The sequence below is a fragment of the Quercus lobata genome, chromosome 12 (assembly GCF_001633185.2).
Source record: "Quercus lobata isolate SW786 chromosome 12, ValleyOak3.0 Primary Assembly, whole genome shotgun sequence".
Taxonomy (NCBI): domain Eukaryota; kingdom Viridiplantae; phylum Streptophyta; class Magnoliopsida; order Fagales; family Fagaceae; genus Quercus; species Quercus lobata.
In genome coordinates this window covers 40,170,163-40,314,341 of record NC_044915.1, presented here as the reverse complement: position 1 = coordinate 40,314,341, position 144,179 = coordinate 40,170,163, and the positions used below count along the sequence as shown (strand labels likewise).

The 144,179-nt window shown below is 35.9% G+C and overlaps 9 protein-coding genes and 1 non-coding gene across 12 annotated transcripts; 5 read left to right on the top strand and 5 right to left on the bottom strand.

Moving 5' to 3' along the window:
* The first annotated feature begins 5,957 nt into the window (after window positions 1-5,957).
* LOC115969901 (sucrose transport protein SUC4) lies at window positions 5,958-23,634 on the top strand. The gene is made up of 5 exons (XM_031089536.1): window positions 5,958-6,885; window positions 7,255-8,000; window positions 8,339-8,402; window positions 8,498-8,541; window positions 23,355-23,634. The coding sequence occupies exons 1-5, from the start codon at window positions 6,357-6,359 to the stop codon at window positions 23,511-23,513; spliced, it is 1,542 nt and encodes a 513-aa protein (XP_030945396.1). The 5' UTR covers window positions 5,958-6,356; the 3' UTR covers window positions 23,514-23,634.
* A 3,951-nt stretch (window positions 23,635-27,585) lies between these two features.
* On the top strand, window positions 27,586-30,044 carry LOC115970717 (protein DETOXIFICATION 48). Its single transcript, XM_031090306.1, has 2 exons — window positions 27,586-28,151; window positions 28,364-30,044. The coding sequence occupies exons 1-2, from the start codon at window positions 28,020-28,022 to the stop codon at window positions 29,876-29,878; spliced, it is 1,647 nt and encodes a 548-aa protein (XP_030946166.1). The 5' UTR covers window positions 27,586-28,019; the 3' UTR covers window positions 29,879-30,044.
* A 15,955-nt stretch (window positions 30,045-45,999) lies between these two features.
* LOC115972181 (probable beta-1,4-xylosyltransferase IRX9H) lies at window positions 46,000-50,018 on the bottom strand. The gene is made up of 4 exons (XM_031092363.1): window positions 48,788-50,018; window positions 47,047-47,296; window positions 46,717-46,926; window positions 46,000-46,490 (listed from the first exon to the last, which is right to left on the bottom strand). Exons 1-3 carry the CDS (start codon window positions 49,597-49,599, stop codon window positions 46,756-46,758), a joined length of 1,233 nt encoding a protein of 410 aa, XP_030948223.1. The 5' UTR covers window positions 49,600-50,018; the 3' UTR covers window positions 46,000-46,490; window positions 46,717-46,755.
* A 7,810-nt stretch (window positions 50,019-57,828) lies between these two features.
* On the bottom strand, window positions 57,829-90,827 carry LOC115971962 (symplekin). 2 transcript variants are annotated; one of them, XM_031092089.1, is made up of 27 exons: window positions 90,390-90,827; window positions 89,639-89,798; window positions 89,217-89,309; window positions 88,332-88,434; window positions 87,860-88,022; window positions 78,554-78,728; window positions 77,652-77,780; window positions 76,976-77,569; window positions 76,229-76,849; window positions 75,085-75,153; window positions 71,080-71,193; window positions 70,732-70,977; window positions 68,742-68,789; window positions 68,470-68,616; window positions 67,551-67,712; window positions 67,389-67,451; window positions 64,866-64,976; window positions 64,672-64,755; window positions 64,539-64,586; window positions 63,347-63,421; window positions 62,614-62,709; window positions 61,306-61,386; window positions 61,158-61,229; window positions 60,455-60,499; window positions 60,232-60,315; window positions 60,043-60,146; window positions 57,829-58,495 (listed from the first exon to the last, which is right to left on the bottom strand). In XM_031092089.1, the coding sequence occupies exons 1-27, from the start codon at window positions 90,593-90,595 to the stop codon at window positions 58,378-58,380; spliced, it is 4,011 nt and encodes a 1,336-aa protein (XP_030947949.1). In that variant the 5' UTR covers window positions 90,596-90,827; the 3' UTR covers window positions 57,829-58,377. The 2 variants fall into 2 exon arrangements, with proteins under 2 accessions (XP_030947949.1, XP_030947950.1); XM_031092090.1 differs by lacking the exon at window positions 71,080-71,193.
* A 236-nt stretch (window positions 90,828-91,063) lies between these two features.
* On the top strand, window positions 91,064-91,135 carry TRNAE-UUC. The gene has a single exon. It is a non-coding gene; the product is annotated as a tRNA-Glu (tRNA).
* A 970-nt stretch (window positions 91,136-92,105) lies between these two features.
* LOC115970842 (putative disease resistance protein RGA3) lies at window positions 92,106-95,895 on the bottom strand. Its single transcript, XM_031090461.1, has one exon. The coding sequence runs from the start codon at window positions 95,727-95,729 to the stop codon at window positions 92,895-92,897; it is 2,835 nt and encodes a 944-aa protein (XP_030946321.1). The 5' UTR covers window positions 95,730-95,895; the 3' UTR covers window positions 92,106-92,894.
* A 9,215-nt stretch (window positions 95,896-105,110) lies between these two features.
* On the top strand, window positions 105,111-109,108 carry LOC115969767 (putative disease resistance protein RGA4). Of its 2 annotated transcripts, XM_031089378.1 has the most exons (2): window positions 105,111-107,804; window positions 107,887-108,010. In XM_031089378.1, exons 1-2 carry the CDS (start codon window positions 105,341-105,343, stop codon window positions 107,919-107,921), a joined length of 2,499 nt encoding a protein of 832 aa, XP_030945238.1. In that variant the 5' UTR covers window positions 105,111-105,340; the 3' UTR covers window positions 107,922-108,010. The 2 variants fall into 2 exon arrangements, with proteins under 2 accessions (XP_030945238.1, XP_030945237.1); XM_031089377.1 differs by having other exon boundaries at window positions 105,111-109,108.
* Window positions 109,109-113,451: 4,343 nt separating this feature from the next.
* LOC115970649 (uncharacterized mitochondrial protein AtMg00310-like) lies at window positions 113,452-113,901 on the bottom strand. Its single transcript, XM_031090245.1, has one exon. The coding sequence runs from the start codon at window positions 113,899-113,901 to the stop codon at window positions 113,452-113,454; it is 450 nt and encodes a 149-aa protein (XP_030946105.1).
* Window positions 113,902-121,194: 7,293 nt separating this feature from the next.
* Window positions 121,195-123,412, top strand: LOC115970065 (ubiquitin-fold modifier-conjugating enzyme 1). Its single transcript, XM_031089732.1, has 3 exons — window positions 121,195-121,685; window positions 121,779-121,840; window positions 123,086-123,412. The coding sequence occupies exons 1-3, from the start codon at window positions 121,353-121,355 to the stop codon at window positions 123,213-123,215; spliced, it is 525 nt and encodes a 174-aa protein (XP_030945592.1). The 5' UTR covers window positions 121,195-121,352; the 3' UTR covers window positions 123,216-123,412.
* A 1,627-nt stretch (window positions 123,413-125,039) lies between these two features.
* Window positions 125,040-132,577, bottom strand: LOC115971486 (phosphoenolpyruvate carboxykinase (ATP)-like). The gene is made up of 12 exons (XM_031091438.1): window positions 132,187-132,577; window positions 131,343-131,518; window positions 130,286-130,439; window positions 129,954-130,038; window positions 127,693-127,793; window positions 127,192-127,490; window positions 126,774-126,947; window positions 126,569-126,634; window positions 126,061-126,239; window positions 125,751-125,920; window positions 125,499-125,667; window positions 125,040-125,402 (listed from the first exon to the last, which is right to left on the bottom strand). The coding sequence occupies exons 1-12, from the start codon at window positions 132,468-132,470 to the stop codon at window positions 125,259-125,261; spliced, it is 2,001 nt and encodes a 666-aa protein (XP_030947298.1). The 5' UTR covers window positions 132,471-132,577; the 3' UTR covers window positions 125,040-125,258.
* Window positions 132,578-144,179: the final 11,602 nt, after the last annotated feature.

The window sequence follows — 144,179 nt, the reverse complement described above, 5'->3', positions numbered from 1 at the left end:
TAATAACTTTTGAGTGAAGTTTGTAATATGCCTTTATGTTAAAATAATTCTCTCTCCCTTGTCTCTCTTGTCTATGTATGTTTGTTTCTTAAAAAAAATCTGTCATTTCAAACAATCCCTCCCTTTCTTAAAAAAAACAAAGAAGAAATAGCAAGAAAGAAAGAGAAGGAAGAGGACAATAAAAGCAGGAAGGTATGGAAGAAAAACACTAAAACATAATTACCCATTGAACTTGTAAGGACTAGATTTGGCTCCCTAGCCCAAAAGATGGATGGACTCAGGCCCAAAAAGCCCAAAATAATGAATTTGTAGAGAGTGGGTTGGAAAACTAGGCTAAAATGAGTTAGACAACAAATAAAGTGGGTTCAAATGATAAGAACAGAAAGATAAATTGATTTAACCTAAAGAAACTCGTCCTCGGCACAATCTGAGGAAATCAGTTCTTATATATTTCTCCTAAATTTGATTACAAATTTGGTTCCTGATTGCTGCAGTGTTTCTCTCTTAATTTCTCAATCCCTTCTTCATGGAAGATCTTTTCCATTATATACTTCTTTTTTAGACGATCTTGACCCTCCACTTGTTGACCATCCAAGCCACTACTTGAGTACTTGTTTCATCGGACACCCTCTCAGGCCCTCTGTGCGTTGGGGTAGTCAATACAGCACTGTTCAAGGGTCTTCTCCACATTAATGCAGCTAAAAAGTTAGTTGCAGAGCATTCAATGCGGTGGTAGCAACTTTCTCCTTAGATATTTTAGGACTCCTCCTTGTCCTGTGTTTTTGTAATGCTTATCCGTATCAACAGAATTTTCTTGGAGTGCTCCCCTGGATGACAGACCAACTCTTCTGACCTCGGCTTTGATTAGCCGAGGAGGCATTCATCCTCGGCCCACCCTCTTAGGCCCTTATGACCAAAACTAATTTCTTCATTTACCAACACAGGCTCTCCTGACAATTTTTACTCCTCCTCGGACAACTTTACGTCCTCAGATTAGGCTTCAGGCCCAATATATATATAGATAATGAGCTCCTGGGCCCAATATCCCTACAAAACTAATTGAAAACATAATAGAGATTTTACCAAATGCTTCTCTTTTATGAAGCCACCAACAGACAACCTCAATTGGATGGCCACTTAGGCATAATTTGTTTCTTCTTCTTCTTCTTCTTTTTCTTTTTTATTTATTTATAATTTTTATGTGTTAATGTGTATTTTTGATAAACCAAAAAATGGGTAAAGGGGAACGATCTGAGTTGGCATTTTCCACTTGGGTGTGATCTTAATGACATTCTACCCATTGGACCCAGACCTAGTATGTGTTAGTGTATATTTGTGTGGAAGTGGATAAGCTGATATATTATCATATCATCATGGAGATAAACAGAGGTCTGGTACAAGCTTAGCCATAGTGTCACCGTTATTGTTCTTTTTCCTAAAAGAGAAGCTTTATATTGCACATTCACATGCTATATAGGAACCTACTTTCAAATTTAAGATGAAATGGGACAGATCAATTTAAAGCTTCCCCTGTAATCTACTCAATGTGACAAATTTGAGCTTTCCATATGCACCAATATACCTAGGCACAAATTCTCCTATTTCCTCTTCCTCAATCAACATATAAATATAAAGGTGGGTTCCAGTTAACTCAATTAGTATAGTATTTGATGGTTGAATGAGAGATCTGGGGTTCAATCCCCACCTACACTAAAAACCGATTGGTGTCTTGATCTGATCATAAAAAAATATTATCAGAAGTAAACGCCATAAGTTAAAACTCTCTAAAAAAAAATATACATATGAAGCAATTAAGGAGCATGAATGATAAAAACACACGTCTTGAATAATAAAAATACACATGCCTGTTATCTTTATAGAGAAGTGTTACTTCCACAACATTTTTACAACAAATCATAGGTGGTAAGTTGTTGTTGGTTCTAATTTGAACCTAACACTCAATTTTTTTTTCCCACCAATAATAATTTGTAAGAACCTGCCACTTAGGATTTATTATGAAAGTGTTGTAAAAATGTTGTGGACATAATATTTCTCATCTATATATAGCTTTGAAATCCAATGGGTACTACAAGGAGAGTTTTCTCTTTCCACATAAATTACATTGGACAATTGAATTTACTTTGTGTTTATTGTGTGAAGAATCAAATTCAATTAATCTTGTTTCAAACATGTTCTAAATATGAAACTAAAAAAATTACAAATTTCTAAACATGCCCTTTTATTTTGAGTGGAAGCTAATTTAATAATTCACGCTTGAATTAACAAGAGGGCTCTTGTATCTTAAGTATCCGCTTGGGAATAATTTATCTATTTTTTTGTTGAAGTTTGCTAAAATATAATTTTATAAAAATGAGAAAAAGTAAGATTTTAAAAAATAGTACATAAAAACTAAAAATTAATTTAAAAAATTAACGAATGCCCTAAAGATATTGGTTTATAAATTATTTTTAGAAACTTTAATTGGAAAAGAAAAAAAGTAATTGATTTTTTTTTTATAACTTTTTATATTTCCCTCCAAAGTTGTATTAAAATGACTAAAAATTAATAATTGTCCTCCGAATACCCATTAACAATTTAGTGTGAGTTTGGATAGCGTGTTTTGTGCTATTCAGTGCGTTTGCGTTTCATTTCTGTGGGTTAATGGACACTTTTTATGAGACTCACAACTTGAAAAAATGCAAATTTAATTTTAAAACTGAGTCTCACAGCATTATTTATATATTTAAAAATTATTTTATTTTAATATTTTTAATTTTTAATAATAAATGGTATCCAAATAATCTAACAGTTAACGCACCCAAAATTAAAAGCTAGCTTATAACAACACGCACTCTAATTGTAAAATGATATTTTATGTGAGCAGTGCAAATCCCGACACACTGATAACACACGGCATCTAACAATAATAGATGCGACTAGTTAAAAGAACGACAATGAAAGCAATTCTAATAAAAAAAAAGGTATACCTTTGTCCAATAAGTATCTGCACTTTAGAACCTTTTAACCGCCCCAACAGAAAAAAGCACATGCAAACCAAAAGTTCTGACCGGTAATTTATTATTATTTATTTTTGAGAAAGATTCTAACGAGTAATTAAGTACTATCATGCTCCATTATTAGCCTCAAATATTAATATCATATGTTAAAAAGCCCGCCGAATGGGGCCAAACCTCCCAGGCTCCTGTGGCCAAACATCATGTAACACGCCAGTTACCTACGTGTCCTTTGACAATAACAAAACAACCAAAAAAAACTCATATACATATTTTTAGTTTTTTATTTAAAGATGTCATGATAATTACATTTTCATAATAAATTATAAGTAATACATTATTACTCATTGTAATGGGTGGGTAAAAAAATAATTTAAGTGATAGATTCAAATTATAATCCCTAACGGCTTACTATCTACAATTTATTATAAGTTTTGTGAAAATATTATGAATGTAACACGTCTATTTTTATTTTAAAAAGGAAAAAGAAAGGTAATACTAAGACACGCTCGTTTCCATACTCAAATTCACTCCTTGCTTATATGTCAACTATCAAGTCTTGATTGGATTTCGGCATTTTCATATTAGTCCACATATATTTGAAAATATTGGAATTCAATAAAAAGTTACACAAGAATTTGAGTGTAAGAATTGCCAGCAAATAATATTAGGGACAAATAAAATGACACAACTTGTCGTGCGTGAGTTATGAGTGATAAATGTGTAATGGTAAATTTATGTGAAGACACACCTCTATCACTCACAATTCACAATGGCTCAAAGAACCCAGCTTGGACAAGAGAAAAGATTTCAGTGCAGTAGCGCAATACCTCTTGGATTTCTAGTTGAAGTTCCTGAGGAAAGTGGTTAAGTCCCCAACGATTAAGGCAAAATGGAGTCCACCGTTGGGTGAGTAATACAAAACCAATTATGATGGGGCAATGTTTGAAGACTCGGATGAGGTAGGGATCGATGTGGTTGTGCGTAATGCTAACAGAGAAGTGATAGCTGCAGTTTTAGAGAAAATTCCCTACCCCAACTCGATGGATTTGGTGGAGGTCCTAGCTGCAAGAAGGGCTGTTCTGTTCATTGTGGAATTGGGCATATCACAATCAGTGTTTGAAGGAGACTCAGAGGTAGTTTACAAGGCTTTGAAAGTAGTTGATGTGGACCATTCTTCAATTGGTCAATATGTGAAAGACATCATGTCTATTATCAGTTCACTTCGAATTTTCTCTTTCTCTCATATTAGGAGGCAAGGTAACTGTGTAGCTCACGCCTTAGCCAAGAAAGTAAGATTTTCTTTTCCGTTGTTAGTCTGGATAGAGCATGTTCCTTCAGACGTGATTCATTTTGTAATTTTAGATTTATAGTTTTCTAATAATATTTCGATGTATTGATCCCTAAAAAAAAAGGGTAAATTGCAAATTACACCCCTGAAGTTTGGGGTTGATTGGATTTTACATCCCAAAGTTTCGGAAACTTGATTTTACACCCTGAAGTTTGATTCCGTTAGCAATTTACCCCCCACGATTAGTTTTTGCTGTTAAGTGACACATCATCATGCTAATGTGTTTTATTATTGCCAATTCAGCCTTAAAACTATGTCGTTTCAATGATGACCAAGAGAGGAGTTGACACAATCAAAACTACGTCGTTTTAGGCCTAAACTTAAAACAAAAATTTTAAGCCTGAAACGACGTAGTTTCATGTCAAACTCTAAAATCAAAAACAAAAACCATGGACCCCACGGTATGTCTACTTGAACACAGATCTCCTTGACCCAAACCCAGGCAGCGGCCGCAACAACATCTTCTCCAAATCTTGACCACCACTTGAAGCAACTGGCAAAGCTAGAGGCGGTCTATATGATGTGGTGGTTGTGGAGATCGATGATGATGATGATAATAAGGTTTGAATTGTTGTTGATAGTGGTGGAAAACTTCTGATGATGATCGATGATGGTGATCGTTAACTTCATTTCGGTGGAAGTTACGGTGACAGTTACAGGCGACGTATTTCAACGCGTCGAGTGTATCTTCTTCTCCGGCAGCCAGGAACTCGCCGCAACTGTCTACCATGTGGCCTCCCATACCCACCGCGTGGTTCTTCAAGCATTTTATGTATCTAGTCATCGCAGACGAGGTGGTGGGCATTCTCTGTATTTGGTCATCTTAAATGAAGTGGTGGGACTCACCAGTTTGCGCTTACTACTAGCTGAGTTGGCAACCGCTCTGTATTTGGTTATCGAAGACTGCCTTTAGCTTTGCCAACTGCTTCAGGTGGTGGTCAAGATTTGGAGAAGATGTTGTTGCCACCGCCGCCTAGGTTAGGGTTAGGGAGGTCTGTGTTCAAGTAAACATAATGACATGTCGTGGGGTTCATGGTTTCTGATTTTGATTTTAGAGTTTGGCCTGAAACTACGTCGTTTTAGGCTAAAGGTTTGTGTTTAAAGTTTAGGCTTGATGTAGTTTAGATTGTCCAGCTTTTCACTTGTTCATCATTGAAACGACGTAGTTTTAAGGCTGTATTGGCAAGAATAAAACACATTAGTATGAAGATGTGTCACTTAACAGCAAAAACTAACTGTAGGGGGTAAATTGCTAACGGAACCAAACTTCAAGGTGTAAAATCAAGTTTATGAAACTTTAGGGTGTAAAATCCAATCAACTCCAAACTTTAAGAGTGTAATTTACAATTTACCAAAAAAAAAAAAAAAAAATTCACAACGTGAACAAATTCCGACACTAAAGTCATGCTATTTTATGTGTCGGCATTACTCTGTACCAGCAGCAGCACAAATCATATCTTAGTACAAGTACAACAACACTTCTGTCAATATACGCTCAATACACAATTCGAATTGTACTTATTATGGGGGGTAAAATTGTCAGTTAAATAAAAAATTCCTGCGCGCAATTTAGCGGTTCATCAAATTTCCAAACTCCAAAGCCTTCTTCGATCATTCCAATATTCCATGTAACAAACATCCTGACAAAAAAAAAAATGTTGTCAGACCAAAAATATCCAAACCCCCCTTTTTTCCCGGTATAGAAATTTAGATAGTTTTTATCAAAATTTTCTATTCTATACCGGGTTTGATCCGTAAATTCATGGTGCGATAAGTCTTAATCTCTATTCATAACCAACACAGCTCTCTCACAGTCTTGTAGCTCCAGACTGTCTGAGAGAGAGAAGTGAAAAAAACAAAAACAACGCGGCTCCGTCGATACCGCCACACTTTTTCCCTCGCTGTTTTTTTTTTTCTTCAAATAAACGGTTACTCACCAAAAACAGAATTTCTAGTTTTCATTTTTATATATATATTTTTTTTCAATAGAGATGGAGAGATCGGAGCGAGGAAAACAAACGGTAATTCCTGAACCGGAGCGCCACCAACACCACCGAGCCGGGAGGGCTCGACCGCCGATTCGACAGCCGTCTCGGATTCCGTTACGGCGGTTGCTCCGGGTCGCTTCGGTGGCGTGCGGGATTCAATTCGGCTGGGCTCTGCAGCTCTCGCTGCTCACGCCGTACGTGCAGGAGCTCGGGATTCCGCACGCGTGGGCCAGCGTGATATGGCTCTGCGGCCCGCTCTCGGGACTGCTGGTTCAGCCGCTGGTCGGGCTCATGAGCGACCGGAGCACCAGCCGGTTCGGGAGGCGGAGACCGTTCATATTGGCCGGAGCTCTGTCGATCGTCCTGGCGGTTCTGATCATCGGACACTCGGCGGACATAGGGTGGTTGTTAGGGGACCGCGGCGATTCTAGGCCGAGGGCTGTGGGGGCTTTCGTTTTCGGGTTTTGGATTCTGGATGTGGCTAATAATATGACTCAAGGTCCTTGTAGAGCTCTGCTTGCCGATCTCACAGGTTTGCACAATTTTTTTCTTTTACCACTTAATTAATCGATTCTTTAATGCAAAAATTAATTCCTAATTGCCTAATTGAACTTATGTGTATTTTCCAAAAAAGAAAAATTATATAAGAGAAGTAACGTGGCAATGATTTTGTATTTATTATAATTGTTAGTTGATATTAATTTATTAGAGCTCCTTGGAACTAATTTTTTCAATGGACGATTATGTCCATTAAGAGTGCATTTGTATTATTGATACATTTTGCTTAATGGATCTTTTGCATGGAACAAAGAAGTAGTACAATCTGTAAGGATAGACTTTGTGTGAATGAAGAAGAAATAAGAGTTGACATTTGTCTTGTGCTAAATTTTTGTCATGCTAGGAAAGGATCATCGAAGGACTCGAGTGGCAAATGCCTATTTCTCTCTATTTATGGCTATTGGTAATGTTCTTGGCTTTGCAACCGGAGCGTATAGTGGCTGGTTCAAAATTTTGCCGTTTACTTATACCACTGCATGCACTGTTAATTGTGCAAATCTCAAGTCTGCTTTCTTTATCGACATTTTTTTCATTGCAATTACTACATATATAAGCGTTACAGCAGCTCAGGAAGTGCCACTAGTTTCGATCGATAGATCCACTCCCTCTGCTGAAGACGGGCCAGGAACGTCAGGTCAAGCTGAAGAAGCTTTCCTCTGGGAACTGTTTGGGACTTTTAGATATTTTTCAGGGACTATATGGATAATCCTGCTTGTTACTGCTTTGACTTGGATTGGATGGTTTCCATTTCTTCTTTTTGATACAGATTGGATGGGTCGAGAGATTTATGGTGGCAAGCCTAATGAAGGGCAGAATTATAGTATTGGAGTTAGAATGGGTTCATTTGGTCTGATGTTGAATTCAGTTGTTCTTGGAGTAACTTCGTTGCTCATGGAGAAGCTCTGCAGTAAGTGGGGGGCCGGTTTTGTGTGGGGGATTTCAAATATCCTCATGGCTCTCTGCTTTCTTGCAATGCTAGTAGTTGCCTTTGTGGTGAAGAGTTTTGACTTTGAAGGCAATGCTCTACCTCCAAATGGCATTGTAATAGCTGCACTGGTGATTTTTGCAATTCTTGGTGTTCCTTTGGCGGTAAGTCATGCATACTCAAGAATAAAAGGAGAATAGGAGTACCATTTTCCATGCATTATGAATTTAACCTTGCCATGGCCTATTCATGGCAAGGCCTTGATCACAAGTTGTTATAGTCTTCAGCTGATCTTTATTGTGTTATGACCTGTCTTGGGGCATCAAAGAAGAACAATGCAAAATTTTTTGAGCAGGGCCTCTAGACCAAATATTGCATTTTAGGATAATTGTATTGCCTTTTGCCTATGTAAACATATGTTAGAACTGATGCTGAAAGAGTTATTAAAGGATGACACTGCATGCATTGTGCAAGAGCTCAATATGTGCATTGCCTTTTGCAGATCACTTACAGTGTTCCATATGCCTTGATATCCACACGTATAGAGTCTTTGGGACTTGGCCAAGGTGGGTTTTTTTTTTTTTTTAGTTGGCATACTTGCTAAATTTTTCTGGGAGGTGCAGGCTGTGGGGTTGCTTATCTTAATGCTTGGTTATTGCAGGATTATCAATGGGTGTTTTGAATCTGGCAATAGTGATCCCACAGGTATGGCTGCCCTTACATTCCTTTAATGTTTGTCCATATCTGGCACCACTAAACTAAATGGGAATCAATTTTTTCATATTGCTGAGAGAGGCTGTTTTACACTTCTCTGATTACAAAAATACTATAGATGCAATAGGACAAAAACAAAGTTTTCCTCAGAACTAGTTTGGAAGAATCTCCTCTAATCCATTATGTGGTGATTCATAAAACCATTCATGTGTATTAAATCATGACTTATACTAAATAATTCATGTGACTAAACTCGTATATGGTTGTTTGAATCGACCTATAGTGGGTTGGAGGATTTTCCCCCAAACTAGTTTGAAAGTAAACTTTGTCCTATGCAATATGATTTGATGGCAACTCAAGTATGACAGTGCTTACTTAGCTCGCAGAAGTTTGTGGTTCTATTACTCTGATTGTGTCTAATGTGTATATAAGACAAAAAGGATGAGGTTTTTCTCTCCCACATTTCAGATCATTTATTTGTGTTGTATATTGAAAAAATTGATATGCAATTTCATCAAGTGCAACCTTTATTCTTGTAGTATCTCTTGTTTCCTATTGTTATAGTAACTTGTGAAGAAGGTCCTGGATTTGGCAATTTAACAATTACCAAAATTTTGTTGATTTCACTCACTTCATGTTTGGGTGGTCTTTTGATGGTTTTGGTCTCTTGATTTTCATACACGTATGATAAAAGGAAAATGTCTAAGCTTTAACTTAATTTTTGATGTTTTGGATTAATCAGGAATATGGTTCTTTTCTTTGTTATTAAGAATACCATTTTCATTCCTTTGTTTGGAATTAACTGATAAGTGATGATTTGATCTTAGATATTGACACTGTATGATAGTAAGCATTAAATAAATATAAAACAGATAGAGCACTGCATATTGCTGGATAGTTCTATCTAGATCTGTATAACTGGTTATTCAAATCCTAAATCGTTGTATTATCAAGTAATGTAGGTGAATAAAACTGTCTATATTTCCCATTTTCTTTCTCTCTTTTACTCCCTTTTTCTTTTGAAACTTCTATTAATTCACATTGTAAGCTATGATATTTTAGGGTCCGCTTATGATATTTCACAAAAACATTTAACCACCTTTAACTATAGAAGCAGATAAATTGAGTTCTTGCACTATTTCATTTCTTAGCTTTATTTGTCCATCCATTAGTTTTCTGTTTTTCAAAGTGACATAAACATGATAGGTACACATGAGAAGCATGTGTCATTTGTTGTGCTTTTCTTCACCTAATGCTTGATATACATTGTTGGCCTCGTTTTTGTTAGTTTAAGCTTTTGGGACTGATTGATGCCCCATTCTGTTAGTCTCTTCTGCTTTGGCACATATAAAGCCCATAGTCAGTGACATTTTGAGGCCTGGACGTGAAGAGTGGGGTGGAACAAGAAATCTTTTCTAGGGGGGCCGACCTCAAGACCAATATGAAATTGTATGAAAAAAAAAGAAAGAAGCTTTTTCTATGTGTTACTTGGTGGTGCATTTTTTTTTTCTTCTCAACTTAAAGTTCAAGGTTCAAATTGAAGGGATTGTTAGTGTTAGTGTGCTTGTGAGTTTGGTAACATAGTTAGCCCACGCTTGAAAGGGGCTGTTAGTGTAGCAGTGCTTAATATAATACATCAGCAGCTCACTTTGTGATATCTTAAGCTTTTTCAAGTAGTGATTCTTGTCAGAGCTTTATTTGGCTAAAAGGTCCTTGTTTCAAGTCCTCATGACCTCATTCTGTTAGTTTCTTTTTGTTGTGCATGTTTGTATCTCGCATTTGATTCGGTGTTATTAGGTGGGCTAAATGTGAGGAAGAGTGCTAGTGTTAGTTTGTTTGTAAGCTTGATATATATTTTTTGTGTACTTCCTACCATTTTAAGTTTTAGCATAAGCTTTAGGAGCAGATAGTAACTAACATGCTATTAGAGTTTTGATTGTTTGTGAGGTTGAATCAAATCCTGGAAAGGCTTTTTTATTTTTTGGTCATGCACATGCTAGGCCATATCTCGTCTTTGGCAAATGGGAGGCTTGCATGTCGGGAAAAGGGAAGGGGGCAGGGTCGTGAGGATTGAAAATGTATAAACGTTAATGTACATTGTTGACCTGCTTGACTCAAACTTGTGTCTTGTTGCTTTTGGTGGAAGGCACTTGTCATCGCACCAAGGCCTAATCTCTAAATGTTAGGATTATATATGTAATATGTGTGTGTATTGGGGGGGGGGGGGGAGGTGAGTGTGAGAAAAGCTGTGTAAGAGTTCATAATGGTTAGGTGTGATTTTAAACAATTAAACCTTTCTATGTAATAGCTTAAGCTATTGGTTTGTATACTCTTAACACTAACCCCCCCCTACCCATCTCCCCAATCATCCACATCCACACACAGACCAAATATATAATATATATAAAAAAATTGTTTCTTTTGGAAGAACTACCCTTCTTATTCTATGAGTTTGTGTGTAGAATTTTTGATTTGCACCAACCATTGAAAATGAGAAAGCTGAAGAAACAAAAGAAACTAGTAACTAGAGAAGAGAGGAATCAAATTATTGTATTACTACTTGCTTATTCCACTATGTACAACTCTGATTAAATAGAGAAACCCTAAACTTATAATAGGAATACAATAGCAGAAATAGGAAATCAAATAATCTCTAATTACTCAGTTTCCTTTTCTGAATATTTCCTTCTCTAAATATTTCCTTCACCTTCACGCCCAAGATTATACCATATATAGCTATCCACACATACCATACATAGAATCTGTCAACACTCCCCCTCAAGCTGAGGCATAGATATCTCTCATGCCCAGCTTGTCCAAGATTCTATGGAAGTGATTAGTTGCTGCCCCCTTTGTCAAGATGTCTGCGAGTTGATCTCCAGTTCTTACATATGGAGTGCAAATGATGCCTTTACGCAATTTCTCCTTGATAAAGTTTCTATCAATTTCCATATGTTTTGTCCGATCATGTAGAACTGGATTATGAGCAATATTAATTGCTGCTTTATTGTCACAAAACAGCTTGATGGGATCCTTACTATCATATCCAATCTCCCTCAATAGTATCTTCATCCATAATATCTCACATATCCCATGGGCCATTGCTCTAAACTCAGCCTCTGCACTGGATCTTGCAACCACAGATTGTTTCTTACTCCGCCAAGTAACTAAGTTACCTCCAACAAATAGACAATATCCAGAGGTGGAGCGTCGGTCTATGATTGACCCTGCCCAATCAGCATCTGTATAAGCTTCTATCTTCAAGTGATCATGTCGAGCAAATAGTACTCCTTTACCCGGTGAGGATTTCAAGTAACGGAGAATTCTACGAACAGCTTTCATATGTGTCTCTCGTGGCGAATGCATAAACTGACTTACCACACTTACTGCATGAGCGATATCTGGTCTAGTGTGTGATAAGTAGATTAGTCTGCCAACTAGTCGCTGGTATCTCCCTTTTTCTACTAGGGGGCTGTTGAGGTCTTCTCCCAACTTGACATTCTGCTCTATTGGATTATCAATAGCTTTGCACCCTAACATTCCTGTTTCTTTGAGAAGATCGAGTATGTATTTCCGTTGAGAAAGAAATATTCCATGCCTTGATCTTGCCACTTCAATGCCTAGAAAATACTTCAGATTTCCCAAGTCCTTTATTTCAAATTCTTGTGCCAAGGATTGCTTTAGTCTTTGTATCTCTTCCTCATCATTTCCAGTTAGCACCATATCATCCACATAGACAATAAGAGCTGTTATTTTTCTTTGTAGTGAATGCTTAATAAATAATGTATGATCAGCCTGACTTTGATTGTAGCCAAATTTCTGCATAGCTCGGGAAAACCTTTCAAACCATGCTCTAGGAGATTGTCTCAGTCCATACAGGGCTTTCTTTAGTTTGCACACTTTACCATTAGAAGCTGGTAGCTTAAGGCCAGGGGGGAGTTCCATGTATACTTCTTCTTCAAGATCTCCATGGAGGAAAGCATTCTTTACATCCAATTGGTGTAGAGGCCAATCTTGATTTGCTGCCAAAGAGATAAGAACTCGTATAGAGTTCATCTTTGCTACTGGTGCGAATGTCTCCTTATAATCAATCCCATAGGTTTGTGTGAAACCTTTTGCAACCAATCTTGCTTTGTATCTTTCCACTGACCCATCTGCTTTATGCTTAATTGTAAACACCCACTTGCATCCAACTACCCTTTTTCCATTCGGTAAGTCAACATAATCCCATGTGTCATTTTTCTTAAGAGCTCTCATCTCTTCTTGCATCGCTTCTTTCCATTTTGGATCTCCTAATGCTTCCTGGAAGGTTTGAGGGATAGACACAGAAGATAACTTGGATAGGAAAGAACGAAATGTAGGTGAGATATGTTGATATGAAAGAAAATTTGCTATGGGATGATGAGTGCATGATCTAACTCCTTTGCGTTGTGCAATAGGAAGATCAATATCATTTATGGTGGGTATAGAGAGAACAGGAGCAGAATTACCTGAGTCGGGTTCAGATGATTGCTCGGGAGCTTTAGGAGTAGTCTTACTTTTCTGGCGCCTTGAATAGACCCTTAGTTCTTTCACAGGTGTCTCATCCAGCTTATCATCAGTGGATGACAGCTCATTATTAGCCTCTTGCACTTCAACATCAATGAAATCAGTTTTCAGGTCAACCTTAGTGGAGGTACTAAGAATAGGTAATGACACAGAAAACTCCTCATCACCATTATACTCCCCCTGAGGAGGAGTTTGAGGTGAGAAGTAAAATTGTGTCTCAAAGAAGGTTACATCCATTGACACAAAGTGTTTTCGAGAAGGAGGGTGATAACATTTATATCCCTTTTGAGTAGGAGAGTAACCTATAAAGACACATTTGAGGGCACGAGGGTCTAATTTACTCCTAGATTGACCATGAAGATGGACAAAGCAGATACACCCAAAGACACGTGGAGGGATGATAAAATTAGAGGATGGTACAGATGAAAAAAGTACCTCAAGTGGTCTCTTGAAGTCAAGGACACGAGATGGCATTCTATTGATGAGATAAGTTGCAGTGAGCAAGGCATCTCCCCAGTAGGACTTTGGAACACTGGCAGTAAGGAGAAGAGCCCGTGTGACTTCTAGGAGATGTCGATTTTTTCTTTCAGCAACCCCATTTTGTTGAGGGGTATAGGCACAAGTGGTTTGATGAATAATACCATGTGTATGAAGATATTTTTGAAGAGTACCAGACATATATTCCCCCCCATTGTCCGAACGAATCATTTTTATTGAGGTGTTGAATTGTGTTTGAACCATTTTGTGAAACAGTTGAAAGACAGTAAACACATCACCTTTGTCTTTTAACAAATATACCCATGTAGTTCGTGAAAAATCATCAATAAAGGAAATAAACCAACGACACCCATTTAAAGAAACAACCCTAGAGGGCCCCCAAACATCAGTATGAATAAGCGAAAAAGGTGCAGAACTTTTATTACTACTAAGAGGAAAAGACACTCGATGGTGTTTAGCTAGTTCACATGTCTCACATTGGAATATGGAAACATTATTATGCTGAAATAAAGAAGGAAACAATTTTTGTAACAATGTAAAAGAGGGATGTCCTAGTCTGTGATGCCATAACCAAATTTGAGCTGCTGAGTCATCTGAGTGCACTGTATGATAAGCCTTTTTGAGCCATCCTTGTGCTTTGGGCTGTTTGTCCAGATAGTAGAGACCATCCTTAAGGCTACCACTGCCAATCATCCGCCCCGTGGTTAGGTCCTGAAAACAACAGTAGGATGAGTAAAAAATGGCTCGGCAATTTAACTCAAGGGTTATACGAGCAATAGATAATAAATTTGCTGCCAGGTTAGGAACATGAAGCACAGAGGATAAAGGCATGGATGGAGTCACAACAATTGAACCTTTACCACAGATAGGTGATAAAGAACCATTGGCTACTCTGATTTTGTCCTTGCTGGAACAGAGGTTATAGGAAGAAAAAGATGAGGATTTACCAGTCATATGATCTGTAGTTCCCGAGTCAATTACCCAAGGATCATCATACTCCGTTGACGATGCATTAAGGGCTGTAGCTAAATTACCTGAATGGGCAAAGGATGAGGATGTATCAGTAGGTGCTTCCAATCGAGCCATAAACTGACGCAGCTGTGCTAACTCCTCTGTGTTAAGTGCCCTTTCATGATTAGGAGCTGGAGTAGGTGCTGGAGTAGGTGCTGGAGGTATGTCCTCTGTGGAAGTAGTGTGATTTGCACGTGGACGAGAGAATCCACTAGAACGGCCCCCTCGCCCTCTTGTAGGACGGCCATGGAGCCTCCAACATGTCTCCCGAGTATGGCGTGGCCTATTACAATGATCACAAAATAATTTGTCCTTGTCATCTAGAGCATTCTCATTCCAATGACCTTTGTCCCGATTCTTAGAATCTCCTTTGGCACCACGTTGAAAAGTAGTGGCCAGTGCAGCTTGTTCTGGAGTAGATGAATATAACATGACACCCCGACGACTTTCTTCATTCTGAACATATGAGAACACCTCTTTGAGTGAGGGAAGAGGATCCTTTCCCAAGATTTGGACTCGAACTTGATCATATTCAGCTCGTAGTCCTCCCAAGAATTCATAAATACGTTCATCTTCAACAAATTTTTGAAAGTCTATCGCATCTTGTGTACATTTAGCTTTGAAAGTTTGATAGTGATCTAATTCTTGCCACAAACCGCGAAGGTTATGTTAGTAAGTTGCGACAGACCAATCTCCCTGTGAAGTCGCTTGAATACGACGCTTCAAATCATAAACTTGTGCTTTATTTCCCATTTTGGAGTAGGTTTGAGCTGCTGCATCCCAAATCTCCTTTGCAGTACGAAGAAATAAATATCCTTGACTGATCTCTGGTTTCATAGAATGCACCAACCAAGACATGACTGTAGAGTTCTCTGCCTCCCATCTGTCATATGTGGGATCAGTCTCCAAGGGCTCTGTGATTTTCCCATTCAAATAGCCCATTTTCCCCTTACTGTGAATAAACATTAATGCAGATTGGGACCATGTTAGGTAGTTTAGCCCGTCCAACTTTTGAGTTGTAATCTGGAGAGTTGGATTCTCACTTAGGGAGGTCACTTGACTCTCTATCCCTCTAGTGTGAGTTTCGGAAGTCTTGCTAACTTCTGACTTTTCCGAATCAGCCATCCAAATAAAATAGCTCCACAACCGGGCTTAATACAAAAAAAAACTGAGTAGCACAAATCAAAACATAGAGTAATATTCAAATAAAGAGACACATACCCCTTTTATTTATTTATTTTTTTTATTTTTTATTTTTTAAGAATAATTACATGTGGTAAAGCTGGGCAGGAAACAGAAAACAAACCAGATGGATGACACCCAGAGAAGCTCTGATACCATGAAGAAACAAAAGAAACTAGTAACTAGAGAAGAGAGGAATCAAATTATTGTATTACTACTTGCTTATTCCACTATGTACAACTCTGATTAAATAGAGAAACCCTAAACTTATAATAGGAATACAATAGCAGAAATAGGAAATCAAATAATCTCTAATTACTCAGTTTCCTTTTCTGAATATTTCCTTCTCTAAATATTTCCTTCACCTTCACGCCCAAGATTATACCATATATAGCTATCCACACATACCATACATAGAATCTGTCAACAAAAGCTAGTAGAAAATTTCCCAAAATTTTTTAGAGAAAAGCCCAAGAAAATGAAAATGACAGACTGGTTTTAATCACAAGCTCTAGATACCGAAATTGAGGCAGAAACACCAGAGCTGCAATTAATTGCATCAGCCATTAATGATAACCTGGTGGTGAACATCTGGATCTGTGGTTTATGGACAAAATGTGTTTTTGTGACAACTCAGGTGGGCTTGATGAGCTCTTATGTTGTGTTCATGGGGATTGGTGGGGCCTTGTGGTGCCTGGGTCTTTGGACCATAGGGTGGAGGCTGTGGGTGGATTATGGGAAACAGATGTGGTGAAGTGCCGAGGATTAGTTATTTGTTTTGGACATTTTTTGATGGAGAAGGATAGGGTAGGTGGTGGTGCTGAGGCTATGTTGGCAGGCCTCTCTCTCTCTCTCTGCCTTTGAATTTATTGATTTACAATGCCGAGGTGGTTGGATGTGTCATTTCAACTTATTTCTTCAGTGACATTTATGCAGGAGTCCGGTTAATGAGTGCTGAAGTGCATTGGTTAAGGTTGAGCTTTTTATTGTAATTGATTATCTTTTTTTGGGGTCACACAACATTTAGTTAAAGGGGTATTTGTTTATTTGCTTATACTACTTCCCAATGCAATTGAACACCCAACATAACATATTCCTTTATACAATTTAGACCCCTGAACAATTCAATTTACTTGTTTATCCGGTTTTGTAGGTTAGGGTGGTTATATGTTTATATATATATATATATATCAACCGGGCAATATTTTACCCTTTTATTAACGGGAAAAAAGGAAAAGAAAAGTTACTTGTCTTTCAAGTTTGATTTCTAGTAAATGATACATGTATCTTCTGATTTATATAATGTTTCTCGAACATTAATAGTCCTAATGTATTGTATGATGTTTCTCTTTATCAATGACCAAGTGAATTTTGAGCTTATAATATACATTCTTATAGAACTAAGATATTCTCTTTCTGAAATTCTAGTCAAACACTTATCACAATCACCAAAGATATTATCTACTAAAAACAATTTTTGTTCCTTAAAGATTTGAATATGTGAATGCCAGAATAGTCATCATGGGGGTCTTTTAGGAGAAGCAGTGCCGGATATGGTTTTTATAAAGTCTCCCTAGAAGAGTTCTATCAAAACTAAGAATGAAGATGAATATTCTTGATTAATTAATGAGAAAAGGTTACAGCTCTGTTTATAGAGGAATGGAATTGAGAGGAGAGAAAAAAACAGAAATTTGTTAAAGCTAATCACCTACCTAGCTTAATTCCGTACTAATTACACAGACACCTGTACAACTAATAGGCACGTGCTACACACGTGAGTTATACAATTAAATTAACATACAACAGTATGACCTGTAGCATAAGAACTTAATCTTGTGAACTCCTGTCGTTTTTACTCTTCTCTTTAACTTTTGGTCTTTTACTGTTGCTTGCTTTGCTGCTTTGTCTTCAGCTTGTGAACTTTTACCCTCCCCCTCAGGATGTGTGCTGGTAGCAAAAATATCCAGTATACCCCCCATCTTGCTTAGAAGCGGTGAAAACTGACTGGAACCCAAAGCTTTGGTTAAGATATCTGCCAACTGAGACTTGTAGGAACATGAAGTAATTTTAGAACTTTATCTTGCACCTTATCTTGAACTACATGGCAGTCAATTTCGATATGCTTTGTATGCTCATGGAAGACAGGATTGGCCCCAATATGCAAGGCAGCCTGGCTGTCACAGAAAAGAAGAGCTGGCTGAGAATGAATCACATTGAGGTCTTTAAGCAATGCTTAAATGCATACAATTTCACAAACTGCAACTACTAGGGACCTACATTCTGCTTCAGCAGAAGATCGAGACAGTTTTTTGTTTCTTTGACTTCCATGAGATAAAAGAATCACTAAGAAAGATGCAATAGCCTGTAATAGGCCTTCTTGAATCTAGGCACGCAGCCCAATCTGAATCTGCAAAGCCTTTAAGATGTAAAGAAGACTTGGATGAAACGAACAACCCCAAACCAGGAGAGCTCTTTATATACTGTAGAATTCTGTAGGCAGCATTTAGATGTGGTTTCCTAGGGTTGGGCATGTACTGACTAAGCCTGTGCACTGCAAAAGTGATATCAGGCCTTGTGATAGTCAAGTACAGTAGCCTACCTATGAACCTTCTGTACATACCAGCATCCTGTAACAATTCACCCTCATCCTTACTCAATTTGAGGTTAGAATCCATAGGTGTTTTTTATGGTTCGCAGCCACTCATTCCAGCATCTTCTAAGACTTCAAGAGCATACTTTCCTCGACTTAGGCTGATACCCTGTTGAGATATAGCAATCACCAAGCCTAGAAAGTATTTAAGAGTGCCCAAGTCTTTGAGCTTAAACTGTATATCCAGAAACTGCTTTAGTTTGTCACAGCATGAGGATTATCACTTGTTATCAAGGTATCATCTACATATACTAAAAGTGCTACAAAAGAACCATTGTGAGTCCTTGTAAAGATAGAATAATATGATTTAGAATGTGTAAATCCATATTACAGCAAGGCATTTGAGAATTTTGAAAACCATTGCTTTGAAGCTTGTTTAAGGCCATACAAGGACTTATTCAATTTGCAAACCATCTCCCCCTTGCTGTGAAAGCCAGGAGGCAACTGCATAAAAACTTCCTTATCAAAATCACCATGCAAAAAGGCATTATTGACATCAAGTTGATCTAAAACCCAACCTTTCACAACAGCTAAAGCCAGAACACACTTGACTGAAACCATCTTATGTACTGGTGAAAAAGTTTCCAAATAGTCTAGACCTTCTAAGTAAAACCCTTGGCTACAAGTCTTGCCTCATACCTCTCCACACTACCATCTGACTTATATTTAACCCTATACAACCCCTTGCAACATACAGCCAGTGGAGATAAGGTCCAAGTGTTGTTGGCTTCTGAGGCTTGAACCTCAGCAGCCATAGCAGCCTGCCAATTTGGATCCTGAACTGCTTGATTCTAAGACTTTGGTTCGGGAATGCTAGAAATAGAATTGCTAAAATGCTTGTGAGAGGAGATTAGCATAAGACAGATGGTGAGAAAGAGGATAAGGTGTGGAACTATGTGAGACTTGATTACAGTAAAAGATTGTAAGTAGGAAGGAGGTTTTTGAGACCTTTGGGATGTTCTAAGTAGAGGAACCTCAGGTGAGGAGGAAGCAGAAATATCTGCAGAAACAGAAACCGAAGTAGTTGGAGCAGATTCTGCAGATGCAGCAGAATTTGCAGGAGCAGCAGAATCTGCAGAAACTTCAGGAATAGGTGAAGTAAAATTATCCAAAAACATAGGAGTAGAATTAGGAAGACAAATGGTATTGGATGGAGTAGGAGGAACTAAGTCATGAATCAAGGAGGAGGACTGAAATGGAAAGATTGTTTTATGATAAATAACACCCCTAGAAATGAAACAAGTATGAGTAGAAAGGTGAAGCAATTTGTAGCCCTCAACACCATAAGGGTAGCCCAAAAAAATACATTTAGTGGCTCTAGGGGCAAACTTAGGTGTGTTGTGAGATAAGGTTGATGCAAAACACAAACAACCAAAAACTCTTACGTGAGAGTAGTAAGGATCCTTGTGATAGAGTAGTTCAAGAGGGCTTTTATGATTTATGATAGGTCTAGGAAGCCTATTTATAATATGGTAGCAGCAAGTACACAATCACCCCAAAACATCAATGTAACATTAGATTGCAGCCTCAATGATGTAGCAACACATAAAAAGTGTTGATGTTTCCTCTCCACAACTGAGTTCTGTTCTGGAGGCAACACAACTTTGTTGATGAATAATACCATGACTTGCAAAGAAATCATGCATAAAAAATTCAGGTGCATTGTCTGTTCTAATGGTCTTAATGTTGGGAATAAATTGTCTAAATCATTTGATAAAAAGTTTGTTTAAGGGGTCTGGTGTTTGACTTGGATTTCATAAGATAAACCCAAGTAGACCTAGTGTGATCATTCACAATAGTCAAAAAATATTTATAAGCATCTTGAGTAGATATAGAGTAAGGGCCCCATACATCACAGTCTATCAAATCTAAAGAATTTTGACAAAAATGATTATTAAAAGGAAAGGGAATTCTCTTCTGTCTCATTAGAAGCATTATGTACATCAGGTATGATATGCTTCAAAGAAAAAAACTAGTCTGTGGGATGCCCCAGTCTAAGATTCCATTTCCTACCTATGTGACTGGAGTTGCTGGAATTAACAAGAGACTTCATGGAATTATGTACAAGAGAATACATAGAATTATGTACAGGAGCAGTAGAATGTAGAACAGGACTACTAGAGTGTGAGTAGCCATGCTCTTGAAGCAAGTAAAGCCCATCATGAACCTCACCCACACCAATCGTCTTCCAGCAGGTAAGGTCCTGTATGAAGCAAAAAGTTGAGAGAAAAAGAAGACAACAAGGTAGATTCTTTGTGAGTTTACTAATTGAGATTAAGTTGAAAGTAAAAGAGGCAACACAAATCATTTTCAAGAATAAGATGAGCAGAAATCTGAACAGAACCAATATGAGTAACCATAGCGGTTTCACCATTTGGAAGTTCAACAACACAATGCTTAGTAGATGCAATAGTAGTAAAAAGAGTGATGCTATGGACTATGTGATCTGTTGCTCCAGTATCCATAACCCAAGTATTACCTGCAAAATCTTGTCTAATAGAAATACCTGAAATCTTGATGCAAGCTAATAGAAATACCTGAAAGCAGTTTCACCATTTGAAAATATAGAATGCCTGAAATTTTGATGCAAGCTAAGAGAAATACCTGCCAAAGGTGATGACTGTGTACCAATGGAAGCTTGTGGAATGTTTGGATTCACAACATTGTTGACCTTATGATTGTCTGTGGCACAAAATTTTCCAGATTGAATGCCAAAACTTCCAGACTAAATCTGATTTGCCTAGAATGGCTAAGAATTGTTGAAAGGAACCAGTGTTAAGAGTGCTTGTCGGATTGGTCATCTTGAAGACTGACTTGATTCACACTTGAAGAACCTCTGCCCCTTTGTTTGTAACCAGGAGGGTAGCCATGGACCTTATAGCACTTGTCAACTGTGTGATTGTTCAAACTACAGTGGCTACAGGTAGGCTTATCTTTACCCTTCCAGTTCTTCTTGTTCTTGGATCCTGAAGATGACTTTGCAACCAAAGAAGTGGATTCTACATGTGGTGCAACATAAGTCCCAACATTTTGTTGCCTTTCTTCTTGGATCAATAAGGAGTAAACCTTATTGATGGAGGAAATAGGACCCATTAACAAGATCTGAGTTCTTACTTTACCATATATCTTATTCAGTCCCATCAGAAATTGCATTACTGAATCTTGCAATTGAAGATCACCAAGCCTTTGACTCAAATTGCAGGTACAATTACCACAAGTACAATTGGGAAAACGATGAAAATTTTGCAATTGATCCCCAATATGCTTGCAATAGAGTGAAATAAGCAGTGATATATTGATCACCTTGGCTTATCCCAGCACTATCCTTCTGCAATAGGAAAACTTGTGGACCATTTCCTTGTGAAAATTGTTCTTTGAGATTGTTCCAGATATCCAAGGCTGTCTTTGTAAATTACGCTAGTTGCAATTTGAGGGGAAACTGAGTTTAGTATCCATGATCCAACCATACTGTCACAGTGGATCCAGGATTGAATTGATGATAGAATTTTAACTATTGGAGATGAAAGAGTCAATGTGCCATCAATAAACCCTAATTTCTATCAATGCCTTTCGCATTGAACGTTCCCAAGTAGGGTAGTTCTCGCTGAGCAGTGGCTGAGAAACAAGGATGGCTCCAGGCTGTGTCCATGTTGCAAAAACAAGGGATTCAAAGTCTCATCCGCCATGGATGAACTCTGAGAATTAGGTATTGCAGTTGAACTCATAGAGACGGAAGTGTTTTCGAGTTGCTTTAATATCATATCATAACTAAGAATAACAATGAATATTCATGATTAATTAATGAGAAAAGGTTACAGATCTGTTTATATAGGAACAAAACAAAGATGAGAGAGAAAAAAAAAAAAAAAACAGGAATTTGTTAAAGCTAATCACCTAACTAACTTGATTCCATACTAATTACATGGGAGATACCTGTACAACTAATAGATGCGTGCTGCACATGTGAGTTATACAATTAAACTAACATACTACAGTACAACCTGTAGCATAAGAACTTAATCCTGTGAACTACTGTCGTTTTTACTCTCCTCTTTAACTTTTGGTCTTTTACCGTTGCTTGCTTTCTTGCCTTCCTGCTTGTCTTCAGCTTGTAAACCTTTAAAAGTTCCATCAAAATTTCATAAAACATTTGTTTGTGTGAATTGTATTCATATGAAACCTTTTTGGGAACTTGCCAATGTTAATTCTTGTTTATTTGTATGAAATTGGACACCCCTTTTAGTGAAAGTCAATGGTGTCCTTTCTGAACTCTGATCTGTTCCACATGCCATAAAGAACCTCATTTACATTCAGAGCTTAAAATTCTCTCCACCAAAAGCTATTGAAATCAGAGGCCAACATATGTTTTAACAGCCAACCCCATGATACACTTCTGGGTAAGCTGCAAAAATTTCATGCTTATGTCTCACTTCGCTTGACTGATGCCAATATACAAAAGCTTATGCTTTGAATCGTCTAGATAAAAAGAGTTAGTGTAATAGTAATAGCAATGTTCTGAAGATGCAGGCTTACTTTGCATCCCTAGTGCGATCTCACCTCAGCATCATGCTTGGGGAAAAGGAATAGATTTTCATGTTTCTGTTAATTTTTGAAAAGAATGCATTCAGTTAAATCTTGCAACCAACTTTGTCCAATTGTGACATAGTGTTATCCATAACTATATGTTCATGCACTTAATTACCCTATCTGAGAATGTTCATGCAGTTAGGTCTCTTATTGTTAACTGTTGTTTTTCTGTTATTTAGTCTTAAATTTAATATCCAGGTTTCTGAGTGAACTTATGTATTCTAGGAATAAAAATTCTGTAGCAAAATGGCTTTGGTAGAATGTCATCTGATTTTTTATATAATTCTTTAGTCTTTTAAGTCATGATTTGTTTGTGTTTTGAGAGCAGGTGGTGGTGTCCCTGGGAAGTGGACCATGGGATCAGCTATTTGGTGGTGGAAATTCTCCAGCCTTTGCTGTGGCAGCAGTTGCAGCCTTAGCTAGTGGACTCATAGCCATCTTAGCTATTCCTCGATCTAGTCCTCAGAAGCCCAGAGCCCTCATATGAGGTATTTTGTTGTATCAAATTTTTTCACATCTCTATCAAGTTAAATCAGTAGTGAGAATTTGTAGATAGCTATTGTTACTTTTACCTATTAATACAAACAATTACTTGAGGTTCACTTTATCCAGCAAATTTCACTTCTTTGTCTTTCTTTCTTTCATTTTTCTCAGTATATTTTCCTCATCTTTTTAAGATATTTGAAGTTTCTTATTCCCCCGGGGAGGAAAGCACCATTCCTTGATTTTAACTAAAAGTTGAGAGGGAAATATGCTCAACACTAATGATGAAACTATTCATTGGGTCATTTGGTCACTGCTTGATATGCTCTTTCGCTTTTGCTTTTAAGGGCTACATGGAGAGAGCTAACAGTCCCTTTCCTCACTCCCACTAGATTAGAGAAGGCATGCAGTTTGAATGGCCTAAACTTTCATCTTATTGATTGTTGACATAGAGATAAAGAGTGAACCATAAATTCCCTGATCATTTTTTTCTTCTTCTTTTGGAAAGTATTGGAAACTTTGAGAACTGTTTCTCATTCATAAATTGTGTTTAAAGTAGTGAGAAAGGTCCAGACTGAAGGCATGGTGTCTTCATTTACAATGGCCAATGGTGGACGTTCTACATATATAATTAATGATGGAAAACAAGCCATTTTCAAAGCAATAATTTTTCGGACATTCTTGAAAGCTGTCACCATTATTCTGTGTGAGACAAGTTATCTACAGTCAGTGGAGAATTTTCTTCAATGAAAATCATCCCACCTTGTGGAGATGTCGCTTTATGGCTAATTGCCATAGAAAAGTGGTGAAGTCTTAGCTCTGGATTCCAAAATTAGTCTCAATACTGATTCCATCCCAACCAAGATAATGCCCTTAATTGGGATTTATTCTTCATGAAAATGGAAAAGTTGATTGTGCGTTGGTGGTTTGGTGACAATCTATTGGAATCTCATACATTCGTGCGTTTATTTGTTGTATGAATATGGTTAAGAGTGCTTGGTGGCCAACAATGAATATATGAATTATGCTGATTGAAGCCGTGATGTAGATCAGTCTTAAATGCTCTGATCTTTTTTTGTGGAAAGTTGCAGTGAATTTCTATCGCAGGTTTCCTTTATGATTGTTCTTTTCACGCTTGCATCTAAAACCTTGGAATAAATTCTTGTGTTTATTGCACATATCATTACCAATGGAAGTCTGTTTTTCCGATTTGATTGCTTCCATGCAATGCTTGCCACTAAGACCCGTGAAGCTTTTGAACATACTCGTCTCATTGAGAACCATTTGTTCAAATTATGACATAAAATTCTGAACCAAGGCATGGGTGGCAAATGTTGCGCAAGGAATTCTATTGGCAAACTAGCACGTCAACATCAGTGGTGTTAAATAGGATAGAGATAAGACATTCTGCACCAATTCGTGCCCATGTGATCTACAATATAGTGCATTAACTGATAACATGTTTGAAACATTCATGCATACTAGTTGTGTGTATAAGAGATTCCGCTACGGTGTTTTTTTTTTTTTTTGGGACTTATTTTAGGTATACGAAGGTCATGGATGTGGCTCTGCCGCGCAAAGATGAAGCATACATTGGGAATATTTAGGCGGCTTCTAGTGATTTCACTAGCATGTAAAACGTACCTGTGGGCTGTGGCTGTGTATGTGTGTGTGTGTGTGTGTGTGTGTGTGTTGAGAGAGAGAGACATTTATGGGGCATCTCTGCAAGCCACAAGTTTTGAGATCAAGCAAGCATCAACCATTTACAGGAAAGGGAGAAAATGTCTTGGTGAGAGGGATGGAATCTGTGAATTTGTTCGAGTTTCTAGAGAGCATAATCTTTAGCATTTTTTCCATCTTTATTAGCAGGAAATTCTGACAGGTCTTGTCATTGTTGCAAATCCTTTTCCCCAAACTTGCATTTGTATTGTACTTTTATATTGTTATTATTATGCCAAAAAAATTTCTGATCTCCACTAGAACCTAATGTTAAAATGATTTTCCTATCAAAAAAAAAAAAAAAATGTTAAAATGATTTTTGTGATTGGCGTGGATACAAGTGAATGGCATCACCACGTGATCCTAAAAGCTTTCAATCTCTCTGATGCTACAATCTGGTGGGATGTACAATTTGATGAACCCACCTGTCAACAGCAAAAGTAATAAAGATGCTAAAAAAAAATTCAAAAACGTGTTTCAATTTATCAAACCAACTTTAGTTTTTTAATTAGAGAGGCTTAATTGTTATCCATTGGTTCTGTTGGTTTGAGTGACATATCTCTCATCTACAGCAACTTATTTATCCAGAGACACATGGGAATCTGACAATGTGGGGGAGTATGGGTTTCAGGGAAGAAATATCTTAATATTCTTATACAATAAAACAAAGGACAACTATTCTTGAAGCTGCTGCTCAAACAGTCTGAGAAGAAAAAGAAAAATTAACTGCTCCTCTTTGTTTGGGTCTGGTAATGGTAGGGTTGCTTTTTTTGTCTTACAGACATAGCCAAGTCTTTCTCTCTCTCTCCTACAGAATGACAGTCTCATCTCTGTGTTACGAGAAAGGGGATACACAATAAATGGTTGTAATTGGCGCACGTAATTGTCTCTCAGTGTTCCCTTACTCCCATCTGCCGCTTCTTCATACAGCCATTTACTGTCATCCCCATTAACTCCAAATAGTGGACCCATTCACGAACACCACCTACCTCCAATATATCCATGAAGATAAAGTGATATACTTTTTTAATAAATTAAAAAAAGAAGAAGAAGAAGAAGAAGAAGATAGTGAAAAGTTGTAAAATATAAGGATCCACTAGATTTGACACTACAGGTTTCTTATTAGTAATCCCTCCCCAAATCCCACCTGTTAAGTTCATTGGTTTACCCCCAAATTATTCTCAAATTATTCTCCAAAAAAATAAAAAATAAAAACTCCAAATTATTCTCAAACAATGCATGATTGTAAAGTTGTAGCAACACCCAACCATACAAATCAGATGTCTCTCTCTCTCTCTTAGCCCATCTCAACTTTCTCAAGTCTCTCATATTCTGTGATGTCTTACACCAGCTTTCCCATTACCTGGGCCCGTTAAAAAGTTTTGAGGAAGATCTAAGGATAGTGATCCTTAATTATTAGTATTAGGATTTAGGAGCTTATAGAGAGGCCCACATCAAGGTGCCACTGGAAACTGATTTGAGGATTATAAAGCTAATTTCTATGATGTTAAAGCCTTAAAAAGGATCTTAGCGGATCTCTTAATAGATCACAAATCTCAGGCCATCTCTGTTCCACTTCATTACCTAAATACTCCATTGCCCCATACAAAATATTATATTTATACCACTAAAGAACATTCTCAATCCAAAAAACTCACTGCCCCAAACAAGTAAAAGCAAAAGGGTAATTAATAAAAACAGATGGGGCCTGAAAACTGAATTTACACCAAGCTTGTCACCTCAAACTGGGCAAGTAGTTTAAGCAATGTTTGGGTGCTCAAATGGTTCGAGACAACAAAAAGAGTCATTCTCGGTGTGGGTTTTCTCACATGAGTTGTGCAAGAATGGAACATGCATGCTTGCCCTAGAACATGCAAACATTCCAAGTTAACAGCCAGCCATCGTCAAATAAATCCACTAAAAATAAAAGAAAAATAAAAAGTCAATATATAAATATGCTCGGGTCACTTCACAAGTAGGCTAATTTGTCCTGAATCTCTTCCACTTTGCATCCCAAGATAAACTTTTTTATCTTTCTTCGTACAAAAACAACAACCCAAAATTGGGTTTTAAAGATTATCCAATTAAGCTAAGCTAAAAAGTTTGATTAAAATTTAAACTAGTGTAAACGCACCACCAAGGAAATGCCAAAAGAGTGCCACCATTATCAAATAAAAAAAACAAATTACTGATTTGCCGGTAGAACACTAATATCCCCACCAGTCATCTATCTTTTATTTCACCATCTTATTAGTACTAAAGGTAAGATTAGAACTCCGCCCCCCACCTCTACTACACTAAGCAAATACTAAATACTTGCTCTCTTTCTCTCTCTCTCTCTTTTAATTTTCAACTCCCTCCACCCAAACCGCTTTAAATATTGATCGAAGAGAAAGAATATACATTATACAGTGAAAGCTTAATAGTGTTTAGAGGGAGACAGAAATTGGGGGGTCTGCAAAACCACATAAAAGCATTTTTTTGTATGGAGTATAGAAGCCTTGCTTTGCTTTTCTTTTATCTAATTCGATCTCTTTGATAAATTGACACGTTCCTTACTCCTTAGAACCGAAAGCAGGGCCCAATATATATCTCCATGTATATATATAACCCTATCCTCCATCCACCCCTTCCCATATTCAGAGCTCTCACCCTTCCAACAAAACAGAAGAACAGCACAAAACTATATAGCACAAAAGCCACAATACAAAGGTTATACTTTTCCTCCTTTAGCTCATTAACACCTAGTTAGGTAGCTATTTCTCTTCTAACCTCCTTTGCCCAGAAAGCTATGTGTAACCCAAAGTCATTTTCTCCATCCTCATTGCTCTCTCAAATGAAAACCCATACCATAAATCTCAACCAATCCATGGATCTCCAGCCAGATGATCAAGAACTTCATAGGTGGCCAACTCTTTCTGAGGTAAAAAGGCAAAACATAAAGGACCCATGCACTTACTTATGAACATAAACAAACATATACGGATATATTTATATGCTGTCACTTAAAAACAGTAATGATGTATATTAAATTAAAGCAAACTCTTTTTTGTTTTTTGTTTTTTTTTGTTTTTGTTTTTGTTTTGTTTTGTTCCCTCTCTTTCCTGTTCTTACTTTTGTTTTGCACTAATTCAGGCCTTAGAAGAAATCAAAGCCATAGGGAAGATCTCAGGCCCAACAACCATCACAGGTCTACTTCTTTATTCAAGAGCCATGATCTCCATGCTTTTCCTTGGCTATCTCGGAGAGCTTGAGCTAGCTGGAGGGTCTCTCTCTATTGGCTTTGCCAACATCACTGGCTACTCCGTGATCTCAGGTTTGGCCATGGGAATGGAACCGATATGTGGACAAGCTTATGGCGCAAAACAATGGAAACTTCTCGGCTTAACTTTACAAAGGACAGTGCTTCTCCTTTTGTCAACCTCCATTCCCATCTCTTTCATGTGGCTAAACATGAAAAGAATCCTCCTTTGGTGTGGCCAAGACCAAGAAATATCTTCGGTAGCCCATACTTTCATTCTCTTTTCCATTCCTGACCTTTTCTTTCTTTCACTTCTTCACCCTCTTCGAATCTATCTCAGGACTCAAAACGTCACATTACCTTTAACCTATTGTTCAGCTATCTCTGTTCTTCTTCATGTCCCTATAAATTTCCTTCTAGTGGTCCATTTCAAGATGGGTATTGCTGGGGTTGCAATAGCAATGGTTTGGACTAATCTCAATCTCTTTCTTTTACTTTCTTCCTTTGTATATTTCTCCAGTGTGTATAAGGACTCGTGGGTGTGTCCCAGCATGGATTGCCTTCGGGGTTGGTCATCTTTGCTGGCCTTAGCAATTCCAACTTGTATTTCGGTTTGCCTTGAATGGTGGTGGTATGAATTCATGATAATGCTGTGTGGACTTCTAGCTAACCCAAAAGCCACTATTTCTTCAATGGGAATCCTTATCCAAACAACCTCTTTAGTCTACGTTTTCCCTTCAGCTCTTAGTCTTGGAGTTTCAACAAGAGTTGGGAATGAACTAGGCGCTAATCGCCCAGCTAAAGCTCGCATTTCCATGATTGTCTCGCTTGTTTGTGCAGTGGCTTTAGGCCTAGCGGCCATGTTGTTCACAACCTTAATGAGACACCAATGGGGTCGGTTCTTTACAACCGATACTGAGATTCTAGACCTTACTGCAATAGCATTGCCAATAGCAGGGCTATGTGAGCTTGGAAATTGCCCACAAACCACTGGTTGTGGAGTTTTAAGAGGGAGTGCTAGGCCTACTATTGGAGCAAACATCAATTTGGGGTCATTTTATTTGGTGGGAATGCCTGTGGCTATTTTCATGGGGTTTGTGGCTAAAATGGGGTTCGCAGGGCTCTGGCTAGGCTTGCTTGCAGCGCAGGCTTCTTGTGCTCTTCTCATGCTATACGTTCTTTGCAATACAGATTGGATGGTTCAAGTAGAGAGAGCAAGAGAACTCACACGAACTTGTACCATGTCTTCTACTCCCTTGCCAATTTCATCAACAATATCAGAGTCTAACACTAAGAAATCAAATAACAAGGCTAATCTTGAAGAGGTATTGTGCGTTAGTGATGAGCTTGTGAAGCCAACCTCACTTGAAACAGACCCTCTCATATCTACTACTACTACTACTACTTGACATGCTGTGCATTGATGAGAGTTACCGCTTCACCATTTTTGCCCCCATATTGAGGAGCTAGCTGATGTGAAAATTATTTAGTAGAGTTCCAATAATACTTGTACTTAAGATTAAACTCTTTCTTTTATTTGATTATCTTCAACAATGTTTTTGGATTAATAATAAACGTTGTAGAATAGAAACAAAATAATTTGCACTAGTTCCATTTCCATATGCGTGCCCGTGTGTATGTGGGAAAGAGAGAGAGAAAGACAGAGAGGGGTTAAGCTGTCGGTTGTTTTTGAGGCGTGGGAAAGAGAATCTCTGCCTACCTTTCTTGTTGTTCCTTACTAAATTAGGCAACTATCTTGACTACCGAAAAAGGAAAATTAGCATAATAGAATGTAACCTTTGGCTAACACCAATCTTTATCGTAATTAAGAGTGCTTTACACCATGTAGCCGCAACAAACTTATACATCATGTGCGTTAATATTACCATTAGACTAATAAATGTTTGACCGATGGCATGCAAACAACTGAAAGAACTGATTGATATCCTAAGCCTACAATCTTTTACCTATAGCTAGGGGCAATATTCGACATGGCACGCGAACAAGATATAAAAATGACATAAAGTTAGCAACTTAAGATTAAAATTTAGTGGGTATATCATATATGTTAGATTTGGTATAACATGAATTGAACTGATTAAACATATTAAATTATTAATTCAGACAAGCGAAACCCTATTTGACTTGTTTAATTAGAGGTACAACATGAATTGGACTGTTTAGACATATTAAATTATTAATTCGGACAAGCAAAACCCTATCTGACTTGTTTAACTTGAGGTCATTTTACCAATTCATCCTTCAAAAACCCAATTATACAAACTTATAGACAAAATTTTGCTACAAATTTAGTTGTAGCCAATAGTCACAACTCTAATTTTATTCTCGTCCAAGCCCCCTCTCACCTCACCTATTAAGCAAGTGGCTTTTGGACGTGCAATTTTTATTTTAAGGAAGGACGACTATTACTTTTTGTTATTATTTTTACCACCATCCCATTGCATTCTATCATCTCGTATTGTACTGCAATGTATCAGACTAGATAGATCTATTGAGTCAGAAAAAGGGAGAAAACTCTAATTATATATTCTTCATTTTTATATTGATAGGGATTGCATTCATTCCTAGATTCACATCACTATGGATTGATTGTCCCTACCTAACTACATGGTAGTGGTCTAGGGAGCAAAAGTGCTAGAGCACGGTAGAATGAAGAGTAATAATTTCAGTAAGAGCAGCCGGACGGACTTTACTATAGTGAGTCTAGTGACTATGATTGCAATTATATTTATGTGAGTTGTGTTACCAGTTTAATAAACAATAAGTGTTCATGTTGAACTATATAATCAAATACCCATGAGTTAACATAACATGAACATGACAAGTAAAAACGAATTGGAAGTCTGATTTTTATGCAGGAATAAAGGGACTCATTTACCACAAAGCTTAATTTTAGAGTAATTCAATCATGGACTTCATTTTGAAAAGAAAAATACTAAAATTACTACAAATTTTATAACGAAATACTTATAAATTGACATGATAATAAGTATGATTGGTATCACTTGAAAAATATAATAAATAAAGAAAAATGCTAAAAATTCTAACAAATTTTACTATATAAGATTTACAAATTAATATGGCAATAAATCTTATCAATGGATTTTACCAATATAATAAAGGAGAAGGCTAGAGCTCTGACAAAAATTTTACTAAAAAAATGTTTACAGACTAATGTAACAATAAATATGATTGTTGGATTTCAACAACCTAATAAATGTGAATGTTTGAGTTGTTGTTGTTGTTGTTGTTGTTGTTGTTGTTGTTTTTTTTAAGAAATTTTTTATGGTTGATGACATATCAATTTGTAAGTTTAATATTGTAAAATTGATAATATTCCGAGTATCACTCAATTTTACTATAAAAATGTTACAAACTGACATGATACCAGCTATATACAAATAAGTCATTCAAACATTTATTTAAGGATGGTAGTAAAAATACTACGAATTTTACTATATATCATTTAATTACAAACTGGTGTAATTAATCACAAAAAGGTAATTCAAACATTTATTTATAAAAAAAAAAATGTTAAAGTTACATATTTTACTAAAAAAAACTTACAAACTAGTGTGACAAAATGTGATGAGTGAGTTTTAATTATCTAATAATAAATGTTTTGATTGTTTTTTATTTTTTATTTTTGATAATTGGTGGTATTTCAGTTTATAAGCTCTCTATATATATAATAAATTTTATAGTATCCCAAACATCCTCAGTAAAATTTGAAGTGTCTTAGCATCATCTCTGTTAAAAAAAAAAAAAAAAAAAAAAAAAGGAATCTCGTGAAATTAAGGTGTTCCCTATTGTCTGCAGTCCTTGAGAACGGACAAGAACACGTAAAAGATAAAAAGCAACAATGAGAAGACTAGCTAGAGAAAATGGACCTTATCAGAATCCACTTCAGCTCATAGGGAGCATATTGCGCCGTATCTTCACAATTTTTTTTTTTTTTTTTTTCTCGTTCCTGGTGTCTTTCACATTTGCTATCACTATGTTTTGATTACAAACAGTTTTTTAACATGTGAGGAACACAGCTAGCCTGGACTCTCCATCCTTCTCGCTCCTAAAAGATGCCTTCCTATAAAAGGTGCTCTCATCTTTAAGAAAGGCATGCATTTATGTCTAGTTTAGATGAATTTGATTTTTTTTTTTTTTTTTAAATTTTGAGAATAGAATGTTCATTTTAACAAAATTTTGATTGATAGAAATTTAATTCCTTTAATTTAAATAAAGTTAGGATTACAAAAATTTCACAACACCTTCAAATTTATTTATAGCTCATGCATAAGATATTAAAAAAAAAATTAATTGTAGATTGTGGTGGACTCAGGTGTGAAGTAGTAGGCATATTAAGTATTGTGAAATTTTATTTTGACTCTAACTTTATAATGTTTTACCAGTTATATTTGGATGATGTATAGTTAAAAACAATTAGTGTCTTATAGAACAATTTTCCTTGGAATTAATTTAGTGTTTTAACAAGGTCATAGGAAATCTAAGGTTAATTTAATTTTAATTTTAGAGAAGTTTGTAATGAACCTTTAAAAAAGTTCCTATAAATATAAGCTTTATACTAACTGGTTTGATATATTCAAAAAATTAAAAAAATTTCTCAAATTCTTAGTGGATTCCATAATTCTTTTTCTTGAATTTTTAAGTTATTTGATAAGTTTGATCTACACTATAATGACAGTGTGATGCCCTAAATTTAATTAGATAAGATTGAATTGTTATGTGTGTGTTGAATCTTACAACGGGCGTTTATTAGATAATACTTGGACTTATAAATGATTGTGAAAATATTCAATTGCAACTTGATTAGTCTTTTTGGTGTATAAGCACAAATATGATTATAACGTTTATAAATAAACACAAATTTTATCCCCTCGCTTTGCTTTTATGAATATACAAAATTCAAAATATGCAATCAAAAGTCATCTTATCTTCAATGGTAAAGATCAACTAATAAATCATGAAAGAGAACCAAAACAAAAAAAAAAAACTAAATCATGAAAGGGTAATGTAATGTCATGCATGTTGAAAAGTGAAAACCACCAAATCTTTTAACTTTAGTGATACTGCCGTACCTAAATCCGGCCCTCCCGTTGGGGAAGGTCTAGACCCTAGCTGTCTAGGTTTGAATTCCCAATAGTGCATTTTTCCTGTACTTATTACCGTAGGGGGAAGGGACCATTTGAAAGTAGATGTACAAACAAACAAGCTCGAATCACAAAAGCCTTTCCTTTGGTTTCCACTAATTTGGCCAGTCCGTGTTCTTATTCATTAAAAATAAAAATAAAATTTCCAAAACTTTATCCATTAGCAAGTACTAAGTACTTAATTACTACTACAAGGTAAGATTTTTCACTAAACTGTTTTATAATAAATATTTCAATAAACTCATCTAAAACCTAAGCTAGAATTTTCCCTTAACAAAATGTAATAAATAATATCATATACTATTGTTATTACTAACATTTAGGTTGTTTTGTGGGGGGTCCAATCATATTATTATAACATTTTTTAAAATTTTTATATATTTTTATCGTAATTAAAAAAAAAAATTGATGGTCAAAAATGGGTGAGCGGAGGGTGACTATTGTGGCAGACCTCATGGACGTGGTGACCATTGAAGCATTCACTCGTTACGAAATGTTAGATTGAGCCATAGTTACTGTTGTTCGGGGTGACAACAGACTTCACTCTAACCCCACGAGAAAATTAGCTCAAGCTAACTGCAGGAAGAAATTCTCACATTCCACCCATTAAAGTTCGAATATGGTACCTCAAGCAGTGCTACACTCTTAACACTCTTGTGCATGCATAATTGCATAGGAAGAGTTTGGGTTTTTTTTTTTTTTTTTTTTTTTTTTTGAATAAATTTGATAATAACAACAGACTATGAGTGATTTAAATTCTGCAAGATGCCTGTATTAAAAACACCAAAAAGGTGTAAATTGAGTTACATAACTTTGGCCAAATTCTTACTCATGCAAAGTGAGAAAATAATTAAAGAATGATAAAAGTTGGCAGTAGTGTGAAGTCGCTACAGAGAAAGTGGTTTGAGTGGAGGGGCCCGTGCTTCGAATTGATGAAACAAAATCAAGCTATTATTGCCTATGTCTACTTCTCAGTTGACAGAAAAATGGCAGTGACTCTGTATTTGCAGTTCCCATCCCCACACCCCACCAGACAGACCTCCACCATTTTTGTTTTTCTACAAAACCAACACACTAGTCAGTGTACTGCCGAAAGGAAGATAAATAATATACGTACGTAAACAAAATATATATACATATTACATAAGCAACAAGTTCATAATAGAGAAAAACATGGGGGCCATCTCATTGGCTGAACTAATTAGTGGTACACGCATGACCATCTGATTTTTTTTGTTTTTGTTTTTTCCTCCCCACCTTGTTCTAATCCATTTCTCACCTCACCTTTCCTTATCTTCTTTTCTGAATTTATATGCTAGTATCAAGTATCACTTTTTTGAGTTTTATGCACGTTTTAATGTTTTTAAAGGAAACGTTACAGGTTCAAATATTTCAATCATAATTATTGAATTATAAATAAATAAAATGTATCAATTTTTCTAAATTTTATCGTATTTATGATATATATATTTATATATATAAAAGTTTTTACCATTCAAGATCTGTAATATGGGATCTGAAATATTCGACCATACACATTTTTATAAAATGAAAGCTGAAATGACACCGACGAGGATTCTAATATGCTATACGATCGACCTAGCTTTATCAATAATTGATAGTAAGTTCGGGCAAAAAATACATGCATGATACGTGGGAAGAGGATAGCTAGCATAGGGTTCCAAAAGATGACCTAAAATCACAGTGGACATAGATCAAAACTAAGAAAAATGCACCGTCATTGAATTAGCACCCGTATGATTTTGCTAGCATATATATATATATATATATATATTGGTACTGAACATAAATCTTAATTATAAGATGCTTGAAGGTTGATACTCGATCGAGTAGTGTAGGCCATTTCCAACCATGCTAGTGTTCGTGCACATAGGTGTTGAAGCATCCTCAGAACTCTTCGTTAAATAGGGGCGCCCATGGCCTCAAGTGGAAGGGAAAGAGGACACCTTCACTCCTTCAAGATTTACAGTTGTACTAAAAAGCTTCTGCATCATACAGGTTACTCCGGTCCTACTAGCAACTTGGAATAATTATTGAGGACCTCTATCATTGATGCAGCTACAATAACTCAGCTTTAAAAAAAAAAATTAATAATAATAATAATAAAATGATTTTAAAACATTTAAATTTCAAGTTTCACACGTCTTAAAATGATAAATGGAAAACATCTGATTAATATAAAATTTGGTGTAGCTTAAGAATGGATGAAAAAAAAGAAAGTCAAATTTAATGCACAAAACTCTTCCTTTTAGGGGGTTTGAGAGAGATCTTGGTAAGTAACATTCTCATATGTTGAGAATGAATACAACTTATAATCCAATCTTAGAATTTTCAACACATTAAAGTGATATAAGATGAATATATATATATATATATATATATATATAACACTTTCAGTTTTTACATCACAGAGGATGAAATCATCCTAGCTACTAGCAACATAAAATGATTGAGGTCCTTGGCATTGGTGGAGGTATCTTAATAAACTTGACAGATGTTTGCCTACTATAACAAAATAGCTAACCTCCTTAGACATCTTAATGTCTAAAAATAAAATAATTCAAGAACAAGCAGAAAAAGAAGAGGTTCAATATTTAAAGGTTAGACCGGGATTCAACTAAAAGTTGAACCATCATAACATTATAAATAAATAATATGCAAGTCTCACTAAAAAAAAAACAAGAGAAGAAAATGTTTTAAAAAGAAGTGTTGCAAGCCCCATATTAAAAGAATGAAGATCAGAGGTTTTAATAAGAAGTGTTACAAGTCCCACTTTAGAAAAATGAATAAATATGTTATACTTTTTTTCCTATAATTAGCATATTCCTTTAAGGAATTCAAGAACTGAATGTATGGGCTAACTTTTATTAAGCATCATATTCTTAATTAAATTTTTTTTTTTTTTTTTTTGAGAATCTATTCTTTATTTAATTGAATGGCTTTTCTCAGGAAAAAAAAATTTGAATGGCCAATTCCATTTATTCTTGACAACAACAACAACAACAACAACAACAACAACAATAATAGTAATAATAGGTTTAAAAAAAAAATACAGGTTTCCAATATAAATAAAGCTCCTACAAATGTTCGGCACATACAATAGATGGCTCAATACAATGACGGGTCCATTCACAAGTCAAAACAAGCTTACACTTACCTTCACCCAAAATGTCACAGCAGGTGTCGTTCATATATACTTTATTCTCTACTCTGCTAGTTTCTCTCTTATTTCCAAGAAGAGTCACTGTTCCCTTGCAATGTGTCTCATGACAATGTGTCTCATGAAGACTGTAGAGTCAACCACAAAGTATATAGTATATATGATATATTGGTCGAAGTTTCACCGCAAGTACTTCTGCGACAATCATGGTTAATCTCATTCTATCTTCAATTGTTTAGTTTCCTCCTACTTATTAGAATAATTGGCTCTTCTTTGTCTCAGTTAATTTGCTGCATGCGAAGCACGCATTTGTTGATAACTTTCTTTCTTCTCTTCAACCTTTCCTCTTCAAAAACAAGGAGCACGTACGATGTTGGCAAACTATTGAACACTACAGTAACTTGCATTTTGTTCCACTAGTAAAATTTAGATACAATAACACTAAATTTCTTTGTTAAATTCAAACATATAATTGTATAGAATTTAATTACCTTTGAAAAATATAATATTGCTCGTATTTTATTGATTAATAGTTAATACAACTATGTGTTTGAATTTAATTTAAAAATCTAATGTTTAGCACTTAAGAAATTATACTTAAGTTTTACCCTTGTTCAACAATGTGTTTAGTGTTAGCAAGTTTTGGCAATGAGTTCCATTTGGTTTACATGATCTTCTACATGCTCAGTTTCTCTCATAAAAATTAATACCGAGGTTATCAATAGTAATTGTATGTGAATATCAGATTTATGGCCATATTTGGCCTCTGGTGACTGAATCATTTTCTTTGGGAGGTCTTGAATTCAATAATGTCGTCTTTCATATGGCATAAAAAATTGAAGCCTTTGCTAATGAGCCATATACCTCCCATCTCTCTCTCTCTCTCTCTCTCATTTTGATTGTCTGAGTGTCATTTTGGTCGGTTGTGGTTTAGGTGGTATTAGATTGTATAGTGTCCTTTAATGTATGAGTAAGTAAGTATGATATGTGGCATTTTGAGTAAAATTACATCTATAATATTTTTACAGTAAATTTTAAGTGATAGGTTGTTATTGGTTTTAGTTTGAATCTACTATTGACATCTCTTTTTTGTCTACTAGTAACAACATGCTACCTAAGATTTGTTGTAAAAATATTGTGTATTTAGCATTACTTAAAATGTATTTAACTTTAAATTTTAATTCTATATATTAATATGACACTTTTAAAGCTATGTATACAAATATATATCTTGATGACTAATAGGCTAATAGTTAATAGTTTATCTGACTAAAAAATATACCACCTGCCGCCAATATATCTTATTATAACTTAATGTATTAAAATAATAAACCCACTTCAATTCACCAAACAAATTCTACTTGCCCTTAGATATATTAATGTTATCTTCTCCAAGAAATGCAAAATAAACAAATACTTTGTTTCTGGTAAACCCCCCCCCCCCCCCCCCCCCCAAAAAAAAAGAAAAAAAAAAGAAAAAAAGAAAAGAAAAGTAATAAAAATTGGTAATCTTTTTCTATATGGGAATCTCCTCTCATTGGCTCCTATAATGGGATATAGACATGGCCATCAATATCCAGCTCATCATTTTTAACTTGGGGGATCGAATAATCAGGCCACGTGTCTGTGAAGAAATATCAAATATACTATTTTATTTCTCTTTCTCTTATTCAGTAACTGTCCGTTGAAAAGTTGACAAGTGTCTTGCATCTCCAGCCACTTTTCCATAATCTAGTAGTCCACTGATAGCATCATTTCCAAGGATTAAAGAAACAACATTCAAATGCCGCCCCATTGGTTGAATTTAGTGGTAGGGTTTTATGCACCAAAGATTTCAACAACATAAAAAGAAACCATAAAATAGTAAATAAACAAAGGATTTATAAAAGTTACAAAAAGAATTCCTTAACATGTTTGATGTATGAATTTTTTAATAAAAATTGCTTAAATTTAGCAATTGCATATATGCTCATTTCTCCATAAGTGTCATTTCAAAAACCACCCCCCTTTGAGAAAGAGACAGAGAGAGAAATGTATGTGTGTGTGAGTCTGTGGGTGAGTGAGTGGCTCTTCTTATCTCTTTGGTGCATGAGTGATAGATTAGGAAGCTGTGGTTTTTGTGGCCACTACCCACTAAGGAGAGCTTTTACTATAACAAGTTTTGAGGACATTCTTCTCTAGGCAAAGAAAAAAAAAACCTTTGTGTCAACAGCCCCAACTCATTTCGATTCCACCCCAATTTGCCGAAAGTTACAATTATTTTAAAGCTAATTTGCCTAAAATAGTGAGCTGTTGTCTCATTTCTGCAATGCATGCATGGATGGCCCCCCCCTCCCTCTATTCTCCTCTTATAGGGAGTGACCCCATATATTTGATGCTCTTGCACCTGGCAAATTCTTGATTTACGGTCCACAATTCTTGTCAACCTATTCCATTGTACGGTCTAGATATCCGCAGCCATTGCCCATTTCCACGATGGAGATGCATGCACTTATCCTCATTGTGTTCAATTTGCATGGATATATTCGACTATAGTCAGTACTAACATACATATATATAGAACCTGTGTATGATCCATGATGGTAGGCTCAAATTACTTATTTAAAAAAAATATATATATTCAAGTTCAAACCAACATTTATCATATATGTATACACGTGTATATAATATACATAAATGTTGGGATTCGGTTTAAGAATATTAAGAGGTGTTAACTAATTAAATTATAAAACTCTTTGGCAGAAAGAAAATGATGAAATTTTGCTAAATTATACACTCCTCTAAAAACTAATGTAGATTTTTGGAGTATATCTCCATTCAATCAACCGAAGAGGCAGTCATAATTAAACTCATATTGCTTCTAGCTAGAAACCTAGTTGTAAAGTAAAAAATGTATTGATAGGAGCGTGATACAGTTTAACATGCCGTGCTGACCAAAAGAACTCCAATTCAATTCAAAGATGCCAATCTTGTGGCAGTAGCATATACTTAGTCACACAGATAACTTCGGTTCCGTAATGGCTTTCTTGTTAAGGGGTCCCCTTGCATGGATGCTTAATGTTGGACCCTTTTTTTTTTTTTTCAAAGGCAAATCCACTAAGGGACCAACACGTTGGAGAGCTTCATTAGAGTTCGTCACAAGTTGGGCCTTGGTACCATTTATAGGGAACAAATATTGTCATTTGTAGGGCATAGTTTGCTCTCAATAAGACTATGAAGGTTTGAAAAATTAAGAGTAATTCTTGTCTCTTATGATAAAATATATATATATTTGTTTTCAGTTCCTATATATACTTGAACCCCCTCCAAATTAGAAAGTTTCAACAACTTCGAAAATATGTAGTCGACCCACTTCGTGTTATCTCTCTCACTCACTTATGACTCAAACTAAATGGAGTTTTTAATATCTTGGCTCGAGAGCCAATGAGATCAATGTGATAAGAACTTGTCATCATTGACAATGAGCCGCGCACTTTTGCCACTAATATTGGCCAAAAGATGAGAGAAAATATACATGTTTGTTTATTTCCAAAGGATTAGAGACAACAACGCAAAGCATTTTTATGAATAACACGTGGATATATAATTAAGAAAGGTCGGAGAACTAAGTCCTAATCATGATTTGAATTCAACTTTCTTTCCTTTGAAGTGAAAAAGAAGTAAATTAAAGATATCTGCAACCCCTCAAACTTTAGGTTTTGACATTTAGTTTTGTTTTGATACATATAGTGTTTGACCATTTCCATTAGTTTTTGGAATATGACTTTCTGTCTTAGTTGGTACCTTTAGGACTTATACATGCTTACTTTGAACAACCAACTAATGAGCGTGGGAGAGAAAAGTTGGAAAAGAAGTCCAAGAAGCTATGAACACCAAGAACATTCCTTTTTCTTGGTGGGTTTATTACAAAGGTCAAAATCCCAGGCCACTATGGAAATTGCTTTACCATTAAAGCACCTTTTCTTTTTTTTCCCTTGTTTTTTCCCCTAGTTTCAGCTGCTTGATAATGATGACCTCTAATGTCCGAGTCAAAGTGTGGTCAGATGTTCAACAAAGCTAACAATCGGCACAAAGAGACACGTATTTGGGCCTTGAGTGATCAAGGAACTTGTTGAACATACGCAATCATGCCCCATTGGCAAGTTCTTTATGTTAGTAGCCAATAACATAAATATCTCTATGGTTACGTTTCAAGGAATTTATGAAACACTCTTCAGCATTTGTGAAAAAAATCAACTAGTTGTTTCTTTCAAGTAAGGTGTCAATTGAGATTTGAGTCTAGCTAGGGCATTAGTACTCTTGACCATGAATACTACGGAAGCATGCTTGATGTGATATACATTGAACCAATCATGAGCTGTTTAGCTAGTCCAAATTTGCAGTATTCTAGAACTTAAGAATATAAACGTGTAAGAATTTTGTGCTACGAAGAAATTAGCTACCAAGAGATGGAATGTTTCCTAGGCACCAACACGATCTCCTCCATTTTATTTGAAATTGAAAAGGTATATTTTTCGGATAAGATTTTATGTTTTTAGATTTAGTAGTGTACAGAATACATGTTATTTAATGCTATTGTGTGACCTCCATCAATATGATTTAATGTCTAATTACTTTCACATGGAAATTAAATTATTGAAATATTAACTTAAGAGTATTATCAATGCTACACTAAATTATTAACGAGCTGAATGTTACAGGGAAAGTGATTTTTTTTTTTTTTTTTTTTAAATCGATAGTTTGAGGAGGATGAATTTGAACCTTGGATATCTCTTTTAGAAACATTAAGAAATACCAATTAAGTTGCAAAGCAAATTATTATGGGAAAAATGAATTGAATATAAATTGAGCATACATTGGATTGGACCAAATCATATGTTCAAATTTTGTGTAAATTTCTATGTCAAAGCTAGGGTTGTTCATGGAATTGAAATCCTGACAATATTGACCACTCCATCAATGCCAAATTTATTCTAGGTGATTTTTGACACTATGCTTGGTCAGTGTCAAGTTTTAAAACTCAAACTCCTAATCGTTGAATAATGAGTTTAGACACCTGTCATCTGTTTAATCTAACTCGTCTATATATATATATGTGAAAGCAATGTTTGGCAAGTGGCCCGATTGTGTCGGTCGATGTCAGGTTCCTCTCGTCTCAATTTGACATATTCAAATCAAGTGGTGGATGGACCCTTAATCCAACTAAACCCAACTTGTGAACATCCATCAAAGTTCCAAAAATAGATTTATCTACATAAATTGATAATACTCTCTAAAGAATTTCATAATGAGATAACAAACATCTTCCCTCGTCCTTAAATTTTCTGAATATATTGCGTGTCAACTAGTATTTTTTCCCATTTAGAGCTAACTTATCCACCAAAAACTCATTATTATTTTGATAGATGACAAAAACATTTCATCTTCCGATGGCTTTTTATTTTGGAGGCGAACCTTACCACACACACAAAAAAAAAAAAAAAAAAAAAAAAAAAAAAAAATTGTAGGCGAACCTACAACAATTTTATAAATAAATTATTCCTATCTCATTTCTTTTGGTTCTGGGAAAAATGATATCTGTGGGGCCCAAAATTTGAGATCCCAGCCCACTTTACATTCGGGGCCCAAAGCCCAGGCCGAGGAGCCCTATTACCGAGGACGTATGATGAAAGCCCCGCAAAGGCTCAAGGATGTGGCCGAGGATGATCTCACACTTAACACCTCACAAAACGTCTGAAGAAAATGACAAACTCAGTACAGGGGCAGGACAAGAGAGAAAACTGCCAGCATTGCAGTATGGAGCCCCGCACCTGACAGGCCCATACTTTAGACCATGCTGTTTAATCTTTCCCAACCACCCCCAACCACTCGGATGTACGGATGGATAGGACGAGTCTATACCTCAAAAAGCAAAACTTACACGTGGACACAAAGGGAGAAGCAAACACTAGTATAAAAGGGAAAGAAAGTTGAGAGAAGGGGAGGGAGAGGAAAAAGGATCCTACAAAAGAGAAGAACGGAGAGAAGGTGATGCTCCTCGGACTAAGTCCGAGGACTCAAACCCTCCGAGCTACACCGATGTAAAGCCTAGCTATCCTAGTCAAACCTACCTTCGTATGAGCTTCCATGAAAATCATGACTAACTGCCGTCCAACGACCAAGGACCAGCCTTTCTATCCCACTCTCTATGAATTATATTGTTCGGGCCTTTTACTTATGAGCCCAACGTCATTCTTGGGTCGTTAAAAATTGTGTCCCTACAATATCAATGCTGTACCTTGTTTAGAGGCATTTTGGTGAAAGAAATTTCCCCAAATAATTAGAAGCACAACATGATATTAAAGTGTAGTCCTAATGAAAAGATGTGTTAAATTCAATCCATTTATGGAAGAGGAAGAATACCTTCCATGAGAGAGAGAGAGAGAGATTTCTTTTTCTTTTTTCTTTTTCCCCTTTTTTATTATATGTTTATCATTTAGATTTACTTATTTTCTTCAAATCTAACTTCACATCTCCCATGGGCTCAAGGTGAAATGCAATTATCTTCTTCAATGATTGTTGGGCTTTGGCCTGTTCCTACAATGTTAGGTGCTTAAAACGGAAAAAATTGGACCCCTGTCTATTCCATAATGCCAGATTTGCTATTTCTGGGCTTTAGGTTATTTTATTTTTTCCTAAAAATAAAATTGATTAGTGATCCATCAAATCCAACTATTGAATCCACGATGGACACCCACAATTATCCTACAGTAAAAATATTTGATCTTTAGTTTCTTTAGTCTTTGAACCCCAAAATTTTCCTACAGTGAAAAATTGGCCTTAAATTACAATTGATTAGCATAAATTTTTAGGTGAAACAAATGTATCAGTGGCATGGTTTTCTTTTGACTCTAGGCAAGTTATGTAAAGGGTGCCCAGTGCACTAGAGAACTTCTGAAGAGATTTGAGCCATAAAGACTCTTTGTGTGATTTCCACTATCCAATGCATGATAATAATGCTTGTTACTATGTTGTCAGTTGTCACTTCCCAGTATCAATCTCGATGTTTGTGGTGTCTTACATGAAATTAGGCTAAGAGCATTCTCATCAGGTGTTCTATAAAAATGTCATTTTGACACATCAAAAATACTACTTTATTATTTTAACACACCATTTTATAATTCACCGTACATCTCATATTTTATTCTTTAATTCTATACATTAAAATAATATATACAAATATTAAAATAACATTAAAAAAAACTAACAATATATAAAAATACAGAATAAAAAAAACCCACTACAACCTACAACCCACCCTTGCTGCCAGCACCCATCAACGCCCCACATCCCACCCAGCCACCGCCTCACACCAAAACCACCACATAAACACCCAAAATCAAACCCACCACATTAGAACATCACAACCAGAACAAAATCTGTTGTCTATCTTTTATTAAAATAAAAATAAAAATAAAAAACACACACACACACACAACCCAAGCAGCCGCATCCCACACACCCACCCACTGCCGCCACCAACCCACCCATCGTCGACCCATCCATTAGAACCCATCCACAGCCCAACCCACCACCACCGAATTCGCCCATCGCCATCGCAACCCACCCACAGGCCGACCCACCCACCATTAAATTTGCCCATCGCAACCCACCACCACCAATCCGCCCATCACCATCTGAACCCACCCATTGCCGAACCCACCCATCAAATCATTGCCAAAAAAAAAAAAACCACAACTACAGAAATCGACATCAAGTCGAGGAGGTGGCGCAACAAGGTTGAGAGGAAGAGAGAAAAGCAACGAGAGTGAGAAGAAAAAAGAGTGAAAGAAGAAAAGAGGAGAGGTTGATAGGAATGTCTGAGGAAGAGATTGATGAGAAATGAGAGAAAAAAGAATAAAGTGATGAGAGAGGAGAGAGGAGAGAGAAAAGAGAATAAAAATAATAATAAAACTTTTACTATTTATGTCCATATGCTTTCATTTTTGAGATTGTACCGGTGACTCATGTCAAATATTTTGACATTTAGAACACCTATTGTGAGTGGTTTTTTAGTGTATGGTGTGCCAAATGCCAAATATTTGGCATTTGACACTCCTAATGGGAATGCTCTAAAAAACCCCATTGCTATTTGCTACCCAAAAGCTTAGCAACAGCCTAAGCTGAGTTCAGTCCAACGCATTTAATCTTGAAGGTCGTTTCAAATATGAGTGGGTCTAACTGGATTACAAAATTCTATATGTCCCTTCTGTGGCAGGAAAAAAGAAGAAGAAAAACGGTGTATTCCATTCATCTTCTGTTGAAGTCTTTCCATCAAATTTTAGGACGCAATCTGGGGAGTGGGGAGACAGTGGGTGAGTAACAGCTAAAAGCTTAGTTGGAATTTGGAACAATAAATCTAAGTCTCAGTGCAATATGATCATTTTTACTAAAAAATAAGTGGGCCAATTCAGTTGGGCTTGTGCAGTTGTGGTCCGGAATAGTTTTCAAAGCGACAAGTCCACATGAAAATATATCTAAGTAAAAAAAAAAATTTTATTAGTATACTTTAATCGTCGATCAAAGATAGATTCTTAATTCAGAACTTAAATAAAATGCTAAAATTACTATCAATTTTATTACAAACTGACACGACAATAAATTAGATTCGGATGACTTCAATTGACAAAAACCATAAATAAATATCTGAAATTTATTTATTTATTTGTTGTAATTGATGACACATTAGTATGTAAGGCTAAAACTTGTTATGCCTAGCACCACTCTTAACTTAATAGGAACCAAACATGAAGATAGGAGCAAAATGACCTCTTTTGTATGCAAAAGTAGAAAAGCGACTTATATGCAGAAGATCAAGACGTGGGTATCCACCATTATTGTAGCATCAATTACTGGAGATTGGTTCAGGTTAACATGTTGTGGTTTGCCTGTCCTAGCAAAAGGGGGAAAAGAGAATTTTGTTTGTAATTAACGGTAGCCAATTTGAAACTAGTATTGGAGAGGGAGGGAAAAGCTTGCACCAGCATTGTCTAATACATTATACATATTTCATCAATAAGATAGTAAAGAATGGATAGGCAGATAGTGACTGGTTCTACGCCCAGCAACCAATAAAACATGTTAGCCCCATCAAGGGGTATTCCAAGCACATTTGCGCAACAAATTTCTATTCAAGGTGTGGCTTTTTATAAAATGAATGTCAACAAAAGAAGGTAAGTGAATTACCTTCAATGTAAGGAAAGAGTATCTGTTTTGCAAGAACAATTCCTCGAACAGATTAGCTTAGAAGGTAAATTACAATAATGGACGTGTTGTCCTTGCTTGTTTTTTATACAAGGCCTACATCACATACAGAGTAGGGTTCCACAACAAGCCTTACCCCACAGCAGACACGATTTGGACTGGTGGGGGTGAATTGCTTTTAAAACCCAGAAAAAACAAGCATCATAACTCTACAACAAAAACGGATTCGTTTCCGTTTCTGTGAAAGAATATCATAGCAGGAAAATTTCTACAAACAAAAATCATATATCTTCTACTTCTTTGTCATTCCCAGGAGATCATAAATAATTGCTTCTTAATGCTGATGGTGGTAAACTGCGGTAATGATCCATTCAGGCTCAAAAGTACCACCAGCGTTAAATATGGGAAACGCTGTCACGAACGAAAGCAGGAGTTAGATTAAACGAATTTGTTCTTGTCAATGTCATTGCCTGAATATCCAATGAACTTTGTTTTCTTTTATCATGTTTTCTTCCCTTATATTTCAAATTGTTAGGGGGGGCAACATTAATCACTTGTTCTCTCTCTTCCATTACTTCAGGGACAGGTCAAAGTCAAATATTACAAATGTAAAAAGTACAGAACAATTAAATCTCACCTCTCTCAACCCATCAAAATTGCAATAATGAAGTTTGGTTCATTTAATTGGGAGAACAACATCGAGGTTTTTCTGAAGCAGCCAGCCTCTGGGGTAATCAAAATGACGAGCTCCCAAATGAAGATGCCAGTTCATTATCCTTGAACAACCAGGCGGTGAACCTTCCATTTGACTTTCATCTTCCACCACTTGCTCTATAAATGTGGTCTCCTGTGAAAATATGAAGTCAGTCCACAAAGTCCATATATTCCATAATTATTTTTTAGCATGTAGCTACTTTAACATGATAATGCAAATAATATCTAGAAGAAGCAACAGCACGATGAATACCTGGAAACCCTCCTTCACCGAGTCTAACTGTCGAATTGGAACTGAAGTGGGGCGTTTCCATCTCTTTGGATCCCACAAGATTGTACTATTAAAAGCAAATCCTGACATATCAACGTGAAACCTGCGAAGCTTCTTACTTTTCTCATTTGTATGCCATCCAATAACTTGACTCCCATTGCACACAGGACCTTCCAATATGGCCTTGTTTTTACTTTGTGCAAGCATAGCAACAGGCCAAGTTCCAAACCGGCTACATAGCAAGTAGACCAATATTACATTTAGCAAGAAAAAGGTTGGTAGAGTACGATGCAATTCTAACAACAAAGTTTCAACATTTCTAAAATTCTATGACAGTGTAGTCACAATGAATAAATATTTATCAACATTTTCTCAAATCACAGAGAATGGTGATCCTCATTTTCATTCAAAAATAATAGCTTATATCAATGACTTTGAATCCCTCGTCTACTCAAAAAGCCACTATTCTTAAATAAAGTTGCTTCTCTCCTGCTGAAAGTGTTACTGCAGTTTATTGTTCGTTTGGATGAGCTTATTCCCATCAAATAAAACAAAACAAAACAAAACAAAAAAAGGATTGATGGAAATAAGCTCACCCAAGGCAGCATTAATGGCTTGTTTAGATTGAGGAGAAGTAGAGGAGAGTAGAGTAGAGTAGAGTAGAGTTGGCCCCCTCAATAGAAATAAGCCATAAAGAAAAAAAAGAAGGAGATGCATGGAGTAAAGAAATGATTCAATGTACACAACGAACAATAAAATTAGAAACATTGAACCTCATAAATGTTATACCATTACAGGATTGCAGCATCAGATACTCCACAATTCACAACTTTTAGACTGAAAGATTTATGTCTTAATAAATAAAAGGTTATATCCAGTGCAACAGTTCCCACTTTTGTGGGGTTTAGGAGGGGTGATTGGTAGACAACCTTACTCCCTTATTCTTAGGAGAGGTTCCTAGATTTATGTCAGAATCAATAATGTGAAAACTAAAACTCTAAGCCAAACAATTTATTTTCTCTAACGTAGGTGTCCATAGCTCTTCAAGAGCCCAACTATTACCTTAATTGTGTGTAGTTCTCCCATCCACGTAATTACAGGGAAGAATCTCTTGGGGTTGGTCCTAAAATGTTGGCTAGGAATTTTAAAGTCAAGACCTCATAGACCTCATGAGACCTCAAAAACCACTAGATCAACCTCTTCGCAATCCTACGCCAAACATATTATATTTCTCTCTCTCTTTTTCCCCTTTCATTGGGGGGTGGGACTTGAATAAGTCAGATTTCAAGCTTCAATACAATTCATGTAGGCAAGAGTGTAAAAACCACTTAAACGCTGTGTTTGCGTGAGTCTGGAACACACATTCTGGACTCCTAATATTGAGTAAATGAGAAGTTTTTTTTTTTTTTAGAAAGAAAGATTTAATGTTTATATTGTTAACGGGTTAAGGCCCATAATTATTGTTATTCAAAGCAACCAATTCACATTATTCTCCTACATCTCCCACATAGGCAACTTTAACTTAAATCCTCAACCAAAACATACCACAAATACTTGCTCAGCTTTCAATTCAGTTTGTAAATAAAGAAACTCCTACCATTTTGCCAAAAATACACACAACAAATATCTATTATCTAATCCAGTTATCAAATTCGAAATTAACGGAGTATCCAAAAATAGACATTTAAAAAAAAAATTATAATAAAAAAAAAAAAAAAGTTACCTAATGTTTCTCAAGCTGTGGAACAAGTGGAGTGAATAAATATTATCGTCATCAGCAAAGTAAACGATACCGTCTAGTCTGTGGCGTTGAATGTGATCCAAAGCAGTGTTCCTCTGATGCACGCCTCGGTCCTTCACATTTGTGCTGTTGTTAACGCACACCAAGTGTCTGTACATGACACCGGTTTTTCTCAGTATCTCCGCGGTCTCAAACGACGCCGTGTTCATCTCCACCACAATCCAAAGCAGCGGCGGCGGCACGAGACGGAGCACCTGGCTCAGTCTGATCAAGTAGTACGCTTGCGAAGCTCGGTTGTACGTTGGCGTTACAATTATCAGTTGCTTTCTCGGCACGAAATCGAACCGCTCCGATTCTTTGAAATTCGGTTTAGCGTTGAAGCTTACTTCGGCGAGCTTCAGATCGACGACGCGGTTCGATTGAGGCGGCGGATTGATCTCGAAGGAGAAGTCGTGGTTTCGACTAATGGAGGCTGCTTCGTCGTCGTCGTGGTGGTCGTGGCCGAAGGGAGATAGACCTAGAAGGAAACCTAAGAGGAAGAAGAAGAAGCAGCGGTAGAGGAAAGTCCTCGGCCAGCTATGGTGGTGGCTGTGAGATTTACGCGGCGGATGTCGGTGGAGGTAAAAGAGCTCGCCGATTAAGCGGCGGACTCTGTCTGCGAACGCCGCGAATGCCGGCAACGGCGACGAGTACTTGGAACCGCCGGAGTGCTTCGGTGAGGTCGAGAATGGAGTCCCGCCGTTCTGGTACGACCGATCGTGATACGGCGATAAAGTCCGGCGGATCGACGCCATTAATAGTCGCTTTCACATAGGAAATTATGAAGGAAAAAAAAAATCCAGTACAAAAGATAGGTTTCTTTTTGGTAAGTTATGAATAAAGATTAGATTGAAGTTGAATTGGACGATTAATTAGTAGAGAAATTTGGATAGGAGAGTGAAAATTTTTGGGTATAAATTGAGGGAAAATTGGATTTGAATTTGAGAGATTAGTGACAGAGAGAGAGAGAAAGAGAAAGGCGGCTGAGATCTAGGCTTTGGCTATGTTAAGAGGAGAGAGAGAGAGAAAGGCGCTTGGTTTTGAGTTTTACCGCGGAGACAGAGAGAGACGGCGTTGATGGGTTGGGTAGGGTTGGGGGGACCTGACCAGGGTTCGAGTCGGTGGTGCGCAATATACGGTCCAGCTAATCGGGCACACCGGGATTTTTTGATTATTTAAACAATTTTATACGTAACGTGTGTGATGTGTGCCAATGGAGTTGTGACACGTATTTTGAGTTTGACAGCAAGGTGGTGGTAAACGTTGTCCAAAAAAAAGTGATTACTGTGAATTTGCATTATCATGAGAATTGAGAGGTTCGTTTTGTTTTGCTTGTGGGTGGGTTTAATGATTAGGTAATTACTGACTGTGTCAATGTGTTTTTTGATTGTTTTTAATAAGTGGGGGAGTGGGAGTGGGAGTGGGAGTGGGACTGTGGGAGTGGGTGGGAGAGAGGTTTGTGGTTTCTTTCTTTGTTTCTTCTGGTCATTTCTTCCACAAATTTGGTGCGGAGTTATATTCATGAATGAATGAATGAACTCCGTTACTCGTATTTAGAGAGAAAGGATGTTGAACAAGTGAGATTCTGTTGACTTATTATATCTAATTAATAATATGAATTTTAAACATATTATCAACTTAAAAAAGATTCCAGATACGCTATTCTGATTTTGTTTGTATCAACTTTAATTTAAAAACATTAATTTTATATATATATATATATATATATTATATTGCCCAGCTAACAACTCTTTATTTTATTTGGAATTTGGAATGTGATTTTAGACTTGCCGTGGCATAACGTGCTAAGGAATGGGCCACAGAATTGGCACCACCAGCTCTTGATGCTTTGTTATCTGACTCTTCTTTTTTAAATGAATGAAGTTTGATTGGGTTTTAAAAAAAAAAAAAGACTTGCCGTGGCAGGGATGTGCATCTTATAAGTAGCTTTTAGAATGTCAGAGACTGATTATATAGATGCCTCCTCTAATTATCAATTGCATTACAATGCTACTGTCAAAAGAGAAAAAAAATAAAAATAAAAATTGCGTTGCAATGCCCGAATTAACAGCAGAGTTGTTGTTGTTGTTTTTTTTTTTTTAATAATAATAATAATATTATGAAAAAATGAAATATCACTATTTTTTTTAGATACTATTGAGTTTAAATCCAAGACGTCCTATATTAGGATAGATTATTCTTTATCCTCAAGTCAAAGAGCTGGTATTTCATGCACCAGGTGTATGAGACCTGCCTCTCACAAGCAGGTGAGCCCCTATCTCATGCGTTAGACGCATGAGACTTGTCTCTCACAGGCAGTTGGGCCCCACATCTTCAAGTCAAGGAGCTGGTATCTCATGCGCCAGGTGCATAAGACCTACCTCCCACAGGCAGGTGGGACCCTATCTCATGCACCTGGCGCATGAGAGATTTAATCCAAGTCAAGATACCACTTGATTTCTTATTCTTCTTTTGTTTTGTTTTGTTTTGTTTTTTTTTTTTTTTTTTTTTTTTTTTTTTTGTCTATTTTTAAAAGCACCACTTGATTTCTTTTATTGTATAGGCCGAATGAACATTGCTATTGAAGTAATGAATAATTACTCTTCACTTTTATTTAGTAAATGACAACTATATAGTGTTTAAATTTGGTATTGAAGTACTAAATAATTACTCTTCACTTTTATTTAGAAAGTGATATTTATAATGATTTGAACGAGGTGTCCTAAGATCCAGCAAGCCCAACTTGATGTCAGTCCAGGCCTAAAAGCTTTCCTTAAATATTAGAATAACAGCCCATCATTTTAAAACATTTTTTATTATTAATTAAGTTAAATTGTCTTTGTTTAGTGTCTCCTAGGATGAATCAAATTTTATGCTTTATTTCTCCTAGGCAGACAAGTAATTTATTGTGTTTCTAAGTTCCTAAGAGTTATATCTGACTTTAGTCAGATTAAGTGAATGTATTTATTATTATTATTTTTGTTTTCCTATGCTTGGGGGCTATTCCAAACTCTATTTAAGTCTTTGGTTGAATCAAATAAAATTCAAAGTGTATTTTTAGATAAAAAAACCTTGTGTTTTTCAGAAGATGGATTTCTTCTAAATTATCTCTTATCCCTTGGGTGGATTCTTTTGCGTGGCTAGTATCGGTTTTGTATCTCTTGGGTTGTGTTAATCTGTTTCCCATAGAATGGTGAGCCAAAATAGTTTGGTATACTTTTGGGTGGTGTTATCTGTATTTCTTTGGGTTTACTTTGGTAGTGAGCTTATCTATCCTTTAAATTAATAAGCGTTTTTTCTCATCCCATAAAACTAGAAAATATAAAATTTATTTATCCAGCCTAATTCCATTTATCATATTGGTTAAGTTTGCGTTGCCCCTTACGAATCCGATATCATGATTTCATTTGGAATGCTAGAAATAAATTTTACTTTGAAGATGTCCAAATGTATCCCCACTATTATCTTGAAAGGAGCAACTTTGGTTATCAGGATCCCAATTCAGATCTTAGGGCCTTAAGATTCTAAGATCCTACATCCCTAAAACGTCCTGAATCTTTTTGGGATTTGTACTGAAGTGGAATCTGTGTGGGATCTCGGTTCGGATCTTAGGATCTTATAGAATTGCAATCCCACAACGATACCAAAGATCCTATTCTATGAAGAAAAATTCAATTTGTTTTGCTTATTTCGAGCCTCCAAATGGAACCCAAAGGCACCAAACTGACAAAAAAAAAAAAAATACTAAACAAATCAGTCTAACCGCCCTAACTCAAATTGAAAAAGAAAAAAGAAAAAAGAAAACGAAGTCTCACCTAACTCTAACCTATTTGAGAAAATCACATAAAATAGAAGAGACTAGAAAGTAGAGAGTTGAAAGTGAGTGCGAGAAAGATAAAGAAGTTCGTGCTACTATTAGTAATGAATTTGAGTTTGGTGATGCCAATAAAAATGAAGTGAATGAACCTCCAAATGAAACATTAAGAGATTTTGATGATTATCTAATTGATGATGCGGGTCATGTAACTGCTAACAATTAACATGTCAATTAAAAAAAAAAAATTGCACAAATATCCATGCTTTTAGTCAAAAAGTATTTCATAGTATTTTCTAACTAAGATATCTAGAATTCAAAAAAAAAAAAAAACACTTAAAATGTATTAAAAAAATGTGCACAATATATCTATCTAATTTTACTTTTATCAACTACAAATAAACCTTCAACCATCTTTTTCTTTATTACTATAACAAGGAGACTTATTTTACTCAATGAATCCTACACTAGGAAGAAGTATGTTTTCAACCAACTTTGAGTAATGAGATAAATTATAAATATAAGGATTAAGCTATTTCCACGTCCTATTGTCAATAACAGTTGAAAACTTATGTATTTTACTAAATTACCCCCATTAATAATCCTAGTTAACACCTCCTCTCTAATAGGGATGACAAATAGGAGGGCGATTGGATCATGGGTAAAAATTCCTACCACGTCAGAACCTTCTTCAGGGTAGGACAAATTTGCAAAGTAGTTGGGACGAAACTAGTATAGGTCGGGGGTAGAATAGATTCAGATGTATTTTGTTCATCCCTAATAAGATGGTTTCAACATTAATCTGGTAGAGAGATGAATGATAAATGGGAGGAACAGTTGTAAGTATGCTAAAAGAGAAAATTATACAATATTCCAATAATACAATAATATTATACCCCATTCTCTAACAAGAATAGTGGGAGGAAGAGGTACGATGTTATTGTGATATCAGAATATTTATTTAATTACTAGTGCTAAAAGAAAAGGAAAGAAAATAAGGAGAATGCGACTATTTTGGAGAATGGTAATAGAATATGCAAAGAAAAAAATTTATAAACAATATGTATAAAAAAGATTAAATTATATATATATATATATATATAATTTATAGGGCATGAAATTATATATATAGACACACACATTCAAGAGGGTGGGCTGAGCAAAGCTCATCCCCATCTCGCCACCTATTTGAGACGGGAAAACTTGCGTGGGTTAGAACAGATCAGATAGGGCATGAAATTTTTGTCATCCCTACTTCTCGGCCTCATTTGGTGCACATCAGTTACTAGAACTATAACAACTTCGTCCCAACTTTGTCTTCATCACCAACCGAATGTGGAACTTCAACTTCACCAGAGGGACTGTACAAGCTCCATTACATAAACAAAAACAAAAACAAAACCAAAAAAATACAAGGAAAAAAAAATAAAACCATACACTCGGTGTTACACCTCTTTCTCACATTAAAAGATTCACTTTTTATATTATATATATGAAAGGAACGTGTAGTCTATTGATTATATAAACTAAATAATTTCACATTCACTACTATTCTGAGATTTAAAAAAAAAAAAAAAAAACCAGTATTCGTTTCTGATTCTGTTAGTTTTTATTTTTTATTGCTGAATTTCTAATTCTATTAGTTAGAAGTTTAATAAAATGAGATTATGATAAGTCGGCATCAATGGTCAATATATGGATGTATTGTTTGACATCAATCCAATTCTGCCTTCCTAATATAGCTGCGAGTGTGCTTTGTGCTTCTTTCTGTATTATAGGAAATCTTCAAACGGGTTCTCTTTCTTCTTCTATTGCTTTTGTTTTTTTTTTCTTTTTTGAGTGTGGTAGGTATAAGTGGAATTTTTCTCGTTTATATATATATATATACACACATTTTAGGTTTTGTATATAATATATCATTGGTAACAGTCCACTGTATGACAATGATGTTCTTCTCCATATACCCTTGGAAACAGTCCACCTTTATAACAATGACAATGAGATTCAACCATAAGGGGGCAACCTTGTTTATTTTATTGTCACCAAGATGGATAGGAACTGAAATCTCTGTGATTTTAAGCTCAATTATCTACATCTTCATATGATATATGATAGCCTAGCGAAATAGCAATAAAACTTTTATAGTCATTTGTAATTCGTGGTCTAATTAGACAACATCGTGCTTAAAACATAAGAGTTGCTAAAAGTCAATTATATGGAAGTTATATAATTTGTCAATTTATTTTGATATAAAACATTTAAAAAAAACAAACAAACTGAATAATACCAAAAAAAAGAGCAGAATGAGTATTTCTGTATTTGACCTGGTTTGATGTCGAAGGCATGAAACATCAATAATGCTCTTGTGACTTCCAAGTCACTACCTCCCCTTTTGGTAGAGTCATTTACGCAACACTTCTTTCTAATTGTGATCAATCCTCAAGGTTTGACCCTCTCCAATTAGTTTTGTCCAAAAAAATAAATAAGCAATAAAATCTTGACACGTTAGCATTTCATTCATATGAATAACAGTTTTGTGTTTCTGATTGATAAAATAAATCGTTTATGTGAAAATTTTTAAACTATAATATAAATATATATCTAATGTAATTGATAGTAATATGTTTTGCGCTTGATTTTTTTTAATGTGATCCAATCCTTTTGAGCCCCAGAAAATAGAAAGAAAGGAGGACAAAACTGAGCCAGCTGAAATAAGGGCATGGAGCTGTCTTCTTTCAATTAGGTGCTGAGAATCATACATGAAACCCAGAAGATAAGTTACAACTGCAACCTCCCGCCACCACCGAGGTGCTGTGGTCTAGTGGTGTTAGGTGATGCACAAAGAGTTGCGCCAAGGGTGAGGTCCCATGTTCGAGTCTGAATATGGACTTGCGTGGGGTTGCCTTCCTTGGCAGCCTAGGATCGCTAGTGCCCCTCATGGGGCTGGGGAAGTTATAGCTCACCGGTCCCCTTGCACCCTAGCAGGGCCCGGACCCTGGCGGGTAGGGTGCTATTATGGTCACGTCCAGGTAGAATTGCCATGTTGGTCGCCCCCCCTCTATCCATTTTTTCATTCAGCAAAAAAAAAAAAAAAAAAAAAAACTGCAACCTCTCGCCAAATCTACATATTTCTTTTCTGAAGCCCCATAATTCACAAAAAAAATCAAACAAACTCTCTCACACATCACTATAAGAGACATGAGAATTTCACAACCGATCACGCAAATTCTCACTCTTTGCTGCATGAATCCACTTTCAAGAGTTCTCAATCTTCAAAATCATAAGAAACTTCTTAGAGCTACAAAGAAGTTTATGACATAATCAGGTAGGTACAAGAGTGAAAAACTAAAGAACTTCCCCTCCCCCCCCCACAAAAAAAAAAATGGTCATTTAGCATGATGTTGATTTATTACCAAGATTATTAAGTACAACGAATGTAGCTTATCAACTATCCTTATAAATTTACGCCGTAATGGTAGCTAGAAGACGCGCGCGCACATTAGCAATTGAAGGACACAATCAAGGGTCCTCCTCCTAAGATTTTCCCTTAGGGAAGCATCAAGAAACATTTAAATGCTACTTTATTAGCTGCATTTTGTAAACAAATTCACAGTTTGTTAACCCTTTTTTTATTATTTAAATAATACTCCTATATATTTGTTCAACTTTCTTTAAGGTAAAAGCGAATATATATTTGTTCAACTTTCTTTAATGAATTTCCTTTTTTCACCCAAAAAAAAAAAAAAAAAAAAGAACCCCAGAAGATAGACCCAGTAAAGCCTGCCCACAGATTGATCACATGCAAAGAGTCCTTGGGGTTGGATTAGTTACAAATTGACCCATGTGTTATCAATTTTGTATTATTGACCTCTGAGATTTAAGAATTATCTGAATTGACTCTTCCATCTTAATTTATGTTGATTATAACTGATAAAACATGGTCATATAGTATGCACGTATCCACTTTACTTGAAGAAAGGAAATCATTTTTAAAATAATACATGCATAGCACATGGTCATTTTCTGTCAATTACTATATAGTTAACGGAACTGAAATGGATGAGTCAACTTAGATAATCTTAAACTTCTAGGTCAATAATATAAAGTTGATAGCATAGGGATCATTTTGCAATTGACCTTGCACTTGGAAGAAGTAGAAAAAAGAATAAATATGGTGATAATTTGATTACCCCTGGGATCTTTTTGCATTTTGCCCATAAATTTTTTTAACCCGTCTCTAAATGACTAAATGTTGGGCAATTTGTTGGAGACAGATATTCGGTAAACTGTGTATTTTAGCAACAAAATAGAAATAGTTTGATGATTTCAAGATATACAACAGAAAAGATAAATTACAACTCATCCTCTCATAGTTTGATCCGATTACAATTTAGTTTATCAACTTTAAATTATAACATTTAACTTCTAAGGTATAAAATAAATTGAAGTCATTATCGTTTGAGCCAAAATAAGGGTTTTTTTTCACATGTAGACCGTGTGCAACTTTATGAGAATATGAGAGTTCCTGGAAAAAGACACAAAAGTACTCCTTATTAGGTCAAATATAATTATAATTATTTAACTAATTGTGAAAGGATCCATCCATAACAAGGAGGTAAATTGTAATTTATCCTATTAAAGAATTGAGGGGTATTTCGTCCATAAAATGTAAAATGTTAATTTAGAAAAAATCTTAACAATTTCTATATCAAATATATAACAATTAAAGGTTTGCAGACTAAATTATGATAGGACACAAACCATAAATTATAATTTACCAAGTAGGTGCAAATTGATTCAATTTTAAGGGTAAAATAAAATTTTCACCCATTGCTAAAAGCTATTTTTGTTAAATGTCAAAAACTTATTGCCAAACACGGCCTAACTTATCGGACATGAGTCCAACCCGTATTTGATTCATACTCAGGCGACAGTTCATCACTTATTCAGAGAGTATCGGATCTATATATGCATGATCTACTTTATTGCTATCACTCACAAAATCAGCCCTTTAACATTATTTCAGCTGGGCCCACTATCATGAGCACACAGCTTGATTTTTAAGTGGGAAAAGACACACAATCTCACCCCTTTAATCAGGGGCTCCATACCTAAGCAAAGGGGACCATTGGTGGCTTCAACTGAGCAGCTATCCAACATAATGCGTATCGATTTAAAACCTTCCCCAGATTTGGCATTAGAAAAAATAAAATGGAAGATTGTAGACAAAGAATTGAGAGATAATTGTCAAAAATTACAACCTATGTTACAAAAGGGGGCCGGTGACGGCTTCAACTATATCTATTCAAAGTGACATGACTACTTAACCTACCCCAAACCAGGCAGAAAGTTTTAAAAAAAAAAAAAAATGGAAATAATGAAACTACACAAGAAAATGGAAATAAAAATATAAAAATACATATATTAAAAATTTACAACTATAGTACATTCCTTAGAGCAGCTTTAGCAAGGAGGATTCTTTTGGATTGGCAGCTCCTTGACAGAATTGCAAAATCCCAGATCACAGGACTGATATATATATATATATATATATATATCCATCAAGGTTCCACGGTTCAACAGTCATATATCCAAGCCCCATCAGCTGCTCTATGATTAATAAATTTGTTCCCGACAACTGGAACCACGGGATTGGGACTTACGTCCCAACTGCTCTATAAACAGCTGGTCAATTGTTAAACTCCAAGCTCTCTACTAATCACGTTGATGTTGCTCCTCGAACTGAAGAACTTGAGTCAGCAGAGTGCAAAGATGATGGGAGATAAGGTTGTTGCATATGGGTTTCATTTGCAATACCAAGAACCGCTAACATTGATCTGCCAAAATACAAACCTGAAAAGTTAGCTAAAATAACATCAAAATGAAAATGAAGTAACAGAAGGATAAAACCACGGAGAATACCTGATTTATTGACAAAGTTATTTGACAGTTAACAAGAGAGAACCATATTAGATTTCAAAAAAGTATTCTCATTACAAGAAACCAAGGTTCCCATAACCTTTTCCCTGTTAAATGTCCATATTCTACAACTTCAGTAGCAAAAGAAATGCTTGATTATATACAGAATCAGGACCTGGAAGCTGATAACTTAAGAGCGCATTGAATGAGTACACAACTATGCAATAAGTCAAAGGATGTTTTATCCTTTAGTGATTAAGATCCCAAGACACCGCTAAAACATGTGTTGTTTTAGAGTTTTGCATATCTGCATCAGCTCGCTATTATCATTTTCATCCCCAGAGCCAGTAATCTATCTTATTAATTTTCCTTTGACAAGTAAATACTCATTAGTAAGAGAGACATCCAAGAACAAAGGATGGCTAAAAGAGTCCCTAAAAAAAGGTTACAATCTGAAATTTAAACAATCAGAAAAATCAAGGAGGAAGATGGGATGGTGCCTAAAGCCAACATGGTGCCATAAAATCATTTCAAGAAAGAAGACACTTACCCCAAAAAAAAAAGGAAAAAAGAAAGAAAGGACTTCACTTTGTACCAATTATCACTTTCACAAACATATTAAGTATTATTACACTTCTAGTGCCGTATTTCAACCCAAGGCTGCAATTCTATCATCATCAGGAGAACATTACCTGATCTGTCTACTGGAAAGATCAAGCACAAACTGAAACAAAAATAATACTGACCACTTTGTGACAAAACATCGGTGCTAATTCAAAGAAATCAAACTGCAAGCATGTGTGGGTAATAAATGTCTTCAGTTTGTACCATTTTATTCATGCTTCCACAAACATATTAACTATTACACTTCTAACCAAATTTCAACCTAAGGCTGCAATTATAAATTTTAAATTTCAGCAGTTAACTTGATTGATCTTCTTCATGAATTAAACCCACTTTAATGACCAGAATATCACCCTATGCTAAGCTTTAAAAAGGTCAACTGAGCTACAATTTGATTGAGTATTAAGGCTGCAATTATAAATTTTAAATTTCTGCAGTTAACTTGATTGATCTTCTTCATGAATTAAACCCACTTTAATGACCAGAATATCACTCTATGCTAAGCTTTAAAAAGGTCAACTGAGCTACAATTTGATTGAGTATGATGCAGATAGACTCTCCTTCACAGTAAAGGGAAAGCCAATACCTTATGACCCCTTGAATAAATTAAATGGTAAAGAAATATGATAGATAATAACTTAAATTCACTGAAATAACATATTGTTAATACACAGCCCTTTTTTTGTTTTGTTTTGGGAAAGGGGGGGGGGGGGGGGAGATTAAAAAAAAATTTATAGTAGTATAGGAAATGTCCCCAAAAATTCTAGCTAAACAAAAGGCAGCAACTAGCAGGTTTCCTTGACACAGGTTGTGCTGTTAATCAGATCTAAGAAAACTGTACCTAGGAACTGAACTTCTAATACTTGGCTGGCTTGCATGAGCAGTAAGTGGACCTCTAAGGTTAGAATATTTGCTCAGAGCGCTTTCAAGTTGTGGTGGTGGTAACTGCAAGGAACAAAATTTGGGTGGGGCGCTTAGTGAAAATACCACAAGGCAATAAGCACTCCTGATAATTTATATTACATGATACCTGTAACAATACATCAAAAGAATGTGGCTGCGTCTGAGACACACATTTCAGAAAGCCAACCCACAGTTTTGGCATTCTCCACACCTGCACTCAATAGGTACGTATAAAATCAGTTGTTCCATAATTATGCTTGATAATCAGAATTGTAAAACATAGAGCAAGCTTGATTAAATTTTTTATTTGTATGTTTCAAAAAACCTAATTGTATGTTGAGGGAGTGTACCTGTCTAGTCACAAGTTTGGAAAGAATCTCCATAACAAAATCAACCTAAATAGAGAAACCAGATTGTTATTTATAATTTGCATCTACCACACATAGACAAACAATACATTCACATTCAGTGGGATACTTCATGTCATTAATAGTGACAAATGCCACCACAATAACAAAGCTTAGTCCCATGTATGTAGGGGATGCCCCAACTTTTATCTATAACAGATCCATTCATATGAAATTTAATAAAAATTTACGTTAGCCATCAACCTACCACAGCCCTCTCTTTTTTCCAGGCTTGCGACTAACTGTGAGCAAAATATACGACACAAACTACCAACACGTGGAGAGAAAATCATATTTAAAAAACCTACTGAGCTATGTAAATGGATAGATACACCCAAAATGCTTGTTACTTTGGTTTAAGGCCAAAAATAAGTAGAAAATTTTTTTGGTAAGTAAAAATTCATTAACAGAAAGAAGCAAAAAATCTTCTAAAAAATTTCCCCAAAAAATAACCTGATCACCATCATGCAATGAAGTAGAAAGAAAATTTCACAAAGCCCATATTTTCAACAAACCCAAGATATATGACTCTAAATCTTGAAATTACAGATTTTACCAAGAAGCCAGTCCTGAAATCATTCTCTAACATAAACTCAGCATAGTAAATAGACATACTAATGTAACATATAGAGGGGAAAAATCTTACCAGTGTAGGAAAAGCATCAATTGCCTGAATCACAGTTCTCATGAAAAGAAGAGGTAGAGGAGTTTGATCAACCTGAAAAATACAACTACCACTTACACAGAACTGAAAATAGAGTACATCAACCAGATCATAAATGACAAACACGTACCATATGGTTCAATGCCTTTGCCAAGACCTGCTGTGTGAAAACTGTTCGTTGCTCAAAACAGGCTGAGCAAACATCTGTAATCTGAAAACATGAAATGGAAGTATTAAAAAAACATATATAAATAACAATTAATGCAGTGCACGGTAGATACATGGGACAACCACTTTAATACCTGTAAATGAGATGCAAAATGCATAATGCAGCTGATATTTAACAATTAACAAAAATCGGAACTCCTACTAGCTAAATTGAAGCATTGTGCCATCCACTCCATAATTAAATCATATCAAGAATTTGTGCTACATTTTGAGCAGGGCCAAAAAGCATCCGACCCATTAGGAACCCAACCACTGGGTTTGCATGGTCCAAGTTTCAAGCCAAAAGCTATGTTGTGTGGCTTGCGCCATGGGCTTTCTAATTAAATTGGAATTTTGGGCACTTAAAACCAAAATGAATGAAACTTCTTGGGGATATCAAGATTAATGAGTGGCCACAGTTAAAAAAGGTTAAATAATAACAAACACCTTCTTCAGAAGATGTGACAGCAATTGACAACCGATGAGCAAAGATGTCTACCAGCAATTGCAACAAAGCATTAGTCGGAGACTAATTTGATCGAAATTGGTGGCACCAAAGGACCGAAAGAAAATATCACACTGGAATAGGAAGTGAGAAAACATATGATTGCTAGAGAAAGTTTAGGGGGTATATAACTTTAAAATGAACTAAATGGCAAAAAAAGGAACTATAAAGTCGCCTTCAAGTGATGAGGAATGAGGAATGGCGAAGCACTGCATTTAACATTGTAAATTTTAAGTCAATAACATTAATATTCTCATTTATTACAGATTATTATATTTAATATAATTTTATTGGAAAAGATATCCAAATTTTGTTATTAAATAAATGTTGCAAAGAAAGTATTATTCAACCTATCTTTAACTCCTAAACTAACACCAACTTATCCTGAGCTAGGTTTAATCTGTCACTCCTAAGGTAACAGGTAGGTGAGACTGGAATCTTAGCACCCACTTAAACCCCAGGATTACACTAGGTGCCTTACTCGATACGCCCAAATTTCATTCTAAACTCGTCCTTTTCACTTATATATACAATCAGGACCACTTTTACAACATCAAAAGACTACAAGATTATATTAAGTGAAAATTGGGACAGAAGGCAGAAGCATGCAGGATGGGCACAATATGAATATGCAGTTCAAATGTTATCTTAATAGTCTTAACATATGGAAAACATAAGGCTTGCATCACGTATAAAAACAAGTACTTTTAAATATAGAAGACATGCCTTTTTAAGTGCAAGGCCATCTTTCTCAGGAACAATGTGATGGATGGCAACCAACACTTCCACAGGTGTTAAAGCTGGACCCATATGAGCTGAACCCTGCCATGAACAAATATTAACTCTCAGCAACTTTTGTTGACTTGGGGTAGGGGAGGGGGAAAATAAAATAACACTATATATATGTGTGTGTGCGTGCCCGCGCATGTGAAGCAAATGCTATCATACTGCTAAATGAATTAAATGTGAAGTAATGAGAAATAAACAAATGAAGCATAATCTAATAATTTCAATTCTGGACTGAAATTCTGATTGAACAAGTGCATGAGACAAGCAATTAATTGCATTAGATGCATAAATGATCAACACAAGCAACCTGCTCTTTCTTTTTGTAAATTGGTAAAATGCATGCGCACCTAGTGGGTCTTGAACCCACTACCTCACCCAACACCTAACACAAGCAAATTATTCATAACATCCAGACATACGTTCAGAAGTTTTCAAGAATAATCTAAAAGGTTATGGAGCCTTTACTTAAGCTCAGTCACAACTAGAATCAATTTACCGTTTACCTTCTAACAGAGAAATCAACAGAAGAGTACAGATTTCAAATATGTTAAGGTCCCAATCTTAAGAACAAAACTACATGTCAAGGAATCCAATGAAAAGGGAGAAAATAAGAGTTCTCTCTTTATGTTTCCATTATGAATTATCAAAAATTGAGCATTCACATTTTTACCTGCAGTATGTGAGCAAGTGCCGTCTGGAACTTTTCTAATGGAAGTTCAACAAGCCGAGGGAAAATAGGTAAAACCTGCTAGCATAAAATGATTAACATCCACACATGAAAACATCCAAGTCAAGTAAATAATACATCAAAGTTCAACAATGCAGCTACTTTTTTGCAACAACAACAACAACAACAACAACAACAATAATAATAATAATAATAATAATTATTATTATTATTATTATTATTATTATTACGAGGAACAGCCAGACCCCATTTAGTGGTGCCCCAATAAACCCCAGATTCCTACAGTAGCCGGTAAACCACCGGTATCGAGTGAAACCCAGGACTCAAATACAAGACCTCAAATTATAACACCACTAAGGCTTCCATTTGAGGCATACTCTTGTGCGGACTGTGATGAGTGAGTATTACTTCTTAGCCAGTGTTTAAGGACCGATGAGAATGCTATTCTTTCACTAAAATGACATTCCTGTGAATAAAAATCATCTTGAAGATTTTCTTTTCCCTTATAAAATTTCATAATGAGTCTTGTCTTCAGTAAGATCCAGATCCAAGTGCATTAGGGGACACCTTTGGGTTCATCTTAGAAGGCTCATGTAGTGAGAAATAATGTATGTCAAAAAATGTAGTGCGAAATAATATGATCAAAAGAATAGAGTTAACCTCAACATGGAGAGTTTAATGACCAATGGACACTGCACTTGGTAAGAAGACCCCATGTAGTCTATGGAGCACCAATAGCAATGGAATGGACAAGATCATTACTCCAGTGTCATTAAGTTTGTGGTGAGGGATGCCAAAGAATCAGCTTTGGCATATAGTGTGATGTGGGGAAGCCTTTAGGATTTATTTCCTGATTTGTTCTCGATTACCAATGATAAAGAAACATGGGTAGAGTCTCATTTAGTTTCTTCAGGGAAGGAGTGTATCGAGCTTGAAATTTAGATTTGTGCATGCATTCCATGATTGGAAATTATATCTTATAAATTATAATTCCCCATCCCCCACCCCAAGTCAACAAAATTAACCAACACAATTGGATAACTTGACTTTAAAAAATGAAAATAAAATTTAACCAACACTTCAAGTTAATAATTAATTTTACATTTTAGAGCGAAATCGACACATACAATCATATAATAAGTAAATATAATAATAAAAAAATGGTGAAACAAACCTCATTTTTGGAAAGTGAAGACAACATTGGAATAAGAATTGTGACATCCTGCAAAGAACAATAGTCTCTGTGAGGACCAAGATGCAAAATTTTTACATTGGTAACAGAAGAAACTTTTAATCATAAGAAAAACCTTTAATTTAGTTTCATATAAATGTTTAACAGTGGCTATCAGATCAGAAGAAGGCGTCGTCTCTTGAGTCAATATTTCCAACACCTTGCCAGAAAAACAAAACCACTATCAGCATCATTCATGTGCAGAATATCTGAGAATAAAAGAATGGTTCAAGGTTAAAACAGCTTACAAAAACTATAAAGGGAACCTACCAGTGTCAACAGATTTTCACTCCCTTGAGGTGGATCTGATATTATATGGAGCAATTCAGAACAAGATGACCCTAGGGACCTTATAAGAATAGGGATATGGCGATGGAAAGCCTGCACCACCCAAATAGGTTATAGAGTCATAATTAATGTGTACATATAGTTAATATACATACATACATACGTGTGTGTGTGTGTGTCACATTTATTATGTAAAATTTGTCAAACAAGGCCTAGTTTAATGGAAATGACAGAAGGTTTATGTTACATTAGCAAGCATGCAGCCAATCTAGCAAGATCTCTCAAACTTTTGACCACATATAAATAAATGATCGAGTATAGTTATTTCCATAAAATTGGTATTCCTTAATCCCATCTCCAATGAACAAAATTATGTTACCACAATAGACAGGAAAAACAGTAGTGGCACTATTCAGTTTAACAAGTTTGGAATTAACAACAGGTAACTGCTAATTTCTTTCTTTCTTTTGTTTTTTGTTTTTTTTTTTTAATTTTTTATATGTAAGAGAATAATTTATTAGAAAGAAGGAACGCTTAAACTCAAGCACCCTTAAAGATTACAAATGAACACTCATGAGGTCCAAAAAATGGACAATAGAACTACAAGACACCCCTCAATAACAACATATTATTAAAAATAAAAATATATATAGTAAAAAAAAAAATTCTCAAAAAGCTATTCTTCATATCTTGCATAGATTGCGCTTCGTTCTCCAAAGTCTGGCAATTCCTCTCTCTCAAATTAACCCGCATAATGCAATGTGGTGTAGCTTGCTACACAACCCTATTATGATGACTTCCAAACACCCCTCTCTAGAAGGTTACCAAAATCAAGACTTGGCCTGGCAATACCCAAAGTACCCCACAAGCCGCAAATGAAAAAGACCACAGCTTTCTAGCAATAGTGTGATGCAGCAACAAGTGCTCAATTGTTTTACTACTGCCATTATACATCACACACCTATTAACAACCACTAGCTTCTGTTTAACAAGATTATCTATACTCAGTATGGAATTCAAAACTGTTGTCCATACGAAAAAAGCTACCTTATGAAACTTAACCACCCCAAACACCTTTCCAAGGGCAGGAGTTAGGTGGGCAAGTATGCGTAATAGGATCAAACACTAAACTTCCCTTTCCCATCTAGAGTCCAAAGTAAACAATCTTCATTCTTTTCTACAGCCTTTCTGGACAAAGTAAATCCATCAACTCATTCACCCCTTCTAGCTCCCAAGCATGGAAATCCCAAAAGAAACAGGTGCAAGGACTTCCTGGATTGTCACGCATCCTAGTACTACTCTCGCTCAAACACACATAACTGTGGAGTTTAGATGAGATTCGGTGCAAACAAGGGGATGGGACTATGGAATGTAGACCTAAACTAAATTGAAGGCCTAGAGATTCACCACAAAAATCATTTACAGAAAAATTCCAAGATAAGAACATTTCAATCATGCAGAAATATAATCCATAATTGACTATTCATTTGTTTGGTTACTTAAAGTGGAAGACCCAATCAAACCAACCCTAGAAGAAAATGTTAGCCCAAAACTGGAAGGGGTATTCATTATTCATCAAACCGCATAAACCGCACAAACCGCAAAAACCGCCCACAAAATAGCATAACCACACCGCACTACACCGCAAGTAACAATGTACCGCACCGCATGGTGCAGTGCAATTTGCAGTTTTATAATAAGAAAACCACACAAACCGCACCGCACCTTCTCTATATATTAATATATTTATTTATTTTTAATATTAAATATATTATTAATAGTTTAATAACCCTAATTTTCAAAAAAAAAAAAAAGTTTGATAACCCTAACAAGTGTTGACTAGAAAAGCCAACCCAAAATAAAGAAAAACTAGCTCAATAATTTAAAATTTGCCCAAAAAAAAAGGGAAAAATTAGTTTTTGGTTGGGTAGGAAAAGCCCAAAATTTGAAAAATATACCGACTTCAAACCGTATCTTATACATAGCACCGCATATGTGACCGCAAAAATGAGGTGAGGTGTGGTTATGGTTTTGGCTAAACTCTAAACCGCACCACACCGCACCGTACCGCACATGTGACCGCAAAAATAAGGTGCGGTGCAATTATGGTTTTAGTTAAACCGTACCGCAAAGTGCGGTGCTAAAAATGGCCCAAAACCGCACCGCACCGCACCGCACCGCGAACACCCCCGAAGTTGTCTACAAAGGGTTACTGTTAGTGGCTCTATAATTTGAACCAATTCAAATTGAACCTAGATATTTTCCATAGAGTTCGCTTTCTACTTTTTTCCTCTTCTGATTCATTCCCACATATTTCTGGGACTAAAGAGCCTCTTTCTGCATAAATTTTCAAGAAAACCTACTATAGTTACAAACAGCTAGCTTAACCAAAGCTGTTACAAGTTCCAACTACCACAAGACAAAAAGACAATGCAATTTAGCCCAAATATTTTTAATAAAATTTAAATCAAATTAAATTAAAATTAAAAAATAATAAATAAACACCTGCTTTACAGATTTTGGGGCTTGACAGTAATTATTAAACACAAGTTGAAGAAGATTGGGTTTCTGCAAGGAAAGAAAACCCTCGTCAATATAACCAAGAAATCAAGTGTATTGAAGCAACTATCTTCTAGTCACCAGTTCATGAAGCAAACATAGGCAAACCTTTGTACATAAAGCAAAAAACAATGAAATGAGTCGTTGAGCTTCATGCAATGACATAGAAGTGTTCCTCACTAATGGTTGTGCACTCCTTACAGAGTCATTCTCAGAAGTTCCAGGCTCTGAAACCTGAGAACCACTAGTGGATGTTTCCTGGCTTTCAACCTGAAAAGAAATACACAGGAGGAAAAAATCAGAAACTAAAACCAAAAGAAAGAAGGTCCCTTTTTCCCAGCTGCCCCAAAAGTTCATTTTTTATGGAAAAAGTTCTGGATAAAGATCAAAAAAATTTCTTGCGACCTAAACAGCTACTGTTAAATTATATCAACCCCAATAATTAGGGTCCAAGTGCCTTGCAGGATTGATGATCAAAATTTATCACATCAATCAACCCTTCAGAGTTTTTTGAGGAAAAAAAAGGGTAAAATACAAAAACCGCCCCTGAGGTTTGGACTAATACCATGCATTAGTTGAACTTTTTAAAAATACGCAATTTGCTTCCTACACACAAACAACACCTAACACTGTTTAAAAGTTCCCTGCTCCTTAGTCCTTTACTTCCAACAACTTGTCTCCACTGCACAAGTCTCACAGTGACTGCATTATGGGAATTATATGCACGAAGGAGTGTCTGGGTAGCCAATAGTAGATGAATAGCAACCAAAGATGGAGAAGGAAGCAGGAGGAGCAGGGGAATTTTCAATCGGTGTTAAATGACTTTTGTGCTTAGGGAGCAAATTGGACATTTTTGGAAAATTATGGTAGTAACTGGCATTAGGCCAAACCTCAAGGATAGTTTTTGTATTTTATCCAAAAAAATAGAGCTTTCAGAGTTTCAACACAACATACCAGGAGGAATCAACTAACGCAGAAAAAATAATATAATAAGGAGAAAAGTGTTTAAAGAATATATGATATATACCTCCCCTTCGACTCTTTGCTTGGAGAACCCAGACTGTGAAAGTTCTATATCTGAAACATGCTGATCTACAGCAGCCAGCAACATATTTCTTGCAAATTGCTCTATACTGTCTGATATGTAGCTAAGCTGATAGAGTTTGTTTGCCACCTGCCCATCACAAACAAATGAAAAATTGATGCATTATTAGCATAAAGAAAATGTACAATATAACTTTTGCATCCCATATGAAGACAAAACTGTTAGAATCAACAATTTAAGTCAAGTTAAAATACCAGCCGGATTGCTCTGGCTCGAATCTCATCTTGTGAATGGACAGCACACTGCAATGAGACAATAAATACATGAATAGAAATACAACAGATATCAAACTGTAGATATATTTAGGTATTAAGACAGAGACAACGAGATCCTCAAGAGTAACAATCTTAAAACTTTGTTTTGGAGGATAAGAGTGTAAAACACAGTTGTTATAAAACAAGTCATAACATGCACATCATGTTGTTCTACAAGTCTATAGAATATGAATAAATATTTAACACAACAAAAACCACACATCATCTTCCCCTTCATTTTGAAGTATCAAAGCAGGTGGTACTAAATTTGAACTTTGTCTCCACTCGATCTACCATTTTAAAAAGTTAAAATTCCCACATGTTGGGCCGCACTGGGGAGTCAGTGCCCACACATTAAAGAAAGTGGTAATAATGGTTAAATGATTAAATTTATCATTTCCTAATAGCTTAACATTTTGGGACAAGTGGTAATTATCAAATGCGAAATAAGCTTTTTTTAATTGTCCTATAGCTTATGTGTTGTGGTCCATGGTTTTTTTTTGTTTGGTATTCATTGGGTTATGCCATATAAAGTTAGCGAGTTGCTGGCTTCTTGGCAAGGCAAGTTTGGTAGGCATCAAAATATAGATTTATGGAGGTTTGTGCCGCATTGTTTGTTTTGGTGCTTATGGCGGGAGCAGAATGCTAGATGCTTTGAGAATTGTGAACGGTTTATTCTTGACATTAAATCTTTATTTTTCTGTACTCTCCTTGATTGGAGTGTAGTTTTGCCTTTTTATACTTGTTTTTCTCTCTCCGATCTTATTGATTGTTGTAATCTAGGCTCTTGATTTGTGCCACTCTAGTACACTTCCAGTATACTTAGTTTTTTCTAATAAAATTTCTTACGTTACTAATCAAAAAAAAAAAAATATATATATATATATATATATCAAATGAGAAACAAAATTACCCAATAATTCAATGTAGCGAAAAAAATACCAAGTCATAGCACTCTCCCAAACAATGCTAAACTCAATTTCCTTTATACATGTTCATGGCATGGAGAATGAAGAGAAACACAAGCCCAGAAGGTAATGTGTGCCTCTGTATAATTATTTATAACTATTTTATTTATAATTAAAGATGAAATATTCTAAGCATTACTTTATATATATGGATCCAATAATTAAGAATTAGGGCCATTCAAAAAAAAAATATACATAAGAACTAGGACCAAACTAATTCTGTGCCAAAATTAAATTTGATTCAGTTATACTTCGCTATAAGATTTGATGTGGGCAAGGCCAGCTAAAAACGAGGCAGAGTGCAAATTGAGTGTGTGATTCAATCAAATTGACTTAATCCTATGAAGACCTCGCCAGCAGGCTACCTGGCAACTTAAGTATTGTTGCATGTTCTATGAAGTTATATGGTGATAGGTCAGTATCATTTGAACAAAAACCAAGGAAAACTCATTCAAGATTGATACATGATCCCAAAAGCAGGTTTTCAAGTGATTGATAATCCCATACACCATACACCAAAACATAATGTTATAATAAAACTGTGGACTACTTGGACTGAACGGAATCAGCAGTCTTTTGAGGATGAAGGGAAAACTATGGTTCAGTTATTAGAGTTGTGCCAACGGACCCTCTTTGATTGGTCTCAATGTTGGGGTTTCTCGGATTGTTCTACCCTTTTGGATTTTCTTTCTTCTATTAAAATAGATTAGGGGCTGCCTTTGTCTTTTTGTTACTTTTTTTCCTTTGTTCACTACCGTGAACTCTTTGTGTTTCTCTTGCTTTTCTTTTATTAATAATATTCTCTTCTTACTTATCAAAAAAAAGAAAATCTTTTCCTGCATGTCTCAGCATCCAAATAATTCCCTACATGTCGGAGAGGACTGCAGACAAACATTATAAATGATAAATAAAGCATTTGGTTACAATAATTTTAATGCTATGAGACTCTTATGTCAAGTTACCTTCAAAGCTATATCTAAGCAGGATTGCCGATTAAGTGGGCGCCCCAAAATCAAAATCCAGACAGCCCCAAGGCCCTGAGTAACACGCTCAACATCACGTACATCTTTTCCACGGAGATCAGTAACATCAGCGTAACAGAGTTCATCTAATAGTTTCAAGGCTGAGTCAGGCAAAAGTGGGACTTCACCAAAAAGTTTACTAAAGGACTTGTCAGAAGCTGGAAAAGAGTCCAGCAGAGATTTGGCCTACATTGAAATAGGGTAAATGCATCTCAGTTCACACACAAATGGAAAAGAACAAGAATACATTGAGAATAAGTTGGTGAACCAGCTAAAAAATGCATCTACCACTGCCAAGAGGAGCTTTTCGTACACAACAGCGGCAACTGAAGAGTTTTCCACAGGATCCAAAATCATGAGAGTGTGCAGATGATACAAGACATTCAATATAAGCTCATGCCCCTAAAACCAATTTTTTTAATATTAAATAAGGGTTAAAAAAATTCATCAGAAAGCTTAACCCATTAAATGTAAGCTCAGTATTTCAATTCAATTTTATAATTGACATCCGAAGCTTGACTGACCTAGAAAATTAACCTCAAAACACCATATCCAAAAGTCTGAACATTAGGAGTAGATGAAATAAAACTGAGCACATGAATAGGAGTGCATCAAACACAATAATGCCAAAACAACAATGAAGAGAACCATGCATAAAAAAGCAAACTTGAAAAGATACAGTCCACATAGTGTACAATGAGTATATGTATATGATTAAAGTCACGGAATGGATTGCAAAGAACCTTGCAAGAGGCTTGGGTAGAATCTATTAGACCCACATATCGTAAACCAAGCTGCCAACATATGATGCAAAGGCCCCTGCTATCAATCCAGTCAACTATGAAGGCCCAGATAGCAAAGAACGGTATCAATCAAACCATTTTTTTTTTTTTGGTTGAAATCAGCCCACAAGTTTGGCTCCATTACCAACAAATCACTCATCTTTGTCTTTTCTACCTTCAGCTATTAGGTTCTGAGTTTATATTGCGGCTCATCTAAATATAAAAGCTTAAAACGAAAAGATAAAGATAGATCTGTTAAAAATAATCTTTTAAATCCACTGCAGTCACATGCGTCTCTCTTTTTTCTTTCCCTTGCATCAAGAAGCAGAAGATGAAATCATGCCAAAAAACAGAAATGCTACTCAAAAGAAATCCAAGAAAAACTTGGGGATATGTAAATGTCAGATAAAAAGAATATCATTTCATTTTAGTTTGTTTTAGGGTTGAATTAATATTGCAAAAGAAAAAAAAATTAATAAAAAAAATAAAAGTAATAATGATGATAATAAAAATAAAAACACATGTTTATTAGAACCATACCTAATACTGACTTGGACAAGGATTGGGTTTCAGTATAACCAGTTGGAACAGCTAGATTTTTATTAGTTAAATACTTATAGGTAAGTCATAAATCCACCCATGGGTCTTGAATCCCACGACCTCCTCCATTTCATCATTAAGGGAGGAAATACCAGTTGAGCTAAAGCTCATTAACAGATAGTAGAAACGAGAAAAATAGTAAAACTTAAGAAAGAAGTCCTGACAGCTCAATGGTGTTGATGCTTTTTTTTTTCTGGATCAGTCCCAATGGTGTTGAAGCTAGATATTCACACTCAAGGTCACAGCTTCAAGAATCCTTGGAAGCAATTTACAATTTTAGATATTGGTTAGTTACAGCTATCTACCCTAAAATTATGGGGATATTTGCAACACTCACTCTAGAATACAAAATTTTACGATTAACACCCTAATTCAAGTTAAATATACAATTTCTGCCCACCATTTAAATCAACGTCTAAATTAAATTAACCGGCATGTTTCCACTCTACATAGAGGAATTTGCAATGTGCACCTTAATTACAAAAATTCTGCACTAAACAGTCTAATTTAAGATTAGACTACCCAATAATCTGTTAATTTAGACACTAATTTGGATAACGGGTAAAAATTGCAAGTTAATCTAAAATTAGGGTACTGACACAAAATTTTGTAATTTATGGTACACATTGCAAATGACCTTATAATTAAGGTGGAGAGCCACAATTAACCATTGAAGACATTTGAACAGGTTAGTTCAATTTGGTTTAACTATCCTGTTTATTATCAGTTTTCCTTAAAATTCAAAATGATTTGGCCCTTTTTTTACTGGTTCACTTGCATATTTAGAATGATGTAAATACCAAACTGGAAACTGGCAAATCACAATTCCAAATGTAAAACCACCAATCCAAAAAATTCTGATTTTTTTTTTGATAGGTAATAAGACTTTTATTGAGAGAAAAAATTGAACATCATGTTCACAATGGTGAACACTTTGAACAAGTAAACAAATACAAAAAGATCAAGAGCTAAAGGAAATAGAAACTAAAAAATCAGATACAGTAGTATAGTTCGTACACCCCCAAACACGAGAAAATTCTGATAAATATGCAAGAAACTTGATGAAAAACTAAACTAAAAGAAATGGGAAGAGTTCAATTATATGGCACTGCAAAATCAAAAATAAAACAAAAGCAAGATTTCTTTTCTTGAAAGGAGAATATTGAAGGATGTAACCAATTTTTTATGGTACCCCTTATTAAATTACCAATTGTCCCAAAAGTTTAAACTATTGAAAAATGGTAAATTTAATCATTTAACCACATACTTATAACACTCCCCCTCAAGTGTGGGCTCAAACTCCCTATTGATAGGTGAGGCCCAACATGTGAGATTTTAAATGAGAGGTAGAGTGAAAGAGACAAGGATCAAACTTAGGACCTCCTGCATAAATACATTATTGATTGTCCCAAAAGTTTAAACTATTGGGAAGCAGAAAATTTAATTATTTAACCACATACTTCTAACACCCGTAATCTTGCCATGGACTCAGTAGTTGGGTGAAAGGGGATTCCTAAATTTAAAGGTCAACTATGTCCCCATTTCATAACTGATAAAATAATTCTCTTTTCCCATTCCAGAAAATCAATTCATTGAGTTTCTTTCTTCTCTTAGAATTGTCCCTTGAGTTATTTTTCTTTGATTTTGTTTGTTGCTTTTGCTTGTATTCACCATCATGAACACCATGTATTTTCTTTCTTCAATTTTTTTTTCATCATGATTAATATTACTCTAATTACCTATTAAAAAAAAAATTAAAAGCATGTTGTGTTTCTTGTTCCCAAGGACCGTAAGGTCATGCATGGACATCCTTTAGACAAAACATTTCACCATAGAAATGGTGAGGTCCTTTAGAAAAAGTGAAATTTAAGTTTATGCAGAACATGCTATGAGACACAAGGTGACAATAGAAAAGCTTACCTAGAGTATGACAACATGGCTATGTGACATAAGAAGACAATAGAAAAAGCTTATGCAGAGTATGACAACATGACAACCGTAATATGCCAAATCAAACATAATGTAGGAAGGAAACCTTAAATGGCTTTGCCAATAGAATGACCATATGTTACAACCTAAGCACTAACAAAACAATGCTTGAATACATCTAAAGAACCTTAGACCAGCAAAAAATAAATAAAGAATAGCTTTTTTTTTCTTGTTTTGATAAGTGAGTGGCCGCAACCATTGTGCAACCTTCATAAGACAGTTTTTTCCCCCTTAATTTCTTTCTCTAGGTAACTTATCCAAAAAAAAAAAAAAAAATTCTCTTTCTCTAGGTCGTTTCTCTCCTTCTTGCCTCAGAAGCTTGTCACTATGCAACCTTCACAACATTTTCCATCGACAAGACTTGGAAGGTCAAATCAAATGTCCCAGTTAGGCAGGGACATTTGAACACTCAAATTACAAACATCATAGGCCTAAACATAGGTAAGAACACCCGAAGCATACAAATGTTTGTGATGATATGGGATCATTTTTCCTGGAGCTTTATCATTTTTCATCTCTTTTTTTTTCCTTGTATGCTACTCACCTCTTGGGGCTTTATCATTTTTCCTTCATTATTTTTTGTAATGTTTTTCTCTTGGTAAGTTTACAAATACACCTAGTGAGTCTTGAATCCATGACTTCTCCCTCCATTCCAGGAGGAAGTGTCATTTGAACTAGAGTTATTTGAGCTAGAGTCATTTTTCCATTTTCCTTTTCCCAGATAAATTTTCACAGACCTGTACTAATTGCCTTGGAATTAAGTAGAAGATATTTAAAGAAAATGTGGTGAATAGATAACATATTTCTGGCCCACAAATACCAGCAATTATACTGAACAAGAATTATTCACAGACAAACTTCAGGATAGTCATCCAGACAAAATAAACAAAAAGAGGATCAGCAAGCTTAATGACAGAGATACCTTTTGTCTCTGGTATTCCACAACAACATGTTTTTTCAGCATCATAACAATGTCATCATCAGCACCAATCTGTGAAAGGAGGAAAAATCAAAATGTAATTCTATAGACATCATATTAAAGGAATATTAAACTATTTTTTTATAGAGGTCCATATACTGTTTATATAATTCAATATAGATTTACTTAAATACTGAACTTGGTAATAGAGCATTTGTATTGCAGTTGGCTAAACAATGTGATAACTTTTACTTTGTTTTTCCTGAATAATGGGATAACTTTTATTTATTTTAAAAAAATGTTAAATGGAACAAGAGAATTATAGATGTGTAAGATGCACAGGTTTAGATAGCAACATCCAGAACCACGTTTAGAAAAGCAAAAACATTTACCAACTCAGCAAGTTAGTTACTCCCACTGATCATTTCACCATCAATTAAATTTTAGCATCTTGGACTTGTGTTTTGTCAAGGATTTCAATTTTATTAATTCCCAATATCACTTGCTAAACATGAGAAATTAAACCTCTGAGACAACATATAGAGGTGAATAGTGACAGGGGAACAGCATATTATGCAATTAGCTGTAGAAGTCCATTCACACAGCCTGCCAGAGCCACAGCATCAGACAACAACAGAAATAACAATTTAAGTGGGTTTTAGAGTGGGTTAAGAGGACAAGAATAACCAATAACCCACAAACTATCTTCTAACCCAAGGAGAACAAAGTGCAACACAGATTTGTGACAGAATCATCAGAAAAGAGGTGATGACCGGCATATGACGGTAACATACTGAAGAACACTAACATGTATCCAGTAGATACTAAACCTTGTTTACAATATATTTTAGAGAAGTTTCCCAAGATCAGTCATCTTTTAAGTATACTAGAGTACCAACAGAAAGTGCAGAGTTATGCCAAACACGAAGTATGTATGCCTGTTTTCATTTAGGCATTTGTTTGTCTGTGAATAGACACACACTAACCTATAATTCCAGATTGTTTATGACATTCTCAGCTACTAATGCTGAACATGCAAGCTGTGGCATTCATCACTCCAAAGAGAAGATCCAGCTGTTTACTTGATTTACAAATTTATAACAAAAAATTCACAAATTTGCATTTGAATAATCAGAAGACAACCTACCTGAGCAACCAATCGAGCAAGTAATGCCATACGAATCTCACTACAATCAGTCCCACATGAATGCTTGTATGATTCAATAATTTGTTCAATTGCCAATTTTCTCAAACTTCTTTCCTGTTCTTGTGTTAGCTCCACATATGATGGAAGCAGCGGTAAATCTTGACAGTTATCTTCAGATGCATTTGAAACAGTTGGAGAATGCTGATCAGATTCTAGAAAAGATGGTGTATCAACCCCATTTGTCACTACATCATCTGAAAACTTCATTGCAACCGAGTCCTCATCAACTTTGTCAACAGGAGAAGGTGCAGGATCTGAAGAAGGATCAACCTCTGGGATCAGGTCAATTTCCTCGGCTCTATCCAGAATGTCCTCTTTGGGAGTTGGTTGATCAGTGCTAGAAACCAAAGGACTTTCCAAAATCTTATCTTCACTTTTGATCTTGGAAATGAGAGTCGTGGAAGGATTTTCATGAGTGTTCACAACAGGAAGTGAAACATGTTTACTCAAATAAATATTAGCGTCAAACTCAGATTGCAGAGCTCCAGTGTCCTCTGCAGTAGGTATGGAAGGTACCCCAGCAGGGACTGTTACACGGCGTGGATCCAAGCGACGGGGATCCTGTAAAAGATACTAGGAGTTCATTTTAACGCATTTAAATATTTAGATTGTAACGGATTGAAATAAATTCAATAGTAGCGATAGATACACATTCATGAATAGCAATTGAAAACTGGAGAAGTTTACCCTGCGAGGATCACGCTTAGAATCAGCAGGGAGGGTATTGACTGGAGGTGTATCAGACAATGATGAATTAGTTGCAGTAGTTGAAGAAAGAGCTGCTTGTGCACTGACATCTGGAGATTCAACAGAACTTGTTAAAGCAGATATTGAAACAACCTGGGTTGGGCTACTTAGAGAACCCATTTGTCGAGTTGCTGACAAGTTCCCAAGCCTGGTTAACGGTGGAGTCGTCTTAGGCAAGTGCTTCATATTTGTTATGACAATATCAGCCAACAGATCCGGATGGATTTTTGATATAAGGATTTCAAGTGATTCAGCACCTCTTTCTCCTTCTGCAAGCAAAGCACCAATCATGGCAATCATTTGTTCCACAGGGGTCAGTTGACCATCCAACACAGGAGATACTCCATTAACAGGAACAGAATCCTGCCCAGAATCATTTACTTGAACTGCCAAAGCTGACTGGCTGTCAGGACCATAACGGATTCGCTTGGAAGCCACCTCATGACCATTAACTGGCTCTTCATTGTCCAGAGTCATAAACCTTCTTTTTAACAAATCACCTGATACAGGCAGCTGGCTTGATAATTGATCCTCCTAATCAAAAATTTAAAACCAGTGAGTAGATTCAAATAAATAAGAAATTGCTAAATGTCAAGCACACTAACTCTGAAATTACCTTGCCTAACCGAGCATCACGTGAAGCACGCTCAGTGTTTTTAATCATTTTATCAACCTGCCGGATAACCTGATCAGCAGCATCCCCAGCATTCATAGCACGGAGAGCCCTAAGCAATCTTTCCCTTGACTGAAAATGAAACAGAAGACCCAATGTCAGGCAAAAGACCAGGTGAACAACAGCAAAACTTTTGGGGCCTTTTGCATAGATCATATAAGACCTACTGGGCCTCACCATTTCTTTGCTTTACAAGCATGTATGCCTACAAAGAGCCCAAGAAACATAGCGATGTGTCTAAAGCTTCTTTGCTACCTAAAAAAATTCTTAATTATCTATTGTCCATTTGGGATACCTTAAATTCATTCACTAATTTGAATTAAAAATGATTTGGGTACAGCTGTATCTAGAAAAAAGCAAGACTTTGAAACTAAGCCGGCTTATAAGCTTAAACAACCAGGCTCTAAAGATGAAAACAAAATGATCCACCAACTAAATTAAAAATCTGGACATAGAAAAAGGAACATAGGGTTGTTTTGGAGTCAATATTAAGTATTGCATATTCTGCTCTTCCATGTTCCATGTAGTGTTGGAAATACAGGGGACAGTATAAACTTTTCAGATTACTCCAAGATAAACCATTTTAGAAGTGTTCCAGTCGGCAAAAAAGAAATTAACTGAAAAATCCACATTTCAAGGTCATATTAAGCAACAGAAGCAATGTAAATATCCCTAAACAAAGTAAAATAAAAAATATATTGCTTAAAGCATCAGTGACTCAAACTTGTAAATGAAAATATTTCATCTAATTTAAAGCGCAGTTCTTAATGAATTTACAGTTAAAGAATTCATCAAACATAAATAAAAGAAAATAATGCAAAATGTAAAATGTAAAATTACTTTACCTCTATGATGGCTGGATGTGTACACCTTAGGAATCCCAAAAGTGCAGTTCTTAATGAATACTGGACACTAGCAACATGATATCCTTTGACCGTCTCAAAGTCTGGATCAAAATCAAGCAGAGCAGAAAGAACAGTACTATAGTGGAGAGGCCTCTTCCTTGCTATGGCTGTAAGACTGAAAACAAATAAATAGGTTTTAGACCCATAAACAAATTAAAAATGAAAAATCATCCATAGTAAGAGTTGCAGAAGGAAGAAAAGTGTAACCAATATTTCCATCAGGTATTCAAATAAAAAAAGGTTAACATAGTGAGATGAAACACGTGGGCCAGTTGAACAACTAAAACAAGGCCTAAATGATAATACAAACAACAAAGGAAAAAATCAACAAAATATATTCAGATTCAAGCCCTGTGAGATAAAAAGTCAAATTCTAGCACATATAAAACACACACATACGTGCTCATGCACATCTGCACACTGACACCTGACACAAAGTAACACAAGCTGCAGAAACCACCAAAATTAAAGTAAAGAATCATCTCAATGCTACTGAATGACTATCAAAGGATTAACTGGAAAAAGTTCACATATTAGGAGTTTTAAGAACCTCTAGCATGACTTTTATAAAAATTTTGATTGAGCAAGATAATTTCATTTAAATTTAGACATCAGGTACTCGACAAAATCCTAACATTTGCGTTGTGACAACAGCCAAAAGTTTCAAAGATTACAACACCTACAAGCATACACCTTACAGCACACTAGATACTATTGAGCAAGGCAACATGGAAAGGTGGTGTCCAACAAGGCAACCTTAAGAACTAGATGAACTAGAACACAAGTGGAAGTAAACAGTAGAGTATCCAAAGGGTCAGCAAATAATCAAGTCCTAATAGAATTTAAGGCTTAACAATGAACTAGAAATCATGAAACATTCATGCACCCTTTTTTATTTTAACACCTGAAATCACAAGTTGTACACTTCAAAACAACTTTCTCAATTTTTTTGTTGAATAATAATAACCAAACAACAAAACAGAAGGCCCAAGCACACTTATTTTATTGTGTTTATGTTATTTGCTAGTTGCTTAGTGATGACTTTTCTCTGTCCAACCAATCGAGTATCTTCCTAAAATGTATAAAAATGGTATTTTGTTTATTTTGTTCTCTTCTTGAATACCTTCATTATATAAAAACCAAAAGCTCAACTGCTATGACATGAGGCTCACACAGCATCTTGTGTGAGTAAAATGCCTTATTCTATAGCCATACTTGAAATACTCATACCAAAACATGCAAACCAAAAGAAAGAAAGGGCTACCAAGAAAGTTGCAATACAACAACAAGCCTTAATTCCCCATTTTTGAAGTCGGCTATGGATCCTCAACAAATTAGTTAGGGTCAGCCACATGTATAAAGTAAATAGGGCATAAAATAAAATCAAATAATTCCATGCAGACCATGAAAAAAATTTATTTCATTGGAAAATGATAGCTCAGTAAAATAGTTGCTAACAAAGTTGTACAGAACTTCATGAAGAAAGATGAAAAAAAAAAGTGATAACCCCACCACGCAAACCTTAAAAACCAAATTTTAGGTTCATTCCATTTTCCAATCATAAGGAAGAAATTCATGGTACTCTAGAACTTGGATCTCCACATGCATTGATGAGCTACTTTACCAATTTGCCATACCATCCATTGGCCTAAAAACCATACTTTTCATTACGGAGAATGGTAACTACACTATGAAATATCCACAATAATTTACCAATCAGTGCTTTGTTCAACAAGGACACACTGACCAATCAAAGAGTAAGCACATTTTATTCTACAAGCACAGGTTAGCCATGATCTGATTTGTCATGAGAAGTTACTTCAGTTACCACACAGCTTATTTCATCCAAAAGGAAAGTTTTCATTAGGTGTAGATCTTGAACGATTTAGCATTTTTATTTAAACTCTTCACCACCTTATATTCAAGTACGTTATAATAAAACCATTGGCAAGCATCAATCCATATACAGTAAGAAACCAATAAGAAATGGAAGGAATATGTTGCAACTGCAGACCACTAATTCATTCTTAATCCCCCCCCCCCCCCCCACTCCCCCAAAATTCTCTACCAAAAAAAAAAAAAAAAAAAGAGCCACCAGGTATTGATCAACTGTAACACAATGCTTTGCCATATTTATGGAACAAACAAACAAATTGAAAGAAACAAGATGACTATTTCACATAAAGCTTGGAATGATCCTGGCTTATACTATAAAATACTGGTAACTTATAACTGTCACTATCACTGACACTGCCATAATCACCACCATGACTAGTAACTTTCAAGTCTCATCCCCAAACACACCAACTTCGCAACATGACTCCAATTTCAATATCAGAGGTAAAAAGGATAGAGCTTCAATAACATAGCCAATTTTCAAAGTTCTTACAATATATATATAGTTTTCCAAATGAAGCATCAACCAGAACTATAAAAATAAATCCATTCTGATTCCTGCACTGAACACAGCCCGGCTTCATAGATCAAAACTGCCTCTTAATACATAAAGATTTCCGTGCAGATTATTAATAAATAAACAAGCCATCACAGCCTTGAAAAATATTATAAATGCATGCTTTGAAAAGGGGGTACAAATCCTTCTGTGTCAGTCTCTTTTCTTTTTTCAATAAAAGTATTTACTTACAAAAAATAAAAATAAAAAAGCAGATTATAATGCATGCTAGAAATTTAGAGTTTTCTTTTTTAAAAGAATATTTCTTAATCTTGTTAACATGAACTAATGGAGAAAAGGATCTATTAGGGCATAGTAATAAATCAATTATATAGCCAATCATCATCATCAACAAAAACAACAACCAAGCCTTATTCCCAAAATTTTTGAGGTGCCTATAAATCCTCAACAGACCAATTAGAATCAGCCACATGTCTTCTTTTGCCACATTGTATTCTATCCAAAATCATCCTCTATGTTACTTTCTTAATTGATAGGTCCTTCCCCTACCTATTTTCCATTCCCTCAACTTGAATCAGCTCACTCTTTCTCACCGATGCATTCATCACTCTCCTTTGAAGATGACCAAGCCATCTCAAGCAACTCTCCCTCATCTTTTCATCAATAGGGGCCACCACTGTCTAAAAGTAAATTTCCTCATTTCAAATCTTGTCTTTTCGTGTATTTCCATGTATCCATCTTAGTATTCTTGTTTTAGCTACTCATTTTATGAATATCCTAAGTACTTTCCTCCCACAAACTTGCTGAAATATTTCATTAGCATCAACCTAGATATTATTGTAAATTTGGATTTCTTGAGAGTTATTTGGAAGACATGCTTTTGACTTCATAGAGCCATGTCGAATTGCACAGTTGCTGCCCTACAAGAGGAAACAAACCACTTCAAGAAATATGTTCAAGACTAACTGAAACATATGCATCCAATTTGTTCCTGCAGATGAGAAATTAATGAGCAAATGCCTAATCAACTCTTTGCTCACCAAAATATGACTATTTGAGAAGGCTCGGCCCTTACTGCTATAACAATCAACTCAAATAATATTTTCCCAAATAATTGTCTAGGAGAGTAACGCTTTTAACAATATCAGCTCACAACACTTGCTTATTTGAAAAGTGATTGATGCCTGACTAACATCATGAGAGTACCACCAGCAATAAATTTCAGTGTTAACCTTCCATCTCAAATTTGTTTAGGATCTCTAAACTGGTATACTCTTGTGCAAACTAGAAATCAGGCCCTCAACTACTTAAATCATTAAAATCCCTACTAAGAAAACTAATAAAGATGAAAGAATAGAAGCCACAAGTACTCACACTGCTTCAGATGCGAGGCAGCTTCTGGTGCAGCATTAGTCTAGCCAACAAAATGTATACTTTCCTTTCTCCCTAGCAAAAACAAATACGAAAGATAGAAACGACCATTACTAATCTAAACTAAGCAACAAAATGTTTTAAGCCTTTGTAAAGTTGCACCAGCATTGACGGATGAGTAAAGTAACTGAATACTCATTTAGCCCACTAAATGACTAAATAAGAGGATGATATAATATGACAACCGATGCAGACAAATGAGACCGGTGCAGCCAACTCATTTGTCATATTGGTATTGAATGATGCCATAATGCCACAACAAAGGGCACATGCCTTGCACCACAATTATGGCAAGCAGTAGATACTCATTGCAACTTCCCACTGCCTTTGCATCCAGGCACAAGTCCAACTCAACTCAGAATCTACTGCTTACCTGACACATTCCTAAAGAATATTTTCCCCATTTAAATTTTCAGGGGCTCATCCAAGTTCCCAACACCAGAAGTCTCCAATGCACACTACTCTTCAACCTCTTTATAAGAGCATAAAACCATTATTGGATTCTATTTCATCAAAATAAGGATCTTTGAGGAAGGACCACATATTCTACTTTAGTATGTATAATGCTCTAGAAAAAAATTTCCAACATTGTCCTCAAAATGGTCCAATCACTTCTATGTCTATGATCCTTCAATCATTACAACTTCACCGCATTCTTTATCCATTTTTCAACATCATAATTATACAAGTCACTACAAGCTTCAATCAAACTAGTATATATATTAGCTTCCTATAATTTGGACAATCTTCTACAACCAAATGCTGCAAGGAAATTGTCCCTCTGATATTTGCAATATTCAAAATGAAAATTAGTTAATCACAGGTATATAGTAACTATTCCCATCACCAGGTTTCTTACAGATATAATGTCATTATGTGGCAGAAGATGTAGTTCATCTCATAGGCAAAACTTACTCTAATACCACACAAACATAGATAATGTAAAACTGTGTTATCATGCCATGCATTACTAATGGCTGGAAAGAAAAAAATGAGTAATAGAAATTGATGCAAATACATCTTTATTCCACCAGGATTTTTAAATTTCTTTTGTCTGAAAACATAAAATTTGAGTGTTTAAAGAAAGTGAAGGAACCAAACAAACAAAATATGGAGAATACAAATTGAATAGTACACTGCATCCATATCCATACTGAATGTCCTCATTCCTAGAGAAAAATGTGTGAACCAAATAAGCTTTGATTTACAAAGAAGACTATCTCCCAATAAGGTTTCATTACCCTACCTTAGACTGTGATAATAATAGTAATAACAACAACAAAAGCAGAAACTTATAAAGAAAAGCACAAACAAAACTAAGTCTTATCATGATAAAACTAATAAACAGGGAAATTGGCCAACCAAATTAAACAAAAGTTGCTTAGGAGCACCAACCAAGACCTGCTTCACAAAAGACATCTATTGCAAGATATATAAATATCTTATTACGCTTACCTAAGTAGCACAGAATCTGTTCACAGTTCTAGCTGTTTTATACCAGTACAAATGGCAAGTGCAAAAGATCAGTACCAGTTTGACCTACAATGCATGACTCACATAACAGACTTTGCCTCCAATACTCCCAAGGTTTCAGCAAGGATATGTCGAAAATTTTACAAAGTTATCATTTTAAAAATACTTGAAAAGACATTGATATTGGTATTAAACAACTCATATCTGCTTACATTTGAAAGAACCTGAAATCCTTTCAGAAAAAAAAAAAGAACTTGGAATTTTTTAGTGTTTAAAATTTTCTCATTGTCCATAATCATTTCTGAAAATTCCTTCCTTTTTTATTTGATAACAATATATTCCATTATCTCAAGCTGCCAATATCTCCAAAACCAACAATTTAGAATCTTGATCCAACAACAACAAAATCATTTTAGCAAAATAAAGTGGATACTCTCTTCATGTTCATCAATACAGTATGTTAAATTTATTATTTGATCATGATCCTGGCAAAAAAAAAATATATATATATATATATATATATTTATGTTGCTATCTGTAGAAACACAACACATAACACCCTATCTCATAAAATGTAGTGCATGGTTCAAAACAACCTTCCAAGTGCAAATTCAGTGCAGCAGACTCTGTTTACCTATTTCAATTTCTCAAATCTCTTTTCTATGATGAAATATATTGATGGCACTCATTCGTACAATAAAACTAAAAAATCATCTATGAGAAACAGTATTAACAGGCTGGGGACTACAATAATTTAGAAGGCTAAATTGGTGAGACTAATGCTTGGTTGACGAGAAGTATCATTGAGAAATAGATAAGACAGTGATGATCATAATAACAAACTTTCTAGTTGAGTGGAAAATATAAAAACAGAACAAAGAAATCAATCTAAGTAATGATTTCATATTGATACCAACACCAATTTCCTTCACACAATTTTAGAGGCATTTGACTGATTGTAAGAACTGATCAAAACTAGAGGGAAATTATCAACAACTTCTAACATTATTCTGGAACTGCTTGTGTCTAAATATGCTCAAATGCATAATTTTCATACCTAACAAAAGAAATGCATAATCCTCATGAAAAATGATTCTGGATCAAATGCACTGGGTAAATCAATCATATTGTTTCTTTACTGTCTTTCATTCTGCAGACATCAGCTGCTTGATACATGGCTAAAAAAATCGCTAGGTAAAAATTTTCACAGATGATAAGATTCGTTTCAAGGCCAAGTTGGCAGCCTATATGATACAATCTAATCTCAAGGAACCAGGTATATACCATCTATATGACAAGGAAAAAAAAGTAGGAGATGACAACACATTTAAATTTTAAACCTAATAATTAAACGGGTGAAGGGTCATCACTGCTGATTGTTTATAAATGCATGTGTTTACCATATAATGAATCAAGTGCTGTGATCAAATTAAAAGTTAGATAAAGATTGGGAACCATAAGAAAGAAGCAGAGCTAATATAGCAGGTAATCCCCAGTTAAAAAGAAATTTTGATTATTAAAGGTATTAAGTGTGCATCAACTGTAATAAAATAATCAATACATTTTCAAATAGATCGAACATCATCAGCTGTATGCATACAGCATAAAAACTCAAACAATGTTCAAGTAAATGGTCTTTTAAACAGTTTACAAAGTATAAACTGCGTCGCTTTTGACCACGATGTTTCCCTCAGCACACGAGAAGACCATTTTTATCCATCAGTTATCCATTCCTATCACTGGCCAATGGTGCTCCACTGTACCCAAACAATGTGCAGTCTAACATTGTCTAGCCCTGTAACTCCCATTATCTGAACCACCAATGCAGCAGTATCCAATGCCATTAACTCCTCATAAGAGAGCTGATCAGCATGCTGCAATAATATCACAAACAAGCCGTTGAACTTGTTCTACAACCTGTTTCCAAGCTTCAGTTATCCCTCCATAACTTTCAAGATTGTAAAAATGAGGGCAACATGAAGACCTACCGCCTATATGTTAAAGTTTTAAGGCCTTCATTAATCTGAAGATATTTAATCACATCAGTAATCGTGAAGTATCATAATAATACAACAAAATATTCATGTTGCAGAGTACTAGAACTACTAGAGACAAACCACCTTCCTACAAGGGAGAAAGAATGAAAATTGACTAGCATATATTTCAAATATGTCAGGCTGTTATACATTCTGGACTTGAAAAAAATAAAAGGGAAGAAAACACGCAGTGAGGGGCAAATAAACTTCCCAAGTCTATCACTGAAAGAGAAAATGAGTAAAGTCCAATTATATTCAAGTTGTATATAATAACAATCATCACGCTAAGCAAATATTGTTTACATGCATATTTGCCATATAAGTGCACAGATAGCGTGTTTATGTAAAAGCATTGAAATTTATTTTTGATAAATTTTTGTATGCATATAGCCAATCACCTCTCCAGACCTCACGGAAGTGAGAGGCTTTTGAACTAGGTACGACCTCATTATATATCCACATAAAAACACAGACAAACCAACATTCACACACAGATACAGAAACATGTACATATTCATAAAAGGCCTATCACCCATGATGGGATCTGAATATTAGCATCTCATTAAAACCTTTCATATGATTTCATGAGTTTGGTACCACATACCAAGAGGAGCCATTTGGAATTTCCAGGAACATGTACGCTTGCGTGTGTGTGTGTGTGTGTGTTTGTGTGAGAGAGAGAGAGAGAGAGAGAGAGAGAGAGATTAGATAAGCTTCATGGTTCTGTTATCTGTGATTCTCTAGTGATTTTTTTGCTTTTATACTCATGCCTATTCTTTATTGGAACTTACCCATAGACAATGAAAAATTTTACGGTACAAGTTGGTGGCTGATCAGAGTTGTTCCATCTCTCAACTTTCCAGTATTCAAAGACTACATAGAATGCTATATTAATTACACAAAACAAGAGCTTCTTCCCATGGACTAAAAAGATCCACTCATGCTAAAAACACACCATTCAAAGAACACTAGTTGCATCTTTCAAAGGATTAATGTAAAAAGGCCTTTCAGAAACCAGTTACAAAGGAGCCATTCAGATTCATTCAAAAGAATACAACAAATACAAAACCTAAGAGTTCCACATGCTACCAACCAAAAAAGGAGTTCCACAAGCTAGACTCACAGTCAGGTTAAGAATAAATAGTGTCTCATTCAACTTAAACCAAAAGAAAACAATCACCATGAAATCTAAGAGTTTCAAATGCTAGGAACCACGCTAAAGATTTTTTTTTTTTTTTTTTTGATAGGTAATCAAAGATTTATTTCATGAAAAGGACAACATGTTCACGATGGTGAACCCTCATAACTTAAAACGAATACAAGTACCTCAGGAAGAGATACGAATAGAAAGAAGAAATTCAGAAATGGAAATACATTGTGTAAAACCCCAAATTTTACCCCACTTAAATAAGGTCCCAAATTTTACCACTCTAAAGTATAATTTTATTAAGAGAAGACTACTTTATGCAGAAAGAATACAAAGTAGCCTAAAGAATTACAAAGAAAAATTATGTGCAAAATAAAGGAACATATTTCTAAGTTGTTGACAATTCGAAAGATTAAAATTTACAAAGTATCCAAAGCCAGACAACTTTGAATCTCATAATCTGTTTGTCATATATCCTACATTGACTCATTAGTAACAGATGCCACAATCATAATAGATCCTCTGGGCAGAGTCAGTTTTAACATTTAACAAAATACAAGATGGTACACAAGATACAATTTATATGACCCTCATTCATTTAAATGAAATCCATCCACATAATAACCTGCTTAAGATGTCAAGATCTTACAAGACTCAAAAAATGAGGGGACTCACTAATAATGAGAAAATAAGAAGATCACACAAAATGCAAAAATCAAAATGAGTACTGGCATGTGAATGCTCACCAGTTGACAACAGTTATTGTCAATGAACCAGGGAGGCTATTAGAAGACCGCAACAGATTTAAGAGAACATCAAGAGTTCTGTTTGCTTCTGACACAAGTCCAACTGGGTCCAGAACAGGGTGACCACCAACCAGCCATGATATATTAAAAGCCTGTCTGCTAGCTGTTGTAAAGAACCAAATGTATATCCAAAGAAAGTCAAAAATCAAATTCCTTTTTTAAAAAGAATGGAAAGAATAAAAAAAATTGGCAAAGAAATCAGGCAAGTAAAATGCAACATTATGAGCCAATGAGATATAGCTCAACTGGCACTTCCTCCCACAAAAATAGGTGGAGGGTGAGGTCATGGGTTCAAGACCCAATGAGGTGCATGCGTAACTTACCAATCCAAAAAAAGAAAATGCATCCATATGAAACCTAAACCAAATCATTTTTAGTAAAATGATTAAACCTGAAAGTCAAAATGCATTACCTTCTGTGACAGGGTTTTCAAAATCATCGGTGTCAGATGTAAAAAGTAAAACATATGTTTCCAAAAATTTCAAAGCCAGCAACCTTGTCCCAACAGAACCGGGCTACAAAATAAAGTTGAAATAACTTTCAGGTTAGCTCAATATTGAAAATATTTAACAGCTACAACATACAAGTTTACTTAACACCACAAGACTTTGTTCGTTTGACTTACCAAAACACAATGGGTCTCACCAACAGTTTCATGAATAAGACAGAAGGAAATGGAAATACAAGTGAAAGTGGAATTCCACATGAATCTTTAGCAAATAGATTCTACTGAAACCATTAAATTTCACAAACAAACTAAACAGTCAAACTTCACTTCTCTGATAAGACACAGATTAAGCAAGTATCACAGCAAATTTGTAATCATCAAATGAAAAGCATATTGAAATTCCAACAGGATTTTATGACATGAATGCAGTAACACTGCTAATCATAATAATTAACTGCAATGTGTAGCAAAAGAAGAAAGAGGTAAAGATAAAGAAACATAGACACCCTATATTTTTTAGACCCCCACCCCAGCACATGCATACTTGGCACACTTTGTATAGACCACAGCCTCAAAAACCAATAGACCGATTTAATGCATCACTACATGAACAGGATCACTGTCAAAGTTTTTGCACATACAGTTTCTCATATGCAAAAAATGTTGTATGACAAACCTTGAATTGTATTTTAAACATTTTTTACTGCTGTTAAGGGTCAAATCCAGGCCCCAATTTTCTTAGCGCATCGTCAATGTAACATAACCATGTTGAGTTCATACTATAATAAAATAAAAAATGAAGAGTAAGCTTTAGAAATTCAAAGGGGCATGGCAATATAATGTACATACCTCCAACGCAATGGCAAAGACAGCATCCTTGAACTTAGCAATCCACATCCAAAGCTCTTCAAGCCACCTCTCAATTTTACCACGCCGGTGAAACTATAATTTTTCAGAATGAACATAAGTAGTAAAAGAGAACCACCAAGATTTTATAACTCAAAGCACATGATTGAACCAGATACTGCAAATCAGTAACCACAAGAAAATCTAGATATCATCTCCAAAAAAAAATAATGGGTATGATCGTAAATTGCCAACTAATACATAAATTATAAACAAAATCATTAAAAAAAATGCCTCTTCAAATATTGGAACCCATAGTGACTACCCTGTACATATGCACACATGCACACGTGCCTCGCGCATGTGCATGCGTGTGTGTGTGTGTGTGTGTGTGTGAGAGAGAGAGAGAGAGAGAGAGAGGAGACCTGCAATGCCAACTCCTCCAGAACACTACAAAAGAATTTTGTGCCAATAACTATAGATTGTCTTGCGACAGTCGGCTCAACGTCTTTTAAAAGTGCCAATAAAACAGGCATAAACACAGAAGAATGCTCCATTGCTTTCAACCCAATCTCTTCAATCGCGCTGCCAACCATATTAAATCAAATCAAATCACTTAAAAGAGCAATTAGACAAGCACACCAGCATGTGTAATAAATAAAACATTAACCTCAAAATAACTATTTCAAACACCTCCTTGGCATGCATGTGTTAATGTATTTACAGAAAGCTTCAACAAGGGACAGACAGAGAATGAAGGAAAAACAAGAACTACCAAGCTTTAGTCCCAAATTTTTAGGGTTAGCTATGGATCCTCCATGGATTATTCATTCTTTTATGCCACTATATTCTATCTGAAGCCACACTTACTGTTACTCCCTTAATTGTTCCATGTTAATTAGATTCAAATAGAAACCATTATAGATCAAAATATTTCTTGTTTCTAAAAAATTTTCCCTAATATTGAGTAATTCCATCCAAATCAAGTACAATTGCAAGTGTACTTTGAATATTAAGCAAAAAGTGTGAATCAGAAAGTATCTTTCAAAATCAAAAAAAGAAAAGAAAAAGAACAATGAATCAAATTAGTGACATTAGAATAACTAAACAAAGAAAATCGTAGATCGAAGAGAAAGCGAAAGAAGCTATAAGCTAGGGTTTTTTGTGAACACTCACTCTAAGAGCGATTTGCGGACGAGGGATTCGGGGGAGGACTGGAGCTCGACCAAGTAAGGAAAAAGCTCGGCGGCCAAAGACGGTTCTATGGATAATAGAATATCTTTGGCTTGCTTTAGAGAAGACATCTTCACCGCCAAATCGCCGTGGTTGTTGGCGGCGGCGAGGAGAGAGAGAGCCTGGTCCGTCGGAGGAGCTCCCGCCATGGAATGAAGCGCGATTATTAGCCAGAGATTTTTTAAAAAATAAGAGAAGAAGAAGAAGAAATAAAATTGGGTTTGTTTGGGAATGTTTAGGGTTTAAAATTTGGGTTCGGTTAGGGCTTTGAATTGGGGAGTTGGGTGTGGTAGGGTGGGATAGAAATATGGAATTGAAGGTGGAAAGAGCGGGTGCTTCTAAATTGGGGACGGAAGGACACACTAGTGGGGAGTGAGAAATTAATATACGATAATCTCACGTGGAGGCGTCGACATGGATATTTTTATCCAGTAGCTTGTAAATGGTAAGGAATAACCTGGGCCTGGCCCAGGGAAATTTTTTTAAAAAAAAAAAGGCCCAGAGCAGTATATCATAATATCATAAAGAAAACCCAAATCGAATAAGTACAAATTATTGAAATTAATAAAGTAATAGTTTACTATATATATTTTATGTACTTTTTAGTCATCATCAATTCCGTTGTCGTCCAGCGGTTAGGATATCTGGCTTTCACCCAGGAGACCCGGGTTCGATTCCCGGCAACGGAATTTTTTTTTAAACAATTTACTTTCCTCTTCATTTATAGTTTCCATTTTCAATTTACTTTCCTCCTTTATAGTTTCCATTTTCAATTTACTGTCCTTTTCACTTTAGTTTCCATTTTTTTTTTTAAACAATTTACTGTCCTCTTCACTTTTTTTTTTTTTTTTAAAAATTTTTATCAGAGATTAGTTTCCATTGGTATTGCGTTTAGTTTTTTTTTTTTTTTTTTAACAGAAATTTTTTTAAATTCCTTTTTTTTTTTTTATCAAGGTTAGTTTTCATTGGTATTGCCTTTAGTTTTTTTTTTTTTTTAATCAGAGGTTAGTTTCCATTGGTATTGCACAAAAATAAAAGGAATTCTTTTTTAGAAACAATTTACTCTTGGTAATCTTATAAACAATATTTCATTTGTCACCTTATATTTTGGTTGTCCTCTTGGTATCTTCACTTAGTTTCCTTTTCTTTTCTTTTCTTTTTTTATCAGAAGTTAGTTTCCATTGGTATTGCACAAAATATAAAAGGAATTTTTTTAGAAACAAATTACTGTCCTCTTGGTATCTTATAAACAATATTTCACTCTTCAAGATTTTGCAGGTTAGTTTCCATTGGTATTGCACACAAAAAAAAAAAAAAAAAAAAAAAAAAGGAATTTATTTTAGAAACAATTTACTGAAGACTTTTTGTGGATGCTCTCAGTTGTATGTGTTGAAAAGTTCCTTTTAAATCAAAGAAATTGTACCGTGGCAGCTCATCTGGGAGCCTGAGTATCTGCCTGCATTAGTGGCATCATATTCATATGTACAACTTGGTTGGAAGATAATTCTTGGGCCGTAGTTTTGTTTAAACATGAAAAAAATTTATTTTTCTTAAAATGGCAGCAACTTTGAAAGCAATTTATACCTGCACTTTGCTGGGGGCATGTCAAAGATTTTGAAGCCATTCAATGTAAATATTTTAAATGATGACAAGGCTTTTTCTTCACTCAAATATAAAGCCGCTTCTAGTATATTTACAAAACTTATTGCAAAAGAGCATCACATGTCAATTATGAAAGGAATAAAAACTGTGGTAGAAGTTTCATATTTCACTGATAGGGAGATGAGCTGCTGGCAGTGTCATCTCGTCTGAACTTCAGTGGTCCAATATAGACATGTGCTATGTGATTTACTCTAGGCCAGTCCTCACCTATATCCTTTTTGCACCTTTCCTCCAAGGTAGGACATTCTTGAATTGATAGATGTTGAAGGGAACTTAAACATCGCAAACCTTCAGGCAGAGATGTTAGATTATGACAGTCTGAAAGTTTCAAAGATCTGAGCGAGGTAAGCTTAGCTACCCACTCTGGCAGAATCTGCAGACCAGGACAGCCACGAACTTCCAAGTTTTGCAGTGTGCTGACATGTTGTAACCCCTCAGGAAGAGACACAAGCTCTGGACAATTCAAGATGGTCAAACTTTTAAGAGTTGAGAGGTGTTGCAAATCCTTAGGCAAACAATGCAATTTTAGACAGTACATGATAGCTAAATGCTCAAGAGCTGTTAGAAATTGCAGCCCCAGTGGCAATGACGCAATATTATTGCAATTCTCAATGGACAAAGATCGAAGAGAGCTCAGGCCTTGTATGTTTTCCAGCAATGAGATAAGGCTATGGCATTCAATTATCTCCAATGACTCCAGGGAGGTAAGGTTTTGCAGACCTTGTGGCAACGAAAGGAGCTCCTCACACCAACGAACAGTTAGGTTCTTTAGATTGTTGAGCTTTCCTAAATTGGGAGAGATGGAGCGAAGCCATTAGTTAAAGACATTAGAAGAGCATTATTTTGAAGCAATTTTTCCAAGAAAACCAACTGCTCTTTAAATTCTTCAATAACAATGATGGTGAGGGAAGCTAGATCTGATACTGACTGTAGTATCCTATCATTGCAACTCCGCAGCTCCAGATGCTTTAGCAATGGAAAACATGGCATGTTGTGTAACTTTAAGCATTTGCTGACTGTGAATTTGACCAAGGAAGGGAATCCTTCTCTTTGGTTGAAAGGCCACCAGAATTCTAGATTAGGAAAATCTATGAGAGTTAGCTCTTTCAATGATGAGAATGATGTCACTGAACCACTACCATAGAGCTCTTCGCCGATGATCTTTACTGCATCCATTCCTTGCAAGTAAAGGACCTTAAGGAAGGGAAGTTGACCCAGTGTAGGAAGATGTTCACATCTTCTGCAGGCAATCAAGACAAGTTCAGTTAGATTTGGGAGTTTATGAACATTCATCCATCCTGGGAAGCAGTTTCCTCGATACCCTTTTACAAACAACTTCTTTAGATTTTCATGTGGTTGGAGGTAATTAAGCACTTCACTTCCTAGAGTTCCATCAAAATCATTGTCCCTGTTTAATTGCCCCTGATCATTCCCACAGGATAACTCCAAGGACCGAAGATTTCGCTTACCTAACATGTTGGCTGTCATTGCCTCTGTTGCATCCTTCACATTCTCCAAGTGTCTGATATTTAGCTCACCCCCAAGGTTTAAAATTTGCAGCTCTCTGAGACTTTCATCTATGCCCTCTCCTACAATAAACATTGACAATGTCCGGAGGTATTTAAGGTTCCCAATCGAAGCTGGCATTTTGGTCAATCTCTCACAGCCAGTTATGATTAGATGTTTCAGTTTAAACATTTTGCCTATATGACTTGGCAACTTGATGAGATTATAACAACAGGAAAGGTTCATCACTTGTAAATTGAAAAAACAGCACACACTTTCAGGTAATGTTTCAACCTGTGTGTTAGAGAGGTCAAGGTACCTCAAGAATATGAAAGAGGAAATGGACTCATGGAGCTTTTTGAGGCCACTACCGCTTAAATCCAGGACCCGTAAGTATCTGAAACTTGAAAAAACACCTGAAGGAACTTCTCCAAGATCACCTCTTGGAAATACTAAGATGAGAGTTCTCAACTTCTTTGCTTCATACAATGCTTCTGGAATTGTATATAAGCTGAAATCACAAACCACTGATGAGTGACGAATAAGGGAGAGACTTCTCACTATACTGTTATCTTCTAGTTTCAAGTATTCACTTCCTGAAACAGATTGTGCAAGATCATGAATGAGATTATGCATTTTGTATTCAATTATGTTGCCATGGTCATCTCTCTGTACAGCCTGAAAGAAAGATGTCCATACCAGATCATCAAAATACTCATTGCCAATGAATTCAAGTGATCTTCTTCCTTCTGGAGATTGAATCAAGCCTTCTGCAATCCATAGCTGGATTAGTTTTTCCTTCTTGAAAGTATAATTTCTAGGAAATATTGAGCAATATGCAAAGCAACCCTTTAGATGTGATGCCAAGTGGCTAAAGCTCAACCTTAGGGCAGGTAGAATTCCATTATCACTTTCAGATACATCCCAAAGATCACTCTCCTGGACAAACAACCACTCTCTTTCCTCCCTTTTGAACCGCATGATGCTCCCTAGAGTCTTTGCAGCTAAAGGTACACCTCCACATTTCTTCACTATTTGTTTGCCAATTGTAGACAGGTTTGGATGGTGGTCTTCATTATGGCCAAAGGCTCTTTGCTTGAACAAAGCCCAACAGTTATCTTCAGATAACCCTTCCAAATGATGAATGTAAGTTGTGCCCATTATAGTCGCGACCTTTTCACTACGCGTAGTGACAATGATTTTGCTTCCCTCCACTGCACTACTCAATGAAGTTCTTAAATTGTCCCACTCATTGTGATCTTCATTCCATACATCATCTAACACAAGCAAGTATCTTTTCTCAAATAACAATTCCTGGAGTCGAAACTGCAGCACATCCATCCCAAACAAATCACATTTGCTCTTACTACCAGATTCTAAAATCGAAACCATGATCTTCCCCACATCAAAATCATCATTAACACAGACCCAAATCTTCAGATCAAAATGTCTTTTTACCCTTTCATCATTGTAGGCAAATTGAGCAAGGGTTGTTTTACCAAGACCACCAATACCAACAATAGAAATAACAGAGATTTTCCCTACACTGTCACCTGTGGACAGTAATTGCTCTACTATCCTCTCTTTATCACCCTCTCTGCCAATAACTTCAGATTCAATTACAAGAGAGCCAGTTTTCCTTATCCCCCTACTTTTACTTCTACTACTACCACTATTATTAACAGATACCTCACTCAAATTAAAAAAAGACTTCTCTTCTGCCAACACATCTAACGTCTCTTTGATCTGCTCAAGTTTTGGTAACATGTTAATGCAACTCGCAAAACTTCCCAGAGAGGGAACAAAGACACGTACCTGTTCGATGAATCGGTTGCGATTCCCAGATACCATAACTTCAGGAGAGCACTCATCAAGAAGGTCCTCCACATCATAAGCAACTTCCTTAAGCTCTGTCAACCAGTTTCTCAAAGCTCTATCTGTCAACTGTCGCTCTTCTGCGTCTTTGAGCACAGTTTGGATTACGCGTAAGGTACGCCGGAGCTTCTTGAGCTCCTCCTTGACGCCGCAGATATTAGTGATCTCTTCAAGAAATGGGGTGGCCAATTTGTCGAATACCACCTGTAGAAGAGGGGACAGAACTACATCCAACTCCATCTTGCGCGCGGCAATTGGCAGTGGCCTTATAGGTGGTCACTGCTCACGTCAAAGACTCGAGCTCTCAAAGAACCAAACACTGGTTTAGATCTTTTCGCGGCTAGCAGCTGTTGAAGATAGGGAAGAACATGGTAGACTTCAGTGTTTAGAGTCTTTAGACAACTTTCCGAGCTTCTACAGTTTGTTTGATTTTTTTTTTTTTTTTTTTTTTTTTTTTTTTTTTTTTTTTTCTCTCTGTCTCATTGAAAGTTGTTCAACACTGTGGCGGGCTTGACCCGCCAATCACCATCGTGAGTCGGATTTTTATTTTTTTTAATGAACTTTTTTTAGAATTCTTTTTGCACATACGCGTGCGTTTAGAGCATCCACAGCAGTAGTGGAGCTAAAAATTGAGTTTTTTAACTACATCAAAAGTTACTTTATCTATTATACTTACACATATGTTGCAGTAGTGGATCTATTTTAGCTATCAATATAATAAAATAATATAAACATCACAATAAAATAATATATCCCCTACAATAAAATAATATATCCCCTACAATAAAATAATATATCCCACTACCCAAAAAAACAACCCAGCACCATCCACACCTACCTCTACCATCAGCCACCACCACCACCACCACCAGACACAACCAAACCCACAAAAAAAATAAAAAATCAAACCACCATCATAGTCACCAATCCACCACCATAGCCACCAACAAAATAAAAAATCAACCACCATCATAGTCACCAATCCACCACCACAGCCACCAAACCCACAGGAAAAAAAAAAAATCAAACACCGTACCACCAAACCATAGCCACAACAACCATCATCGCCGCCACCACAACCACCAAACCTACAAGAAAAAAAAAAATCAAACCCACAGAAGAAAAGAAAAAAATCAAACATCATTCCCATATGAAAATACATCAAAAAAAAAAAAAAAAAAAAAAAAAAAACAAACAAACAAACTCAATCACAGCAAAGAGAATAGAGAAATGGCGTGGGTCTGATCGGAGGACTGGGCGGAGGCATTGATCGGCGAAGTGGGGAGGACTGGGCGGTGTGGGTCTGATCGGAGGATTAGGCGGAGGCGTGGATCGGCGGCTTGGGGCTTGGGCCGATGACGTTGAGGCCGGCGGAGGGGCATGGACTGGGCGATGGGGCTTGGGGAGATCGGCGATGGGGCTTGGCGTGGGTCGGTGGAACAGGACGGCAGTGAGGGAGTTGGCCGGCGAGCTGAGGGATGAGGGAGATGAGGGAGGCCGGCAAGCTGAGGGATGAGGGAGATGAGGAAGGCTGGCAAGCTAGAGAGAAAAAAAAAATTGACCGGCGAGCTGAAGGATGAGGGAGGCCGGAGAGCTAGAGAGACCGGCGAGCTGAGGGATGAGGGAGATGAGAGACCGGTGAGCTAGAGAGAAAAAAAATTGAGGAAGAAAGAATAGAAGCCGGGGAGAGAGAGAGAGAGAGAGAGAGAGAGAGAGAGAGAGAGAGAGAGAGAGAAAATGAATGGAATATTTTAATGAGAAAGGAGAGAGAAGTGTAATAAAATTTTTTTTTTTTTTTTATAGCTTTGAGCTATAGTGCACATCTAAAGATAGATGTGCACTGTAGCTGAGGAGCTAAATTTTTTAGATCTAGCTCCTCTGCTGCGTGAAGGTTTTTTGATATTTGGAGCTAAAAAATAGCATTATACCTATATAGCACCACTGCTGTGAGTGCTCTTAGAGGATCAATCTCCAGTCTTTCAAATGCTATATATTGGTATATTTTAGCATCAAAATTTCAAAAAACTCCGTTACTCAGTCTTCTAATTGTAAAAAGATTTACAATCTTGCTACATTGCTATCCTAAAAGCATCCCCATCAACATGTGCAAAGTTGTGCAAAATGGAAAAAGTAATCGATTTTACACATCTTGAGCAAAAAAATACCTACATCATATGCACGGTTACTGTAGCAATTGTGCATTTAATATTTTAACAATTTTTTTCTCTCCTCTCTGTACCTGACTTTCACTCCCTTCTATTTTCCTCATTTCATCAGAAAATCTCTCTCAGGCACACAGCTCTTTCTTTCTCTCGTCTCATAAATCTTTCTTCCTCTAGCTTCTGCCAATTGCCACTACCGCCGATCGCCATCACCACCGCTCTTTCCTTTGTTTCTCGTTGTTTTTAAGTTGAATGGGGTTGATCATTGGGTTTCTCGCATGGAGGACGAAATCTGTGAAACCCATTTGGAAATGCAGCGTTTCGGTTAAGTTGAAGCGAGTTAAAGGGCTTTGCAAATTTGGATTTGGATGTGAGGGAAAGACGTGGTGGATAAGTGGGGTTTGTTTTTCTGGTTTTTTGGTTGAGCTTAAGGCTGCTATGATAGTGATTGTGGGTGTGGGTCGATGGGTTGTGTGGATTCCGATGTGATCGGCTTGTGCTTTGGGGGTTTTTTTTTTTGGTTGAATGCTGGTGTTGATCTTGTTACACAGTGGGAGGCCAGAGGCGTCAATCTTGATGATGGTGACTATGTGGGTTATGTTGGGACTGTGAGAGAGATGACAGTTGTTGAACCGTGTGCCTTATCGATCCATCCAACGACCAATTGGTGAAGGATGAGGGGGTACAAATCTTTTATAGTATTCAATCGCAGACCAAGCTCATTGGTATTGGAGCGAATTGTGAAAATCCCTCACAATCCCTCCCTCACAATGCGGCTCCAACAACTCGAACCTATGATTGGGCTTTGATACCACTTGTTGAACCGTATGCCTTATCGATCCATCCAACGACCAATTGGTGAAGGATGAGGGGGCACAAATCTTTTATAGCATTCGATTGCAAACCAAGCCCATTGGTATTGAAACGAATTGTGAAAAGCCCTCACAACAGTGTTAAAAAAAATGAATATTTTATTTGAATAAATGTGTATAATAGACAAACTAATATGGGTGTTTTGTAAAAATAGGAGTGTAAAATATAAAGAGTAGGTTTTAGATGTGCAAATTTACAAAAAATTTGCATCCACTAATGTGGATGCTCTAAATCTAAAATGGTACTATAGCATAATTGTATAATCTGATTCATCTTCTCTCTCCCCTCTCTCTATCTCATTATTGCACTTCTCTTTCTCTCTTTTCCTTCTCTTTCTTTCTTTATGCTCTCTTTTCTTTAAACCCAAAACCATCTAAGGCTTCCTTCCTCTCTCTCAGATCAGCATGGAGACAATGGCGATGGAGGTGTGGAGATCAACTTCTGTAGTGTAGGAGTGGAGATCGTGGAGCCAGGGTGGAATTATGGTTGTGGCTAGGTAACGGTGGTGGTGGTGGTGGTGGTGTTGGGTTCCAATGTTGGGTAACAATGGCTGGGTTCTGATGGGTTTGGGTTGGATTGTCGATGGGTTTTGATAGGGGTTCTAATGCGAAGTTTTCTTTGATTTTTTGTGGGATCCTAGGCATGGTGATGGTGGGTGTGTTGTTGCCATGGTGGTGTCTCTGGTTGTGGTGGCAAAGGTGGGTTTCATGGTGGCAAGGTGGGTTTCAGTTGTGTGGATTTTTGCTTTGATTTTTTTTGTAGGTTTCTATGCATGGTAGTGGTGGGTTGGGTTGTTGTCATGGTGGTGTATCTGATGGGTTTCCTTGGAGGGTGGTTGTTGGTTGCTAATTCAGGTTTGATTTTGTCCTATGGGTTTGATTCTCACCGTGGCTGATTGGTTGTGGCTGTGGCTGTAGTGTTTGGTGGGTTTTTTAGTAGTGGTTTTGTGGGTTTTGTGGGTGGAGGTGGTGGTAGATTTTATGGGTTTTGTTCCCAGTGATAAGGGTGGTTTTTATTATTATTATTATTATTTATTATTATTTTTTTTTACAGTGGTGGTGGTGGGTTTCTTTTGGCAAAGGTGGTGGCGATGGGTTTTTTTGTGGTGGGTGGTAGTGGGTTTCTTGTGGTAGTGGTGGGTGGTTGAAAGAGAGAGACAATGAGGAAAAGATAAACAGAGTGATGGGGGGGAGAGAGAGAGAGAGAGAGATTGAAGATCAATAAACTGTTTAAATTACAAATTTTTTTAGTTTAAAATTAAGTGTAAAATATAAGCTTATAAAGTATATAGTAAATAATATTCGATTGGCATAAAATTTGATGTGTATTAAGAGCGTAAACAACATGCAATTTAACAATTAGATTTTCAAAATATATAATAATGTTAATTTTTTTTAAAAGAGTCTTAGGCGACAACTAATTTTGTAACTAAACTTTATCCTTCTTTGTTTTATCTATACTAAAATTCAACTTAACTAGGACTATTCCTTGATCCGGTTATTTCGTGTTGTAAACGAGCAAAGAAGAGTCAAGTCAAAATTAAATTTTTAGAATTGTTCATTTATTTTTCTTTGATCAAGGTCAGCTCGAGTGTATCAACAAATGAGAACCATGGTTCATTTAAAGTGTTAAATAAGCTTAGTTTGTCCACGAATTACTATGATTTTCCAAATACAATGTTGGAGAAATTATCAATAAAATGATATTTTGTTACAATAAAATTAGGAATTTAAACAAACAATGTCGGATTGAGGCACAAAAATCTCTCTCTCACTTCAATGAAATTCAAGCCCTTTGCAGTTGGCAAAGCCCATAAACCGATGCAGTAAAATTTATCTTTTGACTTGTCCTCTCTAGGATACAACAACCCAACAATTCATTGTATAGTTTGGACCAACTCTGCACAAGAGGTTGAGCTCAAAACTCCACCAAAAGAAACACCTTTTTATGGCCTGAAACCTCTCAAGTGTTTAGGAATATTGTTGAACTCACTCACTTTCACACATTACTCACTATTACTATAGAAAAAGAAGAGAGAGCTTCTTGCTTTAACTATTTCTCTTCCTTCACTCTTGATATGAAAATAGTCATAGCATAACTATATATATATATATATATATATAGGCTTTTAAAAGCTCTTATAGCCTACATAATTTTTATTAGTTTAGATAACTCCTCTTTATTAATTTAATTTAACTTACATAAAGTTACTGTTTGTTTAATTAACTTCACCTTATTAACTAACAAATCTCTCTTATAAGCTTCAATTAATTACAAATTAAGTTTTAACATAATTTAATTTAAAATGTACTAACATACAGTAAACAAATTACATTTGAAATTATAATATTAGAGTTTTCAAATATATTAACTTATTAAAAATTTTATCTTTTGTTACAAATTATTATGATTTTTACTACAAAATGAACTATTTATATTATAGATAATAATTTGATAAATTAAAAACTTAGTTCCAAACTTACAAAATCTAATATTAAGTTTATATAAGTATACATATAAATACATAATCTCATTATATGTTTAAATCAAGTCTCATACTCACGAACTCGTTCACGAACACATTCTTATATTTGAGCTTGACTCAATAAATAGTCGATCTTAAACTTGTGTTTGAGATAACAAATTCTAGGATCACAAATTAACCCATAACTTAGTTTTTTTTTTTTTTTTTTTTTTAACCTTTAACTTTTGCCACAACTACTTACATAGCAAACTGTGAGTGATGAATCCATGTGAAAGTGACAGACGACTAGTCATATTTTGCCATGTGAATAATTGTTATAAAAGTTATGACTTAATTTGTGGGTACTAGAAATTTTTTTATTTATTTTTGATAAAATTGTGGGTACTAGAATTAATTGCTTGAGATTGATTTGTTTGCTAAATACAAAAAGTTAAACAAGTTTCTTTCTTGAGCCGAGTCCAAGTTATTCATAAATGGCTTGATTCATTTCAAACCCTAGTTATTTCAAGAGTTCAACAACAATCCAATTTATTAGTTTGTTCTTTCTTATTGTATTTTTATTTTTCTCTCCCATTAAAAGTGGAAGTGAGTAATTTTTCACATCTATGGTACACTTGAATTGAAGAATTCAAAAAAAGATTTAGATTTAAGTATGGAAAACTTTTTTTTTTTGGGGCCAAAATACAACTATTAATTCTTAAATTTTAACATTTTTAATACTGAGTTTCAAATGAGCACTTTTAGAGTTTTTGTCCATAAAGTTTCAAAAAAAAAAATGCATTTATTGGTCCCCCAATCCACTTATGTTAGTTTTCTTACTTATGTCTAGTGCTGAACAAGAAACCACTTCGATATAACCGTACCTAAACTGAGTAAAAACGACCGCAAATTGTGGCCATTGCACCACCGATCATGGTGGAGGTGCAGAAAAATGCATCAATGTACAATTTGGGGTTTTGCTTTCAAAAAACTGCACAACATAACACATCTATTAATATATAAGTTTTATTTTATATTTAATATAAAATTTATAAATATTTAACATGTACTAAATGTATGTTTAATAGATATTTAGCATATATTAAATATATTTACCATATATTTAGTACACATTTATAATATATATGAAAACCAATCAAACCGCACTGCATAGTGATCGATTTATTATGGTGAGGTGCGATGAGGGTTTTAGCAAATTGCATCACGTGGTGCGATGCTAAATATAGCCCAAAATTATATCAAACCATACCATGTACACCTCGAGCAAGAATGTTGCATATTATATATATGTGAATGTCATTTATATAAGGCTAATTAGAAATTATACCTTTTAACTTTGTTCATAATTTAATTCATTTTTGTAACTTTTGATTTGTTCATTGCAATCCTCCAACGTTTACTATTATTCTATGTAGTCATTTTGTCTACCTCCTTTAGCTAGTGGGTTTCGTTAATAGTTATCAACAAAGATTTACTTTTCTCTTAATTCTTAAAGTCAATGAAATAAAAAAAGAAATCTAATAAAAAAATTCAATTTCTTTCTTAATATTTGTGGGAGAACATTACGAAAAGCAAAGAACAAAAATTTTCATATGAATCACAAACAAAATTTGTCCAATCCAGTTGTAAATTTGAGAAAAAATTATTTTCACAAATCACAAATTCAACCAAAAAGGTTATATCCAAATACAAAATTATCAAGGAGTGGCGATAAAGATATGGACGACGGTTGGGTCATGTAACGATAGATGGGTCACAAAATGAGGTAGGATAACAATGGATATCTAGGTTGCCACGGTGGCAAGAGAGATAGAGAGAGTAAATTTGGTTTGGGTTTGTTTTCAATGTGTGGAGTTTTGAAATAATATAGATTTAAAAAAAAAAAAAAAAGTTCTTCCCATTTTGATTTCTATCTATGGAGTATTGAATTGGGATAGAAAAATTCAAATCTATTTTTTCAATTTTTTTTTTTTTTTTTATAGATTTTTAAATTTAAGAAACTAAAAAAATCCCAAACTATGTCATTTTTTAGGTGTCTAACAAGTTGTGATGGAAGGACTGAAATAATCATATCAAATATTCAAAAACTGAATTGAATTTTGGTTAAAGTTAGAGAGTCTAACTACATTTAACCTAAAAAAATTAGCTCCATACAATCCAAGATCTAAATCCATGTCTTTGTCTCATCCAACCGCTAACTTGCAAGACCTTAGTACTTTTTCGAAATGAAACCTATACGAGAGAGAGCACATTGATCTTGCCGCCTTCTCCTCCTTAGATAAGCACAAAATGAAGGAAAGAGCAAAATGTCCACATAGGAATAGGATGACGTTATAAAGAAATGGAGGATTTTCGACTCGAACATGAAGTTGACACTAACCCAAATCCCTCGGTTAACCATGAAAATTAGGCCAAGGAATATTGATAAAAATGCACCATTGAAAGGTCACAATTGTCTTTAAAAAAAGAAAGAAAGGAAAATTACACTTTACCACCCTAAATTATACTTCATGTTACATTCTGCACCCTAAACTTTTCAAATGTACTTTTTGCACCCTAAAACATTTTGCACCTTGATATTAAGTTTTCTGTTAACTTGGATGGAAAAATATGAAAACATGTGAAAAGACTCAATTGCCCATTTTCTAAATACTTTAAAAATAAAAGATAAATTACACTTTATTATCCTAAACTATACTTCCTATTACATTTTGCATCCTAAATTTTGAATTTTCATCTAAGTTAACAACAAACTTAATGGCAGGGTGTAAAGTGTAACAAAATCATAGTTTAAGGTGCAAAACATGCATTCGTAAATTTTAGGGTTTAAAATGTAACACGAGGCATAGTATAGAGCGGTAAAGTATAATTTCTCCCTTAGTTTCATCTTCACAATTGAAGAGTCATAGCGATATTTTTCTTGAATCTAGGGTCGTAAACGAATTAACTTTATTTGAACACAATTTAAATTTGAGAGAGACAATATTTCGTTTTTCTTCACTTTTTAAAGATTTTTATTTCCTATTGTTTTTCTTTTTCTTCACTTTTTAGATGTCACCAAAACTCTCTCTCTCTCTGGTCTTGTTGCCTATTGGCTTCTCTTTACCCAACTATAGACTAACGCCTTTCTGGTCATGATGGAGTGCCTAAAATTTCTCGCCCTCTACTCTGTATCGGCTAGAAGGGCACTGGTAGCTAGCTCCGACAAGCCCCTCAATGGCCAACGTTAGCCCCAACACCAATGCTTCAGTTCATCTGCCACCATCATGGCCGAGTGGCTTCACGATGCCCTAACCTGTCTCTGTAAGTAATTTTCCTTTCATAAATCTATGTATACGAATTGTGTTTGGTTGTCAAGAAATGGTGGGAAAGGAATTTTTTTGCATTTAGAATTATTTTTATAATATTTTAGTTAGTGTTTAGTTTATAAAACTATTTAGCAAATTAGCATCTCGAGTGTTTAATACTCGAGTTCCAAGATAGAACTTGAGTTTCTAAGTCTCGATTTATAAGTGGTGGCATCTAAGGTGGAAAAAAATCCACACGGAACTCGAGACTTGAGTTCCACCATTTGATTTCCCACCGTCTATTCTTCTTCTTCTTCCTCTTCTCCACCCAACATCTGTTCTTCTCCAGCCAGATCGTCCACCCAGGGTTTGTTCTTCTCCAACCAGATTGTCTTGCTCAGATTGTCTTCCTCAGTTCTTCTTTAAAGCTCTAGATCGTCTTCCTCTTCCTCTATTCTTCTTCAGATCTGCAAATCGTCTTCTTCCTTTGTTCTTCTTTGTATCTGGTTTTATAGAACTCAAGTTTAAGAAACTCGAGTTCCATGTGGATGAATTGTTCCACCTTAGCAGTCCAAACTCAAGTCTTTGGGGCTTGAGATTGTCATCGAATTCGAGCTTCACGAACTCGAGATACTAATTTCCTGAATGGTTTCAAATCTGTGCTTACTAACAAAATAGTCTCTAAAAATTATGCTAGATGGCAAATATCCCGATGGGAAAGGAGGGGAAAGTTAAGTGAGATAATTTAAAGTGCAATATAGTAATTGTGTTTCACTACGCATTGACCTCACAATTCCATTGTGAGGTCAGTTGAAAATGAATCATATATTATACTATTTTACAAAATTTTTACTGTTTTCAAGGAAGAAATTCTTTAAGCTATACCACCTTCCCTAAAAAATCAACGCAGTAGAAGCTTCCAAAGTCGCCGGCAGAGCTAAACGCCTAAACCAGTGTTTTGGTTCTTCTTGGAGTGCTCTTGAATCTTTGACGTGGGTAAAAATCCATATTCGATATAGTACTTTTGCCTGCAACTGCCATTAGATGGAGTTGGATGTAGTTCTGTCCCCTCTTGTACAGTTGATATTCGACAAATTGACCACTCCATTTCTTGAAGAGATCACTAATATCTGCGGCGTCAAGGAGGAGCTCAAGAAGCTCCGGCGTACCTTACGCGTAATCCAAACTGTGCTCAAAGACGCAGAAGAGCGACAGTTGACAGATAAAGCCTTGAAAAACTGGTTGACAGAGCTTAAGGAAGTTGCTTATGATGTGGAGGACCTTCTTGATGAGTGCTCCCCTGAAGTTATGCTATCCGGTAACCGCAACAGATTCATCGACCAGGTAAGCATCTTTGTTCCCTCTTTGGGAAAATTCTTGAGTTGCGTTGACATGTTACCAAAAATTAAGCAAATCAAAGAGAGATTAAATGTTTTGGCAGAAGAGAAGTCTTATTTTAATTTGAAAGAGGGACTTGTTAGTGATAGTAGGAGTAGACGGAGAAGGCAAACGGGATCTTTTGTAATTGAATCTGAAGTTTTTGGGAGAGTGGAGGATAAAGAGACGATAGTAGAGCAATTAGTGTCCGTTGGTGAAAGTCCAGGGAAAATTTCTATTATTTCTATAGTTGGTATTGGTGGTCTTGGTAAAACAACTCTTGCTCAATTAGCGTACAATGATGAAAGGGTAAAAAGACATTTTGATATGAAGATTTGGGTCTGTGTTAATGATGATTTTGATGTGGGGAAGATCATGGTTTCGATTTTAGAATCTGGTAGTAAGAGCAAATGTGATTTGCTTGGGATGGATGTGCTGCAGTTTCGACTCCAGGAATTGTTATTTGAGAAAAGATACTTGCTTGTGTTAGATGATGTATGGAATGAAGATCACAATGAATGGGACAATTTAAGAACTTCATTGAGAAGCGGTGTGGAAGGAAGCAAAATCATTGTTACCACACGTAGTGAAAAGGTCGCATCTATAATGGGCACAACTTACATTCATCATTTGAAAGGTCTATCTGATGATAACTGTTGGGCTTTATTCAAGCAAAGAGCCTTTGGCTATAATGAAGACCACCATCCAAACCTGTCTAAAATTGGCAAACAAATAGTGAAGAAATGTGGCGGTGTACCTTTAGCTGCAAAGACTCTGGGAAGCGTCATGAGGTTCAAAAGGGGGGAAAAAGAGTGGTTCTTTGTCCAAGATAGTGATCTTTGGGATGTATCTGAAAGTGATAGTGGAATTCTACCTGCACTGAGGTTGAGTTACAGTCACTTGGCAACACATCTGAAAGGTTGCTTTGCATATTGCTCAATATTTCCCAGAAATTATATTTTCAAGAAGGAGAAACTAATCCAGCTATGGATTGCAGAAGGCTTGCTTCAATCAGAAGGGAGAAAATCACAAGAATTCATTGGCAATGAGTATTTCGATGATTTGGTATGGATGTCTTTCTTTCAGGATGTACAGAGAGGTGACCAGGGCAATATAATTGAGTGCAAAATGCACAATCTCATTCATGATCTTGCACAATCTGTTGCAGGAAATGAATACTTGAGGGTGGAAGATAACAATATAGTGAGAAGTCTCTCCCTAATTCGTCACTCATCAGTGGTTTGTGATTTCAGCTTATATACAATTCCTGAAACATTGTATGAAGTGAAGAAATTGAGAACTCTCATTTTAGTCTTTCCAAGAGGTGATCTTGGAGAAGTTCCTCCTGGTGTTTTTTCAAGTTTCAGATACTTAAGGGTCCTGGATTTAAGTGGTAGTGGCATCAAAAAGCTCCATGACTCAATTTCCTCTTTCATATTCTTGAGGTACCTTGACCTCTCTAATTCACATGTTGAAACATTACCTGAAAGTGTTTGCTGTCTTTACAATTTACAAGTTATGAACCTTTCTGGTTGCTATAATCTCATAAAGTTACCAAGTCATACAGGCAAAATGTTTAAATTGAAACATTTGATCATAATTGGCTGTGAGAGATTGACCCAAATGCCAGCTTCGATTGGAAACCTTAAAAACCTTCGGACGTTATCAATGTTTATTGTAGGAGAGGGCATGGGTGAAAGTCTCAGCGAGCTGCAGGATTTAAACCTTGGGGGTGAGCTAAATATTAGACACTTGGAGAATGTGAAGGATGCAACAGAGGCAATGACAGCCAACTTGATAGAGAAGCGAAGCCTTCAGTCCTTGGAGTTATCCTGGGGGAATGATCACAAGGAATTAAGCAGGAACAATTATACTGATGGAACTCTGGGAAGAGAAGTGCTTAATTACCTCCAACCACATGAATATCTAAAAGAGTTGTCTCTAAAAGCGTACAGAGGAATCTGCTTCCCAGGATGGATGAGTCTTCATAAACTGCCAAATCTAACTGAACTTGTCTTGATTGACTGCAGTAGATGTGAACATCTTCCTACACTGGGTCCACTTCCCTACCTTAAGGTCCTTTACTTGCAAGGAATGGATGAAGTGAGGGTCATTGGCCAAGACTTCTATGGTAAGGGCACAAGACCATTCCCATCATTGAAAGAACTAACTCTCACTGATTTTCCTAATCTAGAATTCTGGTGGCCTTTCAGCCAAAGAGAAGGATTCTCTTCCTTGGTCAAATTGACAGTCAGAAAATGCTTAAAATTACGCATCATGCCACGTTTTCCATTACTAAAGCATCTGGAGCTGCGGAGTTGCAATGAAATGATGCTGCAGTCAGCATCAAACTTAGCTTCCCTCACCATACTTGTTATCGAAGAATTTAGAGAGCGGTTGGTTTTCTTAGAAAACTTGCTTCAAAATAATGCTCTTCTAATGTCTCTGACTATTGGCTCTTGCCCCAAACTTCGCTCCATCTCTCCAAATATAGGAAAGCTCATCAATCTGAAGACCCTGACTATTCGCTGGTGTGAGGAGCTACTTTCATTGCCACAAGGGCTGCAGAACCTTACCTCTCTGGAGTCATTGGAGATAATTGAATGCCATAGCCTTATCTCATTACCAGAGGACATAAAAGGCCTGAGCTCTCTTCGATCTTTGTCCATTGAAAATTGCAATAATATTGCATCATTGCCACTTGGGCTGCAATTTCTAACGGCTCTTGAGCATTTAGCTATCATGTACTGTCCAAAATTGGATTCTTTGCCTAATTTGCAACACCTCTCTGCTCTTAAAAGTTTGATCATCTTGAATTGTCCAGAGCTGGTGTCTCTTCCTGAAGGGTTAAAACATGTCAGCACACTACAAAATTTGGAAGTTCGTGGCTGTCCTGGCCTGCAGACTCTGCCAGAGTGGGTAGCTAATCTTACCAAGCTCAGATCTTTGGCACTTTCAGATTGCCATAACCTTACATCTCTGCCTGGGGGTTTGCAATCTTTAAGTGCCCTTCAACATCTATCAATTCGAGAATGTCCTGCCTTGGAGGAAAGGTGCAAAAAGGATATAGGCGAGGATTGGCCTAAAATAAATCACATAGCACATGTCTATGTTGGACAACTAAAGTTCAGACAATATGAGACTGCCAGCTGCTCATCTCAGTGAAATATGAAACTTCCTTTGTTGCTTCTGGGTTTCAAGCTCTTCTATGATGATGCTCTTTTGCAATTATCTCTTGTGAGTATATCTGAAGGTTCCACCATTTGGTGGGGTGCGACTCGGGGCATTGGTCTGATGTGATTATTTCGCGTGTCATCTGTATGAACTTTTTTGTAGGACTAATGGGTATATGTAAGGTTTCTCTTCGTCATAATTCTGTCTTTTCTATCTATTAGAATTCAACTTATAAACGGAGCTACTCCTTGATCTGGTTTACTTTCAAGAGTTCAACAATCCAATTTAGCCACTCTTTATAATATATTTCTCTTCGATAGAAAGCAAAAGTGAGTAATTATTAACATTTATGGTTTATTTGAATTGAAGTTTTTGAAAAGAAGGATTTGGATTTAAGTTTTTTGTTTAAATGACTTGGATAAATTATGAAAAACATTTTTTTTTTTTTTTCTATTGAAGACATTAATTAATTTTAAGCTTTATGATGATTTGAAATGATTACGTTTAAGATTTTATTCCATTGACCGAGAAAAGTCACATTGCTTACATTAGGGTTGGATTTGATCGAATTAAATGATGTAATATCTTGTCTCATTTCCTGAAGTTTGGTCCACTATGAACAAGGGTCACTCTGATTCTGCCAAGAATCTATTGACTGAGATTTGAGGAAGAGATAGAGCTCTGGTTAATCTTATTAGTTTTCTGACGATAGTGAAAGTTGCAGTTTGATTTGTTTCATTTTGATAGCAAGGCGAAGTAACAAGAAGTTGCAATTTGAGCCAACTGCAGTTTGATTGTAGCAAGCAATTTTACCAGGTCAAGTCATTTAGGAGCCTAGTGCACTAATAAATTTGGCTTTTTGTATATATAATTATATATATATATATTTTTTTTGAATTATATTAATAAGTTAATAAAAAAATATATATATATATATATATTATTTAACAAATAAGCTATTGAAAAACTATAAAATACCAAATGAACACTAAAAATGAACTGAATATGACCATATCAATAGACAATCAAGAGACATAAATAACAATTTTTTTTTTCCAATCTTAGGGTTATAATCAAATAGAGCTTATTTCAAATATGAGCTGAATTCCAGCTTAATTATCAAATTAAATTATTTGTTTAAGTTTAATTCTTTTTATTTTTTTGAATAAATTCAAACGTTGTACTTGAATAAGCACCACGATTGAAACATTTTTATCCTAGAAGAAATCTGCATTAATAATCAATAGCTTAATTATATTTAAAATCATAATATTTAAGTAAATAAAATTATTTTTATTACAAACTTATATAAATTAGATTAAACAATTTTGTATGGTTGCAAATTATATATGGTTTTAACAAAAAAAAAAAAAATGAAAACCAACTTGCAAGGAGAGTGAGTCAAAAAACTATTGCACAAACAGGTTTCTCTAGTGCTAAGAAGTCCCGTGGAATCCCAGGAGCCTTCTTAGTCAGTAGAATAGTCGTATCCTTCTTGTAAGGGCTGTATGTACCTCTGATAACTGAGTTATCCGTAGGCATTTGTTGTTCTTGTTTTATTTGGAGTGTTTCCTTACTAGTGGGGTCTGTTGTCCTGTGGGAGTAACGTGGGAGAGTACGAAATATGGAGAGTATCACATAACATTGGAGTAAAATGTCTTTGAATGATAGAGAGGGGGGTAGTGTCTGCTTGACAGAAGAAAAATCGGGGACTGAGGTCATTCTAGCAGCAAAGTTTTTAACGAAGCGAGTGTTGAATGTTGATGCTATAGTAAAAACCTTTACCCCATTATGGAGATCGGTAAATGGTTTTCAGGTGAGAAGTGCTGGTGATCATATCTTGCTGTTTGTGTTCGATGACAAAGAAGATGTTGAAAGAATTTTAGCAAACGAGCCATGGAGCTTTGATAAACACCTGGTGGCTGGTGGTGTTGCAACGCTATGAGAAGCATACTCCCCTTAGGGACTTAAAGTTTGATCAAGTGGCCGTCTAGGTGCAAGTCCATGATATCCTGATCCAATTTATTAATCGTAAGGTGGCTGAGGAATTGTGTGAGGTTGTTGGAAGGGTGGACAAGTCGACAAAGGAGAGTGAAATGGATGGAGGCAGTTTTATAAGGGTGCGAGTAATCTTGGATATCAGTGTTCCATTATGTCAAGGAAGAGTCATCTCTTTAAGCCAAGGGGAGAAAGGGTGAGTGGTTTTCAAATACGAACGACTACCCAATATTTTTTATTGGTGTGGTTGTCTAAATCACATCGATAGAGATTGTGACCTGTGGCTGGATAGCGAAGGGACATTTGCAAAAGAGCATCAGGAGTATGGAGCTTGGATTCACACCATGCCTTTCACAAAATCAAAAAGGTCAGTGGTGAAAGTGCCAGGATACTACGACATTAGGAAGAAGGGAAGCAATTCTACTGACAAAAAGGAAAGTCGAACCTCTATGCCAGTGGAGGTTGAGGGGCGAAGCGTGGTGAATCCACTAGTGCAAGTTAAAAGGGGGGGGGGGGGGGGGGGATAATAAGGAAGGTGCAAATAAAGGGGGAATTGAAGCCCCAGATAAGGTAAAAAACTTTATTCCAATTAGGGATCAGTTGACCAACTCCCTACCTTGTGACATATCCCTACTCACCTCACGTGACTTGACTAAATTAGCAAACCTTGTCCACGTGAGTCCCTTAAGCAATCCAAAAAGAGTAAATCAAACCCGTGGGAAGGAAGATGTCAGCACAGAAACAAGTAGGAAGTGGAAGAGAATTCCAAGGGAAAATCCAGAGGTGGTTGAGGGGAGGATTGAAGTTCCCTTTACAAAGAGATTGGCTTCAGAAGTGGAGGGTTGGGTGGTATCGAGTAACAAAAGATTAGCTGTACAGAATGACAAGAGCAGCAACAAGTCAGTGGCAAAGGCTGGTGTCCAACCCTGCCAATATCAATGAATCTCCTATGTTGGAACTGTCGGGGGCTTGGGAACCCCCAGACAAAACAAGAGCTCGGTGATATAATACGGGCACAAAGTCCCTCAGTTGTGTTTGTGACCTAGACATGGCTGAAAAAAGCAAGGATGATACAGATCCGGGAAATTCAAGTTTGGAGGTATGATTGAATGTTCAAGAGAAGGAAGGAGGGGAGGTGTAGCAATTTTTTGGAAAAAGGAGGTGGATGTTGATGTAGACTCTTATTCACCGAATCATATAAATGCAATTGTTAACAAAGGGAAAGATGATGCTTGGAGCTTTACCGGGTTTTATGGCGAACCTGATACAAATAACCACCATGTATCTTGGGCAACTTTAAGAATATATATATATATATATATATAATTTTTTTTTTGATAATCTGCAATATATTGGCTAAGAAACAAAGAGACAAAAGGGGGAGTCTTCCCTACAAGCAGCTGCCAAACAGGGGGGAAGATTACCCGAACTAAAAAACCAAGACACATTAGACTCAATCGCGAACTTTGCCGCTGTGTGGGCAGCATTGTTGCCACTTCTATTGACCCAAACAAAAGAACAAGATAAAAAGGACATAACAGAGAGACAACTATCAGAAACCAAGTGCTTAATAGCCCAAACAGAAGTGCCAGAGCGATCTAGGACAGCGCCAATACATAACTTGGAGTCTCCTTCGAAAATGACATGATTCCAGCATTCTCGTCTAGTAATCTGAACCACCCACAGCAGTGCTTCTGTCTCCACTTGTAGAGGGGTCCATTTAGGTAGAGTTTTAGTCCAAACATGAATCACGTTACCTTAAGCATTTCTAGCGATGACTGCTATGGCTGACTTGGAGTCCTATATAGTTGCATCAAAATTAAGCTTGAGAGTGCCCGAAGGGGGGGGGGGTGACCATGATGTAGAACAAGGAACCGGGGGAGGGGGGGATACTCTTGATTGGAGAATATGTTATAGCATTCAGAGAGCTTTGCTTGTATACCGTGGATTGAAGCTGAGAGGTCAACCAATCCTTTATGGTGGAGCATAACATTTTGAATGCTCCAAATCTCTTCAAGAGTGAATGCCAGGCAGAGGGAGACCAACCATTGTTCTTGGGCTTGGCAAAGGGCTTTAAGAGGGTTTAGAATCAGGTTGATGATGTCTACTGAGGTTGCCAATGGGAACTCATCAGACCTGAATCCCCAGCAAATAGAGAACCAAAGTGCTTTGGCTACAGGGCAACATAAGAAGATATGATCAAATGTTTCCACCTCCTGGTTACACAGTACACAATAAGGATCCTCAACCTGCATTCGGCACATCAGATTCTCTTTTGTAGGCAAGGCATTGACAGAAACTCTCCAAATAAATAATTTTATCCTCTCAGGACCTTTTAACTTTTAAAGTTTCCTCCAATCCACAATAGGGGTGGTTGGATGGGATGAGAGATTGACTATCTCTTTATAGGCAGACTTTACAGAAAAACACCATTTGGAATCGGGAATCCAAACCAGCTTATCAGGAGGAGTTCTAGAGGGAATAGGGATAGAGAGGATAGCATTGGCAGAGTTTGTGTCAAAGAGGTCAAGGACTAAAGGTACCTTTCATCTGTGATGATCAGAGTCTATAAGGTGGGCCACCTTAAGAGCTGTTTGGGACGTGGACTAGCCTTTTGGGGTTGGAATAAATCCCTGGATCCATGGCACCCAAGGATCTAGCCAAACGTCTACCGAGCTGCCATCTCCAATAATGAAACAAGCTCCTTTTGAAACAATGGTCTTAGCATTCTCAATAGCTTTCCAAATTGGTGAAACATGCTTTGATGCTTCAGCCCTGAGCCAATCTTCCTTGACCTTGTATTTTGATCTTAGAATCCTCATACAAAGGCTATCCCTTTTGGATGCTATCATCCAGACCAGCTTGGCTTGCAGTGCAGAATTCACATTCTTTGCTTTTTTGAAGCCTAGACCTCTAACACTCCTCGGATAGCAAAGTTTATCCCACGAGTTCCAAGCAATAAATCTGCCCTCTCGATGACATGGCTTCCACCAAAACCTTCTGGTTAAGGAGTCCAATTTGTCGCACACCTTATTGGGAATGCTAAAAGCAGACATGGTGTAGACAGGTAAAGTTTCTTATCCCACCCATGACAAACATTTGCTTCTCCATCCCATCAATTTTGCTTCGAGTTTTTCTTGGAGGAATGCAAAATCTTTGGACGGAGATCTAGATAAGAACAACAGTGCGCCTAGGTAAACTGCATCTTTTTTTAGGCTTTTCACTTAGATAATGCTTTTAACTGATCTTCAGGATTGGCCTTGAGTGTGCTTGGAGAAATAAACCCCTGACCTGTTCCTATTAATGGATTGCCCCGACCATCTACAATATTTTTCCAAAGTTTTCACTAGAGTTGCTGCATCTCTTCTAGAAGCCTTTGAGAACAAGATAATATCATCAACATACATGACGTGAGTGATGGTTGGCCCGCTAATGCTAGTTTTGATGTCGTTGATATTTTTCAACTTTAAATCATGATCAATCAGCCTTGATAACACTTCTTGGCCCAAAATGAATAGATAAGGTGAGAGAGGATCACCTTGCCCTATACCTCTACTTGGCTTAAATGACTCAGTTTTGCCACCATTCACAAGCACTTCAAAAGAGACTGAGGATACACAAGCTATTACCCATTTAGTGAAAGTCTCGTTGAAACCAAAATGGAGTAGGACATGGATGAACTTCCAGTTAACCCTGTCATATGCCTTTTGGATGTCAAGCTTGATTGCCATAAGTCCAGGCTTTGTTTTACGGGATTTGAAGTTGTGTAAGATTTCTTGGACAATAATTTGATTCTCAGCTATCCATCTGTTTGGAATGAAGGTTAACTGAGTAGGTGAGATGATTTTGTCCAGGAGCAGTCGGAGCTTAGAAATAAGCAGCTTTGAAATAATTTTGTATATCACGTTACACAAGCTAATATACCTGAAATGATTTACAGAGGTCGGGTTAGAAATCTTGGGGATGAGCACAATTAAGGAACTATTTACCTCTTTTGGCATGGAACCCATCGTGGAGAAGGATGTGACTGCCTTGACGAGATCATTGCCCACAGTAGGCCATAACTGCTTATAGAATAAAGCCGGAAATCCATCTGGGCCTGGGGCTTTTAGATCCTACATTTGGAATAACATTTCTTTGATCTCCTTCGGGGAGGGGATTTTTTCTAGGAGCACATTTTCTTCTTCAGTGATGCTGGGTAGAATAAGGTGCTCAAGGTGCTCAGGGAAGTTGATTTCTTCCTCCTTAAACAGGTCGATAAAGTTGTCACGGAACAACCTTCTTATCTGGTTAGGCTCATAAATCCAAAAACCATCCTCCTTTTTGATTGCATCAACATTGTTGTTTCTTCTACGAATTATAGTGGACAAGTGGAAGAATTTAGAATTCTTATCACCTAGCTTAAGCCATAGTTCTCTGGATTTTTGCCTCCATATGGTTTCACTTCTGATTAGCCATTTTGAGAGCTCTGCTTGCATTGATTGCTCTGATGCTTCATATTCTCTGGAAGATTGCTTACTTTGGATCTCTTTAATTTTCTGAAGTAGGTTGTTTATCCTATCTTGACAACGGTCGAATACCTCTTTGTTCCATTTGCGAAGTGCATCTTTGGTGGCAGCTTGTCTCTTATACAACTTAACAAATTCTGAGCCATACACCTTTGAATTCCCTGAATTTTCAATCACTGACTTACATCCTTCATCTCTAAGCCAAGCCGCCTCGAACCGGAATGGCTTGTGAGCAAAACTATCTGGTGGGCTAGTATCTAGCAGAATTGGAGCATGACCCGACTTGATAGCACCGAGATGCGAGATAATTGCTTTCGGATATGCTAACCTCTAGGAAATGCTGGCTATACCTCTGTCCAACCTTCTTTTGATTGAGGCATTGCCCTATTTACCTTTGGCCCAAGTGAATTTGTTCCCTGAATATCCCGGATCAATAGAATTGAGCTCAAACATTAGCTCCTTTAGGTAGTTTGTAGTTGAAGAGCTTCCTTTACTGCCCCCTGTTTGTTCATCTTCGTTCAGGATGCAATTGAAATCACCAAAGCAGACCCATGGACCTTGATGGGCTTCTAATAAGGCAGTCAAATTTCCCCAAGCCTTCTTCTTCTTTGAGTAGTGTGGTGGGCCATAAAACCCAACTAGCAGCCAATCAAGAATAGGGTCCGACACTCTGACGGCGATTAAATTTTTATCAAATTCAACCACCTTGATGGAAACACCATCCTTCCACATAAAACACAAACCACCTACACGACCTTTAGCCTCCATAACAAATTTATTATCGAAATTGAGATAATTTTTAACAAACTCCATACGATCTTCATACGCTTTTGTTTCAGAAAGAAAAACGACATCGGGCCTAGCCCCTTTTATTTGAGCCCGAAGGGCTTGCACTGTCGAGGCGTTGTAGATGCCTCGACAGTTTTAACCTAGGATCCTCACCCGAGTGTCTTCGGCGGAGGAGGATGGCCTTCTTGAACCGAGTGTCTTTGGTAGCGGAGGAGGAAAGTGGGAGGACTTGGAGGAGGTTCTTGATGACATGGTCTTGCATGGCTGTGCTTCGCATTAGGAATTCTAAAATCCACCGGGAAATGTCTATGTCCATTATGATATGATCATGACCATGGCCAGGGACGGAACCAGGATTTATACCTAGGGGGGGCCAAAGCTTAAAACCAAAAAAAAAAAAAAAAAAAAAGGAAAATAAAAACTAACATCTATTTCATATTTAACAAAATACTACATACAAAATAAGTATTTCTTAAACATTTTATATTATAAAACACATCAAGAAAGTATAATATACAAAATAAGTGTTTCTTATTTTGTGCGCGATTTTTGTTTAGTTCATATATATATATATATATATTTTTTTTTTGTAGTTAAAGGGGCATGAATTTTATATATTTATTTATTTTCTTGTAGGTCAATATCTAAATATTTTAAAGTAGGAGAAACAAATATATATATATATATATATAAAAGGGCAAATGATAATTTTTTTATACTAGTTTTTTTTTTTTTTAATGGGGGGGGGGGGGGTAATGGCCCCCCTCTACCCCAATGTAGATCCGTCCCTGACCATGGCCATTTCAATAATGATGCTGATTAAAAGTGATGATTTTTAAGAGAATTTTGAAAGGTTAGGGCTTTGCTGCCATGGAAGTCTAACCGGTAAAACTTCGCTCTTTGAAGTTTGAACTTGTTTCAATGTGGGACTAAAATTTTTAATATAATTAGGATCTCAATAATGATGCTGATTAAAAGTGATGATTTTTAAGAGAATTTTGAAAGGTTAGGGCTTTGCTGCCATGGAAGTCTAACCAGTAAAGTTTCGCTTTTTGAAGTTTGAACTTTTTTTTCAATGTGGGACTAAAACTTTTAATATAATTAGGATCTCAAACTATTCTTCTAGTTGATGTGGGATTACAAAACCAATAATGAATTTATAGGGTAATTACAATTTATCACCCAAAATTATATCTCAAAATTACATTTCACACCCCTAAACTTTATAGGGTAGTAGTTACGGTGGAATGGCTATCCATGTTCCCTGCAACAAAAATTGTCCATTTGGAGAGCGAAACCTCAGACCATAAACCATTATTAATTCATCTTGAAGGCATCCAAAAAAGGATGAACAAACCATGGAGATTTGAACAGATGTGGATGGAAGAGGAAGGGTGTGGCCAAGCAGTTGAAGACACATGGATAAGCGAAATTCCTGGTTGTCCTATGGCTTGGGTGGAGGGGAAAATTCAAAGATGTCAAAAAATTTTAAAATGGTGGAGCCATGTAAACTTTGGTAACGTCACCTGTGCATTGAAAGAGAAGAAGGAACTTCTCAGGAAAGCCAAGGATGTTGCTATTCAGGGAGGCAGCTTGGTTCAGGTGCAAAGACTGAAAAAAGAGATTAGTGACCTGTTGGTTAAGGAAGAAAAATTATAGAGACAATGGTCATGCGCCCTATGGTTGCATGAGGGAGATTAGAATACTCGTTACTTCCACAGCTGAGCCACTCACAGGTTTCGAAGAAATAAAATTGATCAGTTGGAGGATGAGAATGACGAGATGTGTAGTGATGAAGAAGAAGTGGCAGGGATACTTACTTCTTATTATCAGCAACTATTCTCCTCATCAAACCCAAATTCAATTGAAGATGCTGTGGATGCCGAGATGAACCGGTACCTTACAGCCGAGTATACTAGAGCAGAAGTGGAGCGGGCTGTGAATCCAATGGAGCCTTTAAAGGCACCAAGACCGGACGAGCTTCCTCCATTATTTTTTCAAAAATATTGGCGGGTTATTGGTGATGATGTTGTAGCAGCAATACTTAGTTGTCTACAATCAAGTGCTATTCCCCCTTCCATCAATTACACCTTCATCACACTCATACCCAAGGTAAAAAGTCCTACAAAAGTTACTGCTTATCGTTCCATATCTCTATGTAATATCTCATATAAAATTGTTTCTAAGGTTATTGCAAATAGGCTCAAGTGTATTTTGCCTAATATCATTTTTGAGTCACAGAGTGCTTTTTAGACTAATAAAGCTATATCTGATAACATTCTCGTAACCTTTGAAACCTTACAACATATGAAGAATCAGAAGTCCACAAAATCAGGCTTTATGGCACTAAAGCTCGATATGAGCAAGACATATGACTGAGTAGAGTGGCTATTTTTACAAAAAACCATGGAGAGGATGGGTTTTTGCCAGCAATGGATTCAGCTAGTCATAAATTGTATAAGCACAGCATCATATTCAATCCTAGTAAATGGGGAGCCAAAGGGGGATATTAGGCCATCTAGGGGCATAAGGCAGGGGGATCCCTTGTCTCCTTATTTATTTATAATTTGTTCAGAAAGGCTGAATCGTCAAATTCAGAAAGCAGCCAGGGATGATCTGATTAGAGGCTTTTCGTTGTGTAGAAGTGGGCCAAAGACTACCCACATTTTCTTTGCTGATGACACTCTACTCTTTTGCCTAGCGAAGATGGGTGATTTGCAGGTTATTCAAGACATTTTACAGCTCTATGAAAAAGCTTCGGGCCAAAAAATAAATAGGAACAAAACCATGGTCTTTTTTAGCAAAGCCACCAATGAGGGAAGGAAGGAGGAGGTTAAAGATTTTTTAGGAGTGAGTGAAGTAAGGGAATATGAGAGATACCTTGACTTGCCAATTGTGGTGGGAAAAAAAAATAAGAAAGCAAGTCTAAATTATATAAAGGAAAGGGTGTGGAATAAACTGCAAGGTTGAAAGGAGAAGTTGTTGTCACAAGCGGGAGGGGAAGTTTTACTTAAGGCTGTGGTACAAGCAATCCCCACCTTTGCCATGGGATGTTTCCTACTCCCCCTTGCCTTGTTCATGATATTGAAATGATGATCCAGAAGTTTTGGTGGGGGCAAAGGGGTGAGGAAAGAAAAATTCATTGGAAGAAGTGGGAAATTTTGTGCAAACCAAAAAATATGGGGGGAATGGATTTTAAGGACTTGGTGAAGTTTAATGAAGTTATGCTCACAAAGCAAGTGTGGAGGTCATTAACTGATCACTCATCTTTGTTTTACAGGGTGTTTAAGGTGAAGTACTTCCCTAATGGTTTAGTTCTTAAAGCAAAAGTGGCATCGGGCTCCTATGCTTGGAGAAGCATCTTGAAAGCTAGGAACCTGATCAAAAGGGGTATGCTTTGGCTAGTGGGTGATAGTACAAAAATTAACATTTATGCAGATAGGTGGCTGTCTGGTGATGGCTCTGCAAAAATCATTTCTCCACAGGTGGATATGGCAAAAGAATGGACAGTAACTCAATTGATTGACTCAAATGTAGGAGGCCAGAATGATCACATAATTGATTCCCTTTTCCTTCAGTTAGAGGCACAACGGATTAGAGGCATCCCTTTATGTTTGTCACAGCAAGAGGATTGTATTATTTGGCCAAGGTGCAAATCGGGTATAGACTTAGTGAAGTCGGGTTATCAATTTTTATGTGAGCTAGAAAGTACTGAAAAGGCCTCGGCTTCCTTTGATGAAAAATCCAGGAGTTTTTTGAGGAGTATTTGGCAGTTGAGAGTCCTAAATTAGGTCAAGATCTTTCTTGGCGTGTGTGCATGGATGCCTTGCCTACAAAAGTGAACTTGCAGAAGAGGAAAGTGCTAGACAACTCAGTTTACAGCTTATGTTAGAAAGCTCCAGAGGATATTTTCCACGTTGTGTGGTGCTATGATACAATCTGATTTGTATGGTTGCCAAGTTTCGCTTGGCTTTAAGGTCAGACCAATCAGTTTAAGACAATCTCGGACCTGATGGGTATCATTCTGTTCGCATCAGCTTGGCTTGACGTGTTTGCAATGGTAGCTTGGTCTATTTGGTATCGTAGGAATAAAATAAGGTGCAAAGAGTAGACCTTGCCCATACATAAAGTCTTCGAGTTTGCTTTGACAACGCTGATCGAGTTTCAACAAAAATTCCCTGACAGTGGTCCAAAACAGAAGCTACCCCCAGCTAGATGGAAGCCTCTAGCATCAAGTGAGTTGAAAGCAAACTTTAATGGTGCAGTGTTTGCTGACACAAGTGAAGTTGGTATTGGGGTTGTAATCCGAAATGAAATTGGGGAAGTTATGGCAGCATTATCTGAGAAAATTGCTCTCCCGTCATCGGTGGAAACTCTGGAGTTATTAGCAGCAAGAAGAGCAGCCGTGTTTGCAGTGGAGCTTGGCTTACAGCGAGTCATTTTTGAAGGCGATGCTGAAGGGGTGATAAAAGCTTTGTCTCAGAGGGATGTAACACAGTCACCAGAGGATCATCTAGTTAAAGACTTCAGGTCTATAGCAGGTTCCTTAGGAACTTTCTCCCTCCCATACTAGGAGGCAGGGTAATAATGTTACTCATGCCTTAGCGCGGAGAGCTCAATTTTCTTTTCCTTTACTAGTTTGGATGGAGGATGTCCCACCAAACATTTTACATTGTTTTCTTGATGAATTTCTTAGTTAATAATAAGCCCTCGATCTTGATTCTAAAAAAAAAAGAAATAATAATAATAATTATATATGGTTTTCACAAACTATTTATATGCCTAATAAATTATTATAAATGAATAATTGGATATCTTATTAATTAATTTATAAATTTGTTTATAAAAAATATAATTTATAAATTTATAAAATCGAACCTCAAATTTATATTTAAATATATTTTCAAACACGTAATCATATAAATAAATATAAAGTATTATATATATATATATATATAATTAGATTGACTAATGATGTCACTTAAAAAAAAAAAGATTTTCACTTTTTCTTGTAAAAAAAAAAAGCTTTTGTCCGGTCGAATTTCAGCTGAGCTGTTTATAGAATCTAGAAAAAAAAAAAAAAAAAGGAAAAAAGAAGAAGAAGAACGAGGAACAATTCGACGGGCACAGAAAGAAAGAGCAAAGATTTCCCTGAGACAGAGATAAAAGAAAATCATCTAGCTTAGGATTAGGGTTAGGGTTAGAGAGAAATGGAGGGTTGGGACCCGAACACGAAATCGACACTGACCCAAATCCCTCTGCTAACGACGAAAGCCGGGCCAAGAGACGGTGAGGCCTGGACGCAGAGGCTGAAGGAGGAGTACAAGTCCCTGATCGCCTACACACAGATGAACAAGTCCAACGACAACGATTGGTTCCGGATCTCAGCGTCCAATCCGGAGGGGACACGTTGGACAGGGAAATGCTGGTACGTGCACAATCTCCTCAAGTACGAGTTCGACCTCCAATTCGATATCCCTGTCACCTATCCCTCCACCGCTCCCGAGCTCGAGCTTCCTCAACTCGATGGCAAAACCCAAAAGGTTTCATATTTTCTTCAATTCCCATTTTGTCCTTTTTTTTGTTTGTGTTAATTTTCATTGGTCTGAAATTTTTATTTGGTGGTGGTTTTTCAGATGTATAGAGGGGGGAAGATCTGCTTGACCGTACATTTCAAGCCACTTTGGGCAAAAAACTGGTACTTTTGTCTTTTTTATTTTTTTACTAATTAGAAATTACTATGATCTTTATGGGTTTGCGTGAGCATAAACTGCATAGTCTGTAGGGGTGAATACCTCTAGATTACCCGACAACTGGTTCTGGCAAATGGAGTCAGTTTACCTTAAGTTTTACAGGCTAGAGGCTAGTCCAAAGGGTTGTTCTTTAAAAAGGTTCCCTAAGATATTAAAAAAAAATAAAAAATAAAATACACACATACGCACATAATGGTGTTTATAATTTTAAGGAGTGTTTGATGAAGCTCGTATCTCGATTTATTGTGTTTTTTTACTAGTAGGATGAGTGATTAAATCTGGAATTTGATATGAGATGAAATATGTTTTAAACCAAGAAGCATGGACACGGTACAGGTGCGACACTAGTATGAAATGAAGTGTGCGTTTGGCATTGGCTTAAAAAACTAGCTTTTTTTACTATTCAACTTATTTTTTGTACTATTTATTGGTTCTATTACACTTTTTGGTACTATTTATGTGTCTCATTGTACTATTTCAGCTACTTTTAGTTTTATTTACAATACTCTCAGTAAAAAAAATTCAATTTTAGCTAAATAAGCTATCTTCGTGTCCGTGCTTCCTAGGTTTTAAACCTCCTTGACTCTAAACCTTATTGGATTTGTTGGCTTGGCTTAGCTTAGCTGTGATGTATAATTGTATTTCTATTCTTCTATATAGAGTAAAAGATTCAGTGCTTTGAATTATTATTAGAGCCATCTCCTTGATTACTTTGCCTTTTCAACTAATGAAAACACATTTTCTCTTTTGTTTGTTCGATGGAACTTATTTTTGTAAGAGACATTTATTTTCTTTTCGGTTTAATTTGCAAACCACTGTTTGTTTTAATGATATTATTGTTACGGTAATGCAAGAATACCAGCATAATGACCTATTTCCTGAAAATTTTGCTTTCCAACATTGATAATAGAACCCCGCATTTCAATTTGGAGCTGCAAGAAAAGTATACATTAACATAATATCATTCTTGTGCTGGAAAAACAGTACTAACTACTACCCTATTTTTGGTTTTGAACTTTCCTTAAACAACAAGCAGACTACTTTTTTTTTATCCCTTACCTACATGTGGTCACATTGGTTAACGTTGAATCATCATTATTTTCATCTGGAGTTATTCCCTGTCTGTCTCTTTGAGCAATCTAGTTGTATCTTAGACTTATAGATTTGTTGATCCTGATTTTGTTTTGCAGTCCTAGGTTTGGTATAGCACATGCACTATGCTTGGGTCTTGCACCATGGCTTGTGGCAGAGGTTCCCATTCTTGTGGATTCGGGTATGATTAAGCACAAAGATGATGCAACCACATCCACTGAAACTTAGTTTCTTAAACAATGTTGAGGCTGTAAAATTAAACATTGGGTTCCAGAGTTGTTACTTGTTAGCTTGCTTGAAAAGAATAAACATTGAGGCTTAAATGTGCCATTGATAGGACGTCGTCCTCTAAGGTGTACAATTTATCTGCCGGATATTATATTCTATGAGATCAAATATATACTCCTGAAGTTTTTTTGCATTTATTTAGTTTCAAGATGCTAGTATGTCATGATTATTCAGATTGATCATATTTTATTCCTTGTCTGCATTTTCTCCCTTGGTGCTTCTTTCTGTCAAGCTTGTATCTAGTCTGCAGTAACTTTACAGTCTATGATGATGACGTAGGAACAATGATCTCTACCTTGTACTCAACATTGTTGTTGTGCTTTGTTCATAGCCCTGAATTGGACAAAATTAGATCCTTGTGTCAAAGTTCAAATTCGTCACCCCGCCTTAACCTATTTGTGTTTCTAAATTTTATTCAATGAAAGCTCTTTTTTTTTTTTTTTACGGACAATTCATCCTTTGTGACAAAACTCCGAGCCTTTTGTTGCTTTTTTAGAGCTCTTCAACATACTCAAACTCAGCATGTACATCATATATAGTTTGCTTTTGGGTTAGTTTACCTGCGTACTAATTCTTCTTTACTAAGCCAAAATTTGCATGATTGGAGATGTCAGTCTGTCAAGGAGCTCCTCTAGATCTGTGTTTTTGAAAAGTAATGGAATGAGCTCCTCTAGATCTACTAGTAGGCTAATCCTGACATGTGCTTATCACTGGGGGAGAGGGGACTGTGCTGCAACTTATTGGGCATATGATCTATTGTCCCTCTTTTGGTAATATTTGTCTTACAATTCATCCTCATTCTCCCAAGAAGGTTTTTATTTATTTATATATTTTTTAATTTATAGTACATTCTAAGCCCTAAAATTAAGCATTATTGCAGCGGGGAAATAGGGGTGGGATGGGTAAGTGTAATCGGGATGAAAGAGTAGAGTGGGAAAGTGTAATTTGTCAACCCCCCTCCCCCCTCCTTTATATTTAAAGGTTGAAATTAAACTATTGTACATATATGCAGCTCAATGTCTTCTCATTGCTTCTCATTTTAGGGGAGTAAACAATGAGCTATATCCTATATGTAATGTTAAACCTTTGCTAGCAACCCCAAAACCAATGGATAAGTTTGATTTAAAAAAAGAAAATAAAAAAGGAATATATGATTTTGCAGTAGTTAGTCAATGAAATACATGATGATGATAGTCGATTTTGCAGTAGTTGCTTGCACACAAAACCCTTTTCTGTCACTACTTACATTGGTATGCAGTAGTTGCTTGCACACAAAACCCTTTTCTGTCACTACTTACATTGGTATTGAATAAATGCCACACACGAATAACCTCTTCTCCTTTTTGATAAAGATTAGATTACCAGGTATATGGTTCTTAGGGACTCAATATTACACAAACTCTGGCCATGGTAATGGTTCACATGTCTTATTTACGTCTTATTTTCTTCCATTAGCCTTTGCTCTAGGGTAATTGCAGTGGCGAAAATGGGGGGGAGGGGGATAAGTGTAATCAGGATGAAAGATTAGAGTGGAAAAGTGTAATTTGTCAACTTCTTCCCTCCCCTCCCCTTCCCTTCCCTCCTTTATTTAAACTATTGTAGATATATGCAGATCAATGTCTTCTCATTGCTTCTCGTTTTAGGGGAATTAACGATGAGCTATATGTAATCTAGATGTTTAAACCTTTGCTAGCAACTCCAAAACCTTCGGATAAGTTTTATTTTTTTAAAAAAAGGAACATTTACTTTAGTAGTAGTTGCATGCACAAAAACCCTTTTCCATCTTTACTTGGTACTTGCATAATTGCATCAGTATTGAATAAATGCCACACAAGAATACCCTCTTCTCTTTATTAATAAAGATTAGATTACGTATATGGTTCTTAGGGACACAATATTACACAAACTCTGCCCATGGTAGCAATGGCTCACACTTCTTATTTACTTCCATTTTCCTTTGCTCCATCAATCACATATTTCTGTTTAAAAGGTAGGACCGGCTGCAAGGATCTCCTCAGTCAAGTTGTTGTCCGTTCCAATCTTGTAATTCGCAAATACCTCAAAATTCTTCTTGAACAGACCCCCTAGCTTTAATAATGTGTCATTGTAGGCCATCTTGTCTGACCACTGCATACAAAAGAATTGTGTACCTTGTTAAAAACAAATCAAGCTAATGCCAAGATATAAGCAGCAGGATCATTAGCGGAAATCGAGTCAACTAACAGTATTAATCGGACTCAGGATTTCTGAAGGCACGCCATCAATTTCAGTAGGGATCTCAAGTCCAAACACTTCAGTCTTAACATAGTTTGCATTCAAAAGGGTCCCTGAGTGAATGGCATCAATGATCTTCCTGGTATAAGCTAGCTTGATACGGTTACCTGATCCATAGCTGCAGAGGAAGTAGATGTTAAAATTTACCCAATATATATCAAATGCATGGTAAGATTTGCGTTCTTGAAAAGTATATCATACCGCCCACCCGACCAGCCTGTGTTAACAAGCCATCCGGTAGCCCCATGCTTTTGCATCTTTTCAGCCAGCATTGCTGCATACTTTGTAGGATGCAGCATTATAAATGCTGCACCAAAGCAGGCTGAGAATGTAGCCTGTGGCTCCTTGATACCTTCCTCTGTCCCAGCCACCTATTTTCACATTCAAAGTTACTTCTATTAGTCTCATATATCAGCAGCCTTAACAGCATCGTCAAATATGAAATAACGAACGAAATATATAAATGCATCTATCCAAGTGTCTGAAAGATAACATCGGGTTTGAGAAGTACCAGAGCAGTGTAGCCACTGATAAAATGGTACATGGTCTGAGCCAGGCTCAGCTTGCTCACAGGTGGGAGCACACCAAATGCATCACAGGCTAGAAGGATGACATTCTTTGGATGGGGTCCAACACATGGTATCTTAGCATTAGGGATGTACTCTATAGGATATGCTGCACGAGTGTTCTCTGAAACAAGCACCAAATCAACAAGTATGAAATGCTTACTGGCTTTGTATCGTTATTACATGGAGGGTAAATTCTATACTAGATTTATATGATATTTGTTCTATGTTGCACTGATAGTAATTACCCCTGACCTGCTCTTACTGGTAGAATCTATGTATGTTGCTGCATAACCCAACTTCGTTGCCACATAAATATTTAATGGATAGAAAAACATATTGACAAAATTAAGTCATGCCACTTTCTTGATTTGCATGTTCCATATTTATCCAGTGATAGTTTTCCTCAACATTTTAGAATATTCAGCTTATTCAAACACACGTGATCTGTACCTGTAACTCCTTTGTCTGAGTAATCCACTTCTCGAGTATGCTCTTCAAATACAACATTCTCTAACACTGCCAAAGACAAACAGTAGTTTAAAAGAACAAACTAATAAGCTAAAGCACATTCATTTGATGCCATTCATTGAACACTAAAGCTAATTCACACTTATTTTAAATTATGAATTCCAATATAAATGAGTCATATTTTTACCAGTCCCAAACTTGATAGCATTCCAAATATCAGGCTCCTTATCCTTTGACAAATCAATGCACTTTGCATAGCAGCCACCTTCAATGTTTGACACACCATTCTCACTCCAGCAGTGCTCATCATCTCCGATTAAATACCTATTATGATCTGTAGATAGAGTTGTCTTCCCGGTACCTAGACATAAACCCAAAGTGTATCACTATCATCAACAATGAAGTGATATGAATCTTAAATTACATTGAGGGACAGGTATGTAATGGCTGGCAAGTGAAGGCTCCACATCACAATTGTCAAAGTGATAAATTGTTAATATAGGTAAAAAAGTTATGTCAATTGTGGGCTTAAATTAGAATCAGTAAAAACTCACCAACTTAGCTGTAATAAAATATGTTGTGTGTCTAGTATTACTCTACTGTACCTGATAATCCGAAGAAGAGGGCAACATCACCACCTTTCCCCATATTGCAACCAGAGTGCAGGGAAAGGATATGACGTTGAGGCATGAGATAGTGCATTACACTGAATAAACCTTTCTTCATTTCCCCAGCATACTGTGTTCCGAGGATGACCATTTCCCTCCTAGCAAGATTGAGGTCTACGCTAGTAGAGGAGGTCATGTAATGAGTGTATCGATTACATGGGAATTGCCCAGCATTGTATATTGTAAAGTCTGGAGCCCCAAATTCCTCCAGCTCTTCAGCATCGGGTCGTATACACCTACCACCCAACCCAGATATTATTTGTGCACTAACATTAGGCACAGATTCTTAGTACTCACTGACTACTATGTTAGGGTGAAACTATTAGAAGTAGATGAACAATTCAATCTCAACATTCAAGCTTACTTATCTGGTGACCATTAGCATTGTGGAATGCAGACATAAAGAAGCCAGGGTAAGTATTTGAATTTAGCACTTACATGTTGTGCATGAACAAGGAATGGTAAGCTCGGGCAGATACAATCCGGACTTTGATACGGTGTTCTGGGTCCCAGTTCAAAAACTGATCATTCACATACACCTAAACACAAATTTACCATATCAGCTTCATTATTCCTCACAAATTTGTACAAATCACAGAGATAGTCAGGAAAATTTTCTAAGGGCTTAGGCATTAGTTGCTGATCAAAATTTGGAATCAAATATTTTCATGTGCTGCTTTCCCATTGGGATTCAATGAAAGGCTGGGGATGATTAGTTTCCTTTGCAATTACTTCCAAAGTACATGATTTTTTTTAAAAAAAAATTCAAAATAATTGGAGGAGGGGGACTTGAACTTTAGTTGTCTCCGTTGAACACACTTGAGTTATGAGCTCTTAACTAAAATAAATGATATAATTTGAATAATTTTGAGAACTATTTGTTGCTTTGTACTTTTTTCCTGTGAAAATGCCAAGAAGAATTATTATTATTTTGGTTGTTTTTCCTGATGCAGCAAGCTTACCAGCAATTATTAATGCTGCACTCATGAAACAGAAAGAAAAATATATTTTTCTATCTCAACATTTCTACATCAGCAAGCTCAGCAGAAAATCTAATCTAAGCGCACTTCTTCTAAGTTCACCATATTCTTTTTATACCTAAGCTGAATCAATAAAAATTATAGTTTCAACTAAGGCAAATATCCAAAATTTATTCTTCAGCCAAACTATTTCTTACAAGGCCAACGGCTTTAATCTAAACTGAAAATCAACTAATTTGGATCAAAATTCTCTCCATTTGTCTCGAAATTGAGAGCATCTATTTCACGGTTTAACTTTAGTTTTCACGAATTTTAAGGGTGTAAATGGAGTTAACCTCATTTAAAATTCAATCCCATCAAATAAGGAACAATCATTCTCCACTAATTGAGGAACTCAAAAATTGTGTCACATCAGACTTTATGATTCAACTTGTTTAGACCTTTTGGTGGGAATCTAATCTCTCTACTTTCCTCTCTCTACTTCAGTAGCCTATGCCTATCCCATCTCACGGGCAATCCAAGCAAATTGATAATTAGTGTGTGGGCTCCAACTGAAAAAAAGGTCCTGATTTCATGCTATTAACTTCCGTCAAAATCCTTCTTCGTTGATCATTTATATGCTATTCACAACAATTGCAAAGGTTGATGAAAAGTCAAAAGAAATCCCATGTGCCTTGTGTAGAAATAAAAGCCTAAAGTTGGTCTGTCTATTCAAGATGAGATTCATGGATGTGTCAACTTCTTGGAGACTAAAAAAATAACAAATGTATATCCCATAGATTTAGGAAGAGATAAGCATTCACCAGATTCAAAAACTCAAGGAAAATGATTTGAGTTAATAAACTAATCACTAAAACATCTAATTCTTAAGCTGTCATATATCATAACCAACTAATTGACACGTCCTTCTAAAAAAAAAACTAATTTTTTTTTTTGCTGAATAAAAAAAAACTAATTGACACGTCCACCACTTGACCATCCATATCCAAAGTGGACGGTTCAAGGAAAGCAAGCTGTGACTTTGAAAACAGCAAAATATATATATATATATATATATATATATTTATATATATATAATGTTACCGAAAAACGTGAGGTGAAACCATAAAGAGTAGAACTTTAAGTAACAAGCATTTGACAACTAATAAAATATAACAAATATTATTATTATTTTTAGCATCATGCTAACGAGTGTCCTTAAAGTACTGATTAAAAAAGAGAAAAAAAGAACGAAAAAAAAAAAATAGAAGTTGCTAACGCGAAATAAAATTATTAAAAATTTCGTTGCAAAAGTTTTATATTTATTTTTATAGAAAATAAGAAAAAACTGTCAAAATATTAATTATTTTTTTTTTCCAATAAAAATTTTCTTTAACTGGATTCTTAATCAGTGCTTTAAAGGCACTTGTTAACATTTCATTTTTAAAAAAAATAGATATGGATGAATAATTTATTATGCATGATAACCCAAGAGACCCCATTATATTGGAAGATTATAGTACCCTTTTAGTTCTCTCATCGAAGCGAATATCATATTTTAAAACTCTCTAAAAAAATTTAAGTTTTATTGTAATATAATGCTTGAGAATAAGGTAAAGATGTGATAAGTTGTCAAGCAAAACGTATATTTGTCTTACTTTTATTTTACCATATTTAACAATTACTTTAAAATTAATGATTAATTTTTTAACCAAAATCAGAGAGGAAAGACTGAAATACCTTCTCCAACGAGTTCAAGTAATCCACAGCTCTTTCTCTGTTGACCATGAAAGTATGCTCATCCATTTCGATGTTGGGTGAACCCCTAACCAGAAAATTCATAAACTCAACTTTCAACAAATAATATAATAGCTAGCAAGAAAGGCAGTTTCTATCGCACACTCTTATTACACACAATTCAGTTTTTGAACTAAAATTGTCTTGAAGTTGTATGTACTGTGTGTGGCAGACACTGCAAATTGCAATTATTTAACATGTGTCCAAATTTCACCGCTCATCTTGAGCAGTTTTGTAAAAATTAAACATTTTTTAATAGTTAAAATTATACTTACTTTCCCCACCAAAGCTCATCTTCAGTGGTTTCATCCTTAACTACACGTCTGTCCCTAGGTGACCGACCTGTCTTTGCTCCCGAAAGAGTTGCTAAAGCACCGGAAGCTGTTATAAATGACCCTTTCTCATACCTAATAGCTTGCTCGTAAAGTTCTGTACCAAGTTTAAGTTTACATAAGTTTATGGATTTATTAATTAGCAGATTTCAATGATTGTGAAAATAATAATAGAATCAATATAAAAATTGCACAATTGCAGAAATCAGAAGATATGACTCATATGAGTACACGTTAAAGGAACTGTTTGACTGGAAGAAGTCCATGATACGTGTCTAAATAATCAAAAATAATATGTTCAACAATTAATAGTAAAAGTTAAGTGGGTTTTTTATTATTTTTATTCCAGCTTTTTTCTTCCTGGCTTGGGCATTCAATTATTTTGTTATATATGAGGATAATCAATTTAATTTTTCTATTGAATTTTGAAGAATAAGTCGAGCAAAGAAATAGATAAAGAATCGGCTAAAAATGCACTTTATAACTGCCAAGTTTGAATGAGTTCAAAACTTCGATTATACTCTGTATTATTACAATTCTATTAGGTTGTAATCCATACTTAGGCATAAAAAAAATTCAACTACTATAATTGGAAGTTAATTTAGATTCAATTTTAATTTTCTTTTATAATTCAATTGCTGGGTGAGAGTTTAAATTATAAATATCTTTATTAAAAATATTACAAGATGTAAATTAAATTGTAAATCTAAAGTAGACTATTTGGTCATAAGTTGAAACTTTCTTTATAAAAAAAAAAAAAAAAATCCTAAGACTAAACCTTCAATCGGTTTGATAAAAACGTAATTATAAAAATCAATAATTTAATCGATAAAAATCAAGAATCTGAATCATTTTCATCATCTTTGGACCATTTCAATTTTTAAAATCATGGGTTCACTTAAAACAAAAGCGGACCAATCCCAATCCCAATGCACAATAATGTAAAACAAAAAAAGTTGACAATGTTGAGAGAGAGAGAGAGAGAGATAGAGAAATATACCAGCAGGAGAAAGATTGTAGAGGACGTGCGTGAACTTGAGGGCGCTGTCACTAACGTCGAAGGTTTCGTGTATACTATGCCCACTATGTGCCACCCTTTGTCCCTCTACCTTCCTTGCTGGGTCCCCTTTCACCACCTTAGGCCCTGTCTCCCTCGTCAGCGATGCCAACGATGCACTATTACCGTATTACCCCCACACACATCCCATATAAAAAGACACCAAAAGTCCAAAACAAAGGGACAGGTCAGTAATTTAATATGTCGTTATAGAAGTCCAACTAACTTTTAGTAGTGCGGTTTATCCCAATTTTTTAACTTTTAAAAGGGCTCATTGTTTTCATGAATGTCATTTTCCCATCAAATTATAATAGATAATTTGTTATTGATTCTAATTTAAATTAATTTTTTTTTTACCTATAAATCTATTTGCTAATATAAATTTATTCCTTAAAATTTATTATAAAAATATCGTGAATGTAACCTTTCTCATATATTCGTTAATAAAATCTTTGTTTTACCTTACTCTAAATAAAGAAGTAAATTATTCGTTAAAGAGATCAAATTCTATCCTGGAATTTTTTTTTGGTAAATTTTTGAAATCGATAAGATGTAAAACCCTTGTTTTAATTTTTATATCCGATCACATTATGCTAAATTTCGTAAGAATTAACAGCAAAATGACAAGATTCATAATAAAAATATTTTAAAGATCATGGGATCAATAGATCGAGCATTTCAATAATTCAAAAGAAAAAAAGAAAAAAGTAAGGGCTTTTGTTTAATTAGGGCGACAGAAAAATGTGATTTGCCATTATACAAAACGATCGATGTGGTTTTGCTTTACCTGATGGATTGGAGTTGCAGTTTCTGGAAATCCTCTTCGGAGATGACGGCAAAAGTAGCAGCTCCCTGACCCTGACGCGGAGTTCTAGCTGTCCTCGGAGTGTTGGGCGCCGATTTCTTCTTCTGAAGAGAATGAAGCTCATCGATCGTCTGAGCTTTCACCGGCGGCGTACTGTCATCGTGGCACACCGCCACCGTCTCCGCCGCCGACTTCTTCTGCGTTACGATCCTCGTCAGCCCTGCACGTCTGCTCGCCAACCTAGCCTCTCCGTTTTCTGCCTCCATGATTTCTAGCTTTTCCTTATATAACCTTTACAACGTTAATATTTTCCGACCATGCAAAAGAAAGAAAGAAGAAAAAACGAGTGATATGATATTTTGATAAGATGAAAGAGCGGAAGGTGATATCAGACCCCTTTTAAAGGCTTCATTTTTAACAACAAAGCTTAACTTGGGTTTAGTTTGTTAATCATGGTTAACAAGACAGTACAATAATTTTTTTTTTAATATATGAAAATAGAAAAAAAAAAAATAGTAATAATTGGGAGGTAGCTCCAAAATAGGAATTTTCCATAAACTCCCATGGTGGACCGTTGGTGGTGGTGCTAAGACATGTAGATATGATTGTCAGCGTCATTAGTTGCTGCATTTTTCAACACCTGTATTGACGTGTGAGAAAAATAGTAGTGAGTAATAATTTCAAGGGTCTTAATCTTTTTTGACTTTTTTTTGTTTGAGTAAAGTTCGGATCACAGAGAGGAGGTGGGGAAATTATTGAATACTAAGATTACTTTTTTGTTCTAATAATAATAATAACCAGTAATAATTTGTCACTTAGAATTTGTTGTAAAAATATTGTAAACATATCATTTCTCTAAATTTAATTAGTGGGACTCACAGTTATGTGAGAAGAAAAAGTATGCATTTATGGTACTTCGAAAGTATCCAATAATTACCCAAATATCTAGTATTTTTCTCTCATGTATTGACGTGTGAGAAAAATACTAGTGAGTAATAATTTTTAGGGTCTTAATCTTTTTTGATTTTTTTTTTTGTTTTTTTTGTTTGAGTAAACTTCGGATCACGGAGCGGGAGGTGGAAAATATCTGGAAAATTATTGAATACTCCGAAAATACTATAAATGCATATTTTCTTCTCTCACATGAATTGTGGGTCTCACCATAAATTTAATTAGTGGGACTCACAGTTATGTGAGAAGAGAGAGTACGCATTTATAATATCTTAGGAGTACTCAATAATTACCCAAATATCTAGGGTAATTGCACACGAAGCAAATTATACCCTCTACGATTCATCCCATCCGCACACTTTTTACTTTTTTTTTTTACTATTTATATTCAATGGTTAAGATAGAAAATTACCGCACACTTTTTACCTTTTTTTTTTACTATTTATATTCAATGGTTAAGATAGAAAATTACTTTTTTCAACTCTTAATCTTAGCCTTTGTAGTTATTGCATTAAGGTATTGCACCTGGTCTCAATCCCTAAGATCACATATATCTAAACAGTAACTAATTACCCACCTCCAAATTAAAAAAAATAAAAAGATAACCTAATTTCTAGGTTGAAGTTGGATCCCAACTATGACTTTCTCCCATATTTAAAAACTTGACTCAATTACACATGTACTCGCTTTAGAAATAAAAAAATACAAAGATAAATTTGTCAACTAATAATGCTTGTGGGGGCCAGTTAGCCAGAATGTACTATTAAAGCCATACGAATTGAGCCTATGACCCAATCCAAGGATATTAATTAATCCGAGGATGGTTAAATAAGGTTATTATGGGAATGGTATGAGAAGAAAAAATAAGGATTGTGTGTGATAGTCCAAAATATGTCCGAGGAGAAAAGTCATCTCAGAAATAAAGATCTGAGGTCAGTAAGAATGTCTTATCATCCTGTACACTTTTCAAGGTTGCATCACGATTAGAAGTTGAACATTGGATAAGGGATGAGTAAAGGGAGGCAACAAATATCTTCAAAGGCTGCTACCTCCACATTAAATGCATCCCAGCTAACTTTCTGGCCGCATTAATGTAGAGGTGATACCTGAACAGTGGTTAAACAGCCTTATAACTACTAGTTGAAAGTTCTGGGAGGTGTTAAATGGGACAAGAAGAAGTTCCTAAAAACTAATCTACACGTGTATGGTAGGGATGATACCAAAATTATACTCCCTCCGTCCCACTTTGTTTGTCCTCTATTCTATTTTGGGATGTCCCAAAATATTGTCATGTTTCTAAAAATAAAAGTCATTAATTTACTAACGTTCCTATTATACCCCTATTAATTTACTAATTCAATTTTTTGATAAATTTATTTAAGGATAGTTTTGGAAACTTATACATTTTTAAAAGGTAGACAAGACAATAAATGATGTTCCCTTAAAAAAATTGACTTTTCAAACAGGACAAATAAAGTGGGACGGAGGGAGTAGTATATAGCATGGAGAAGTGGCCTAAAAAAGGAGGGAGAGAGAAGTCAAGTAATCTTTGTAATAATCCTTTAAACTCATGTAATATTGATCATCAACTGGATATTATAGTATAACTCCTTGGACTGTGCCAAGGACAATTTTTCTCATTTCACTTGTGTTTGATTCGCTTAAATAAACAACTGTTTTTGTCTTTCTTACCAAATATAATTAGTTCTTTTACCCACACTCTACAAATTCATTGTTTGGGCTTATTGGGCTAAACCTAATCCTATATTGGGTTCAATCCAAATTTTGTCTTTACAATTGGCGTCGTTTGTGGTTGTTCGAACCATAGTTGGGCAAGAGCATTGAAGTCTATATTGATGATATGGTTGTAAAGAGTAAGTTAGTGTCCGAGCATGTGGGAGATCTCATGAACATTTTTGAAATTCTGAGGAAGCATAAGTTACGTTTGAATGCATCCAAATGTTCGTTTGGTGTAGGTTCGAGAAAGTTTTTAAGTTACATGGTGACTCACAGAGGAATTGAGGTGAACCCAGATCAGATTAAGGCCATTAACGGCTTGCAATCACCTCGGAATCCCAAGGAGGTCCAGAAACTGACTGGGATGACTGTCGCTTTGAATCGATTTATATCCAGGTCAGCAGATAGGTGCAGACCCTTCTTCCTTTTGCTACATAAATGGAAGAGATTTGAATAGACCGAGGAGTGTACTATAGCATTTCAACGGCTTAAAGAGTACCTATCTCGGCCACCCATCATGTCCAGCCCAGAGGTGGATGAGGTTCTGTTTGCCTACTTGGCGGTAGCCTCTCATGCGATAAGTTTTGTTTTGATACGAGTAGATAGTGGCATACAACGACTAGTCTATTATGTAAGCAAGTCACTTCATGAAGTTGAGGTGCGATATTTGCCACTGGAGAAGGCCATTTTGGTGGTAGTGCATGCTACACGAAAACTTCCCCATTACTTCCAGGCACACACCGTGGTTGTCCTAACTCAATTCCCGCTCAAGTCAATACTTCAAAGCGCGGATTATACCAGGAGGATTGCCAAATAGGGCACGATTCTAAGAGCTTTTGATATCAAGTATATGCCTCGTACCTTTATAAAAGGTCAGGTCCTCGCCGACCTAGTAGCCGAGTTTGCTAAGTTTCCTGAAGAAATAGATGTAAAACAGCATGGCATGGATGAAAAATCGGTTGGCCTAATCTCCACACAATACCCCTCACCCTGGAAAGTATATGTGGATCGGGTAGCAAACCAGCGGGGATCAAGAGTGGGGCTGGTTCTGGTATCTCCTGAGAAGATCACCATTGAAAAATCATTAAGGTTGAGGTTCTCGGCTACAAACAACGAAGTAGAATATGAAGCTTTGTTGATGGGAATGACGATGGTCCAGAAAATGGGTGGAAAGATAGTAGAAATGTTCTCAGATTCAAGACTGGTCGTAGGCCAGGTAAAAGGGGAATTGGAAGCTCGGGATGCAAGAATGCAGGAATATTTGGGTCAAGTTAGGTGTATACAAACAAAATTTGAATTCTTCGACTTATATGCTTGTATGAACTCATTTCACATCATGATGGGTCAAATTTAAGTTCATTCTCTCATTTAGGACTTCTATACTCCCCAATACCCTAAACATATTTAGGGCGCATTGTGTGGGAGATAGTCTAAAGAACCTAAGATAGTTCCTAGTGATGTTACCCATGGGAATGGTCATCCCTCCCTCTATGAAGGCGATTATTGGGATGACCACCTCTCCTGTTTTCCTAGCATCTACCCATTCTCCCTGGGCAGTGTATCTCATGCCCACTGTTGGTGGGATCCTGTACTTAGCCCTAAACCTTTCTATACCCTCCTCGGACTCAACTAAACGCTTGAACTTACCCATTTTCTAAGAAGTTTTGAAGAGAAATTAACAAGTTTGAAAAGAAAACTAAGAGAGTTCAAGGAAACTTACAGGTTTGAAAAGAAGGTCCTCAGACAAATTTTTAGTATTTGTAGATGCACAGGGAAGTGAAAGAGAGTGACAGGTTCAGTGTATAAGCTCTAGGATTGTGTAATTGTTGAAAGTAGGAAAGAGAATTGATTTGAAAAGCTATTTATAGTGACACAGAAGTTACAAGCGGGAAAATTCCCGCTCCTAAACCTAGGAAAATCCTCCACCGTTGGATTTACATCCTACCGTTGAACGTGGAGGACAAGGGTGCTGCCAAAATTTAATGATGGCACGCTCTAGACGTCGAAGCGTCAGGAGCGTGCCTTGAGCAGGTAAAAAGGCATTTGGGAGTTCGGGTAGACAGGGTATAACCATAAATGGAATGGGCTGAGGATATCAAAATCCTCATTTCCTCCCGAGGAGTTGAAAAGCAAGATTTTGAGGGGTTATTGTGGGGGCCAGTTAGCCAGAAGGTACTATTAAAGCTGTACGAATTGGGCCTATGGCCTAATTCGAGAATATTAACTAATCCGAGAATGGTCAAATAGGGTTATTATGAGAAGAAAAAATAAGGATTGTGTGTGATAGTCCAAAATATGTCCGAGGAGAAAAGTCATCTCAGAAATAGAGATACGAGGTCAACAAGAATGTCTTATCATCCTGGACGCTCTTCAAGGTTGCATCACGATTAGAAGTCGAACATTGGATAAGGGATGAGTAAAGGGAGACAACAAATATCTTCAAAGGCTGCTACCTCCACATTAAATGCATCCCAGCTAACTCTTTGGCCACATTAATGTGGAGGTGATACCTGAACAGTGGTTAAGCAGCCTTACAGCTACTAGTTGAAGGTTCTGGGAGGTGTTGGATGGGACAAGAAGGAGTTCCTAGAAACTAACCTACACATGTGGTAGGGATGATACCAAAATTATAGTATATAGCATGGAGAAGTGGCCTAAAAAAGGAGGGAGAGAGAAGTCAAGTAATTTTTGTAATAATCCTTTGAACTCATGTAATATTGATCATCAACTGGATATTATAGTATAGCTCCTTGGATTGTGCCGAGGACAATTTTTCTCATTTCACTTGTGTTTGATTCTCTTAAATAAACAATTGTTTTTGTCTTTCATACCAAATAGAACTAATTCTTTTACCTACGCTCTACAAATTCATTGTTTGGACTTATTGGGCTAAACCCAATCCTATATTGGGTCCAATCCAAATTCTGTCCTTACAATGCTATAATGTAATATCTTTCATAATTATTGACATACTATGTGGTTATTAGAGTAACATTATTTTTGCTTTTATCCTCCATTGATATTGCTTTTATTGTGGTCACATATTATCATCTAATCAAATATGTAATCATACACCCCCAAAAGAAAAAATAATGTCTGATTTGATCACAATGCCAGTTTTAGAATACTTTAATTGTTAAAAATGGAAATTTTGTTAACAAATTATGCTATGATATAATATATTTTTTACAATTGTTGAAATGATTTGTTGTTGTTAAAATAAGATCACTTCCACTTAATTCATCATTGAGACAACTTTTATAATGCATAAATTGCAATATGATATATAAGCAATTGTGTAAAAAAAAAAAGTTATAAAAACCCGTGTCCTCAAAATTATTATTACATTAGACCATATTTGAGATCATGTCCCAAATTTATGAAATTTTTTATATTATTATTATTATTATAAAATTACAAGTGTCATCCGTGAGACGAGACACGTGTAAAAGTCATAGATGGTAAAAAAAACTAAAAATACCATGATTAACAAGTGATTAATAATGTGGCAATCCCTTATTAAAGAGTACAATTATGACAACTTTGGGATTTAAAATGAGTTAACATCTTAATAAAGAAAAATGATATAACACAATGGATAAGGGTCCTAGATAATCAAGAATTATGGCATTGGATGACATGAGTAAGTGCAATTAATCGTAGAGCCTAAAAATAGGCTCACATTCCATTTAAAGGATACATTATCTTTAGGGTAAATTTCACTAACTACCCCTGAGGTTTGGGGTATTACCAATCAGGTCCACAACTTCTCAAAACTAGCCAACATAGTCCCTAAGCACAACTTAGTCCCTAACGGCGTTAGTAACAGTGGTTTTTCACTTTCTCTCACTGTTTCTTTTCTCGTCTCTCTTTCATTCTATCTCAGACCTCTTCTTCTCTCTCAAACCATCATCGTGACCACCAAAAACTCAGACGGCAAAGACACACAACTACCAAACCACAACACCGCAGTTCCATAACCCACAGACGCCTCGATTCACAACACAACCCATAGTCCAAACTCAAATCACACCCAAAAAAACCCACCACCCAAACAACTAAACCCATGCACCATCACCGATGAACCCAAATTCGTCATCATCGATTCCATGAGATAGCCCCACCACAAGATCGGTGTCATCATCCCTTCAAGCAAATCAGAGAAGTATAAAAAAAAATGAGAGATCGGATTTGAATTCATACCCACAGAAAACCACCACCACCAATTCAAAAAAAAAAAAAAAAAACCCACATAGAAAATACCAAATCAAACCTTCAATGTTGATCCACACCAAAACCCACGAATCACCACTTACCCACACCACGGCGCCGCCGCAAAGACCACGAGAGAGAGAAGGGAGAGACTCCAACGCTGATCCACACCAAAATCCACACGTCGTCTAGGACCCTCTAGCTTATAGATCGAAGAGTGGGTTTGAGGTTTTGAGGGAACAAGAATCAGATAGGGAGATGTTTGTTGGTCTCGGGTTTTAGAGAGAAAAGTGAGATGAAAGATGAGATGCCATCTTTGTGGTGGTGTTGGCTCAGGTTCACCATGGAGGAGCATGGAGGCTCTACTCCGTTTAGATTGGTGAGATCGAAGAGAGAAGAGAGTGATTTTCAGTGAGAAGAGTTGATGGTTGAGGAGGCTTAGACTTAGGCTGATTGAAGATAGAGTCATGGAGGCTCGGCCATGGTTGGTGTTTGGTTTCTGGAGAAAGCACAAGATTGGACAGGCAGAGAGAAGGGAGAGCTCGGCATGAAGGGTGAGAAGAAGAAAAGAAAAAAAAATTGTTTAATTAAACGGTGCACAAACGGTGTTAGTGACTAAGGACCAAATTGGTCACTTTTTAAAACCTTTGGATTTGCTTGGTAATACCCCAAACCTCAGGGGTAGTTAGTGAAATTTACCCTTATCTTTATTATTGTTATCTCAAGTGTGTAATATTCTTTCTATTTCACTTATCTAATCCCCTAACACAGTTTCTCAGAAGAAGAAAAAAAAAATCCCTTGACACAATAAACATTATCTTAATGTTATTTCGTAATAGCATTTAGCATTGATGTGGTTGGTTGGTTATGAATGCAAATACTCTGTACCATTTTTTGTATATTGCTCTATGTTTCACCAATTAGTATTTGTCATTTTGATTTTATTTTCTTTATAAAATAACTGAAGTTTAAAATGGAAAACAATTATACATGGTAAGTAATAATTAGTGGAACATAAAGTGGTATAATATACAAAAGATTTGCATTCGTTGGTTAAATAGTCATACTTATTGATTACTTTTATTATACACAAACTTAGACATAATTAAGGAACGTTTGTTACGTACCGTGTTGCATTTGTTACTATTTTTTAACACGGATGTAGTTAGTTACTAAATTACATTACAATTTCCAATTACAATCCATCTTGTTAGATATTTTAGATATATTAGTGATTTTTCAATGTGAATGGAAGATATTCCTCCATATCTTTGTGCTGTATGGTTAATATTTCTTAATAAAGTTACAACATTCTTCTATAAAAAAAAAATATATATATATATAGTCCGTTCAAAAAACAAAAACAAAAATATCAATGTAGTGTATCTACAGTAATCCATTTGTAATCATCTAACAATCATAATGTAATCTTTCCTCAATAAATAGTAAGTTGCGGCAAAAATCGACCTATAAACTTTGAGAAATGAAGTCAAATTATGCAATCAAAGTAGTTTTTGGACGCATCAATGTGTCCAATGGGATGATGCCGGTAATGACTAGAAGTGAGGAAATTGTGAAAAGTACAAGCAACGAAACTCAGAATCAGTCGGAAAATCAACTCGAGGGGTTCTCTTATTTGATCGTACTACATTTATTATTATTTTTTTTACAAACCATAGCCATTCAATATATCCATTTTGCGCATTGTGGAGACCAAACCATCAATTAAAACCAAAAAAAAAAATGAAATATATATTATCATTTATTCATTGTCATTAATTAGCTCCACCGTTAATTGCCACCATTTTGTAAACTTATAGTTTTATAGGTGGCCTGCTTAATTAAACAAGGTCAAAGAAGCCATCCTCTTCTATCCTGGAAATTGCTTAATCTTTTTTTTTTTTTTGGATAATCTTCCGACTTTGTCAATTTTTATTTATTTATTTTTTCTATGATACTTTGTCAATGTTTGATTGTTTGTTTGTTTGTTTGTTTGTTTTTTTTTTTTTTTTTTTTTTTTTTTTTTTTTTTTTAAATTATAGTCACCGGCACATATATATTTGAAGAAAAAGATGGAAGTATGCTAAATATACGTGTAAACAGCTCAATTCTATGCAAACAAAGACCAAATTCCTATTCACTCCATAAACGTGTTACACGAATTCCTGGACAGTAGAAGAATTGTAAGAGCATAGAGGAACTCCTTAAACTAATGGAGATGGAAATTATGAAGGCACTACTTAATAACTAGTGGTAGAGGTTAAGGTCTTCTATTTCATTATCATACATTTGATATGATGTATCAAGTTTCATATGCATGAAGGGAGACAGTGGAGCTGAGTTGGAATGAATGATATGAGCTGGGTGTGGGGTTGCGTATTTGATGTGCCTATTTTTTTTTTAGGTCTGTTTAAGTATATATCAAGCTATCAAATCCCTGTATGTATGACCAACAAATTAATAATGAAAGAAGGCCTTTGTGGGTATTTCTACCTTTAACGATTGATTTTGGGCACAAGAAATTGAAAATCCTTTAATTGATTGATGAGATAAATGATAGAAAACCACTCTTTGTTGTAGTGAAAGAACAGAAGAAATGTTGTCTACATCAATTTTATAATATTTTTATAACAAATTATAAGTGACGGATTGTTATGGGTTATGACAAAAAAGTCATTTTAGTGGTAAATTTAAATTTGAACTAATAACAACTTATCACCTATGATTTGTCATAAAAGTGTTTGTGAAAATGTCGTGTAACATAGCACACTTCAAAAAACAATCCCAATTGTTGGGCTTGCACCGGGTGCAAATTTAATGTGACCATTTCTTACTCAACTAAAGGCTTCAGATGCACTTCAAAATAATAAAAGGCTTCAGCTAAATCCATAGTCCAGCCCAAGTTTATATGGGGTTCAGATGCGTGGTAGCCCAGTTCATTCTAGTCCAACGTTAATAATATTTCAGCTTGGGCCTAACACTTTCTTCTCTTTGTGACTTGGGCCCGACATTGCTCTGGGTTGGGTTTCTTGCCTTAGGCGAGTTAGGGGACCGCCTAAGGCCCCCAAATTTTAAGCAATTAGGTTAGTTCTTTGATTTCCCCCCACACCCCCCCCCCCCAAAAAAAAAAAAAAAAAACCCTGTAAAATGAATAAATCAAACCTCCAATTAGAGTCAAAAAATGGGGAAAGTAGGTCCCAATCTAAGAGTAATAAATTATACCTAATATATAATCAATTTCCTTTTGAACTAGAAGCTGAAATCAATCTCTCTCTCTCTCTTTTATCTCAACAAAAGAGAACAAAACATAAAAAACTTCACCAAAAAAAAAAAACTAAAACCTCGTTTTTCCGGTACACATTAGTGAAAGAAAGTTTCTTTTCTTAATCTTTCTTTGTATTTGCTGTCACTAATGGCCTATTTGGAAGTTAAAAAAAAAGGAGGGGGAGTAGAGTAAAGGGAGGGAGAGTAATTCAATTACCTTGTTTGGAAATTTTTTAAGGAATGAGGAGGAGGGTTTTAGAGGGGTTTCAACTACCTCTAATCCCTCATTTTTAATTCCCCAAATTGAAGAGATTTGGAGAGAGAGTAGAGTAGATAAATTATTGACCAAATGAATTCCCCAATTTACCCTTTCTAAATTAACAAAATTACAAACTAATTATATAAATATTCTTTGTTTGTTTCCTGAGAAAATTTAAGGTGAAAAAAAAAAAAATTGAATCTCACTATTTCACTGACTCCGATGACGATTTCGATGAGGAAGCCCCCAAAGCCGCAAATGCCAAAGACTCCAAGGAAGATGACTCCTCCATTCACACCTTCGCCACAGCTCGCCTCAATGCGCCATGGGTCTGTGTTGGGAACGTATTCCTCCACCGCATCGGTTCTTGAACCGCCGCCTGCCGCGTAGATCTTGCAGGAAACAATGGCGGTGGCGAATTTTTTGTGCAGGAACAGCATAGCAGATCTGGCAACGATGGTGTTGGACCACATGTCGTAGCAGACCATGGCATTCTGGTCGATGACGAAGATCTTAGATCCAACGGCCGATGATGAGAGAGTAGACGAATAGCTGTGAATGTGGATTTGGGTTTGGGTTTGGGTTTGGGTTTGAGTTTGGGTCTGAATTTGGGTTAAAGAAATTTTTTTTTTTTTGAAAAAAGGGCTAAAGAATTGTTGGCGTATAAAATAAAGAAAATTTATTTTTATTATAATTTTTTTTGAGGAAATAAATATTTTTTTTTGAAAGCAGGTAATAAAAATTATTTTATAATAGTTAATACTTAATAGTAGTTTTATACTTTTATTAGTGGTATTTGATGGAATGAGAATGTTGATTAAATAATTATTTAATCTAACAAATTAATCATAGACCAATGTTACAAGTCTATTTTCAAATAGGGGTAAATTTGTCTATTTAAATCATTTCCTCTTATTTTCATCATAATTTTTAAAACATCCAAACAAGAAGAAGAGCTAATTACTCCCTTCCCCCTTACTAATTTTAAAAACATCCAAATAAGGTGGAGGATAATCATCCCCCTCTATTCTCCTCCCTACTACTCTCCTCCCCTCTACTTTCCACCCTCTCTAAACTTCCAAACAGGCCATAAATTTGATTTAGTAGCCATGTGTTGATTTGCTAGTTCGTTGCTTCCTTTAAGTTTGTTTGAGACTTTGAGATATTTTCTCAGATCTATTTGCTTTAGAGTTTACATTGTCTTTGTTTGTTTCTTTAGTACCGATGAGTGATGTGTTTAGTCTGTCTAGGCTGTGGTCTTCTTATCCATGGAAGATGCGTCGTGGACATCTTTTATTTGGTTCACACCCTTTTTCACAGTCCACATGGTTCACCATATTAAAATCCTTAGTTTTTGTTCAAGCAAAATCCTTTGTCCTTTTAATTTTTGTAGATAATAAATTGAGTTTTGTGAAAAAATAAAATATCAAATATATATAACTAATTACAACTAAATAAATTTATAATCAAAATTAACTTATGAAAAATATAATTTCATTACAATTTTCTAGTATTTAAATTTTTTTTTTAAATTGTGTTGTTCTTTTTAGTT

Bases quoted from the DNA above. Each gene is read 5' to 3' on its own strand.
- LOC115970842 (XM_031090461.1), bottom strand. From the start codon at position 95,729: ATGGAGTTGGATGTAGTTCTGTCCCCTCTTCTACAGGTGGTATTCGAC.
- LOC115970649 (XM_031090245.1), bottom strand. From the start codon at position 113,901: ATGTCTGCTTTTAGCATTCCCAATAAGGTGTGCGACAAATTGGACTCC.
- LOC115970065 (XM_031089732.1), top strand. From the start codon at position 121,353: ATGGAGGGTTGGGACCCGAACACGAAATCGACACTGACCCAAATCCCT. The intron at 121,686-121,778 runs GTTTCATATTTT...GTGGTTTTTCAG, and splicing joins TCGATGGCAAAACCCAAAAG to ATGTATAGAGGGGGGAAGAT. The intron at 121,841-123,085 runs GTACTTTTGTCT...TTTGTTTTGCAG, and splicing joins CCACTTTGGGCAAAAAACTG to TCCTAGGTTTGGTATAGCAC.
- LOC115971962 (XM_031092089.1), bottom strand. From the start codon at position 90,595: ATGGCGGGAGCTCCTCCGACGGACCAGGCTCTCTCTCTCCTCGCCGCC. The intron at 77,570-77,651 runs GTAATTTCAGAG...ATTTTTGATTAG, and splicing joins GTGATGCTCGGTTAGGCAAG to GAGGATCAATTATCAAGCCA. The intron at 75,154-76,228 runs GTAGGTTGTCTT...CTCCTTTCACAG, and splicing joins TTGCTCGATTGGTTGCTCAG to ATTGGTGCTGATGATGACAT.
- LOC115971486 (XM_031091438.1), bottom strand. From the start codon at position 132,470: ATGGAGGCAGAAAACGGAGAGGCTAGGTTGGCGAGCAGACGTGCAGGG. The intron at 127,794-129,953 runs GTATTTCAGTCT...ATTTGTGTTTAG, and splicing joins ACTTGAACTCGTTGGAGAAG to GTGTATGTGAATGATCAGTT. The intron at 126,635-126,773 runs GTAAAAATATGA...TGTCTTTGGCAG, and splicing joins TGCTATCAAGTTTGGGACTG to TGTTAGAGAATGTTGTATTT.
- LOC115969901 (XM_031089536.1), top strand. From the start codon at position 6,357: ATGGAGAGATCGGAGCGAGGAAAACAAACGGTAATTCCTGAACCGGAG. The intron at 6,886-7,254 runs GTTTGCACAATT...TTGTCATGCTAG, and splicing joins TCTGCTTGCCGATCTCACAG to GAAAGGATCATCGAAGGACT. The intron at 8,403-8,497 runs GTGGGTTTTTTT...TGGTTATTGCAG, and splicing joins GTCTTTGGGACTTGGCCAAG to GATTATCAATGGGTGTTTTG.
- LOC115969767 (XM_031089377.1), top strand. From the start codon at position 105,341: ATGGAGTTGGATGTAGTTCTGTCCCCTCTTGTACAGTTGATATTCGAC.
- LOC115972181 (XM_031092363.1), bottom strand. From the start codon at position 49,599: ATGGCGTCGATCCGCCGGACTTTATCGCCGTATCACGATCGGTCGTAC. The intron at 47,297-48,787 runs GTAACTTTTTTT...CTTGCTATGTAG, and splicing joins CACAGCTTGAGAAACATTAG to CCGGTTTGGAACTTGGCCTG. The intron at 46,927-47,046 runs GTATTCATCGTG...ATATTTTCACAG, and splicing joins CGGTGAAGGAGGGTTTCCAG to GAGACCACATTTATAGAGCA.
- LOC115970717 (XM_031090306.1), top strand. From the start codon at position 28,020: ATGTGTAACCCAAAGTCATTTTCTCCATCCTCATTGCTCTCTCAAATG. The intron at 28,152-28,363 runs GTAAAAAGGCAA...GCACTAATTCAG, and splicing joins GGTGGCCAACTCTTTCTGAG to GCCTTAGAAGAAATCAAAGC.